Consider the following 144,179-nt stretch of genomic DNA (forward strand, 5'->3'; position numbering starts at 1 on the left):
TCCCCCTCCATATAGCCGCTCACAACCACACATGCAGCAGAATATTGATGTTTTGTTCCTATCGCTGGTTGCGCAGAGCCATCGGTGTACATGACTACCTGATATTGGGCAATAGGCAATGTGTCCGTGGGAACTGGATATTCAACTTCATATTGTAGAAATTCCTGAGTTTGTAACTTTGGGTAAAAAATGTAGTCTACATCAGTGGCTGTCAAGGACCTGGCCCATTCTATCCATCTTGGGTAGAGTGCCTTTGCATTCGGGACGCTAGCTTTTGTAACAGCCTCAAGGGCCGGAATAGGAGAAACAACAATAATGCGTTTTCCCTGGGCCAGAGGTCTTTCTTTAAGAACAGCCATCTGTACAGCAGTGAGAATTTTCTCTGTGGGTGCAAATCCTTTGCTCGGCAGCGGAATACAAGTGTGACTTATATGCTATGGGGACTGTCTCACCTTCATTAAATGTGACACAAGTAAACCCAAAGGCCCCAGCTATCACCCTGATGACCAAATGTGTCCTATTGTCCCGTGTGTGTAGATGTTTTGCTGCTATCATATCTGCTTGTAACTCCCAAAGAGCATGTGTATGTTCAATTGTCCAGAATTTGCTAGAAAAATCAGGACGTATTAATTCATATAAAGGTTTTATGCGTGTAGCATAATCAGGAATGTATGTTCTGCCAAAATTTAGAAAGCCCAACAATGACTGGAGTTTCTTATTCGTATTTGGTGGTTGCAATTGTGCACATTTTTCTAAAAATTGTGGCGCTAGGCTCTTACCTTCACTCGACAGCTCATATCCCAGGAATTGACGCTGAGGAAGGCTATTTTTGATTTTTTGAAGTTAAATTTGTAGCTGATTTTGGCAAACCCTTCAACAATGCAGGCTACCAGTCTTAAATGTTGTAGCAACTCGTCATCCGTGAGATATATATCATCCACATATGACAACGCTTCAGGGTCGAGCTCGTGCAAAATATCAGTCACACAAGCTGTAAACAGTCCAGGGCTGTTCCTTTATCCCTGAGGCAAACAACATAATTTTTTCTGGGAGCCTAGTGCGCTAAAGCTGGTTAAATCCCTGCTTTCAGGGGCTATATTCTGGCAGAAGAATCCATTCGAGATATCCAAAGTTGTTTTATATTTCTTCCGCACAATATTGCTCATTAGTGCAGTGCTATGTGAATTTTGTATAGCATATGTGCGTGTATGTCCATGCAAATGTCTGTAGTCTAAGACTATTCTATATGAGTGGTCCGGTTTAGCTACAGAGAATAAGGGATTATTCATTGGTGAGACACAGGGTTCAATTACCTCCTAGTATTCTAATTGTGTAAGTATTTCTCTCACCGGTGCCCATGCTTCATGTTTTATGGGATACTGCAGTTGTGGTTGAGGCTCACTTTTAATAGGAATTACATGATATGGAGAATCCCTATCCCATCCAACGTGATTTCTATATAACGCAGGTGCCTGTGCGAGAGCCCATTTCATAGAATAGGATTCAGCGAGTTCCTCCGGAACAAGGGGCGAGAAGGAAGGCCTAATAACCCCCTCCCCAGCTGGGCAGGTGCAGACAAAATCTGGCAGCCAATCCTGCTCAGCGAGCAAAATGTCATATATCTTAACTAGACGATCCCAAAAGATTGCGTGTATAGTGTGTTCAATGTCCTCTTCCAACCGTAAAGTCACAGTGTACACCCTATCGGGTTCGGAGACACGCATGTCTGCTGTTTCTACTTGGATGAAGTCATCAGTTGCTTTCACCTCCAGATGCTCTAGAAGATTCCGGCGAACTATTGTGACCTCTGCTGCACTGTCTAGCAGAGCTAGAGCCCATGTCTTGTTCTTCAAGAGAACCCTCTTCCTGAGTGGCATGTCTAACTGAGACTGCTGCCACCTTTTTCTTTTTAAACTGTTGTTTTTGTTGTACTGGTTTCTCTTCCTTCTTGACAGAAACCTCAGAAGAGCGTTGTGAGTCCTGTCTTGGCTTCACGTACTCTGGTCTCCGCTCTGACTGCCCACTTCTCTCATTTCTCTTTTCCGATGAGTCTTGTAAGGAACGAGATTGGTGTGTATCAGTATATTGATATCTATCATGCGTCTTAATATTATCCCTATTTCTGAGATTATATCTATTCTGCGGGGTCTCCGTACGCAGAGATTCTCCCCTTTCCTTTTTAGGTGTTTGTTGTTTTTTCTCCCAGCACTTCTTAGTACCCTCAGGTTGCTGTTTCATACTATCTTTAGTAATTTTCCCCTGAATCTGAGGTTTTCGTGGTCTAGCCCCCAGGCTATCTCGCCCAATACTGGAATATGTTTCCGCTATTATTTTAGGCAGTTCCCGCTCTTGATCTTGTTGCGGAACGTCACGAAGACGCATGCGCACTGCAAGCGCAACTGCTTCCCCTTTAAGATTGCTTAGGATCATTGAAGAAACCGTGGGAAAATTGCCTACCAGTTGCATTCCTAAATCTAAGGCCGGGGCAGCCCCTTATTCATCTTGAATCTGTTTAAGCACTTCCGGTAGGTTAGCCAGTGTAGGTGTACAGTGTGCGGTGGTATAGAGCACGGCAAACACCGTGCCCCATGTATTACAAAGTTCCACTATGGGAACCATCCCAAAGGGTAAACACATGGTTAATATACTATGTTTGTCCTGCGGGCCCGTATGGGGAAATACCGCCTACAGCGTATTAATTTTCTGTGCCAGCCAAAACGGAGTCTCCTCTCGTTTGGCTGGGACCTTACCCATAATGGAATGTACAGTCACCAGATTAATACCTGGTGTCACTGCATGTAGCACTGGAGCAGCACGCGCTGGGTTTGTATTTAGTGTCTGCATCACAAATTGTACTAAGCGTCTATATATTGCCGTTAAGTCAGTATATAAGCGTTGAACCTCAACCACTGCCATATTCGCAGCCACAGGATGCGGTGTATAGGTGGCCAATAAAGGCCAGGTCGGACTGTCATTGCTCAGGGGACCTAACCTTACTGGTACAATTCTTTGGGGTAGGGTGTCATCAAGCCAATTATTATGGTCTTGATAAGATAGAGGTATCTCTAAATATTCGTACGCCCTGTATTGTCCAGGCGCGTTCGCTACTGTATATGTATGGAATGCATGTGTGTTCCCATCAACTGATGGAAATGTGACCCAAGAGTAGAAAAGTTCTGTTCTATAGGCTGCGTGGGCGTCCACCACAAACGTGACTGGACCACCCTGGGCCGTAAGGCCGTGTGCTAGCAAATGTGCAGTGAGCGGCTGTCTCATGTTAAGAGCAATTTGTATAACCTGGGGATTCACCATCAGCAAAGCACCATGAACTCAGAGAAGGCACACCAAAAGGGGATTTGTTTATTTCCTTTCTAAGGTTCAAGCTTGAACAAGCATCCGCTGAAAATAGGGTTACCTATGCAAGGTGGCGGAAGTCCTCAGTACCACGGATGTCTCCGTATACGGAACCGAGGGATCATTATATTATATGAGACCGAGATATACCGGCGGACCCGAAAATTAGACCCTGACCAAACATTGGGCGCCATGTCGCGTAGGCTCTCATTATCCTAATGAGACTACTGGATTTTTGGGCGGCAAGATCGTTCGCAGTGTGGGGGACTAAGTCTGACCCACGGTGAAGGACCGTTGTCACCCCAAATCCGGGTTATGCTCCGGCTAACTAGCAGTGCTTTATCTCTCCCAAAGGGAAGAGACAATTGGGCAGCCGAGCGCATGACATCTTATTACTTCCCAGGGAAGTCGTGGTCACTCAGGTCACAACCGATGCTCTCATACACAGTACGGTCTCATATAAAAATGACAAAGGCAGTTTAAGTTTTTAAGATTGGTTTAATAAAACTACTGCATTTTATATAGTAAGGCGTGAGCTGCAATAACCAGAACAAAACAACACAGTAGGATTAAAATAGTAATGATGAGAGTAAAGCACAAGAATAAGGCTATCATAGTGCAACTATATTAAGTTCTCTCTAAGTTATTTTATGAGCACAGCATGGGAAGCGCTAAGCCTGCCTTTCAGGTTCCCCCGGGAGAACATCAACCCTCATACCTGAGCAAAGGCCTGTAAGCTGCATCAGCATCTGCAACGGGGCAGTCAGCATCTAGTTGTAGGTTCCTGGTCAGAATCTCCCTCTGACCTGTACTAGGACTAGAAAGTGATTTTATAACTAACAAACAGATGTTCTAAGAAAATGTCCCTACGAAAGGATGTGTATCGTCTACGAACACCGGAGACTAAACTTCTACCACGTGTACCGGCAATGTACCAGACTGTAGCCTTGACTGAAGCACAGGGTGAGAAAGAATGCAGTGTTGGCGAACACAAAGCTGAACTAAGCTAAACAGTGTGATAGAAAGAATAAAACAAGACCGTAAAACTGGTTATTGTAAAATAACAGTGCGAGGCTAAATAAAACGTGTCTAGGGCAAAGTGCACAGAGGCCTAATATGTTAACCTAACGTGCATAACGCTACACTAAAAATGGCTACACTACAGTGTCATGTATCACAGTTGTTCTGTGCCCACATTGGTGTACCTGGGCCATGTATTGCCACCATGTGTGCACATCCATTTGGGCTCTGTACCTGGTATATACCATGAATTTCTCTCAGTCCTATACTACAGCATGGCTAACATTTGAATTCGTATTGTATTAGTATGATCAGCTGTAACTTCCTAGGTGGGTGTAACTTCACACAAAAAGGTAGATCACCCCTAATGTTACAGTAGGAAGGTGGGTAGGAACCAGCACACTGTCCACTATTATGTATCAGAGGATATTTCTGTGAGTGTGTTGCTCACTGATGTTTCACAGCTTTATGTGATGTATTTGTGTCCATCATACAGGTTACATGAGTTGCAGAGATGACTTCTTGTCCACTGTTACTGACTTATTTCCATTGGGAAGTGAGTTATGTACATAGCCATGTGTTATGTTACACCACAATTGTGCCCTAATGCATGTTGAATGTCTGTGTGCTTGAGCTACTTTTTCACTGTGACACAGTATTGTGTTTGAGATGCAAGCTTGTGACAGCCATGATGATGTCCTCATGCATGTGACTTCTAACAATGGTGTCCTTCTGACACAATTATTAGGAATGGTCCATAGGCAATGGATGTCCAATTACAGCAATGGACCAGAACAATCATGTGTCAACATCATGTGTATACCTCCTTCAACGATCATACCTCACTGATTGCATTTTGTAATATATTCCTGCTACAGCTATGAATGATCTAACTCATGACTTCACAGTTTTTGGCCATGTTATGCTTGAATCTGGACATCATTGGGGCTGCTGTGCTGGTTCTCATACACCTGTGTGTAGTTTGGAATGTTTCCACTGAGTGTAGCTTCCCACCATGGATTGTGTTCCAACCATGTTCATCTTACTGATGTAGCGAGTCTGGGTGAACCCCACTGAAGGATGCCATGCCTACCGTGTCTGATTTGTGTGTACTGATGTTGCTTTTCATTCTGCTGACCTGAAGTGTATAGTGATAGCAGGCTCTGTCTCTCTCCTCCTGCACAATGCTGTTGACAATGTGATACACCAACCAGGTTTACTTTTCGCTTATTGCATTAGACAATTCTTACATGATGATATGTCATATGATGTTATGTGTCCATGGTGATTTGGATTATCCAATGTCACTTGATGTAGGTATGGCTTGCTTTTACCATGGTTAGCTGCCTTTACTTGGGAATATATGTAATGGTTTGATTATTGATTACAGGGCAAGGAATTAGTAAGGATGGCCCATAGGCAATGTCAATCTTTAGCTACCTTGCCAATGGTACTACATTGCATGTTTGCTGCTTCTTTTTTATTGCAGTATATGACACCCATTATTGATGGATAGGTCACCTAGCTATGGTTCAGTTAGAATGGTGTTCTAGGTAATGTGTGCTATTGTGATTTTCAAATAGGTAGTCCTGATTGTATGTTTCCCTAATGAATGTGATACACATGCGTTGTTTTGAGTTACATGATGTTGGCATTTTTCAGGCACTTTCTACGTGGGAAGTTTTTCTTAGGATATACTTTGCACATCTGCATTATGATGGAAATGTTCTTATGTGTATGTCCTGTCCCTACTTCAATATCTGTTTTCAGCATCAGCACCGGAAGGCGAAGGAGATGGGACACAGCCGAGTGGGAAAGCTTCTGGCCATGGGACACCACAGTCAGCGAGGGACCAAGTGGCCCAGAGGGAAAGGGGAGTGCCACGGGGGAGAACAGATTTTCCACTTCATCTTCAGAATCCTCCTCCAGTGGCCACCCCCTAGTGGTGACAGACCCATCAGGGACTCCCCCAGTAGTGGCAGACCCATCAGCGACTCCACCAGTACCATCTCTGTCTGCAACTCCGTTCTATCACTGCCCTCCCTGTAGCTCCCAACCAAGTTGGCTGTGTCTGCTCACCCAAGAAGGTGGGCATTCCCTTTGCCCAGGCACCTCTACCTCAGCACCTGTTGGCCCTGCTGCCCTCAGTGAGGAGGCTATTGACCTCCTGATGTCGATCTCTGTGGGTCCGTCTACCATTGTGAATGCCATCCAGGGCGTGGCAAGCCAGATCCAACAGAGCAATGCTTTCCTGGTGGGCATTCACGGTGAAATGGCTGCCCTACAGAGATCTTCTCAGGCTCTGGCCTCAAGCACACAGACAGATTTGCAATCATCCACCTCAACAGACAAAGGAAGCACACACAAACAAAAGCACCACAAGACACACCACAGGCATGGACACAAACAACATCAGCCTGCAGACACATCAACAATCACAACCCCCGCTGACACCCTCTCCAACCCCAGCATTACAGACACAACACCAGGCACACCTACAGACACCACACCAACATTCACTGACCCAGCTACCACACCTATCCTACCCGCAGGCACCACTCCAGCAGACCCTTGGACATCCACCCCAGTCACCACACTTGCAGACACCACAAACACAGATACTCCTACATGTAGCATATCCACCACATCTGCAGTCACCACCCCAACAAACAGCCAACCATACACCACAGCATCCCCCAGCACCTCTACCCCCCTCAGCCCAAGATGCATAAACACCCTCACTCACCCACCCAACAGACACCCACCACACACAAGCCCACCTCCCACAAACATGCACCCAAAACATCCACACCTACATATCATACAAACACTCCCTCACCTCCCAAACCCAAACCTCCTTCTGATGTCCATCCTGGTGTGTCTAAGAAAGTCTTCCTATGTAATCTTAGTCTTTTCCCTACTCTGTCCCCCTGTGACATCCCCAAAAGATCAGTCACCCTCCCAAAGTCAATCCCTTACATCTCTAAGCCCTCCCCTGCCCCCTGCTGGCACCCATGCCCCTCCCCCGCCAAGACGTCCACCCCTCCCAAGAAGGCCCCCCTCCCAAACCCAAACCTAAACCCACTCCTTCAAAGCCCAAGCCCAAACCCAAACCCCTGCCCCCCAATGTCCCCTGAGATGCCTGGCTGCCCCCTTGATGCCCCTACCTGTGGAGGTTACATGGCAGTCAGGAGTCAAGTTGGGGCAGCTTTTTGTGCTGTTGCTACTTATGGCAGGTGGACTGGTCAATGGCTTGGACTATGACATTTGTCATTTCCATGATATTAAACCAACCAGTTCTTAGTTTGTTGGTTACAACTTTTTCCTACATTTGATTCCTTAGGTGTATGTTATTCCTGCCTGACATTGGTTGAGTGTAAGTATTTGTTTGTGTGTGCTGTTTGCAGATCCATGTGTGGTGTTTTGATGTATGTGGGGTTGTGTGCAGTGCTGCTGTCCCCAAAGGGAAGGGTCTGTGAAGTGTTAGGTTTGTGTGTGTGCCACATATGTCGTTGTCATGGTATTGTGTTGTGTTTGTAGTGGTATGTGTTGATGTGGTGATGTGGTAATGTGAAATGTGACATGGTGTATGCCTTGTACCATCATGTGGCTATTGTGTACATGTGGAATGTGCTGTGGAGTTTTGTCAGTGCACACGTGGAGTATGTTGAGTTGTGCTTTTATGCTTTGCCTTTGTGTGCATGTGACTGTTTAGGTGTGTGTCCCTCAGGGCTGGCTGGTGATTTGTTTGGTGTCTGGAATGGTGTATGCTTTGTATACTTCCCCGTCATCCATATGTGTGCCTGTGCAGTACCTTTGTTATTGGTAATGCTTGTTTCTGAGTTGTGAATGTAGCCAGTTAGGGTGGATATGTTATTTTGGGCCTTGTTGTAAATGACATGTGTCCCAGTATAGGCTCCTTCCATGTGTGGTCTTGCTGCTGTCATCACTGCTGTACCGGTCTTGTTACAGTGTGTTGCTTTGTGTGTTTTGTATGTGTGTGTTTTTATTGTGCATGGCCTAGTTGATCCTATGTGCTGTGTGTGATGTGTGTGGCATTTGCTGTGTGGTTTGATGGAGGTGTTTGGTGTCAATAATGGCACATGGATGTATATTTGTATTGTATGTGTGTCTACTCTGTGGCCAGTGTTGTGTGTGAGTATATAAATTGTATTGGTATGTGTGCAGTAGTTGTGTTGCTGTGCGCATATGTGTGGTATTAACGTGTAACATGTGTGTGCGGGCTGACATATGCATGAGTGTGTGTCAATGTGCTGTGACGTGTACTGCAGCCCCTCACGCACACCTCACTATGTTATCGTTTGTTAAATTACAATTTTTAACATTTCACAGGTAATACAGGTGAGTGTGTGTTAACTTACGGTTGTTGTCGCCCTTATCAGTGTGGATTCCTTTGTCTTTCTGAGAGCAGGAGCAGAACAATGATGTCTAGGTGTGGATCTAACACGGCTCCGGACATTTATGGCTTCCTGGAGGTGAGTGTCTCCCTTTGTACTGTTTTGTTTCCACCTCCTGAGATGTGCTGGTTGGACCGCGACGGGCACATTGGCGGGGTGCTACCTCGTAATGGGTCAGGTGGAATTATGATCTTGCCTGTTTGAGGTTTTGACAGACCGTGGTGGTCTGGGCTGGCTGGCAGTGACGCCAGGCCGCTGGCGATCTTCTGGGTGCACCATCGCCATACTCATAATATGGGGCGCCGCTCTGCCAGCCTGTTTGCGGTCAGACCACCACCACCATCAACATCCTAGGACATCCAAACTCAAAATCGCCCCCATTATTCTTAAAGCCTCTGCTTATACAGATGATGTTTTATTGTTTATTAGTGACCCTGAAATATCTATGCCTAATTTTCTCACCCTAATACTTTAAACACTATTACAACTGATTTTTTTCCTACAAATGACCATTGTACTCGTCATATGCTCAACATTACTGATATTATATGGCAGAAAGAGAAAATAAAATATTCAGGTCCCAATTTTCACACACTTATTGAATCTATCAAAATGAATCTATTAAACAGTTTATTGCTTTTTAAATATTTCATATTTTATACATGATTCTAATACAATTACCTCTCACATTTTATAAACATGTAGACACATGTACCTCACTTTATTTTGAATCATAAACCCCTATGTTTGGCAATGCTAAACTCAATCTTGAAAAATCTAATAGAGGTCTTGGTTTACCAGATGTCTATACATCTCAGAAAGCTTTTGTTTTTTTACATTTATTAGTAATTTTTAGAATATGGAAATTTCCAAAACTTTTTCTTTGAAGAACATTATGGTTAGCAAACATTTCTGTCTGGCTCCCTGTATTGTATTTTATTACCTTCCTCCAATATGAATTTGTTTGGTATCATTTTATGTATTGTCAACAATAATTTAAGTTTAAACATCTAGACCAATAAAATATTTTCTTTTCATTTCAACCACATACAGTCCACAGAACCACTCTATACCACTTCACATAAAATGATCCCCAATTTAACATATGTTGGACACACTTACAGTAAAGCAAACAACTCCACTGAGCACACTAACAGGAAGGGCACCAAATATCACTGAAGCAGGATCATAAGAGTTAATGGAATTTAAAATGATCTTAAGGACCATACGCCTTAATGAAAGAGGTTGAAGTATAATTTTTTGAAAAGGTGGCTTATTAGTTGGGAAAGATGCGAGTGCTTCGCAAGTAATAGGTAGGCTGCAATCTTCCTTTTACTGGGAACCAAATACCCCTTTGTAACATTTGACTCTCTCAGGGTTACAAAGCAGAGCATCCAAGGCTTACTCAGGGGAGGTGATGTGGGCTAGTAACACAGCCCCAGGAAAGCACAAAGAAACACTTCATAATTTATTGTTCAACTAGTGCCTTTTCTAATAAAAAGGAAAAGTACTTTATTGCACACACTTCTCATGTCTACCCATTTTTGCAAACAAAATATCCAAGATGAAATGTAAATCAAATGGAAATTCCTATGATGAGATCCACTAACAGTTCACATCCTAACATCCCCTGAGCTGTAAACCATAATACCCACACATATGCTAATCACAATATAATGGGCTAAGGTTTGTAGAGTCAGACCCACCAGCTTTTTCATGATGTCACTACAACCAAAAAAGAAGAAATATATATTAAAAACACAATGCAGGAACAGTAAATCATTGCAAGATAATAACACCTTTTGGTCTTAACATTGGAAATGCTAACAAAGCATTAAAACATTTGACAGTTGTAAGGAATTGTGTTATGTGTTCAAGGAATAGGGATCCTCATTCGAAGAATATTCATGAACCTTGTCAGTGTGAACCACAAATGTCAATAAATAAACCTGTGCTAAACCCTCTGGTAGCTTGGCACAATGCAGTCACGCTTAACTTAGAGGCAGTGTATAAAGTATTTTTGCAACATACAACAGTAATAACACAACACAAGAAGAATTCCAAACCCCTTTAGAAACATGGAAAATACTTTAATAAATAAAATGCCACCAAACTGACAAAAAATTAGTAGAAACAGAGTTATGTTTACAAAATAGCACAAAGATGTGTGAGGTTCTAATGGTGGGTATCTGGTTGCGTCAGACTGAGAGAAAGTCATAAATTCAGGTTGACTGCGATGGACTGTGGCTGAATATACGACCAGGTTTATCCTGCTGAAGTTTTTTACTCTGTGACTTTGATGAGGGGCTGTTTGGTGCTGCTTTGTGGAGCTCAGCACTCCTTGGCATCAGATCCAGTGAGGCTTTTAATAGTTGTGCAGCAAGGTTCTCCAGGACTTTGCATCATTCAGCTTTGAATATGGTAAATCTTTCAGCTGTACTGGAGGGATCTCTGTAGCTCTGCATCGCTTGGCATCAGATCCAATGAAGCTTTCAAATTTGATTGGCACACCGTGACTCCGCATGGTGTTGTGTAGCTCGGCATCAGATCCTGCAAAGCCTTTGATTAGAATGTGCGTGGCTCTGTGCAACTCTGCTTCAAATCCAGGGAAGCCTTCAGTTAAGGCATGAAGAAGTGTCCTCTGACTCCAACCAAGGGTCCAGGATCACAAGGAGAGCACCTGGGGTCAGGACTCACTTCCACAGAGGCCAGTTTAGCGGACCATGTCAGGACCAGTTGGAACTGGTCAGTTGGAATGCTGGAAAGGCCTCTGGAAGCTTGTTGTATGCCAGTAGCTCAAACAGGAGACCAGGCAACTTACTAGGGTCCTAGGGTCATGGCAGGTAGATCCAACTTTCCTTCTTCAGACACCAGGGAAGTCCCTCTCCTGAATCTTCTCAGGTCAAAGAGTTTATGGATTTCGGGTTCTGGTATTGCTAACTTTGTACCTACTGCGAGTCTGCGGATGGGAGATACCCAATTGTCTTACACTGAAACTGGCTCTGATCAAATAAAGCAAGGGCACAGCTCCTCCCTAACCATCCTGTCAGGAAGACCCACTCCTTTCAATACCCAGGCCTCTTTGTCTCCTCTCTGGTTCCAATACGCTATTCCCAGTAGGAGAGCCTTCACCAGTCCAAGGGCAACTGGACACTCACAGAAAAATCCTAGAAAGTTTAGGCAGGGAACTGCCAACTTTCTAAAAGTGGCATTCCCACACTAATTGCAAATCCAACTTTACCATGAAAGAGGATTTTAGATTGCATTTAAAATGAGGAGATAAAGGGGGTCATTCCGACCCTGGCGGTCCATGACCGCTGGGGACCGCGGAAGCACCACCAACAGGCTGGCGGTGATTCCAGGGCCATTCTGACCGTGGCGGTAAAGCTGCGGTCAGAAAAGGGCAACCGGCGGTTTCCCGCCGGTTTACCCCTGGCCTAAGGAATCCGCCATGGCGGCGCTGCTTGCAGCACCGCCATGGGGACTCCGACCCCCTTCCCGCCATCCTGGTCCTGGCGGTAAATACCGCCAGGAACAGGATGGCGGGAATGGGTGTTGTGGGGCCCCTGGGGGCCCCTGCACTCCCCTTCACAGGGCCCCATAATGATTTTCAGTGTCTGCAAAGCAGACACTGAAAATCGCGACGGGTGCCACTGCACCCGTCGCACACCAGCAACTCCGCCGGCTCCATTCGGAGCCGGCTTCATCGTTGCTGGGGCTTTCCCGTTGGGCCGGCGGGCGGCCTTTTGGCGGTCGCCCGCAGGCCCAGCGGGAAAGCCAGAATGGCCGCCGCGGTCTTTTTACCGCGGTGCGGTCATTCGGCGGTAACCGCATGGCGGGCGGCGTATCTTTTTTAGCTGTTCCTAAACTGAATTTATAACTTAGGAAATGTAGTAAGGTAACGCAGTGTTAGACTATGGGAGAGCTAGCTTTGCCACAGAGAAAGACTGCCATGCAGCCTGCCCTATTAGCCTTTAAGGTCTACCTTATGGGTGGCATATAAGCATTAAAAAGAAGGTTTAAGTCTGGTTATATATTGATTTGACAGGTTGAAATGGCAGTTTTTAAAACTGATATGGTATTCTTAATGGGTGCTTTTTCTTTAAAGTCATCAGACGTTTAAATTTTTACTGTAAGCACAAGAAATGCGATTATTTATGTTAGACCTTCGCCCACTCTAGTAGTGTCATGCTTCATCATCTGGTCTCATCCTGGTCCCTAAAAACCAGGATGGGTTTGTCAATATTGGATTAATCGATGTTGATGCACACAGCGATACATTTTTATATACGAACAAAGTTGCATCACCATTATTAGATTTATTGGATTCCCCCATTGTGAACTCTCCGTCAACCCTAGCACCTAGGTACGTTGTCAAGCAGGCTCTGAGACCTAAGCCTGAGGTTAATAACTGACAAATCACAGATGGGGGTAACACTTAGCCGGCAGGCAAACACACAAACATGAAAACTTGGATCAGATCCCACAGATAGGCACAGCAGCACCACAATGGTCCCCAGAAATTGGCCCCAGTAAAACACACATGGCCAGAAGGATGCGTGCATTGCCAAAGCACCATAAAGTTAGATGCTGCATGTAGTTAGGAACACTTAGCCAATCAGAACACAACACTCACAGCACACGCATTGATCATGTGCCCCTTAGTCCGGACATCTGGATATGTACTCTCTGGCACACATTTTGTCCATGCCACTTCAAGACCCACCTGCATTTACTATCAGAATCTATATTTATGACTCCATGACAACTGTTTGCATTTTTAACAGAAAGGAATCTTTTTTTATTGTTTTATTGTACTCAGAGAAATGTATAAAAACCTGCTTCAGCCCAGTTTACATTGAGAGACAGTCCTCAGACCCCCGTTCTGTAACTGCTCGCCCGGCCGTAATATTTAATTAAACAAACCGTTCCTGTTTTGCCAGATGCCTTTTCTCTTTTGTTTTTTTAAGGTAAACTCTCATTCACACAACAGGCTCAACCATATTCCAGGCAGCACTTTTGATGTCTGGTAGCAGCTGGGGTCTTAAAGAATAAAAATACCTTGAGTAACCCAGTTGTCCCCTCCCTGTATTGGTGGTTGCTCAGGTATGATTAAAAATTAGATAAAAAAACTGGGTAAAATTAGGGAATAATGGCCATATTACCCTAATCTCTTGTCCATATATTTCAGCCAATAAAGGATGGCCACTAAGGGTCCTTGGCTTGCATCAGGGCAATAAAAGTGGCCAGGATATGTGTTCCCTGTCTACGTCACTGCTAGGTGGTGAACAGACAAACATATACCACATAACACATATACATGCAAAAGCAGACTTACTAACCCGATGTACTGGGATAATCTTCACTTTTTGTTCCTGTAAAAAGAACAAGCCACACATACATTCTCGTGAATTCATTGTCATAATAGCTGTTTTCTACTTCACATTAGCTGTGCAGAGCAGGTGTGAATTTCGACAGTGACAAACCCATTTTTCACTATGACCCAATAGCTCAAGCATTTGATCTCTATCTCAGTGCATATAGGCGTAACTGAATCCAAAACACACACAAACATGCATGGTAATTATTTTGAACTGTTGCTGGCAGGCAGGTGTAATAAATACATAAGTGCACACCAAATTGTGTTATTCTAGTAGGCAAAGTAACGGTTACCCTAAACAGGTATCTTTCGGGTAGCTTGGGAGGAGGAGGGGGCCGGTGCCCCTATCGTCACACACTATTAGTGTATTTAAAAATCACAGGATACTGATCAATATTAGGCAATGTAATATGCTAAATGGAAGGTAGGGAGCTGTGCAAATAGTGAAAATGTTATTAGCACTTACATCATCATGGTCTCATGCTGCGTGTGTATCGACTTCAGGCCTCTCTCCTCCCTACTCCATCCTGATGAGGTCTCAGATGGGCCGCTTCTAAAAAGTCAGTCTTAATGCAAAGAAAAACATTTACTTCAAAATATACTACTCAGGAACAAAACCTAACACCTACACCAAATCCAATTGTTAAAAAAATAAGTATCCCTCCTTATCCAGAATTAAGAAACCAAACCATAAAACTACATTTCCATGCTAAACTTAATAATAACATTAGATCCCACATATTTTGTAAACAGTACTTTAAATAAATAGTATGAAAACATTGAAATATTTGCAGCTTATCTAAATAAGGCAAAATATAGCAAAAATCATAAAGAACTCCGGAAATATATTCTGAAACATAATATAAAATATATGTACTCACATTTTCGCTGCTGAAGAGTATGCTTAAAAATCTTCTTGTACAGGAAATAATCCACAAAGTGATAGTTAATAAAAAGTCAAAAAACAAATATCCAAAAAGTAATATACACAATTCACATGTGTAATGTTCTATCTCAAACCTAACAATTCTCTTAAATCCCAACAAAACCTCTTAAAAAGAGCCACAAAGTGCAGATGATATGGCAAATGATAAAAAATGTTAAAACATTATTTCTGAATTAAAAATTCCTAAAATAAGAACGGAAAGTAGTGTCCAAGCAACAGCCTTGACAGCCTTGAAGAATGCTGTCTTCTTTACCTGTGAAGCAATATATTAAGCATTCTCGCTCCACACTAAAGTATAAAAAACTTAACAATACAGTAATAAATAAATATATTCATTCACATAACACCATCCAAGCATACAGTATACCTATTAGCTTACAACTTACCTTGTACACACCCAACAATACATTGCGAGAGGCACACATCAAAACACAAAAATAACCTAAGTGATATATTACTCATTCACCTCCAACAATTCCAAACATTAAAAACAATATCCTCCCAACTTTTAATTGAGTTATAAATAAAACATTGTTTTTTCTTACCTTTTCGGAGGAGCCTAGATCCTGCTACAATTGTACTCCTCATCTGCTTCCTAAACATTACTGTTATTGAGAAAAAAGGCACTAAAGGAAAGAACAAAAGACTCCAAATACATTTTACTTCATGGATTTTTTTTTATTTTTGACGATATTTCTAACCATGGCGGTTTGCGGTCACCAAAGTAAAACACAACAGCACATTGGATGGATTTAAAAACAACACAGCTGACACAAATTGCCACACTGGACATGCCTGAAAAAGACACAATAAAATCCACCTCTTCACACACAATACTTTGAATTTACAAGGCAAGACCCAGCAAGATAGAGTTACATTTTCCCACACTGCACAGGTACTAGGCACCATTTTTTTTTTACCGTCCCATACAACACCCTGCACAAACTTTTGTCCAGTCACACCCTTTTGCACTACCCCTCTTTAGTAAGTCACTGTCACTCTTCTAAATTTTCAACTTTGTTTTCCACCATGTCACAATATGAAAATCCTGTTTCACAGATGAAGAGCTAAGAGTCAAGTTGGCTGTGTTCAGTCACCCAAGAGGGTGGGTATCTCTTTTGCTGCAGGCACCTCAGCCCCAGCCCCTGTTATCCCTGCTGCCATTAGTGAGGGGAATACTGACCTCCTGAGAAGTATCTCTGTGGGTCAGACAGCTATTGGAAATGCCATCCAGGGATTGGCAAGTCAGTTACAACAGACCAATGCATTACAGGAAGGCATTCATTGTGCAATGTCAGGCCTACAGTGCTATTTGCAGGCTCTGGCCTCCACATTGATGGCAGTCAGTCACCCCCCACTTTCTGCCCCTCCACCTCCTTCTTCCCACTCCAAATCCCCCTACCCCTACCTAGCCAAAGCACACAGACAGATCCACACGCATCCACATCAACATACAAGAGGAGCACACATAAACACAAGCACCACAGAACACACTAGCATGCAAGTAAACAACAGCCACCCATAGACACATCACCAGTCACAATTTCCCTTGACACCCCACCACCCCAGCATCACACACACAACATACAGCATACCCACAGACACCACACCAACAGTCAGTGGCACACCCACCATCCCAGAAGACCCCCTGACATCTACCACAAGCACCACACCCGCAGGCACCACAACTATAAACACACAGACATCTACCACATCAAGCATATCTGCAGTCACCACCCCAACAGACACACACACACAACCACCATTCCATCCCCAGCATGTCAAACTCCCAGAACTCAAAGACACACAAACACATTCACTCACCAACCCAACAGACACCCATCAAACACAAGCATTCCTCCCAGAAGCACACACCCACAACATCCATACCAACACAGAAGACAAGCACTCCCTCTGCCTCCAAATTCCAACCCCCTTCTGATAACTATCCCTGGGTCCCTAAGAACATTTTTTTGTTTGACCTTAGCCTTTCCCCTGTTTCATCCCCCCTGCCCCTAACCCAAGAGGACCCCACCCGCCTCCCACCTCCCAGCCCCTCCCTTCCATCTTCAAGGTCTCTCCTGCCCCCACAAGTACCCATACCTTTCCCTTCAAGAAAAAGCCCACCCCTCCCAAGCCAAAATCCAAACCCCGTCCCAAATCTGACCCTCCAAGGATGATCCCTGGGGTGCCTGCCTGCCCCATTATGCCCCTTCCTGTGGAGGTTCCCTGGCAGTTGGGAGTCAAGTGTTGGCACAACACTGTGCTATTGTTGTAATTTAAATGGACTGGCCAATGGCCTTGGACTCTTTAGCTCCACTATTTAATAAACCCACAGAGTTGCTTTGTTTTGGGTACATATTTTCCTGCAATTACGTTTCTACCCTAATGTTTTTCCTAAGTAGCTCATGTTGTGTGCCAACAGTTGTGTCTGTTTCAGCGTGCTTGCTGATCCTGTTGATTCCAGTATCTGAGTTTGTGGGCAGTGCTGGTGTCCCCCCAGGCAAAGGTATATGTTGAGTTTATGGATATGTGGGTGTAAATGCAATGGTGGTGTCATAGCATTGTGTACAGTTTGTTGTGGTATGTATTTAATCTTGTGTTGTCTCTTGTGTTGTCCAATGTGAGCATGCAATGGGTTAGACTTATCCCCTTGATAAGAATTATAGATTCATCTAATGTGCTTGAGGTTTGTTTGTGCAGACATGGAGGGTGTTTAATTGTGCTAGCTTTGTTTGCATTTGACTGCGCATGTGTCCATTTAGCTGTGTGCACCTTGCAGCTACTTCCTGTAGATGTATGTCCCATGCAGTTGAAGTTGTATGTGCTTTGTTGACTTTCACTTCCACATTGTGTATCTAGGTATGTAATTTGGGTCTAGTATTGTTTGTCCCTGTAATGCATGTTTGCCCATTTCCTGTGCACATGTTGTTTTGGGGGCATGTGCAAAGTGATATTTGTGCCAGTGAAGCCTCCTTCCCTGAGCGCTCCTGATGCCCCATCCTACTGTGCAAGTATTGTTAGCATTTTTCTCTTTGTCTATTTGTCTCTCTGTCTATTGTGCATGCCATTGTCCTTCCATTGTGCTGTGATGTGGATGATGAGTGTGTCCACTGTACACATGAAGCCTCCTTCCCTGAGCGCTCCTGATGCCCCATCCCATTATGCAGGTATTGTTAGCATATTGCTCTTTGTCAATTTGTCTCTCTGTCTATTGTGCATGCCATTGTCCTTCCATTGTGCTGTGATGTGAGTGCGTCCATTATAGGGCTGTTTACTGGGAGTGCTGTTTGTGTTCCATGCCACATCCCTACATATGTATGTTGTATGTGATGACAGTCCATGGCCTGTGAGGAATGTGAGTATGGGGGTTGTATTTGTATGTGTGATGTTGGCGTGTTGTTGGTAATGTGTGAGACAATGTTGTGTAGCCTTCACTATTCCTGTGCCTGAGATGTGTGGAAGTCTGTTTTGTGTAGTGTTGCTGTGCAGTGTGAGTGAGTGAGATGCCCAAAGGGGATGGTTTGTGACCGTAAATATGTCCATCCTTATGTATGTTTTGGATGGTGTACACAATGAGATATGTACCTGGTGCCCGTAGCTTGACCCCCATATGATATGGACAATGGTGCAACAACCTTTTGTTATGGTTAATAACAGAGGTAAGTGTGTGTTCTCACAGTTCATTGAGTCCTCAGCTGCATTGATTTTGTGTTCCATCTATGATCAACAACAGCTGCAGGATGTGTGTGAAAGGCTCCATGGTGGCAGCAGATGTGTGAGGCTGCCTGAAGGTGAGTATCTCCCTTCATACTCCTCGTTTCAGCCTGCTGAGATGTGGTGGTTGGTCCGCCAAGGTCACATTCGTGGTGTGCAACCTCGTAATGTGTCCAGCAGAAACACTGTCTCCTCCAGCCTGTTTGTGCTGCCTCGTGACTGCAGCGGTCTGTGTTGCCTGGTGGTGCCGGCGGAATCGCAGCAGTCTTTGCTCCATAGGCCAGCATGACTCACAATACGGCGGTTAATCCTCCATTCTAATGGTGGCCAGACCACTACCGCCGCATTGGCGGTTGACGGACCGCCAAACTCCTAGTGAGGCCCTAATTCAAGGAAATCCAATATACCATGTGCAATTATCACGTACAAAACACAAAATAATTTTGTATAATATCTCCTACTAGAAGATTCCACTCCATAAAATAAATTGTTCCCATAAACATTTCCTTCCTCTTACTACTACATACAACACTCTTGTTATACAATGCATCAACTCATACAGAGTAGAACAGTTGCACTATACATGTCATCACACAGTAATATTGGCACCGAGCAAATTCATAAATGCACGTAAAGGTAAGTAGCACACTCCTTCCATGTGAATATAAATCATGTCTATTACAACATCAAGCACAAGTGGCTAAGCATAGCCACTAGATGGCAGAGATCCTATATGGCATGTGCATAGGCCTCATAATAAAAAAATAGGTAATTACAAAAAAGTAACACCCAAAAAAGCTGATGTAAAATAAATTAAGTTCTTATCTTGCTGATCTATGACACTGTCCTTGAGAACTATTCCTACTCTCAAAATGCCCAGTTTCTAAAAAACCTACAAAAGAATATAAAATTATCAAATTTAAAACATGAATAAAACAGCACAAATATACATCTGAAACAATACAAAATGGCACCAGCAAGACCCGAGTGTAAAAGCAGCAAGGCTATAAAATGTTGTACATATGGAAAATTACAATAAAGGTATAACACATACTCAGCCTAAATATATAATCAGTTCCTCAGCCTGGTTTAAACTCTCTAGAAATTTAATTTCCACTCTGATAATATACCTTAACTCCATTCTCCTGAGCTTAAGTTTCCTATTGACACCTCTTATTGGCTCTCTAATTCTGTCTTTAAGAAAGAACCTCAGCTGACTAATAGTACTGTTGTATTTATCATTGAAGTGGCTTGAAACTGGATACAGGTGCTTCCTGTCTTGTATGGCTCTAAGGTGTTCCAATACCTCTACTTTAGTTTGTGAATATTTTAATTTTAAACATTACAAATTATTTTTAGTTTTGTTTAAGTAAGGCATTTAGAAATAGCTATATATTTGAAACATGTTTGTTTTAAAATGTAACTAATACATTTGTTCATTTCATTGTCATTTTCAAGATGTTTAACCTTAAAAAGTTGACCAACAACACAAGTTTAGTTGTTTTTATGTTTATGATAGACCCTTACCTACTCCAGTAGAAGCATGCTTTATCACTGGGCTGCATCCTGGTCCATAAAAACAAGGATGTGCTCAATCATGGTTCACTGGGCACTTTTGAGATTGTTGTCTACTGGGGTTTACAATAAAAATACATTACAACACACAGATATACCTTTTATTAGTAGGTTTCTTCAATATAGAGAAAATGATGTATCAAGGGCTATAGTGAAGGATTATGGCCCTACATCCTTTTTCAAGTTGACATGTTTCAATCCTTATTTGAGAAAAGCGCTTCAGGGTCCTCAGGCTTTCATCAGGACTAACCATGTGTGGCAGAAAATATTTGGCCTGTTCCCTGTTTTTTGTCTGTCTCCTGTCCTAGCTCAGTCAGCCTGGACATATATAAACAAAAACACATAACATGTACAGGGCTGCACACCTTAATGTTGAGATTGTCACTCAGGAATCCTATGGAAGAGAAATAAACTCATGGCTATCGTACCAAGCTAACAAAAGAGCCAGGAATACCCATGGGGTGGGTTACTTGAAGACAAGACAAGGCAAGGCAAGACAAGAGAGGAGAACAGACAGTTGATCTGTGTTAGTATCTATTGCAATATGTCTAATGCAGTCAAAAAGAATATTAACGAACATGGGCGTACTTGACAACCCATCATCTTAAGAAATCATACAAATAACACAACGTTATGACATGAATAAGACACTACGTGAAGGACAACAGTGAAGGGTTATAGGTTACATGGATTTAATTAAATACCATACAACAGCATCATTAAGGTGGTCCTTAGTGTGCAGCATGTACCTTTAGAACTCTCCACAGACAGAATGAACCAATGTTTTGGTCATGGAATAATCTCCCTGTCTAAAGTAATTTAACTGAGAAATTCTCGCCAATACACTAATTCCGGCCAACTTAGTTATCTGGAGATATAGCCAAATGCTTGAGGTGAAAGAGGAACTAGTTTCCCTGTTTTCCTCTTTTGTGCTGTTCATGTCCTAGCACAGGGCTGACTTTATAAATTACTGAGCTGGCCTATTTGAATGCTCTTTTGAAGGGTTGAAGCAAAAGATGAAAAAGAGATTCCTTTCACCTTTTTGCATTATTGAAGTCTGAATGATGACCTTACTCTTTACAGAGGGAAATAGGTTTCGCAGCATCCTCTCTGACATACACGCCTACGTGAACCATTTGAAGATGACTGTGACACCATAGGCATGATGCAATGGCACCACAGTGGAAGTGAGCGTTGGACTCGGGTGCTGCTGTGGGTCTCCCTTCTCATAATTAAGAGGCTCCGAGTGAACACACGCAAGCAGCCAGGATGAGACAGTGGGTAGATTCAGGTGTCAAACAGTGACATGAAACCTTTGACAAAGTACATAGCTGAGTGTCTCAACAGCTTTTGCATTCATGTATTTGTCATGAATTTACTACATGTCCACATATCAGAGTACATAGAATTCATGTGGAATGTTGCATTATTATATGTTTCCAAGCAATGAGGAAAGACAATACTGATCCCATTCTCTTCTAAAGGAATCTTGAGTAGCAGACTCAACATTTGTGTGAGTATCCCAGTGCATGTTAAGTGTTTTGTGCTGTATGTCCAGGGTGACTGAGCTAGGACAAGAGACATACAGGAACAGCCAATCAGGAGGAGCTATGCCACGGAGTAAGATGGTGAATCATTGAATAGGCTCTGACACTGTGGAAGATCTACGGCTGCCTACACTTCTGCTGACTCAGTCCCCGGTGGCGAATTTAGTGACGGAGTGGCTCTGGGGGGGGGTGCTGTTTCTGGGGTCACTGGTGTAGTGTGCTGGTAGCGGCCCTGGCGCCCTTCCCTGCACCCTTGCTTCATCAGCTGCCCAGAGCCTGAGACTACATGGGCGTACTGCTCCAAGTATGGCAGCCTCTGGAGAGCTGTTGATTGCTGGATGGATGGCAAATGGCCTAGGAGTGTGGTGCTCAGATCTCACCTGCAGGGAGGAGAGACATGGTATTCCTCCCCTTGCATACCTGCTCTTCCTGGGATGGCCTCCCTTCTAGAGGCCTTCCAAATTGGATGCTCTGTCGTCGCCCCATGGATCCTGTGATCCATTGCAGGTTGCCTGTCACCACAGTGGGAGCAGAAGACTGATCAAAGTAGTCTCTCATCATACACAGGCTTTGGCCTCAGAAGGCTTCAGGAGGACACTAGCCTGCTCCAGTTTATTCCTGGCCTGTTGCTAGGAACTATGACCCCTGCAGATGAGCTTCATTAGGGATGGGGCTTTCCCTTACACTCTACATTGTGCCCCAGTTGTGGAAGGAGACTATCTGCCTTGGACACCTGGACCTATTAACACACCGTCTGCCCCTGCAAGGCTCTGTTGTCCCCATCTACCCTTTGGCCATTAGTGTTGTTGCCATACTACAAGCGTTCTTATGATCCACATGATGAAGCAGTGGCTCAAGATGGGACTTGTGCTTTGCTGATCAACTGACCTCTCCTGGAATGCCATCCTTGATTCCTGCTCTGAAGTGTGCTTGTTCTCTCCCAGAACCATTCCATCGAACATGCCACTGGGCCTTCTGTTACGCTATCCCTGCCTACCCCCCTTTGCTAGCCACTGCCCCTCAGTTGCTTCAGACTTTTCTATGGTTCAGCGTGACCCATAATTGGGCTCCTTTCTTGAGCAGACCTTCCCTGTGTTGACTGCCTCCCTCTCAGAGAACATGCCACAGACATCATTACAGGATGTGTGCTTAGTAGGGGTGGGCAGAATATTCCTTTCTGCCCACTCAATTAGTGTCATTTTACTCTTGTAAGATGGAGTTATAGCCAAAATCTGGTAATTGCCATGTGGTGGAATTTCTTCTTGTGTGCGGCTCCAGAATAATCTGCTATTTGCCACGTGGTGGAATTTTTTCTCGTGTGTGGTTCCAGAATGGTAAGTTGGCATGCACGAGTGAGATTTGGCATTCCCTTGTAAAGTAGGTGCACCCTCTGGGGCACTTCATGGTGATGTTCGTGCTGATTTTTCTGCATGGAACACGTTACCGGCGCACAATCACAGTGCAAGCAGCGCAACATGCCTATTTCCTCCAGTTGGTGGACTCTGCGGAATCTTGCAGAGTTTTTATGGAACTCAGCAGAATTCCATGGAGTCAAATTCTCTGAGTTCTGCCCACCCCTAGTGCCTAGGGGCATTGCCTGTGCCTCATACCCCCTTTTTATGCCGGGAACAAAGACAAAGATACAGCTGTCTTTCCCGGAGGCACTATCAAGGATAACTCACGCACATCTCCTAATCCTGACACCCGGACTGAAAATGTGCTAGCGACGATCCTCAAGGAGGTTACTATCATTAGTGCCATATTTTCTGTCTTCAATACCGCCATCATGTCCATGGCATCTGATATTAGGTCCCTCCGAACTGAACTCTTGCAAATGCAACTGAGGCTCGAGTCCATAGGCAAGAATGTGGAAAACTGGATGGACTACATAGTCAACAGCGGGACTGGGGGCAGACCTTCAGTGGCTACAATGGAAAGTTTCAAATTTGAAGGACCAAACCCAGAGGGGGTCGCAGAGAGCCTGGAAAACTGCAATATCTTAGTCTTTTTTGGCTCCTGTCTTCCTTCAGACCCAGCTGACGTTCACTGAGCCTTTGGAGTTCCAGCGAGCACAGACACTGTGGGTCTGCCTGGTGTGCTCCTACAGCGCTCCCAGACTGAATATGGCATGCCTTGTATGCCCGCAAGATGTAAGAACAATCCCACTGGCAGGCAGGAAGAATGGAGGACTGTTTCAACAGGATGGAGCCACGATCTACATCACAACAGGTTTCTGGCAGGAAATGGTGGTCAAATGTAAAACACTTCTGGCACTGAACCCCACTTGTGAAATGCAGGGTTAAAATTCACCCTCTGACCCAGCCTTGATGATTATAACTGTAAAAGGCCACGATATGGAATTTGATGACCTGGATTTACAGGCATCCTATCTAGTCAAGAGGATTTGAGGCAATTGTCTAGTAATCTTGATGTGTCCTTGCTCCAAGTGAAGTTTTGTGACATCCATGTACAAGCCAGTGAACCAAACCCCAGTCCTCCTCATGGTTAAACTCACTCACCTGCACACTGCCATTTGGACAGAGAGGGCCTGGACTGGGTGATTTATGTTCTGGACCAGGACAAATCCAGGTTCCCCTTGAAGGACAGACCTACAACTTCTTAGGAGGCTAAAACCTGCCCTCATTTTACACTCTGTCCCAGGTCATTTTCTGCTCCATTTCGCTGACTAGCTCACCATGGTCTATCCACAATTATATATTTTGCTGAAGTTTTGTATTGTCTTTTCCCTGCTTGGGTACAATTTCTTTATTGTCCAATGTTTACATTGTTGTTGAATGTCATGGTATGGTTGAGCCATTTGGGGGATGGTTTTGAGTGAGTGAGGTGATTGATTCTTTCCAGACTGGGGCTTAGTCTCACTCACACCTAAAGACCCATTACCGACTGGGAGGCATGTCTACTGACCAGTCATCTCTCTCCCTGTCCTATTTATCTGATGTTAACCCGGGTGTCCCTCACAATCCTCCACTCAATGGCATTTGACAGGCTGATGAGCTCTCTCATTGTCCACACAGGGATAGTTTCACGGATCACAGTTTGTTAGTTGTTGTCTTCTGTGCACATTGACAGAGAACTCACATTGTTTATTACCTCACCCTCTTTCTCCACTGATGCTACATTCTTCATACCTGGTGAGTGGTCCTACGTTATGCTCTCTTGGGGCAGACTTTCCCCTGGGTACAAGCGACAGGCACCTACGTTCCTTCTATAATATACATGTGGGCACCCTCTTCTATGCAGAGTGATGTCTCATCCACTGATTCAGGGCCAGCCTCTCCATTTCATGAATGTTAATGGAATGTTAATAGCCTGTCCAGTTTTGTGAAACGTAAAAAGATCCTCAATTACATCTGCCATCAAATAACTTATTATTGCATCCCTACAGGCATTGCACTTGCCCACAGGCAAGGTGGAACTATCATGCAGGGACTAGGTGGGATGGGTGGTGGAAAGTAGCCGCACTATAGCTTTGGATCATGGGTCTCCTAGTCCCCAAACCTCTTCCCAGTCATACAGAAAAGGTGTAGTTGCTATTGTGATACATAAATTACTCACATATACTCTATTGAAAACTGGAATAGATTGTGAGGGTAAGTGCATCTTTGTGAAACTGAAACGGGGAACACACCTTGTTGTCTGGGGTTCGATCGATGCATCTGAGGGAAGTAAGAGTGCTTACTTTAGCCATCTGAACAGACTGTAGTCCTTAAGGAATTTGACAAGGTAAGACTGATACTGAACGGGCAACTTGAATGTGACACCTGATTGTATCCACAACTGGACTGGTATACCTGACCAATACAATCCTCTAACAGGCCTCAGCTCATGGACCTGCTGTCTGACCACTGCCTACTGGATACTTTGGTGTTTTGCCCAACCCTCTGATAAGGACTAGACTCAAATATTTCCTGCTGAACCACTAACTTCTCTCCCTCCCATTTCACTCTGATTTCCTACTGGGGGGGCCTCCTGGATCAGTGCCCAAAACTACTGGAGGTGACGTTGGGGACTAGACCCCCGATGACAGTTTGTGGCATATGCAGGCCTCCAGAAATAGCCTTTCAGAGAACAAAGAAACTCTGAATGCTCATATATGGGTCTATAAGCAGAAAATGAGCACCTCACAGCAGGTGGTTTGGGCAGCCGGGAAGGCTGCCTGGAGGGGCCTCTTGATGAGGGACAGTGCATTGGTGAAGCGTCACTGCATCACCGAGAAGACTCATCTGGAAATGCTGGTGCCCTCCCTTATGTCGTTCTATAATAAAACATCCTCACTTGCCAATCATCAAAGGTTGGAATCTTCTAAATTTAATATAATGCACTCTACACCTCTGCTGCGGAGAAAGTGCTCGCTAAACTCATATGGAGACACTATGCAATTGAAGAAAACACTGCCCACTTTTTAGCTTTTCTGTTGTGCCAATGAGAGGCCCAACTTTCCATATCGGCTATTCATGACCCAATGGTATGCCTTCTTACGTTGCCCATGGATATTACAGTGGCATTTGGATCCTTTTTTTAACACCTCTATGACTCTAACAATCACCATCTTACTCCTGTAGAGCACCCGTTTATGTCCTCCGTTCACTTGCTGGTGTTGTCAGGGGAAGGCAGAGATCTTCTGGCGGGAGACATCACATTTGACGAATTAGAAGATGCTATTGCCAGCTTTTCAATCTATAAATTGCCATGCGAAGGAGGCTTCCCTGGGAATTTGCTAAGCAACTAGCACAGATGTTACATCAAGCTTCTCAGGAGGTTCCACATCTGGGACCTTGAGACCCGTTACCAATAAGGCTATAATCACAGTACTTACAGGAAGGACCCTCTCTATATGGTTCCTGGAATCCTAGCTCTTGTTGAATGTCGACATGAAGATCTTGGCCAAGGTCTTTGCTAATCGGGTTCGAAAGGTTATGCTATCCCTGATCCATGTGTCACAGGTGGGTTTTGTGCCAGGGCGTACTCTCGGAATCATGTGCGCACATTAGCACACCTTCTCTTGGACTCACAAAATGCTGAATGGGTGGCACTGTTGCTAGATGCAGAGAAGGTGATTGACTTTATCGAATGTCCTTACTTGTCAGGTTCTGGAGCGCTTTGGCCTCAGCCAGCACTTTATATCTAAGGTTAATTGGCTCTATGATAGTCAGATGATGCAGGTTAAGTGTGGAGGTTACTTATCCTGTATGGTTACATAAAGGAGGGTACACGGCATGGTTCTCTACTCTGCCCCTTACTTTTTCTTTGCACCCTTGAACCATTAGCCATTGCTATTAGAATGTCAGCCAATATACATGTTATACCAACTGCGGCGGGAAGCATTAGTTCTTTCTTATATGTTGACAATATTCTGATGATGGTCTCACAACCACGGTCATCCATACTGGCTCTGATGTTCTTTCTTTGAATTTCCGGTTACCAAGTGAATTGGGGGGAATGTGAGGCAATGTCAATGTCCATAGTAATGACCTAGGCTGCATACAGGGTTTGGGAGAAAAATGAATGCCGAAACCTACCTATCAAGGAAACTGCTCCATCTGGCACATGGCAATCTAGCCCCTTTGTTGGCATCTAGTCATTTAGACTTTATGAACCCATCTCTAATTATATCTCTGGGGCAGATTGCAGGCTGTAAAAATGGTGACAATTTCATGGTTCAGTTACTCTGCAGCAGTACTTAATTGCTGGTAGAAGGCCCATTGTTGTGTGGGATAGGAAGGTAAACTAACTCACTTTACCCCTCCACTGGAAATAGCAAATACTAGGTCAGACTAATTAGCTTAAGGGATTTCGCTCATGGGATAACATTCGCATTTCTCTGCTAGGTGAAGAGTGGGGAGGCACTCAGATGAAGTCTATAAGTGCACTACAGTCTGACTTCGAGCTGCGTAAGACACAATTGTTTAAATATTTATAATAACGTCACCCACTAGAAGTTGATTGTCCTAGGGGTTCTGCTCTACCAGAGTATAACCCTATAAAGACCTATTTGATCTTAGAAAGAATTGTAAAGACCTGTACCATTAAAAATCTATGGCAACCCTAATCAATTCACTCACTGACTTTACAACATTGTGCACTAAATGAGAAGAAAATACTCGACCGATGATTGAGGCAGACCAGAGCTTTGCTCTCTTCACCCCATGGAATAGGCAATATATGTCAGATTCCAATTATGAAATTTAAATGTTAATGTAGAACATTTGTATCTCACAACCACCTATGGAAGGCATGACTGGCACAAACCCCAACTTACAATGGATGTTATATGTAAGTGGGCACTTGGCTGCATACGATGTGGTCCTGTGCTAAGTTCAGCATTTTCTGTAAATGTATTATAGAGACGCATAGTGAAGTGCTGATGAGGCCCAGTGACCTTTCACCAAGGTTTTCTTACTAGGAATACTGGGGAAGGTTGAGTGGGTCAAGAGGGAAAGGAACCTTAGTGGGCATGAATGGCCAAGATGGACATCAGCAGTTGAGATTACACCATCATCAATGTCCCAGTAGATGGATATGGACTAGTGTGTGGAGCTGGAGGAACCCATTTAAGTGGTCAAAGGCTGTCCCAATAAGCAAAGCATGATATTGGGTGCAAGGTGGGCCCATTTCCAATTGAGTGATATATAATTTGCAGCAATGATAACCCTGAAATGTTAAGGAACCACTGTATGGCTATATTCCCTTGTATCGTATGTTACAAGGGAATTCAGTCATGTGATGGTTTCAATATTTAGTCGAAAATAAGAAGGCTCAATTATACGTCCAAAATGTTTTGTTCCTCAATACTTATTTGTTATTATGCAGTTGCAAAAAAAAGTTTTATAAAAAAACAGACTTCCCCAGTTATACATTCCAGGAAGCCCTGACCACCTTAGCAGTTGCCTCCTATATGATACATTCACCACTAATCAACTATGGATAATGACTGCACCATTGGTTGAAGACCAGCTCATCTGAACTCTTGTGTTCTTTCAAGATGGAAACAAAGTTGTAACATCTGCAGCAACAAGAAGACCTTGAAGACCCAGAAGATTATTTGTACTACATGTATAATACTCATAACTCAAGCTAAAGCATACTAATTCCTATTAAACAACATCATTGTCAGAAGAAGAAGAACATGTTTCAAGGCCAACAAACATTGGGTTGACATGCACAAGGCAATGCTGTTGTTGACTGATTGCACTATGAGAAACTAAATCAAGGTCATATCAGCAGACATGTCAAATAATACGCCTGCTATACACCTCAATTTACACTCATATGGAACCCTTTCAATACTATGAATCCAGAGAGAGTCCTTTCAGCAGATCATTCTTTTATTGTCCAAAGTGAAATTCATCACTGTATAAATACTGAGACTATTGCTCAACAGCGTCAGTTCACCCATCATTGAAGGTATATTCTGTATGCTCCATATATTCAGGAACACCGCATCGCTGCCATCATCATGTCAAGTGCATAGAATGCTGTAAGAATTTTAAGCAAAAAAAATTATAAAGAAGATAAAGCAAGCTAAATATATAACATGTACATGTATGTATTCTATGATAACACTTACTGCCACTAAACCTTTCTAGTGAACACAACCATGCATAATCATATGATGCTGTGGGCAATAGAATGGCCGTAAATCAGCCTAAAGATTTATCAAGCAATGTTCAGGGTAAAGTTAGGAGGTCTTACTGGTCACCTTCTGCATGATTATATATTTGAGCTGCATTTACTAGGAAAATGAGCAGTAAAATAAGCTCATTGTTGGGTATGTAATGTCATTGGTAAAATGATGTTATTGCTAATTACAATTATCTCACTTGATTAGGGCTTTTTGTTCTATGAACACTGACATTATTAATGAACATTTTGCTGTCACTGTCCATTACAGTCATTTAGGATTATTGAAAAAAGGTATTGCCATTGCTTTCCTACAAATACGTCTATGTGGGCCCTTGAAGGGTCCTTTTATGACTAACACATATTACATATCACTATTTAGGTAAAAATCTAATTTTAAGTGTAAGAATACGTTTTGGGGTTAGGGAAGGAGTAAGGAGGGGTTAAGGAAGGGTTAGGGAAGGAGGTTAGGAAGGCACACCCACTCACATTAGAGTAAGCCTATTGTTATTCAAGAACTATCATCCTATAATCACTGCAGCCAAAGAGGACTCAAAATAGTTTTGAATGTACTCCAGCTTACTGCTCGAGTAAGTCTAGTACTACCCACAGGCACTCCAACACCTTCCAACCTTACATAGAAAAAATGGAGACAGGAACTTAAATAAAAGTGCATAGGAAGTAATGTTAAAATAAATTCTGAAAAATACATTTAAATTTAAGTTAATGGTGAAAACATTATAAAAGTAACACTTAAATTATACATTTCTTTGGACATATCTTATTACATTTTTTAAATGTAAACATTAATGTAACACTGATATTTATTAAAATAATAAATCACTGCTAAATAATTCTATGCATCGCTTTTAATAATTTTAACTACATAATAAAACAATGTAATTATTTTACACTTGTAGGATTTTTTTAATTAAACTTCATAATTTTTAAAACATTTTTAATACATTAAAAATAATAGAAGTTTTAGTTGAAAATTAAGTTAGTAAAGCTGTAACATTTTATTATTTTATTAAACAAATGTAAATAAATGTATTAAATTAATTAAAATTAAAATTAAGTTACAAATATTTTATTTCATTTTTTTAAATGTTTAATTAAATGTTGAACTTTTTCCCATATACTTTACTAAGTGAAGATTGCTGCCTCTATTGCCCCATGCAGAACATCAAGTACGTTTGCAAAGTCACAACTAATAGTATCAATACAGTCTTATTTGATGTTTTTACTGATTCTATCCGCTGCTTCTGGGAATGGGGACATGTAAGTCTACTCTTTGGAATAATTTTACACTCGGAAATAATGACTACCCCAAAATATCAAAGTTACTTAAAAGCACAAGAGTAAACTTAAATATGTTGATTTACTCACATGTAAATTAATCCTTGTAAATATGCCCCAAAGTGTTTGTAAAATGTGTTTTTTCCGTTTTACGTTAGGCTTGTCTCTCTACAAACGTCTCTTCATTTTTTCTTTTTCAAAATATTTGATTTATTGTTGAAAAATGTGGAAATATTTGCTTTTTATTATTTGAAAGGAAAAATTGTAAGTGCTTTTCGACTCTTGGGATACCTTCATGCAGGCAAAGATGATACATGGAAACAGCACACCACTTCCTTTTGTGTGGTTGTTCAAGGCTAATAATGATGTATTCTAACGCTTGAAAAAACTTTTTCCAAGACCATGTACTGTATGAGGACATGCTGGGTCATGCACAACATCCTCAGTGAACTAAGCTATTCTAAACTAATTGTGATGATCTTTCAAAGACTCAAGCATATGGTCATTGGGTAAAAAAGTATAGATTGGTACAAGACCAAATGCCACGCTCCTCAAAATTAGACCGCGATACATATGCAGAAAAAGTGAACAGAGCCCTCATAAAGAGTCCTATGCATTTTTCAGTAAAAGGCCAAGCACGATCTTAAGTATCTGACCTCTTGTTTTCCCGAGACAATTCCTTGACATGTAAGGTGCATGGTAAATTAGTGGAAACACAACGATTGTTTTCCGAAAGAAAAGTGAGTAAAGTGATAATGTAACGAACACTGTAACTGACACAGCAAAAAGTGGCTTTCCCTAGTGGTCAATATCTGTCCATTAGATCCTCTCTTCCACGAAACTACTTTTTTTTGCAAACAAACGGTAATATATTTTTGCAACGTTCTTTCTTGGTTGCTGTTGCCTGCGGTCGACTCTGCCTACAACTAAACAGCACTGAAGGCAGCACACATTTTCTTACAGCTTACTTTTTTCCAAACACACAAAGCACTCCCTTTAGCCAGAATATATATGAAAGGATGGATTCTGCTGTTCCCTGAGTGAGTTCCAACATACTTGAAAATTTTAAATAAAGACAAAATAAATAATAGATCGAGTACAGCAATCCGAAAGGGGTTTCTGTTCACAATATTGATTTTTCTACAGTGCTTCTTATTTAAAGTAAACAGCAACCATATGGGACGTGCAGATTGACAAAAAAACAGTCGATAGGCTGCTGCACGGCAGTTGATTAAAACAGTACTTTCCATGCTATAAAATCTGTTTGAAGCCCCGAGGAAAATTCTCAAAAGCTGCTTGGGATCCTAATTCGTCCCACAGAAAGGTGTCATTGCCTCTAATGTGCCTGAAATTGAAAGACAAATATATGAAGATAACAGTAATTCTTTATACTACGCGCTCTCACTACTCAAGGCAGTGTAGGAGGCGTACTGCCTGTGCCCTAGGAAAGTAAGAAAGACAAATCAAAGATGCCAGCAATGAATTGAGCATTAACAAGCTAGAACAATTGGAAGATGTGTTTTTTGGGGGGTTTGCAGAATTTTGTAGAATTGGATTTTAACTCCAGACAATGCCCAGACAAACACCTTATGTGAAGAGAGTAAGTATATCAAAACAAAACCGAAAGCAAATACTTCAGGCCCAAAGCCACTTGTGCACAGATAGGAAAAGGTTAGATTATATTAGAATGTTTATTAGTTTATTATCTCAGTTTTACTGTATTGCAAAAAAATTGTTTTGTAAGTGAAATACATGTTATCCTACATGTTTGGCAACGGGTGGCTGCAGGTTTGAGGACACTCTGGACAGAAAAGTGTGCACCATCTTGTTCCCCTGGGTTGTATTGGGCTCAAAGAGAGAAAAGCATTGTCAGTCATAGAGGAATAGACATAGGTCTGCCCTTAGGAGAGGGTTGTGTGTCTCACTACCAAAGAAAATTACCCAGATTTAAAAACACTTTGGGGTTTATTTACAAGCCCCTTGTGCCACCTATTTGTATGGGACAAAGTGACGCACCGGCGGCGCAAGCAGCTTGGAAATAAGCCCCTTTGTGTCATGCTTGCATTTTAATGCAAACCTGACGCAATGTGTTCTGGAGGGATTTATAATAAAACACATACAGATTTGTGTTGGATTGTAACCTAAAGTAACTGAAAACTGCACAACTCACTGCCTTGTGTTTCATAGCATCAAGAGGAATTTCATGGATAGCGCAAGGACCTTCTCGTGCAACGACCCACGAATGTTGATGCAGATCCTAATCTGCAAAAAACTGTAGATGGGGATTTGTGTCAAAATCCTGTGCCTCCCGTAGACAGGCCTAATGAGGAGAAATGTTATCATTCCCTCTTTTCCAATTCTACAGCACAGATACAAAATGGGACAGTATAAAAACCATGCTTCACACAATGCAGACACCCTTGAACTACTGTGCAAGGTATGTCTGCATTGGCACACAGAAGCCAAAAGTGCAACTGCACAGGGAGAGAGCAAAAAATGCCACATTTAAGTAGAAACAGCACTGTTCTTTTCTCTCATGTTTATGTAATGCAGCGCAGCAATTTTACTCGCTGTACTACGTTGTGTGAATTGTATGTAAATCTTGGCCAATTCTCTATAATGAGATGCACTGTCTGTGGCCAGTGAGTCTGCAGACACCTGAAATAAAATACCACCACTGATATGGACCCAGCTGTGAAGACAAACAAGAAAGCAAGGCAGTAGGAAAAAGCACACAGAAAACCCAAGTAGGACAAAGCTAAAGGAGAAAGAATGTATTAAAGAAAGGAGCATGACTTATTATCTGTACCAGGTAATCAAAAGTTAGTGCAGTAACCTATATACAAACCTACTATTAGGACCCTAGTTCACATTGTCCTCCATAACAGTAGCCTCCTATTCTCCAACATTCATGCATATCAATGATTACAGATTTAACCTTTTTTAAAGGACAATGACCTTAATATTGGACATGAATCTGAGATAGTTTGTACCATCTGGGGCCTCACAAAGAGACTGAAGCTGTAGAATGCTAAGAATGGTGTGAAAAACAACCTGGTCTTAAAGCAGGAAAGAATATGCAGCCATGATAATCTGGGGGCTAGAGATGGAGCAGATGGCATTAGAACAACACCAAATGATAGAATGAGTATTGTTTTCAGGTGTAGGATGAAGCATCAAAGGGTGGACCTATTAAATGGGACCTCTTGCAGATGTAAGCAACTCCTTCAGGCAGGAGTCTGTGACTGAACAGGGAAACAACATTTCTGTCTCCATGCCTCCTTCCTTGCTATTTTGGTTTGACCAACATGTGGCCGGTGGCCATTTTTGCAGGCAGTCAGTGTGCTTTTGCCATAGGCTTGCATATTTTTTTGTTCTCCATGCCTTTTTGCTTATTTTGCTGTTTGACCATGTGACTGAGGCCATTCTGTGCAGCCAGTCAGTGTGTATTTATCATAGGGCCTGCATGTGTTCTTTGTTCTCCTTGCTGTTGTTGTTTGACTACCATTTGGCCAGTGGCCATTGTGTAAGTAGTCAGTGTGCTTTTGCCATGGGCCTGCATGTGTTCTTTGTTCTCCTTGCTGTTGTTTGACCATGTGGCTGGTAGCCATCTTGGCAGCCAGTCAGTGTGCATTTGTCATAGGCCTGCAAGCGTCCTTTGTTCTCTGTGCCTCCTTCCTTGCTTACTGTTGTTGTTTAACCACGTGGCCGGCAGCCATTTTCAGCCAACTGTCTCATGTATTAATCATTTTCTTTTCTAGTTTTCAAAGCCATTTTTTAGGGACATTGATAGAAAAGATCTATGCTATTGTTGTTAATTTCTTTCCCTGAGATCAGTTTCAGTTTATGTGCTTGAGGATCCCTGTTTGTAATATTATATGCATTTTTACATTCTTCCCTGCACCACCTTGTCTCCCAATGGATTTCTCATACTCCCTAGTGATACACAAGCAGTTATTATTTTTTGATTTTTACATTTTCATTCCAGACCCTGCCTGTCATAGGTCTTGTCTGAAGCCATAGCTGCACATCAGCATTCCTTTTGTAAGGATGATGTAATTTTCCCCTGTGCCCCCTGCCTGCCATAATTGCATAGCAACATTCATTTTTTAAGGATTGTCTCATTTTAACCGCATTCCTTGCCTGCAATAGGAGCACACCAGCATTCAATGTTTAAGAATTATTCCATTTTCCTCACACCCACTGCCTGTCATAGGTACACACCTGATTAATTTGTTTAAGGATTATTCCATTTTTCCCGTACCCACTGCCTGCCATATGCACACACCAACATTCATTTTTAAGGATGATTTAATTTTCCCCACACCCTCTCCCTGCCATAGATGCACACCAGCATTTAGTTTTTAAAGATTATTCCATTTTCCCCACACCCCCTACCAGCCATTGATCTCTCACCTTAGATGCACATAAAGCACACAGTTACATCTGCATGTTGGCATTGTCATGTATCATTCTGAATGAAATATTATGTTAGGGTGTGGATATAAATTGATATACAATTGTTGTTAATTATTTGGATAATCTTGCTAAATTATATTATAGTGTCTGTACTATGAATAATTCAAATTGAAAAAATGCCATGTTTCACTAAATATTTCCTTGTTTCTTTTATTTTAGGTGCACAAGAGACATCACCCATAGTACTGATAGATAGCAAACCACACGACTTCATTCCTCTTTGCCTGGTTCCGGTTGTGCAGCTAAGTGGCAACTGACAGGGCCTGAAGCTCGCCCCAAAGGAAGGTGTTTGTGGTGATGTTGCTAGGAGCTGCATGGAACATGGTGACATCATGGGTTTGTGATGTTATGGTGTTCCATGCCTCCTGGGTGTCAGTTACTATCTGTGCCCCTTTAGATGGATGTTATCATCTCCATGTCTCCAATAAACTGCTGATACAAGAACCCTGGAGTGAAGACTTTCATTACAAAAAGTGACGATGATGATAAAAAGAAAAGAAAGGTGTACAGCGAACACCTTGACACTGCGGACATTTGTGGTCGTGAGTGGACAACTTGGATCATTATGAGCTTCAAGGTATTATTGTGACTGAGCGATGTGTGGATTGAGCTGTTGGCCTGGCCGTCACCGTTTTATTTTTTAGGGGCACAGAGTTGTTGTGACGTCCATGAAAAGAGGACGCTGTACACACTAAACAGTTTCTTCACGCGCTGTGTGAGTGCAGCATATCGCATGCAAGTCCATGAAAAGAGGACGCTGCAAACAAGTACAGCATAATCCTTTGTTGTTGAAGTGTCGATGCAATCGTTTAGGAGTGCCGCCGCAATCCCTTGACAGGAAAATAACATTTACAGAATTTTCAACACTTTTGCGGTTTTCAGGTCTTCTGCATAATTGTGAAGTGAAGTGTTTTACTTTTCCTCTTCAGAGCGGAAACGGAACTAGTCGGCAACAACATAGAAAATGGACTTTTGGCGTATCAAAGAAATCGGCCATCTTAGAGAGGGTTCTCTTCTCTATCATCAGTGAAAGTGACTTTTGGAGTAGTAAAAACGTCGGCCATCTTAGAAGAGGGCTTCAACCGAAGAATTCAGTAGACATCTTCTCTCCATATTTTGAATTACAATTGTTTCTTTTACACAAATGTGTTTTTTTCTTCTTTCAGCAAGGTACTTATACATCTGGGATAATTTTATAATAATACTAGTTACTGGTATTGTCTTTTGCAGTTTGATGATTTAGGTTTCACTTGTCATTTTTATTTCTAGTTCATATAATGCAGAACGTGGCACCTCCAGCACCATTTCTTCAAGATCCTGTTGACCCACCTCTTGAATAGAAGTTATGGCTACGATTGTTTAAAGCATACTAAGGAGCTATTGATGGGCATTGGTTCAGACCCGAAAGGAAGAAGAGTTTAATGTAATATTATTTGGGTGTAGAAGGTCAGAACATCTTTGATCACTTAACTGCTTATGGGATGGGTGAGGAAGAAGAATTAGATGAATTTGAAGTGGCGATCATGCAATTAGACAAATATTTTAATAAGACAAAAAATATTGTTGTACACAGATATACATTTTTCACTAGATCACAGAGTCCAAATGAGAGTATTGATACTTTTATAATGGCTTTGAAAGTACTGGCGGCAAAATATGAATTTGAGAACTTTAACTCTCAATTTATCAGAGACCAACTTGTTGGTAGATGTCATTCTAAGAGAATTGAGGAGAAGCTGTTAACATGTAATGATCCTTCATTAGATAGGGCTATTCACATAGCAAAAAGTATTGAGTGTTCACTGGAAGATGCAAAACAATTAGAAGTTTCGTTGGCTAATACAACAATATCAAGAGTAGTCACTAGTGTGCAGAACAGTGACAACAGAAAACAATCACATATTGAAAAAAGACAAGTAGTGGGTTTGGATAATAGAAATGTCACACAAGTCAACCAAAACATTACATGACAGATGTGGGTCATCATTTCATGTATCTTCTTTTAAGAACTGCCCAGCTATAAATCAACAATGTAGAAACTGTGGAAAGATGGGACATTTTTCCAGGGTTTGTAAAGGAACAAAAAGAAGTAGTATTCGTTGTGTGTTGAATGAGGATGTTGAAAACATTTATGTGGAGCAAGCTGACAACAAAGAGTATGTTTTGGTGATCAAAGATACAGAAACATGGACAAACAAAGATACAGAAACACGAACAAACAAAATAGTAGTAGATCCTGATATTAATGTTTCTATTGACGGTACAGTAGTAAAACCTTTAATGGATACAGGAGCTCGTATCACAATTGTGTCACAAGAAACACTCAATGAATTTTGGGCCTTCAAAACTCTGCATCCTCCTGATGTTACAACTGTTGCTTTTGAAGGATGCGAAATTGATTTAATTGGTTATTTTTGGGATTCATTAGGAATTTTAGAGGAAGTAATTCATGGAAAGGTATATGTGGTCAAGAGAGGAATTAATGTCTTAGGGTTAGTACAAGAAGCTGAATTCAATTTAACTATTAAACAAGGATGGGATAAACCTGTTTTCATTGACAAAAATGATATAAATTCAGTTAAAAGGGTTTCCAGTCACATTTGTGACTGCCAGAAGAAGTTCAAGAAATTAGTTCAAGAAAAATTGGGAAAAATTACTGATTTCACTCACACTATAAAGCTAAAAAAGTTATCCTTCCAGTAAAACATAAGTTGAGAAATGTGCCTTTAAGTGTAAGGACAGATTTATCTAAATTATTGAAAGATATGTGTGAGCAAGGTATAATTGAAAAAGTGGAAGCAACTTTATGGTTGTTTCTCATTGCTCTAGCTAAAACAAAATCAGGAGATCTAGGAATGTGGAGATCTAGGACTTAAGAAGGTTGAATGAGGCAATTTGGTAGATAGTTTTCCTCTTCCAAGAATTGAGGATTTAATGAGAAAGGTTGGTTCATCTAGTTGGTTCACAAAATTGGATTTAAAATCTGCTTATCACCAGGTGGAATTGGATACTGAATCTAGGCAGTTGACTGCTTTTGTCAGTTCTGCAGATTACTTTTTGGCCTGCGTCAGCTGCTGCGGTTTTTCAAAGTTTGATGTCGGACATGTTTCCTAATAATCCCAATGTTGTAGTTTTCCAGGATGACATTTTGTTTTTTTCGGATAATGAAGTTGAGCATGATGACATTTTGGAGGATGTTTTTGGAACATTGGAGAATAGGGGAATGACTTTAAGAAAAGATAAATGTATTTTCAAAGCCAGGGAGATAGAGTATTTAGGACATGTTTTATCAAAACCAAGTCTAGTGAAAAGTATTTTGGAAGCTCCTGCTCCAAAAACTAGAGACCTGCTATTGTCTCTTCTTGGCATGTGTGAGTTTTATGCCAAATTTTTTAAAGACTTTGCAAAGAATACTGACAATTTTAGATCAGTACTAAAAAGAAGAACTACATTTTCATGGTCAGATGAGTGTAACAGAATGTTTGAACAAATTATACAAGAAATCGTCAAAGCTCCATATTTACAACCTTTTTCAGAAGGGAAGAGTACCATTGTAACAATAGATGCATGTGAGTATGGTTTCGGGGCTGTGTTGTTACAGTGGTTGGGTGAAGGAGGTGAAAGTACCATAGGGTTTGCTTCAAGAACTTACGGCAGGTTGAGTGCAAATATTCAATAATTGAGAAGAAGCTTTTAGCTTGTGTGTGGAGTGTAGAAAAGTTCAATCAATATCTATGGGGTAGACCTTTTGTTTTAAAAACGGATCATCGGCCTCTTGTGGAGATTTTATCGGGCAAGAAAATAAAACGCTCGACTGCTCGTATTGCAAGATTGTCTGCCAAACTCTTAGAGAGTTTACTTTCTCAGTTCAGTATATTCCAGGAGGAAAGAATTGTAGAGCGGATTGTTTATCTAGATTACCCATTGAAAATAATGAAGAATAACATTGGGAGATAGTGATTGAAGAATGTTTTGGTGGTTTGTAATAAAGAGTGTGACATGTTTATGGAAGAAAAAGAATGGGTTGACTCTGTACAAAAAGATAAACTATTATGTGAAGTGATGCGTCTAGTTAAGTCTGGTTGTCCCAAAGAGAAGAATTTGTCATTGGATCTACAAATGTTTTAGAATGTTTCAGATTAGTTATCCATTGAAGGTGATAAGTAGGTTAGAGGAAACAAACTTGTACCACCAGAGAGTTTCTGAAAGAAAATAATAGCTGCAGCTCACTCTGGTCATTTGGGTGCCACTGTTACGAAAAGGAGGTTGAGAACTGACTTTTGGTGGCCAAAGATGGACAGAGAAATTGATGATTTTGTCAAAGGCTGCCCAAGATGCAATAGAAGTGATAAAGTGTTAATTACTGAAAGAATTACTGAGACATTTGTTCCCTCACAAGCGAGAGCCTGGCAAAAACTTGGACTCGATTTTCTACGTCCTTACCATATTTTACCACTGTTGGAAAATGGGTTATTGGCAAGGGCAGGAAAGTACCTACACTTAGCAATAGGCCACCAACCTCCACTTAGGTCCAGTTAGGTCTCAGTAAATTAAACCCAGCTCAACCCTTGGTAGCTTGGCAACGAGCGACAAGGAATAACTTAGGAGACAGAGTGTAAAGCATTCAAATATTACAAAACAGTAATTAAATAAAACACAGGAAACAGATTAAAAATCCAAAACCAATTTATAAAAATAGGTTATATTTTTATCTTTAAAAGTACACCAAAACGAATAAACTCGGATAAGGGGAACCGGAGATATGAATTTTTAAAGAATTAATGCTTTCTAGCGCATAGAAGCAACTAGCGCTCCAAGGGTTAAAAAAGGTCACACTGGAAAGGAACAAAGTCCAGAGTTCAGGCCACCCATGAGGTAACACTGTCACACTTACTTTCAGAAGTGTTTGATTCAGGAAAGTGGTCCACAGCACCAGCCATTGGTTCAGAGGCTCTGGTGTGCCTCTTGGGGTCTGGGACTACAACTCCCACAATGCACCTCTTCAACTTATGGAGTTGCTCCAAACGTCTCCAAACTTCAGGATCTTCTTCCAGAGGTCCTTTTTGTGTCCTTGAAGTGTCCACAACTTGATCCAAGGTTCCAGAAGCTCTGAGTTGCTCCTTGGGAGTTGGGACTACAATTCCCAGACTGCACCTGGTCAGAATTCTCAAATGGCAACTGGATGCTGGTCAGCTGGTTTCTGCTTGCAGGACTTGATGCAGGGGACTCTGGGCAGCTCCTTTGTACCTGTAGCAAACAGGGAGTCCCTTTTTGAAGCAGTAGAAGACAGGTAAAGTCCTTTTAGTGGTGAAGCCCAAGTGTGCAGCTGGTGCAGTCCTCCAGAGTGCAGTGTCCAGGTGAAGGTCAGGGGTCTAGCAGGGCAGTCCTTCTTCTCCTGTAGTTCTTCCTTATTGGAATCTGATAGGGATCTGAGGTGTGGGTGCAGGTCTGCCAGTTTTATCCCTGCTCCCAGGTGAAAAACACGGGGTCCTGGTTCTCCAATCAGGGGCAGGATCCTTCACCCTGTGATGACCACTTTCTGGGAAGTGTGGCAAAAATCAATCCCAGGGAGCAACATACCTCAAAAATCCATCATGGCCTAAAGTGATTTTTGGAGGTTACATCTGGCTGAGCCCAACCACTGGTGTGGCTAAAAATCATAAACACACCCCTCTCCTGCCCTCTCCGAATCTAATCAAGTGGGCACCTAATTGTCTGGGTTTGCAGGATGTGGGGGTGTTGCTGGGTTGCTCCAAATGTCCTTCTCTGCCTTCGAAGACCAGTTTGGCAGCCCTCACCCTTCCTGCCTCACCATCTGCTGAGGAGAGACCTCCTCTCACAGGCACATCTCTTTGTGTGAAGCCAAGCCACTTCACACCTCCACAAGGCAGCCTGGCCAGGCTGCAAGAGGCTGGCCAATCAGAGCACAGCAACAAAAACACTGCAGGGCTGAAGTTGGCAACTTTTCTGGAAAAGTTTAAAACTCTTTACCTGAACAAGTTAGATTAAATCCAACAACTGGAAGTTGTGGGATTTATTATAACAATTAATTTGATACCAAACTCTTGGTATCTATTACTTAAGGGGACTTTTAAAAATTAAAACAAAGTCTCCCCATTCTAGCCTATGGAGGCCATTCACTGCAATGAGGGGAAAACAAATTTGGCTGTTTTACCTCACCAGGGCTTATAAAACTATTTTACTTATATGTAAAAATAAGGTAGTTTAAGACTTTGGAACTACTTTTAATTCCAAAGTCGAATTTGCAAGTAACTTTAATTTAAAAGCAGCCAGCAAGGCAGGCCTGCCTTTAAAATGACACTGGGCACCTCAGCAGTGCACCTATGGGGGCACTCCCTATGTTGGGGTCCCTAAACCTCCATGCCCTACCATATACTAGGGACTTATAGGTAGGTTAACTTTGCCAATTATAATTAGCCTAATTTGCATATTGATTTTACACAGAGCACAGGCCCTGGGACTGGTTAGCAGTACCCAGAGCACCAAAGGAGTCAGGAAAACACCAGCAAAAAGTGGAAAATGGAGGCAAAAAGTTAGGGGGCCTCTGCAATCAGCCCTGTTCTCTCACAACCACCCAACATCAGGTACTTTGTAGTGGATATTGATCATTTATCAAGATGGGTTGAGGTAGAACCGGTTAGGCTTCCAACTACTCAAAGTATGATTGATTGTTTGAAAATATTTTTTATCCGTGAAGGGTTTCCAGAACAGAAATTAAATGATAATGGAGTACAATTTGTTTCGACAGAAATGCTTCAATTTTTGGGCAAATGTGGTATTAAGCACATTAGAACACCTTTGTATCATCCACAAAGTAATGGGAAAGTGGAACTCTTTAATCGGGTATTAGTAGAATGTATTGAAGCTGCTAATGGAAACAATATGTGTATAAATCAAGCTATCAAAGAATTAATCTGGTCTTATCGCACTACGCCACATGTGCCCACGGGTAAGAGTCCTTTTGAACTTATGAGAGGAAGAATAGCATCCACTGAATTGCACCCTTTTAGGGTGGTTAAACTATTTCATGAAGGAAGTAATTTAAAAGAAATTTGGGAGGAGCAGAAAGTAATTCTAACAATGTGGGTAGAAAGAAGTTGAATGGAATTTGTGACAAAAGTGGCAGATTGCAAGTGGGTGATTGGGTAAGAGTAAAGAACCCAGTGTTGGTTAAAAAAGGTTTGTCAAAATTCAAAGAGTCTCAACAAATTTGTGAATTACGTAGGAATGCTGTGAGATTATCAGATGGAAGTTGGTGGAGCACTTCTCGCATGACATTGGATCCAAGTGTACAGTTGCAGTCTGAACACTCAACATATCAAGAAAACCAGAAAATGCAGTGTTGACAATATTGATACAAATTATATAAACAGAAAAAGCACAAGGGTTCATTTGAAACCAAGGAAATTTCAAGATTGTATTGTGTCATAAATGTGTATTTAGCTTATGTTTAGATTGGTAATCTAGGTTTTGTTTAAGGAAGAAATGGGTAATGTTTAGGTTCATTTCATTTTAGGCTTCGTTTTATACAGAAGTTGCAGGTTTTATTATTTCTTTTGTATTTTGCAAAGTGTATTTGTTTTCTTGTTTGAAGGAGGGGAGAAATGTGGTGATGTTGCTAGGAGCTGCATGGAACACAGTGACATCATGGGTTTGTGATGGTGTTCCATGCGTCCTGGGTGTCAGTTGCTCTCTCTGCCCCTTTACATGGATGTTATCATCTCCATGTCTCCAATAAACTGCTGATACAAGAACCCTGGAGTGAAGACTTTCATTATATTGTTCCTAACAAGAAAGTTGCCAGCGTAGAGGAGAAGAAGAAGGAGCAGATTGCCACCACTGGTGTGCCACTTTTCACCTTTTTCAGAAAATGTGGTGAGCGTGCCACACCGTCCTCCATGCAGCAATCTAGGAGCAGCACTCCCACATTAGTGATGGCACCACTCCAACCTAAGCCCAAGCCCACGCCTCTCAACAAGGCAACCACTGCAATTATGGTGCTGAGCAACGAGTCTGGATTTAATTTATCTCAGCTGCAAACTAGTCTCCAATTGTCACAGGAAACTGAGCAAAGTGGACAACAGGAGCTGCAGCCAGCAATAGGTCATCCTGAAGTAGGAGCAGAATAGGACGTTGAGCTTCTTGCTGAGCAAGATGTACATCTTCTTGAACCATTAACTTCCCTATCACCAGCAAGAAATAGAAAGGGTACTCCACCATGTTCTCCAAGCCCCACTTCTGATGACCTGGACAAGAATTGGACCCCGACTGAGACTGAGACCCAGCAATCGTCGACACACACCTACTTCAAGTTCTTCAGACATTTGCAGTGGCATCAGTGGCACACTAAAATATGTCTCCTCCTCAATTTGGGACTTCTTTAAGATTAGCAAGAAGGACGATAACATTGCAATAGGCTCTATTTACCACACAAGTGTTTGTCGAGGGAAGCTTGGTTCACACTATGGTACTAGAAGCCGAACGACCCGTATGAAAAAACATCATACACCTTAAAAAATTGCTACAGGTAGGGGTGTGGTGACAGAGGGGAATCAGCTCCAATCACAGTGGGAAGTAAAGAGAAAGAAGAGGTTTACAGCTTTACCAAAGCAGCCCTGTCCCAGCAGTGCAGCAACATCACCCGCATCAACAACCTCGAAATGGCACAAGACTCAGATGGAGATACCACCGTAACAGTGACTAGCTCAGACACACATTGAGTCTACCACCTCCTGGTTCTCTTTAGAAGTCACCTGCATCAGTGGCACCACAAAGAAAAACCCCAGTTACCATTACAGGCATGTTTAGGCAGAGGTGGCCAGACAAAGGCAACCATCGAACTTTATGTTTGTATGATGGGAAGCTGGCATAAATGTTAGCGCTGGACCGCCTCCATTTTTCTTTTGTGGAAGAAGTGGGATTTTTAGAATTTGTGGGGGGCCATCTGCCAAAAATGGAAAGTTCCCAGCTGGACCTATTTTGACAGATTTCCTATTACAGTGCTCCATCATGATGTGCTGCAATTGGTTGGACAAGCTTTGCAGCAGAGTGTTGTTTCCACTATCCACCTGATGACAGACATGTGGACCAGTTGTCAAGCAACTGATTACATGTGTATCACTGCACTCTGGATCTCTTTTGTGGAGGATAGGAAACAGCTATTCACAGATCTCAGTGCTGAAGAAACTTTTAAGGGAGTTCGGCTGCATGCAACAGTAGCAATGTTCACATGGAGAAATCCTGTACAGCTGCAAACATCTTGGAGGACTTTAACAGCAAGGTGTTTGAATGGATGTGACCCAAATCCCAGAAGCAGTTGAGGATCATTCAGTGTGCTAATAGAGTAGCAGTTAAAGCCCCATACAGGAGGTACCAACGTGTTTCAACTAAACCTACTACATGTTGCAACATCAGGTTGAGAAGTACAGACTTATCACCGACTATGCCCTTCAAAGAGCATGGGATACAAACAAACTCCGAAAGCCAGCCAACCCAGGAGGGGGACATACAGTCCTCGCCTCAGGCCAATTTCGGCCCGGGCACCCTATCCCCTGGGGCTTGACACGGTTTGTGGGGCAGGGGAGCATGTGTGACCCTCCCTGGCCTGATTGTGGCCCCAGGAAACCCATCTCAGAGGGCACAGACATATTGTAAATGGGGAGGGGCACACAATCACCTCCACAGGCTGATTTTGGACTGAGCCCCAATCTCCCTGGGCCCGACCATATTATAAAGGGGAAGGGAAGCACCCAGCACCCTTCCCTGAGCCAGTTTGGCTCTGGGGTGCCCATTGCCCGGTGCCCTTTACCTTTTGAAATGGGCAAGGGGGCAACCAGCCCCCCTTCTTGGGCCAAAATCAGCCCTGGGGCCACTCTCCTGAATACTAATGGGGGAGGGGGCCTTGCAGGCCCCAGGCTGATTTTGGACCGGTAATCCTATCCCCCTGGGACCAGCCAATTATTCAAGGGGGAGGGGCTACCTCGCCCCCCTCCCTGTGCCAATTCTGGCCCCAGACCCCTTCCCCCAGGGCCTGACCAATAAAGGGTGGTGCCCTGGAGGTCCCCCTAGGCCACCCAACATATTCATGTTGGGGGCCACAGTGGGAGCACCAAGGCCCCCATGGCCTCAGCCAGCTCCCTGCCTCCAACGGGAGCCAGTGTCATAGGACTCCCATTTTTGGACTGAGACTAATGGATTTGGAGGGGCAGCACCACCGTTCAACCCTTTCACCTAGCAAGCAGCACCTCACCCAAACCTGAAAGAAAAGGTGATTTGTGGCAGCCTCGAAAAATGAAACATGACACTCTGTGGCTTCTCAGGGGAAGTTGTGGCCAATAAGCCTCACTCTTTTCTCTCATTATCAAAAGGTTTCATACACACACGATGATTTTCAATATATTTATTGAAAAGACTGCAATATGTGATACAAAATATGAGCTGCAATTATTAGGGCAATGAGACATAACAGGATTAGGATGGTGGTGACCAGCAAGAAGAAAAAATAAACAATCTCAACATATTGGAATAACATACATAGATGAATTTTACCTAACCCCTAACTCCTAAACAAGAGCATAGAGGTTATAGCCCAATCTGTCCGTACTTAGTCCATGAGAGGAGCACCCACCTCCATTATCTGGAAGATTGGAGTCTGCCTGCCCGTATCCTAGGTTGGTTGTAGAGACAGAGCTGTGATCAGCAATGAAATGGCATCCAACGTCGATGAAATCCTCCATGGGATGACCTCCCTATTGTTCCTTGGCCTGTACAGTGTTTTTATAAGAAATATGTTTCTGTTCCGTGAAAAGGATTGACATGGGCAAGTGCCTAAGTGTTGTACTGTTTGCATGCTTGTGTGCCGACAAATGCTACCTGGATTATTATGTACTGTTCTTCTCAGCCTTGGACAGAGGTACATAGAGAAAAGTCGGTCACAGAATCATAATAACAATGCTTTTGCAGTATCTTGGAGTTACAGCTGATTAAAAAATAAAAGCATCCCCGCTGAAAGCAGACTAACTAAAGATGAATAAAACTGAATAAATTAAATAAGAGCACATATGTAGGTGAAAAGGCACAGGCTGCAGTGCTAAGCTAAGCTGAAATATGGGTGCCCAAGCAGAGTGTAAAAAGAAACCATGACACCGGCATTGCTCCCACCTGCAAGAGGCTACATTTGCTGCTCCCTGCATGAGGGAGCAATATTGTCATCTGCTTTCCTTGCCCGCTTCAGTGCAGGCAGAGAAACAGATGAAAAGTTCCCTCCCAGAAAGCTGGAGTACTTTTTATGCTCCAGCCCACTGGGAGCAGCCTTAGGTCCTGATTCACAAAGGTAAAGTTAGACCCAATGTCTAACTATACTACTTCCAATATTTGCAAAAGAACTTTTGAGTCGTATATTTACAACTGCGGAGGTTCTACACTTTGGGTGGAAATCTCCACACACCAGGCGGAATCTCTGCACTTGGGCGGAATCTCCATAGAAGTAAAGATTAGACTTGTAAGTCCCTTTGTGATTAACGAAAGTAGTAAAGTTAGTCTTTTGGTCTAATTTTACCTTTGTGAATCAGACCCTAAGTTTAGACCTGAAGTCTAACTTTAGATCCTGAGGTCTAGGTTTAGGCCTAGAGTCTAACTTTTTACCTGAAGTCTAAGTTGAGACATGAAGTCTAAGTTTAGACCAAAACTCTAAATTCCACCAAAAGTCTAACTTTACTGCTTTTCAGCATTCACAAAGGTAAGTTACCACTAGTAGATCTACTCGTAGTAAAGTTGCTAGTAGTAACTTACCTTTTTGAATACCAAAACGTAGTAAAGTTGGACTTTTAGTCTAAGCTGCAATTTTGGTTTGAACTTAGGCTTCAGGTGTAAAGTTACACTTCAGGTGTTAAGTTAGACTTTAGGGGTAAACTTAGACTTCAGATCTAGACTTAAACTTTTGGTCTAACTTTACCTTTGTGAATTGGGCCCTTAGTGTTTGCTCTCACATGGAAAGAACTTTAAAATTGCTTCTGCCAAGTGACACACTCCGAGACATAGCAGTAGATGGCCCTGGGGATGGGGTCCCCAGGGCCTAATGGCTCCAGGAGGGGCTTCATTGAATGAATGACCTGACCTGAGGGGATGGGGCCCCTGGGCTGCAATCAGCCCAGGAGGGCCCCTTCCCATTTTACAAATTGGCTGGGCCCTAGGGGATGGGCTCCTGGGGCCAAAAGTGGCCCAGAAGGGGGGGGGGGTGCACATGTGCCCCCTCCCCCTTAATATGCTAAAATAATTCCCCCCCAGGACCTGTTCCATCTCGGGGAATAAAAGCATGAGCATGTAGCCAAGCTTATTTTCCACAGATCTTCTGCAGATCTGCGGTAAAAAAACATTTGGGATCCCACCACCAGGCCTAGGTGGTCAGGGTAAGCCTACCATGTCCCCTTATGTTTTGTATGCCATTTGTTTGGCACTTAGCTAAGTCAGAGTCCCACGATGGATGGCACCACTTTCTAGTTGATGTGGTGGCAACCAAACAGATCTCAGTTTGTCTGTATATATATATATATATATATATATATATATATATATATATATATATATATATATATGTATATACATATACTGTATATCTATATATATCTATCTATATATATATATATATATATATATATATATAAATCTTTCTTTCTTTTATAACTCAAAAACTACTGGACGGATTTACACTAAGGGCCTCATTTAGAACTCAATGGATGGGTTACTTCATCACAACAATGACGGCTATCCCATTAGTCGAAATCTAAATTGCATAGAACATAATGGGATTTGGATATTGGCGGATGGAATATCCTTTACCATTTTGGTGGAGTAACTCATTCGTGGAGTTCAAAAGCAGGCCCTAAATTACAAAAGGTGATCTTTCTGGACCAACAATTTTTTTGCTTTAAAAATAAAACCACACAAAGATTAATAGTAAGTTATTGTTAGTAAAATGTAATTTATTATTCAGAAGTTAACTTAAAGTTTTAATATGTGCCCCACCCAAAACTTTCTATAACTAGCACACCTTCATACAGAGTGTTCACAACTCGCTCAGTAGACTAAATCAAATATAACTAGGGGTGGGTTTCAAACTCCACTCCGCCGGTGAAGTTCTCAGCGTTTATGCTACTCTGCGCTCTGCTTGGAGTGCAGAGTTTGGCAAAAAACTCCAGCTACCATCAGCGGAAGGGAGTTTACTAGCATGCTCGTGGTCACCCCTGGCATTTAAATCAGTGTGTGAGGAGCTGAGACGGGACCCAAGGATGTCTCAGCACCTCCTGAAGACTGGAAACTACCAGGTTTCAGAATCAGATTGGGCTTGCTATGAACCTGAGGTGGCAGAGCCCAAGGATTCTCCTTTTTGGGCAAGATGCTCCTGATATGGGTGAGCCCTAGTTTACTGCATCGGGCTGGTCCTTGGCTACGTGTTGCCCTCCAAAACATTGGTACAATGGGACTCCAGAGAGGGACATTTCTGCCTGTTGCATCAGGCCTGTTCTGCCTCCTGCTGGTGGTGTTGCCTGCATGCGAGTCAAAGGTGAGGCCCTTTAACCACCGTATTGCCTGGGTGGTATTATGAATCGTACATAGTGCCTACCCTGATTTTTTTTCATAGTAAGTGTGAGAGTTTTGCTTTTATGTCTAGTATGTTGTTCGTGTTTATTATATGCCTGGAACTATTTTTCCACGCATTTGAAGAGATGAGTAACAAAGTAGTTGAGGCTCGGGGGCTTTGCAGTTTGGTTTAAATTAGGCCACAATTTGTCCATCCATGTTTATTGTCTAGTGGTTTTGTGGCAGTTTCTAACTTGCTGTTGGTTATTTTCACATAAAGGCATTTTCTGTGTGCTCTGAACGTTTCTGAAAGCTGTACTGTTGGGGTAACTTACTATTTTAAAATTGTATTTGCAATCCCACGGGTGCTTCTGGGATGCGTTAATGTCTCTCTGGTAGTTTTTTTTTTATCTGTTTGCATTGCACGGTTTGTGACAGTACGGGTAGAAAATTTGGAGGGGGGGTAATGGATACAGGCATATTTTAGAGAGTTCTTGCAGTGGTTTGTGTGGATTATGTACTTTGTATATAGAAATAATGAAAGTGTTCCTAACTATTACTTATTTTAATGTTTCTTTTTTCATGGAATTTCTATGTTTTTTCAAGAATAAATTGTTTTTAAATAAATGTTGTTATTTATTTTGGTATTATTCTTTCATATATAGTAGAGTAGGATTCAGTAGAGTAACATGCAGTACAGTGGCACAGGGTACAGTTATGTACAGTAGAGTGGTGTAGCGAAGAGTGGCTTGGAGTGCAGTGGTGCAAGTAGAGTGCAAGGGTGTACAGTGCAGTGGCACACGTTGGAGTGGAGTAGATTAGAGTGGAGTGTTATAGAGTGGAGTGGAGTAGAGTGGCTTAGAGACACAAAGAGTATAGTACCATAGAGTAGAGTGACATAGAGTACAGTGGCATACAGTAGAGTGGCGTGGAGTGAAGAGCAAGAAAGTGAAGTGGGTACAGTGAAGTGGGATAGAGTAGAGTAGAGTGGCATAGGGCACAGTCACATAGAATGAAGTGGTGTAGAGTGAAGTGTGATAGAGTGAAGTATAGTACAGCAGAGTGGTGTACTCGAGAGTAGAGTACAGTGGCTTAGAGTGGTGTAGAGTGGAGTGACATACAGTAGAGTGTGGCATAGAGTGAAGTAGAGTAGAGTGAAGTGGAGTAGAGTGAAGTGGGGTAGAGTAGAGTGGAACAGAGTACAGTGTCATACCACAGAGTAGCGTACAATGAAGTGAGGTAAAGTGAGGTTGGGCAGGGTAGAATGACATACAGTAGAGCAGCACAGAGTTAAGTGGGGTAGAGTGAAGTGGGGTAAAGTAGAATGGTATAGAGTAGAGTGTACAGAAGAGTAGCATAGAGTGGAGTGGGATAGGCTGAAGTGGAGTAAAGTAGAGTAGCATAGAGTAGAGTGGTGTAGAGTGAAGTGGGGTAGATTGAAGTAGGGTAGAGTGAAGTGGGATAGAGTGCAATGGTTTATACTACAATGGCATAGAGTAGAGTAGTGTACAGTAGAGTGGCCTTCAGTGCAGTGCCGTACAGTGTAGTGGCATACAAGAGAGTGGTGCAGAGTAAAGTAGAGTGGTGTAGAGTGCAGCAACATAGAGTGGTACAGGGTATATTAGAGTGCAGTAGCATGTGGTAAAATATTGTAGGCTAGAGTGGTATACAGTTAAGTAGGATACAGGGAAGTTGAGTACAGTAAAATGGGATACAGTTGAGTGGCTTACAATAGAGTGGCATAGAATAGAATGGGATACAGTTAAGTGGGGTAGAGTTGAGTGTTGTAGAGTACAGTGGTGCACATTAGAGTGCAGTAGCATAGAGTGCAGTGGCATCAAGTGGAGTACAGTAGAGTGGAGAAAGTGGCGTACAGTGGAGTGGAGTAGAGTGGCTTGTAGTGGTGTAAAGTAGAGTGGCATAGGTTGGAGTGCTGTGGAGTACCCTTGCATTGAGTAGAGTGGTGCACAGTGAAGTGGGGTATAGTTACATGGAATACAGTAAAGTGGGGTTCAGTAGAGTAGTGTAGAGTGGTCTACAGTAGAGTGTCATATAGTGAAGTGGGGTAAAGTGAAGTGGGGTACAGTAGAGTAGCACACAGTATTGTGGCATACAGTGGAGTGACCTACACTGAAGTGGGATAGAGTGAACTAGGGTAGAGTGAAGTGGGGTACAAGTAGAGTGGTGTAGAGTAAAGTGCCACAGAGTACAGTGGCTTAGAGTGCAGTGGTGCAGAGTAAGGCGCAAAGGCATTGTTCAAAATCATGGTCTCTAGTATACAGGGGTGTGCACCCTGGCCAAGGAGGGACCATAATTTTAGTCAGGTTAAATCACAACAGTAACTAAATTATCCTGTGTTCAACCTCGGGTAGCTTGGCACAGGGCAGGCCTAACTTAGAAGACAATGTGTAAAGTATTTGTGCATACAGTAATACAGTGAAAAAATAGAGGTTATTTATCTGAGCGAATCAAGACCATAAAAGCACAAATCCAATAAGCGTACATCAAGATATTCACTAGTATAAATATTCATGCAGTGCTTTATAAATCAGATGCCCTCCTTTTAGGAGTGATACTGAATATGTCCCCAGAGGCTGTGAATGGGTGCTGGGGTGAGAGCCGGTGATGAAGCACGTGAACACATGTAGTTCAGTAGTTCAAGTGTGGCTGTACTCAGCACTTGGCTCTGGGAATAACGATGAGCTAAAACACCTCTCCTGAGATGTTCTTTAAAGTCCATATGTCGCGTTTCCAACTGCAAAGGGGTTCAGTGGGTACGGGTGGCACTGAGCTCACGAAATGGGACTCTGGGTCAGTAGTCACTACTCTTGTAGAGCAATGTGGGGTGGCAAAGAGGCATAGCGCTTGCTAGTGGGAATCCATGACAGTAGGCACAAATTTTGGGAAGGCAGAGTCCTTCCAGCAGGGACAGAGAGCAGCAAGCAGCAGGGGAACACACAGAAGAGAAGCCCTTCCAGGTAAGCAGTCCAGTTGAGTCCTTTGGGCAGCACAGCAGTTCTTCTGACAAAGTTTTAGTTCCCGTTCCAGTAGTTTCTGATTTGAGGGGGTGAGATCCCCAGTACTTATAACGAAATGTGCTTTTGAAGTGGAATAGACTTCAAAGAGTGGTTTTGAAGTGCACCAGTTCCCTTTCAGCCCAGTCCTGAATGCCAGGTTGTCTGTGGGGTCATCAGTCCCTTTGTGTGGGGTGAGGCCACTACCCTTTGAAATGTAACTGTGAGCTCCTCCACTCTTCTTGCCCAGGATGTATGTAGATGAATGCAGTTGAGTGTCCTGTGTTTATGGCTATCTGGATGATAGCACAAGGGGAGCTGTCACCCAGCATAGACCAGATGTGGATTGGAGACAGACTGTAAGGCACAAAGAGCAGTAAGAGCAGAGAAACGCCTACTTTCTAAAAGTGGCATTTCAAAAACTGCAATGTCAAATCCAACTTAACCAATAAGGAGAATTTATTATTGCCATTCCAAAGATATGAAACATGAGGTAGCCACTCCTTCCTGATCAGGAATTACATCTTAAAATTATTTTGAGGAATCCCCAGTGCTGGCCTGTGAGAGGAGGAGGTTTCTCAATAGTGAAAAATGACTTTGAGAGTTTTTTGATACCAGGACATGTAAAACGTAACATCACATGTCCTGCCTTTCACATACACTGCACCCTGCCCCATGAGTCACATAGGGCCTACCTTAGGGATGACGTATATGTAATAAAAGGGGGGTTTAAGGTTAAAAATCTCTTAGATAGTTCATCTGACGCCAGGGATTCCTCCTCCGTTTCACTACAATTGCACTAAATTCATAAGCTGTTACTGTAGGGATGCCATTGATCAACCATCCTATATGGATGGAAGCTTTGTGCATGTAACAACGCATTGCCAGAGGTTGGCTTCCTGTACAACTTAGTCTGCAATCTATGATTCTTCACATACACAGTGAAATCTAAATAATTAACCTCTGTTGCATGGATAGTACTGGTGAAATGCAATTTAAGATCATTCTCACCAATTTTCTCTACAAACATTTCAGCACTTTCTCTGATGCCCTTCCATTCCACAAAGAGGTCATCTTTATATCTACTCCAATGCACAATGTGTTCACACCAATCCTGGTGGTTTTCAGCTTTGACCATCTTCTCCTCCCACCAGCCAATATGCAAAATCCCATAGGTGGGGGCGAAGCAGGTGCCATCTCCATTCCTCGAATTTGGCAGAACAGCTCCTTATTGAATAGAAAGACGTTACTCCCTAAACATGTAATAACATTTGAGTATGTTTCCACAGATTTAGCAGTCTACAACCCAGAAAGTGCTGCGCTGTTTTTATACCATCAACATGCTATATACTCATGTATAATGTTGTCACATCTATTGTCATTAGGAGGTAGTTTTCCTCACAAAGTAAGTCAATAATCTTCTTGAGAAGGTCTCCCATGTCCTATATGTAGGAAGGCAGTGCACTGACAAAATCGTGTAATAGTGGTCAACATACTTTAAAGTATTCATAAAGGCACTACCAAGGGCTGAGATGATTGGATGCTCAGGAGGGTTATCTCTGTCCTTGTGGATTTTCAGTATGAAATATAGAACAGGAATTCTGGGATGGTTAATTTTATAAAAAGGATACTCATCATAGCAGAAGAGGCCTTGATACTGCCAGTCCATCAGGTCCTGATTATATTCTATATGAATTTCTTACATTCTCAAGCTTGTAGGTCTAACATAGCATTGTTCATTTTTAAGCTGTTTGCTTTCTTCTATTATGTATTGTTCTGGACTAGATTGCCTCCCCTGTTAGAATTTCAGATAATGCAGTCAAGTTGGGATTTCAATCTCTCCATCAATGCATATTACTGGCGTTGGTCAAAGTTCTTGGATAGTTTCTTCTTAAATAATTGTTTCAAATCTTGAATCCCCAAGTCACTGTAGATATCAACCCGCATCTCTTGGCGTAACTGGTACAAACGTCGACTTCAATCTGAATTCCATGGGTGCATCTCCATAAATGTCAATATCTTGATCAGTGCTGATTGTATATACTGTCACTGCTACATTAACCCCTTCTGTGCCGCGGACGTAGTGGTTACGTCCTGCGGCACAGTGCTGCTGTGCCGAGGACTTAACCACTACGTCCTCGGCACACAGCCCAGAGGGAGCGCTCTCGCTCCCTCTGTGGGGTTCCCCCCCACCCCCCCAAGTCAGGGATGGAAGGGGAAGCCCTTCCCCTCCCACCCCCGACCCCCCCCAACCCCCCCTGTGACGTCAGCGCGCGAGCGCGCGCTGATTAGTCACAGGGTCTCCCCCATCGCGCTGGAAGCAGAGCTTCCAGCGCGATTGAAAAAGAAATGCTTTTGCATTTCTTTTTCAATCCCATGGGGGAGGCCCCCGAGAGGCTTCAAAGGGAAGGAAATGTATTTCCTTCCCTTTGAAGTCTCTCACAGGTTTCAAAAGCTGGATTGCTTGCAATCCGGCTTTTGAAACCCCACTAGACACCAGGGATTTTTTTTGTTTTCTTGAAATTGGCAAAAGGGAGCGACCCCTTGGGCAAGGGTCGCTCCCAGGGGGGCATTTTTTTAGGAAGGCCTTTTCTGCCCCCCCTGGGGGCAGATTGGCCTATTATTAGGCCGATCTGCCCCCAGGGGGGGCAGAAACCTCTAGGCACCAGGGACCATTTTTTTTTTTTTTCTTTTTTTTGTGATGAATTCTTTTTTTTTAGGTGGGGAGCGATCCCTTAGGCAAGGGTCGCTCCCCTACGGGGCAATATATATTTAGGCCATTTCTGCCCCCCTTGGGGGCAGATTGGCCTATTTTGATAAGGCCAATCTGCCCCCAAGGGGGGCAGAAACCATTAGACACCAGGGAGTTTGTTTTTGCGCGCGAATGTCACGCAACAAAGCGACCCCTTTGGCAAGGGTCGCTCCCAGGGGGGGCAATTTTTTAGGAAGGCCTTTTCTGCCCCCCCTGGGGGCAGATCGGCCTATTATTAGGCCGATCTGCCCCCAGGGGGGGAAGAAACCTCTAGGCGCCAGGGCAAATTTTTTTTTTTTTTTTTAGAGATGGGGAGCGACCCATCAGGCAAGGGTCGCTCCCCTGGGGGGCAAATTGTATTTAGACCATTTCTGCCCCCCTGGGGGCAGATTGGCCGATTTTAGGTCAATCTGCCCCCAAGGGGGCAGAAACCACTAGGCACCGGGGATTTGTTTTTTGGCGCCAATGTCACGCAGGGGGAGCGACCCCGTAGGCAAGGGTCGCTCCCGGGGGGGCGGTGGGGGTTGGGGGGGCAAATTTATTTTAGGCCATTTCTGCCCCCCCGGGGGACAGATCGGCCTATTATTAGGCCGAACTGCCCCCGGGGGGGGGGCAGAACACTCTAGGCGCCAGGGCAATTTTTTTTTTGTGTTTTTTTTTTTTGTTGTTTCTTTTTTTAGAGATGGGGAGCGACCCATCAGGCAAGGGTCGCTCCCCTGGGGGGGCAAATTGTATTTAGACCATTTCTGCCCCCCTGGGGGCAGATTGGCCAATTTTAGGTCAATCTGCCCCCAAGGGGGCAGAAACCACAAGGCACCGGGGATTTGTTTTTTGGCGCCAATGTCACGCAGGGGGAGCGACCCCGTAGGCAAGGGTCGCTCCCGGGGGGGGGGGTGTGCCGGTTGGGGGGGCAAATTTATTTTAGGCCATTTCTGCCCCCGGGGGGGGGGCAGAACACTCTAGGCGCCAGGGCAATTTTTTTTTTGTGTTTTTTTTTTTTGTTGTTTCTTTTTTTAGAGATGGGGAGCGACCCATCAGGCAAGGGTCGCTCCCCTGGGGGGGCAAATTGTATTTAGACCATTTCTGCCCCCCTGGGGGCAGATTGGCCAATTTTAGGTCAATCTGCCCCCTAGGGGGCAGAAACCACTAGGCACCGGGGATTTGTTTTTTGGCGCCAATGTCACGCAGGGGGAGCGACCCCGTAGGCAAGGGTCGCTCCTGGGGGGGGGGTGTGCCGGTTGGGGGGGCAAATTTATTTTAGGCCATTTCTGCCCCCCCGGGGGACAGATCGGCCTATTATTAGGCCGAACTGCCCCCGGGGGGGGCAGAAAACTCTAGGCGCCAGGGCAATTTTTTTTTTTGGTGTTTTTTTTTTTTTGTTGTTTCTTTTTTTAGAGATGGGGAGCGACCCATCAGGCAAGGGTCGCTCCCCTGGGGGGGCAAATTGTATTTAGACCATTTCTGCCCCCCTGGGGGCAGATTGGCCAATTTTGGGTCAATCTGCCCCCAAGGGGGCAGAAACCACAAGGCACCGGGGATTTGTTTTTTGGCGCCAATGTCACGCAGGGGGAGCGACCCCGTAGGCAAGGGTCGCTCCCGGGGGGGGGGGTGTGGGGGTTGGGGGGGCAAATTTATTTTAGGCCATTTCTGCCCCCCCGGGGGACAGATCGGCCTATTTTTAGGCCGAACTGCCCCCGGCGGGGGGGCAGAACACTCTAGGCGCCAGGGCAATTTTTTTTTTTTTTTTTTTTTTTTTTGTTGTTTCTTTTTTTAGAGATGGGGAGCGACCCATCAGGCAAGGGTCGCTCCCCTGGGGGGGCAAATTGTATTTAGACCATTTCTGCCCCCCTGGGGGCAGATTGGCCAATTTTAGGTCAATCTGCCCCCTAGGGGGCAGAAACCACTAGGCACCGGGGATTTGTTTTTTGGCGCCAATGTCACGCAGGGGGAGCGACCCCGTAGGCAAGGGTCGCTCCCGGGGGGGGGGGGTGGGGGTTGGGGGGGCAAATTTATTTTAGGCCATTTCTGCCCCCCCGGGGGACAGATCGGCCTATTTTTAGGCCGAACTGCCCCCGGGGGGGGGCAGAACACTCTAGGCGCCAGGGCAATTTTTTTTTTGTGTTTTTTTTTTGTTGTTTCTTTTTTTAGAGATGGGGAGCGACCCATCAGGCAAGGGTCGCTCCCCTGGGGGGGGCAAATTGTATTTAGACCATTTCTGCCCCCCTGGGGGCAGATTGGCCAATTTTAGGTCAATCTGCCCCCAAGGGGGCAGAAACCACTAGGCACCGGGGATTTGTTTTTTAGCGCCAATGTCACGCAGGGGGAGCGACCCCGTAGGCAAGGGTCGCTCCCGGGGAGAGGGGTGGGGGTTGGGGGGGCAAATTTATTGTAGGCCATTTCTGCCCCCCCGGGGGACAGATCGGCCTATTTTTAGGCCGAACTGCCCCCGGGGGGGGGGGCAGAACACTCTAGGCGCCAGGGCAATTTTTTTTTTGTGTTTTTTTTTTGTTGTTTCTTTTTTTAGAGATGTGGAGCGACCCATCAGGCAAGGGTCGCTCCCCTGGGGGGGGCAAATTGTATTTAGACCATTTCTGCCCCCCTGGGGGCAGATTGGCCAATTTTTGGTCAATCTGCCCCCAAGGGGGCAGAAACCACTAGGCACCGGGGATTTGTTTTTTAGCGCCAATGTCACGCAGGGGGAGCGACCCCGTAGGCAAGGGTCGCTCCCGGGGAGGGGGGTGGGGGTTGGGGGGGCAAATTTATTTTAGGCCATTTCTGCCCCCCCGGGGGACAGATCGGCCTATTATTAGGCCGAACTGCCCCCGGGGGGGGGGCAGAACACTCTAGGCGCCAGGGCAATTTTTTTTTTGTGTTTTTTTTTTGTTGTTTCTTTTTTTAGAGATGGGGAGCGACCCATCAGGCAAGGGTCGCTCCCCTGGGGGGGGCAAATTGTATTTAGACCATTTCTGCCCCCCTGGGGGCAGATTGGCCAATTTTAGGTCAATCTGCCCCCAAGGGGGCAGAAACCACTAGGCACCGGGGATTTGTTTTTTAGCGCCAATGTCACGCAGGGGGAGCGACCCCGTAGGCAAGGGTCGCTCCCGGGGAGAGGGGTGGGGGTTGGGGGGGCAAATTTATTGTAGGCCATTTCTGCCCCCCCGGGGGACAGATCGGCCTATTTTTAGGCCGAACTGCCCCCGGGGGGGGGGCAGAACACTCTAGGCGCCAGGGCAATTTTTTTTTTGTGTTTTTTTTTTGTTGTTTCTTTTTTTAGAGATGGGGAGCGACCCATCAGGCAAGGGTCGCTCCCCTGGGGGGGGCAAATTGTATTTAGACCATTTCTGCCCCCCTGGGGGCAGATAGGCCAATTTTAGGTCAATCTGCCCCCAAGGGGGCAGAAACCACTAGGCACCGGGGATTTGTTTTTTAGCGCCAATGTCACGCAGGGGGAGCGACCCCGTAGGCAAGGGTCGCTCCCGGGGAGGGGGGTGGGGGTTGGGGGGGCAAATTTATTTTAGGCCATTTCTGCCCCCCCGGGGGACAGATCGGCCTATTATTAGGCCGAACTGCCCCCCGGGGGGGGCAGAACACTCTAGGCACCAGGGCAATTTTTTTTTTGTGTGTTTTTTTTTTTTTTGTTTCTTTTTTTAGAGATGGGGAGCGACCCATCAGGCAAGGGTCGCTCCCCTGGGGGGGCAAATTGTATTTAGACCATTTCTGCCCCCCTGGGGGCAGATTGGCCAATTTTAGGTCAATCTGCCCCCAAGGGGGCAGAAACCACTAGGCACCGGGGATTTGTTTTTTGGCGCCAATGTCACGCAGGGGGAGCGACCCCGTAGGCAAGGGTCGCTCCCGGGGGGGGGATGGGGGTTGGGGGGGCAAATTTATTTTAGGCCATTTCTGCCCCCCCGGGGGACAGATCGGCCTATTATTAGGCCGAACTGCCCCCGGGGGGGTGGGGGGGCAGAACACTCTAGGCACCAGGGCAATTTTTTTTTTGTGTTTTTTTTTTTTGTTGTTTCTTTTTTTAGAGATGGGGAGCGACCCATCAGGCAAAAGTCGCTCCACTGGGGGACAAATTGTATTTAGGCCATTTCTGCCCCCCTTGGGGGCAGATTGGCTGAGTTTAGGTCAACCTGCCCCCAAGGGGGCAGAAACCACTAGGCACCGGGGATTTGTTTTTTGGTGCCAATGTCACGCAGGGGGAGCGACCCCGTAGGCAAGGGTCGCTCCCGGCGGGGGAGGGTGGGGGTTGGGGGGGCAAATTTATTTTAGGCCATTTCTGCCCCCCCGGGGGACAGATCGGCCTATTATTAGGCCGAACTGCCCCCGGGGGGGGGGGGCAGAACACTCTAGGCGCCAGGGCAATTTTTTTTTGTGTTTTTTTTTTTTTGTTGTTTCTTTTTTTAGAGATGGGGAGCGACCCATCAGGCAAGGGTCGCTCCCCTGGGGGGGCAAATTGTATTTAGACCATTTCTGCCCCCCTGGGGGCAGATTGGCCAATTTTAGGTCAATCTGCCCCCAAGGGGGCAGAAACCACAAGGCACCGGGGATTTGTTTTTTGGCGCCAATGTCACGCAGGGGGAGCGACCCCGTAGGCAAGGGTCGCTCCCGGGGGGGGGTGTGCCGGTTGGGGGGGCAAATTTATTTTAGGCCATTTCTGCCCCCCCGGGGGACAGATCGGCCTATTTTTAGGCCGAACTGCCCCCGGGGGGGGGACAGAACACTCTAGGCGCCAGGGCAATTTTTTTTTTGTGTTTTTTTTTTTTTGTTGTTTCTTTTTTTAGAGATGGGGAGCGACCCATCAGGCAAGGGTCGCTCCCCTGGGGGGGCAAATTGTATTTAGACCATTTCTGCCCCCCTGGGGGCAGATTGGCCAATTTTAGGTCAATCTGCCCCCTAGGGGGCAGAAACCACTAGGCACCGGGGATTTGTTTTTTGGCGCCAATGTCACGCAGGGGGAGCGACCCCGTAGGCAAGGGTCGCTCCCGGGGGGGGGGTGTGCCGGTTGGGGGGGCAAATTTATTTTAGGCCATTTCTGCCCCCCCGGGGGACAGATCGGCCTATTATTAGGCCGAACTGCCCCCGGGGGGGGCAGAAAACTCTAGGCGCCAGGGCAATTTTTTTTTTTGTGTTTTTTTTTTTTGTTGTTTCTTTTTTTAGAGATGGGGAGCGACCCATCAGGCAAGGGTCGCTCCCCTGGGGGGGCAAATTGTATTTAGACCATTTCTGCCCCCCTGGGGGCAGATTGGCCAATTTTGGGTCAATCTGCCCCCAAGGGGGCAGAAACCACAAGGCACCGGGGATTTGTTTTTTGGCGCCAATGTCACGCAGGGGGAGCGACCCCGTAGGCAAGGGTCGCTCCCGGGGGGGGGGTGTGGGGGTTGGGGGGGCAAATTTATTTTAGGCCATTTCTGCCCCCCCGGGGGACAGATCGGCCTATTTTTAGGCCGAACTGCCCCCGGCGGGGGGGCAGAACACTCTAGGCGCCAGGGCAATTTTTTTTTTTTTTTTTTTTTTTTTGTTGTTTCTTTTTTTAGAGATGGGGAGCGACCCATCAGGCAAGGGTCGCTCCCCTGGGGGGGCAAATTGTATTTAGACCATTTCTGCCCCCCTGGGGGCAGATTGGCCAATTTTAGGTCAATCTGCCCCCTAGGGGGCAGAAACCACTAGGCACCGGGGATTTGTTTTTTGGCGCCAATGTCACGCAGGGGGAGCGACCCCGTAGGCAAGGGTCGCTCCCGGGGGTGGGTGGAGGTTGGGGGGGCAAATTTATTTTAGGCCATTTCTGCCCCCCCGGGGGACAGATCGGCCTATTATTAGGCCGAACTGCCCCCGGGGGGGGGCAGAACACTCTAGGCGCCAGGGCAATTTTTTTTTTGTGTTTTTTTTTTTTTGTTGTTTCTTTTTTTAGAGATGGGGAGCGACCTATCAGGCAAGGGTCGCTCCCCTGGGGGGGCAAATTGTATTTAGACCATTTCTGCCCCCCTGGGGGCAGATTGGCCAATTTTAGGTCAATCTGCCCCCAAGGGGGCAGAAACCACTAGGCACCGGGGATTTGTTTTTTGGCGCCAATGTCACGCAGGGGGAGCGACCCCGTAGGCAAGGGTCACTCCCGGGGGGGGGGGATGGGGGTTGGGGGGGCAAATGTATTTTAGGCCATTTCTGCCCCCCCGGGGGACAGATCGGCCTATTATTAGGCCGAACTGCCCCCGGGGGGGGGGGCAGAACACTCTAGGCACCAGGGCAATTTTTTTTTTGTGTGTTTTTTTTTTTGTTGTTTCTTTTTTTAGAGATGGGGAGCGACCCATCAGGCAAGGGTCGCTCCCCTGGGGGGGCAAATTGTATTTAGACCATTTCTGCCCCCCTGGGGGCAGATTGGCCAATTTTAGGTCAATCTGCCCCCAAGGGGGCAGAAACCACTAGGCACCGGGGATTTGTTTTTTGGCGCCAATGTCACGCAGGGGGAGCGACCCCGTAGGCAAGGGTCGCTCCCGGCGGGGCGGTGGGGGTTGGGGGGCAAATTTATTTTAGGCCATTTCTGCCCCCCCGGGGGACAGATCGGCCTATTATTAGGCCGAACTGCCCCCGGGGGGGGGCAGAACACTCTAGGCGCCAGGGCAATTTTTTTTTTGTGTTTTTTTTTTTGTTGTTTCTTTTTTTAGAGATGGGGAGCGACCCATCAGGCAAGGGTCGCTCCCCTGGGGGGGCAAATTGTATTTAGACCATTTCTGCCCCCCTGGGGGCAGATTGGCCAATTTTAGGTCAATCTGCCCCCAAGGGGGCAGAAACCACAAGGCACCGGGGATTTGTTTTTTGGCGCCAATGTCACGCAGGGGGAGCGACCCCGTAGGCAAGGGTCGCTCCCGGGGGGGGGTGTGGGGGTTGGGGGGGCAAATTTATTTTAGGCCATTTCTGCCCCCCCGGGGGACAGATCGGCCTATTTCTAGGCCGAACTGCCCCCGGGGGGGGGGCAGAACACTCTAGGCGCCAGGGCAATTTTTTTTTTTGTGTTTTTTTTTTGTTGTTTCTTTTTTTAGAGATGGGGAGCGACCCATCAGGCAAGGGTCGCTCCCCTGGGGGGGGGCAAATTGTATTTAGACCATTTCTGCCCCCCTGGGGGCAGATTGGCCAATTTTAGGTCAATCTGCCCCCAAGGGGGCAGAAACCACTAGGCACCGGGGATTTGTTTTTTAGCGCCAATGTCACGCAGGGGGAGCGACCCCGTAGGCAAGGGTCGCTCCCGGGGAGGGGGGTGGGGGTTGGGGGGGCAAATTTATTTTAGGCCATTTCTGCCCCCCCGGGGGACAGATCGGCCTATTATTAGGCCGAACTGCCCCCGGGGGGGGGCAGAACACTCTAGGCGCCAGGGCAATTTTTTTTTTGTGTTTTTTTTTTGTTGTTTCTTTTTTTAGAGATGGGGAGCGACCCATCAGGCAAGGGTCGCTCCCCTGGGGGGGGCAAATTGTATTTAGACCATTTCTGCCCCCCTGGGGGCAGATTGGCCAATTTTAGGTCAATCTGCCCCCAAGGGGGCAGAAACCACTAGGCACCGGGGATTTGTTTTTTAGCGCCAATGTCACGCAGGGGGAGCGACCCCGTAGGCAAGGGTCGCTCCCGGGGAGGGGGGTGGGGGTTGGGGGGGCAAATTTATTTTAGGCCATTTCTGCCCCCCCGGGGGACAGATCGGCCTATTATTAGGCCGAACTGCCCCCGGGGGGGGGCAGAACACTCTAGGCGCCAGGGCAATTTTTTTTTTGTGTTTTTTTTTTGTTGTTTCTTTTTTTAGAGATGGGGAGCGATCCATCAGGCAAGGGTCGCTCCCCTGGGGGGGGCAAATTGTATTTAGACCATTTCTGCCCCCTGGGGGCAGATTGGCCAATTTTAGGTCAATCTGCCCCCAAGGGGGCAGAAACCACTAGGCACCGGGGATTTGTTTTTTAGCGCCAATGTCACGCAGGGGGAGCGACCCCGTAGGCAAGGGTCGCTCCCGGGGAGAGGGGTGGGGGTTGGGGGGGCAAATTTATTTTAGGCCATTTCTGCCCCCCCGGGGGACAGATCGGCCTATTTTTAGGCCGAACTGCCCCCGGGGGGGGGGGCAGAATACTCTAGGCGCCAGGGCAATTTTTTTTTTGTGTTTTTTTTTTGTTGTTTCTTTTTTTAGAGATGGGGAGCGACCCATCAGGCAAGGGTCGCTCCCCTGGGGGGGGCAAATTGTATTTAGACCATTTCTGCCCCCCTGGGGGCAGATAGGCCAATTTTAGGTCAATCTGCCCCCAAGGGGGCAGAAACCACTAGGCACCGGGGATTTGTTTTTTAGCGCCAATGTCACGCAGGGGGAGCGACCCCGTAGGCAAGGGTCGCTCCCGGGGAGGGGGGTGGGGGTTGGGGGGGCAAATTTATTTTAGGCCATTTCTGCCCCCCCGGGGGACAGATCGGCCTATTATTAGGCCGAACTGCCCCCCGGGGGGGGCAGAACACTGTAGGCACCAGGGCAATTTTTTTTTTGTGTGTTTTTTTTTTTGTTGTTTCTTTTTTTAGAGATGGGGAGCGACCCATCAGGCAAGGGTCGCTCCCCTGGGGGGGCAAATTGTATTTAGACCATTTCTGCCCCCCTGGGGGCAGATTGGCCAATTTTAGGTCAATCTGCCCCCAAGGGGGCAGAAACCACTAGGCACCGGGGATTTGTTTTTTGGTGCCAATGTCACGCAGGGGGAGCGACCCCGTAGGCAAGGGCATTTCTGCCCCCCCCCCCCCTGGGGCCGGCTGAGCTACAGGCCAAACACCACAGGTAGGCACCTTGCAAAAAACACCTCTGTTTTCTGTGAAAAAATATGTTGTGTCCACGTTGTGTTTTGGGCCATTTCCTTTTGTGGGCGCTAGGCCTACCCACAGAAGTGATGTACCATTTTTATCGAGAGACTTAGGGGAACGCTGGGTGGAAGGAAATTTGTGGCTCCTCTCAGATTCCAGAACTTTCTGTCACCGAAATGAGAGGAAAAAGTGTTTTTTGGGCCAAATTTTGATGTTTGCAAAGGATTCTGGGTAACATAACCTGGTCAGAGCCCCGCAAGTCACCCCATCTTGGATTCCCCTGGGTTTCTAGTTTTCAAAAATGTACTGGTTTGCTAGGTTTCCTCAGGTGTCGGCTGAGGTACAGGCCAAAATCCACAGGTAGGCACTGCTTTTTATAAAAAAATGTGATGTGTCCACGTTGTGTTTTGGGCCCTTTCCTTTCGTGGGCGCTAGTCCTACAATCACAAGTGAGGTATCATTTTTATCGGGAGACTTGGGGGAACGCTGGGTAGAAGGAAATTTGTGGCTCCTCTCAGATTCCAGAACTTTCTGCCACAGAAATGTGAGTAACATGTGTATTTTTAGCCAAATTTTGAGGTTTGCAAAGGATTCTGGGTAACAGAACCTGGTCCGAGCCCCGCAAGTCACCCCTCCTTGGATTCCCCTAGGTCTCTAGTTTTCAGAAATGCACAGGTTTGGTAGGTTTCCCTAGGTGCCGGCTCAGCTAGAGGCCAAAATCTACAGGTAGGCACTTCGCAAAAAACACCTCTGTTTTTTTCCAAAATTTAGGATGTGTCCACGTTGCGCTTTGGGGTGTTTCCTGTCGCGGGCGCTAGGCCTACCCACGCAAGTGAGGTATCATTTTTATCGGGAGACTTGGGGGAACGCTGGGTGGAAGGAAATTTGTAGCTCCTCTCAGATTCCAGAACTTTCTGCCACAGAAATGTGAGGGACATGTGTTTTTTTAGCCAAATTTTGAGGTTTGCAAAGGATTCTGGGTAACAGAACCTGGTCCGAGCCACACAAGTCACCCCTCCTTGGATTCCCCTAGGTCTCTAGTTTTCAGAAATGTACAGGTTTGGTAGGTTTCCCTAGGTTGCGGCTGAGCTAGAGGCCAAAATCTCCAGGTAGTCACTTTGCTAAAAACAGCTCTGTTTTCTGTGATGTGTCCACGTTGTGTTTTGGGGCATATCCTGTCGCGGGCGCTAGGCCTTCCCACGCAAGTGAGGTATCATTTTTATCGGGAGACGTGGGGGAACGCTGGGTGGAAGGAAATTTGTGGCTCCTCTCAGATTCCAGAACTTTCTGCCACAGAAATGTGAGGAACATGTGTTTTTTTAGCCAAATTTTGAGGTTTGCAAAGGATTCTGGGTAACAGAACCTGGTCCGAGCCACACAAGTCACCCCTCCTTGGATTCCCCTAGGTCTCTAGTTTTCAGAAATGTACAGGTTTGGTAGGTTTCCCTAGGTTGCGGCTGAGCTAGAGGCCAAAATCTCCAGGTAGTCACTTTGCTAAAAACAGCTCTGTTTTCTGTGATGTGTCCACGTTGTGTTTTGGGGCATATCCTGTCGCGGGCGCTAGGCCTTCCCACACAAGTGAGGTATCATTTTTATCGGGAGACGTGGGGGAACGCTGGGTGGAAGGAAATTTGTGGCTCCTCTCAGATTCCAGAACTTTCTGCCACAGAAATGTGAGGAACATGTGTTTTTTTAGCCAAATTTTGAGGTTTGCAAAGGATTCTGGGTAACAGAACCTGGTCCGAGCCACACAAGTCACCCCTCCTTGGATTCCCCTAGGTCTCTAGTTTTCAGAAATGTACAGGTTTGGTAGGTTTCCCTAGGTGGCGGCTGAGCTAGAGGCCAAAATCTACAGGTAGTCACTTTGCTAAAAACAGCTCTGTTTTCTGTGATATGTCCACGTTGTGTTTTGGGGCATATCCTGTCGCGTGCGCTAGGCCTACCCACACAAGTGAGGTATCATTTTTATCGGGAGACGTGGGGGAACGCTGGGTGGAAGGAAATTTGTGGCTCCTCTCAGATTCCAGAACTTTCTGCCACAGAAATGTGAGGAACATGTGTTTTTTTAGCCAAATTTTGAGGTTTGCAAAGGATTCTGGGTAACAGAACCTGGTCCGAGCCACACAAGTCACCCCTCCTTGGATTCCCCTAGGTCTCTAGTTTTCAGAAATGTACAGGTTTGGTAGGTTTCCCTAGGTGCCGGCTGAGCTAGAGGCCAAAATCTACAGGTAGTCACTTTGCTAAAAACAGCTCTGTTTTCTGTGATATGTCCACGTTGTGTTTTGGGGCATATCCTGTCGCGTGCGCTAGGCCTACCCACACAAGTGAGGTATCATTTTTATCGGGAGACGTGGGGGAACGCTGGGTGGAAGGAAATTTGTGGCTCCTCTCAGATTCCAGAACTTTCTGCCACAGAAATGTGAGGAACATGTGTTTTTTTAGCCACATTTTGAGGTTTGCAAAGGATTCTGGGTAACAGAACCTGGTCCGAGCCACACAAGTCACCCCTCCTTGGATTCCCCTAGGTCTCTAGTTTTCAGAAATGTACAGGTTTGGTAGGTTTCCCTAGGTGCCGGCTGAGCTAGAGGCCAAAATCTACAGGTAGTCACTTTGCTAAAAACAGCTCTGTTTTCTGTGATATGTCCACGTTGTGTTTTGGGGCATATCCTGTCGCGGGCGCTAGGCCTACCCACACAAGTGAGGTATCATTTTTATCGGGAGACGTGGGGGAACGCTGGGTGGAAGGAAATTTGTGGCTCCTCTCAGATTCCAGAACTTTCTGCCACAGAAATGTGAGGGACATGTGTTTTTTTAGCCAAATTTTGAGGTTTGCAAAGGATTCTGGGTAACAGAACCTGGTCCGAGCCCCGCAAGTCACCCCTCCTTGGATTCCCCTAGGTCTCTAGTTTTCAGAAATGCACAGGTTTGGTAGGTTTCCCTAGGTGGCGGCTGAGCTAGAGGCCAAAATCTACAGGTAGTCACTTTGCTAAAAACAGCTCTGTTTTCTGTGATATGTCCACGTTGTGTTTTGGGGCATATCCTGTCGCGGGCGCTAGGCCTACCCACACAAGTGAGGTATCATTTTTATCGGGAGACGTGGGGGAACGCTGGGTGAAAGGAAATTTGTGGCTCCTCTCAGATTCCAGAACTTTCTGTCACAGAAATGTGAGGAACATGTGTTTTTTTAGCCAAATTTTGAGATTTGCAAAGGATTCTGGGTAACAGAACCTGGTCCAAGCCCCGCAAGTCACCCCTCCTTGGATTCCCCTAGGTCTCTAGTTTTCAGAAATGCACAGGTTTGGTAGGTTTCCCTAGGTGGCGGCTGAGCTAGAGGCCAAAATCTACAGGTAGTCACTTTGCTAAAAACAGCTCTGTTTTCTGTGATATGTCCACGTTGTGTTTTGGGGCATATCCTGTCGCGGGCGCTAGGCCTACCCACACAAGTGAGGTATCATTTTTATCGGGAGACGTGTGGGAACGCTGGGTGGAAGGAAATTTGTGGCTCCTCTCAGATTCCAGAACTTTCTGCCACAGAAATGTAAGGAACATGTGTTTTTTTAGCCAAATTTTGAGATTTGCAAAGGATTCTGGGTAACAGAACCTGGTCCGAGCCCCGCAAGTCACCCCTCCTTGGATTCCCCTAGGTCTCTAGTTTTCAGAAATGCAAAGGTTTGGTAGGTTTCCCTAGGTGGCGGCTGAGCTAGAGGCCAAAATCTACAGGTAGTCACTTTGCTAAAAACAGCTCTGTTTTCTGTGATATGTCCACGTTGTGTTTTGGGGCATATCCTGTCGCGGGCGCTAGGCCTACCCACACAAGTGAGGTATCATTTTTATCGGGAGACGTGGGGGAACGCTGGGTGGAAGGAAATTTGTGGCTCCTCTCAGATTCCAGAACTTTCTGCCACAGAAATGTGAGGAACATGTGTTTTTTTAACCAAATTTTGAGGTTTGCAAAGGATTCTGGGTAACAGAACCTGGTCCGAGCCCCACAAGTCACCCCTCCTTGGATTCCCCTAGGTCTCTAGTTTTCAGAAATGCACAGGTTTGGTAGGTTTCCCTAGGTGGCGGCTGAGCTAGAGGCCAAAATCTACAGGTAGTCACTTTGCTAAAAACAGCTCTGTTTTCTGTGATATGTCCACGTTGTGTTTTGGGGCATATCCTGTCGCGGGCGCTAGGCCTACCCACACAAGTGAGGTATCATTTTTATCGGGAGACGTGGGGGAACGCTGGGTGGAAGGAAATTTGTGGCTCCTCTCAGATTCCAGAACTTTCTGCCACAGAAATGTGAGGAACATGTGTTTTTTTAGCGAAATTTTGAGGTTTGCAAAGGATTCTGGGTAACAGAACCTGGTCCGAGCCCCGCAAGTCACCCCTCCTTGGATTCCCCTAGGTCTCTAGTTTTCAGAAATGCACAGGTTTGGTAGGTTTCCCTAGGTGGCGGCTGAGCTAGAGGCCAAAATCTACAGGTAGTCACTTTGCTAAAAACAGCTCTGTTTTCTGTGATATGTCCACGTTGTGTTTTGGGGTATATCCTCTCGCGGGCGCTAGGCCTACCCACACAAGTGAGGTATCATTTTTATCGGGAGACATGGGGGAACGCTGGGTGGAAGGAAATTTGTGGCTCCTCTCAGATTCCAGAACTTTCTGCCACAGAAATGTGAGGAACATGTGTTTTTTTAGCCAAATTTTGAGGTTTGCAAAGGATTCTGGGTAACAGAACCTGGTCCGAGCCACACAAGTCACCCCTCCTTGGATTCCCCTAGGTCTCTAGTTTTCAGAAATGCACAGGTTTGGTAGGTTTCCCTAGGTGGCGGCTGAGCTAGAGGCCAAAATCTACAGGTAGTCACTTTGCTAAAAACAGCTCTGTTTTCTGTGATGTGTCCACGTTGTGTTTTGGGGCATATCCTGTCGCGGGTGCTAGGCCTACCCACACAAGTGAGGTATCATTTTTATCGGGAGACGTGGGGGAACGCTGGGTGGAAGGAAATTTGTGGCTCCTCTCAGATTCCATAACTTTCTGCCACAGAAATGTGAGGAACGTGTTTTTTTAGCCAAATTTTGAGGTTTGCAAAGGATTCTGGGTAACAGAACCTGGTCCGAGCCACACAAGTCACCCCTCCTTGGATTCCCCTAGGTCTCTAGTTTTCAGAAATGCACAGGTTTGGTAGGTTTCCCTAGGTGGCGGCTGAGCTAGAGGCCAAAATCTACAGGTAGTCACTTTGCTAAAAACAGCTCTGTTTTCTGTGATGTGTCCATGTTGTGTTTTGGGGCATATCCTGTCGCGGGTGCTAGGCCTACCCACACAAGTGAGGTACCATTTTTATCGGGAGACTTGGGGGAACATAGATTAGCAAAACAAGTACTATTGCCCCTTGTCTTTCTCTACATTTTTTCCTTCCAAATATAGGAGTGTGTGTAAAAAAGACATCTATTTGAGAAATTCCCTGTAATTCACGTGCTACTATGGTCACCCCGGAATTCAGAGATGTGCAAATAACCACTGCTCCTCAACACCTTATCTTGTGCCCTTTTTGGAAATGCAAAGGTTTTCTTGATAGCAATTTTTTACTCCTTATATTTCAGCAAATGAATTGCTGTATACCCGGTATAGAATGAAAACGCACTGCAGGGTGCAGCTCATTTATTGGCTCTGGGTTCCTCGGGTTCTTGATGAACCTACAAGCCCTATATATCCCCACAACCAGAGGAGTCCAGCAGACGTAACGGTATATTGCTTTCGATAATCTGACATTGCAGGGAAAAGTTACAGAGTAAAACGTAGAGAAAAATTGATGGTTTTTTCACCTCAATTTCAATATTTTTCTTTTTCAGCTGTTATTTTCTGTAGGAAACCCTTGTAGGATCTACACAAATGACCCCTTGCTGAATTCAGAATTTTGTCTACTTTTCAGAAATGTTTAGGTTTCTGGGATCCAGCATTGGTTTCATGACCATTCCTGTCACTGACTGGAAGGAGGCTGAAAGCACAAAAAATTGCGCAAATGGGGTATGCCCCAGTAAAATGCCAAAATTGTGTTGAAAAATTGGGTTTTCTGATTCAAGTCTGCCTGTTCCTGAAAGCTGGGAAGCTGCTGAGTTTAGCACCGCAAACCCTTTGTTGATGCCATTTTCAGGGGAAAAACCACAAGCCTTCTTCTGCAGCCACTTTTTCCAATTTTTTTGAAAAAAACGAAATTTTCACTGTATTTTGGCCAATTTCTTGGCCTCCTTCAAGGGAACCCACAAAGTCTGGGTACCTCTAGAATCCCTAGGATGTTGGAAAAAAAGGACGCAAATTTGGCTTGGTTAGCTTATGTGGACAAAAAGTTATGAGGGCCTAAGCGCGAACTGCCCCAAATAGGCAAAAAAAGGCCCGGCACAGGAGGGGGAAAAGGCCTGGCAGAGAAGGGGCTAATGCCCAAAATGTCATTTTCCAGTTTCTGCAATGTTAATAGAGACATATCGGCTACGCTTAATGGATGCTGTTTTGTAGCCCTTGCCTCACCATGTATGGGTGCCTTGTTTGGTTGCATCATAAAGTATTTATTTAGATTAATTCCTCCTGTGAATTTAAAGAGATATATTATCATTTGGGTATAGTCCCATTTTCTATAAATTGGGCAGTATGATAATTCAAGTTTAAGGATATCCTCATCTTCTTTGGTTAAAGTTATGGCGGTCATTCTGACCGCGGCGGGCGACGGTCGCCGCCCGCCATGCGGTCACCGCCAAATGACCGCCCGCAGTCAAAAGACCGCGGCGGCCATTCCAACTATCCCGCTGGGCCGGCGGGCGCCCTCCAAAAGAGCGCCCGCCGGCCCAGCGGGAAAGCCCCTGCAACAATGAAGCCGGCTCCGAATGGAGCAGTGGCACCCGTCGCGATTTTCACTGTCTGCTAAGCAGACAGTGAAAATCTTTGTGGGGCCCTGTTAGGGGGCCCCTGCACTGCCCATGCCAGTGGCAAGGGCAGTGCAGGGGCCCCCAGGGGCCCCACAACACCCGTTCCCGCCAGCCTGGTTCTGGCGGTGAAAACCGCCAGAAACGGGCTGGCGGGAAGGGGGTCGGAATCCCCATGGCGGCGCTGCAAGCAGCGCCGCCATGGAGGATTCCCTGGGCCAGGGGAAAACCATCGGGAAACCGCCGGTTCCCCTTTTCTGACCGCCAGGGTTGGAATGAGGGCCTATATCTGTTAAATTGATTCTTGCATTGTTGTTGTCTTTGCATTTCCAGCTTATCATGTCTTGCCCCATTTCTATTCTCTTCCTAGAAGTTGCTTTTCTTTGTGTAATGTGGATCCTACTCTTTCTCCTCTGCCTCTTCCTCTTTGTGGCTTTTGCATTGCTAGATCTCTTGGATGCAGGTTGAGCCTGCAATCCCTTCTTAAAAACTCCAATTCTTCTACTTTAAAGGGAACTGGGGACACAAGAGGGAGGTATTCGGGAATATGGCGGCCTGCTAAAAGTGGTGGGTTGGGAGCTCCACACCCTAGGGACATGACATTGCGTAGCATGGTCCTTTATCTGCTCTTCCCCATTTTCAATCACCCTGGACTGGCTGAGATTAAGCTGGGTCTCCCATCCAGCTTTCTTCACTATGCTGATTTGCAAGAGGCAAACTGGGTTGTTTTGGTTTGTCGCAGCAAGCGCGTTCAGTAACACTAGAGCAGCTCAGCATGTTCTCTCCGTCAGAGAAGTGGAGTCAGCACGAGGAACATCAGGAGAAGAAGCATAAGCAGCGTTGTTCAGGCTGCAGCATGGGAGGCGCAGCGTGGTATGTGGAGTATTGTCTCTGGGAAAGCATGCGGAGAAATTAAGGCTGCCTTGGGAGATATTCTATGCTATGGCTACGGAGTCTATCATGGCAGCCAGACTAACACTGCAGAAGCCCAGCATGGTGTCCCAATTCTGAGTGGGTTGGTGGTGAACAGCGGGGGATGGGACTGGAGGAAAAATGGACTCTGGGGTAAAGCATATCAAGGGTCCCCAGTCAATTGAGGGCAGAACTGTGGCTAAGGGTCTGTTCAAAATGTCCAATGCTAATTTTGAGGGGACCCTGACCAAAAAGACTGATAAGGTAGTACTTGGGGATGATGTGCTGGGCAATCGGTACAGGCTATGTTCTAAAACCCTGTTGGCTAGAGAATCAGGTACCCGGTTTGTAGGAGGGAGAGGACAGAGTAGCTAACAGGCTAAACAACTATCAGGTGTTAATCCACAACACATTAAGAAACCCCGGGTAGACTGTGGTGCAACCCTGGGTGGAAAGGAGGTGTTGGGAGTATGTCAAGCTCTACCTACTGTAAATAGATTTGCCCCCCTGAGTTAAGCTTTTTGGAAAAGAGGAGTGGTAGAAAGTGACCACCATGTACAAGGAGATTCTCCTTATGCTATCTCTCCCACAGGAACAGGCAGATGCCGGCATAGGGGTTGAATCTACAGGTTGGGGGTGTTAGACATGGGGTCTGTAGTTGGCAGAGGTATGCACCCTTGTCCAAGTAGAGACCACAATCCTAGTTAGGGTAAGTCACACACAGTCCAAATTATACTGTGCCGACCCTCGGGTAGCTTGGCACTGAACAGTCAGGCTTAGCTTAGAAGGAAATGTGTTAAGTATTGACATTGAAGGGGAGTTGGATCAGGGGTGCCTTTAGCCTTTTCACTGTCGTCCCACTGGCCTGGCAGGTGGGACAGGACCTACAGAATGTATGTGAGGCTGTCCACATTCGGGGCCAATAAAAGTGGGTGACAAGCCTGGAAAGGTCTTGTCTTGCCTTAAATGTCCTGCTAGGGGAAGGTCGTGGGCCAAGCCGAGTAGAAAGGTTCAGTAACACTGGGGGTCCATAAGCACACGTGCTGCCCCAGCCTCTGTTACCTTAGGCTCACTGTAAAGGAGATCATTCTCCCAATAAATATGGTGATCACCAGAGGCTTCACCTGCTGCTTGGGCTGTGGCCTGTTGCCTCAAACCCTCAAGAGTAGGGTTGCAGAATTCTTCCCTGGTGGGCCCACCTTTAACGTGCCAGCCAGGAGGCTCAGGTAGGTCACCTAGGGCAGCAATGTCCCCCTCAGTTGGCTCAGGGGCCTCCTCCTCAGGGACCACCGGGAGAACTTATGGGACTGGTTTCCCACACCCTTTGCTCCTCTCCTTGGAAGCTGTCTGCACCAATCTTCCAGGCTCCAGATACCTTTGACTCCCCTCCCGGCCAGCCATCGACCTTGTGGTCATGCAGACCCACTCTGGCAATCTCAACATTTCCAAGTGAGACCTTAGCTCTACCTCCCTCTAGGTAGTGTGCTCAAGCTCTTTGCCTAACAGACAATCTAAAGGCATGGCAGGTCTCACAACTACCTTTAGAGTACCAGAGACCCCCCACTCGAAGGGAACCAGAGCCACTGGTAAGTGGCTCTCATGATTGTCGGTGACTATGACTTGGTGGAATGTGTTTGGAAGGACCTGTTTTGCTGACACCAGCTGACCCTTGACAGTAGCCATGCTGGCTCCTTTGTCACGCAGAGCTTCCACCCATTGCCCATTGATGGTGACCCACTGCCTATACTTGTAAGTATTAGCAGGCATGTGGGCTTTTGGCACCATCTCTGCATCCCCCAGGGACACTAGGGTTACCTCTATCTGCCCCCCCAAATCTAACTGCCACTGCCTCCTCCCCGAGTGCTACACTAGCCAACCCAGTTGTCTACCCTCGAGTGGGAGGCTGTACCCTCTTCGGACACTTGGAGTCACCCTTAGAGTGACCATACTTAGTGCACTCTATGCAGTGGGGTATAAACCTCCCTGTCTTCTGGTCAAAGAACCCCTTCTTTTTAGAACTAGACTTGGACTGGTTACCACTATTCCCTTGAGAATTATTTTGGGGTAGCCTTTTGAGAACTCCTTATTTTTAAGTTTTTCTCCCCACTCTTTCTTCTGGTGAGAATACTGACCACCTTTGTGGGTGTCCCCCGATACATTTTTGGACACTCTGGTGCTAGCCCAGTGGTCCTCCTCCTCAGCAAGCTTCCCAGGGATCAGTCAGCTTACTGTCAATCAGCTGCTGGCACAACTCTGTAAAGCAAATACTGAGCATATGCTCTCTCAGGATCAAATTGTACAACCCCACACAGTCAGTTACTTTACTGTCCGCACCCATCCATTCAGTCCTTTGCTAGAAAAATCAAAAAAGTATACCCAAGTTTGGTTGGATAGTTTGGTACTGTCCCTGAATTCCTGGCGATACTTTTCAGGGGTCAGTCCAAACTTGGCAATTAAAATGGCCTTCATGAGCGTGCAAGTGTTTTGGTACTTAACTTCTAAAGTGAGAAGTGTGTCCCTCCCCACTACTGCCATGTGATTCCACAAGCCCGCCCCCCATTGCTCTACAGGAACCCCATGAGCCCTTAGTGCAACTTCATAAGCAGAAAACCATTTGTCAATGTCATCTCCCACCACATAACTTGGCACCATATCTTTGGGCATACAAACCTTTTTGTCTCCAGCAGGCCATGTACGTATGCTGCCAACATCACCACTGGACTCAGACTGCCTTGAATTGAGCTCCAGCTTTTTCAAACTTAGTTCATGAGCCAGAAGTAGTTTCTTTTCAGCCAAAGCCCCTTTAGCCTCAGCTTGTTTGGCTTCTCTCTCAGCTTTCCTCTCCTCTGCCTCCATGTTTAATCTGGCCAATTGTAGCCTGAATTCTCTCTCTCCTCCCTCCTTTCCTCTGCGGTCAGGCCGTGACTCAAGACACTGCTCTCTGGTTTGACAAGAGGCACGAATTTGGGGTTTTACTCCCCTCTACTGATGGCAAATCCTCGAGAGAGCCATCCACTTGCTCTTCCAACTCAACATTCTCCTTTGAGCGGGCTTCTGCCCAGGCCCTCAGCACCTTTTGGTACTCCTCCTTCTTGGAGGCACCCCGGGTAGGTACTCCCATTCCCTTGCATAACCCTTCCAGCTGGTTGACAGTGTATGCCTCCAGCTTAGCTAGGTCAAACTCCCCAGCTCCTTCTTGAGACCCAGCCAGAGACATGTTGTATAGCATTAGATTAAAATGTCAGGCAGAAAAATTGCATCAAAAAGAGAACAAATCAAATTGACCTTTAACTGTGGGGAGGTAGTGTACATGCAGCTATTGTATGGCACTGCACAAACACAAGTCCTATCTTCATCGCTGATCACCAATGTTAGAAATGGGGTCTCAAGTTGGCAGAGGTGTACACCTTTGTTCAAGCAGGTACCCCAATCCTAGTCAGGTTAAGTCACACACAATCCAAATTATCCTGTGCCAACCCTCGGGTAGCTTGGCACTCAGCAGTCAGGCTTAACTTAGAAGGCAATGTGTAAACTATTTGTGCAATACATCATACAGTAACACAGTGAAAGCACCACAAAAATAGACCACACAGGTTTAGAAAAATGGATTATATTTATCTGAATAAAATAAGGTAAAAACGATGACAATCTAATGTACAGAAGCAGAGTTACAAATTTTGTAAGATTAAATCCAACTAAAGTGGCTACAAAACACAATAGCTCCGATTGGGCTATCATGGCGGCGCTCACTGACTCGTTCCTAGCAACCCGACACCACCGGTGCAGGTCACAGAGTCATGCAGACCCCCAGGTACAGTACCTTTGGAAAACAAAGAACAATGGCGTTGCACGGAGTCAGAAAGAGGAGTTGCTGCAGTTGGTGAGGTGACAGCCCCTTACAGCATCTGAGGAGATGCGGCTTCGGTTCCACTCTGCAGAGCAAGTGGAGGTGAGGCATTGGTTCTGTCTGGAGTTTGGGGGACTTGAAGCAGCATCATCCATGATGCATTGGTCCTTTGTGACTCAGCGGGGTCATTGGTTTGAGTACATCAGGACGTGATGTGTTGACTTTGCTGTGTCACGAGGACCCTGAGTGACATCAGCAGAGTCGCGGCAATGTGGGACTTGCGTTGTAGGGCGGAGTCGTTGCATGCAACTAGGTCCACAGAGCAGGAGCAGGCTGTGGTGCCGTTGGCATAGCTAAAGTTGTTCTGGAGTCGCTGGAGTCAGAAACCAAAAAGCTAGCTGGTGAAGTCTTTTTGGCCCTGAGACTTCAGGAAACAGGAGGCAAGCTCAATCCCAGCCCTTGGCGAGCACTTCTCAGCAAAGTCAGAGAGCAGAAGGGAAGCAAGGCAACAGCAGGGCAGTAGACCTTCTCAGCAAAGCAGTCCAGATGAGTCCTTTGAGAAGCCAAGCAGTTCCTCTTGACAGGCTGCAGGTTCAGGTCCAGATGTGTCTGAGTTGGTGGGGTCAGAGACCCAGTTTATATACCCAAAAATGCCATTGAAGTGGGGGAGACTTCAAAGAGTGGGTTTGAAGTGAACAGTTTCCCCTTTTAGTACAGGTCTGACTGCCAGGGTCCCAGTAGGGGGGTTGTTAGTCCATTGTGTGAGGGCAGACCACCAGCCTTTGAAATGTAAGTGTCAGGCCCTCCACCCTTCCAGCCCAGGAAGACCCCGTCAGTATGCAGATGAGTGCAGGTATGACTGATTGTCCTGTGTTTGTGGTTGTTTGGATTAAATGAACAAGGAAGCTATCAACCAGCCCAGTCCAGACGTTGATTGGAGACAGGCTGTAAGGCACAGATGGATTTTAAAGGCAGAGAAATGCTCAATTTCTAAAAGTGGCACTTCTAAAATAGTGATATAAATTCCAACCTCACCAATGAGCAGGATTTTCTATTACCATTCTGGCCATACTAAATTTGACCTGGTTACCCTTTTCTGATCAGAATCTACCACTCAAACAGTATGAGGGTGGCCCTAATGTATCCTATGAAAGGAGCAGGACTCACAGTAGTGGAAAATGAATTTGGGGTTTTCCACTAACAGGACATGTAAAACACACATGTGCATGCCCTGCCTTTTACCTACATAGCACCCTGCCCTCTGGGTTACCTAGTGTCTACCTTAGGGGTGACTTATATGTAGAAAAAGGGGAGTTCAAGGATTGGCAAGTCGAAGTGGCAGTGGAACTTCACACATAGGCCTTGCAATGGCAGGCCTGGGACATGGTTAAGGGGCTACTTATGTGGGTGGCACAAGTAGAGCATTACATTTACAGGCCCTGGGCACATGTAGTGCCCTGTACTATGGACATATAAGGAAATCAAACATGCCAATTGGGAATGAACCAATGTTACCATGTTTACGGGAGAGAGCATCTGCACTTTAGCACTGGTGCGCGGAGTCCTAAAACCAGCAAAACAGTGTCAGAAAAGGGGAAGGAGGCAGGCAAAATGTTGGGGGATGATCACCCCAAGGCTATCAGGTCTAACAGGGGCAGTACATGAGATGTTTACCCAATTGTTGCAATAAATTAGGGAGCACTTCTCAACCTCAGAAGCAAACCAGAAAGATATACAAGCAACATGTTTAAGCTTGGAGGTGAAAATGTCAAGTTTGGCCCTGTGCACAGATGTTTTTGAGAGCAAGGTCCAGGAACTAAGCTTAGCAGTGAGTGGGAACACAGAAAAGGTAGCCAGATTAAGACACAGGGAAAAGGATATGTTGGAGAAACTAGAAATATTGTAAATAATACACAAAGGAATAACATCAGGATCTTAGGTATAAAGGAAGGAGGGAGCAGAGAGAGCAGATGTTAAATTGTTCATAACAAACTTACTGACTAAGGAATTACCGCAGTCACCCTCTTCTGTTGATTTATTGGGAGAGATTCAAGGAGTACACCGGGACCCTTTTAAATTGAACCTAGGGTGCAAGTACCCTAGGAAGATATTGATCAGTCATATGTAGATAAGGAGAAAATTCTGGGTGCAACCCTGAAGAGAAAGTCTCTGCAGGTTCAGGAAATCTCATTTAAAGTAAGGTCACATATCTCTCGGACAACGGAAGACAGAAGGGTGGGAGTTGAGCAAACGAATAAAAGAACTCAGAGGAATGTGAGCAGTGGTCCAGTTGAGGTTCCCAGAAATTTTGAAAGTCATGTGTGCTAATAAAATGTATAACTTTTTAGTCCCAGATGATGTGGACACTTTTTTAGCTCAGAATGAGGTAGGAAGCAAGGGTGTAATTTTGAACTTCACTTGCCCCCGTGGGTGTGAGCTCAAATTGGTGTAGAATGCCAGGAGTAAAGAAAACAGGGTTCCTGGGGTGTTGCACTTGTTATGGGGAGTGTAAGAGAGCGTCAGAAATGAAGGAGCACACTTGTCTTTGGTCTAATAATGTATTAAAGTGAATGAACAGATTTTCTTAACAGTCTATTATTCTTTTTGATGGGTCTTGACTCTTTCTCTGTCTTTGCCTTCTCTTTTAACCTTCCTGTTTTCTTTTCTTGGCCTTCTTCTCTTATTCAGGGTCAACTGATGAGGAGCATGCAAAGAAACAAAACAAGACAGGGTTTGGTAAGTATGTCCTCTTTTGGTTTTATATTCCTTCTCTTTCCTTGTTGCCTCTTCTTTCCTCTCTACCCTTCTTTTCTGGTGTGCGTTTCAATGAACAAATACATAAAGATATATGGCCCTGATTCTATTGTTTCCTCATGATTATTTATTTTATGTTTATTTGGGCTGCACTATAGCTCAGTTGTACCCCCCCTATACAACTAACCACAAACTTCCTGAAAAGGGGAAGAGGAAAAAAAAAAAAAGAATAACGCCCAAAGACCATTCCCTCTCTCACCAGCCCCCCCATCCGGTATCTGGTTAGGCCACGCTCTCCTAGAGCTTGGCTGGCTTCAGCGTTGCCTCTGAGTCACCCACTCCGCTGTGCTTCTTCCGGGTGGAGTCCTCGGCATCCCGCGTCGTGGTGGCTCAGTCCCTCATCCATGATATCTGTAGGGAAGGCTTCAGCTCCCCTGATGTCCGGCGCACCTTCTCTGACTCCCAGGCAGTTAAATAGCCCAGTGGTTTCCGGCATCTCCATGTTTCGTCCTCCTCTTCCGGGTGCTTCCGGGTCAGATAACCCGGCACCGGAAGTACTCCTGGGCCCGTCAGCGGACGAGGACGTACCCCCGGGGCATCTGCGGGCTGCATCCATGGAGGACGCCCCGCTACAGTCATTCCCCCTGGACAGTGACCCTTCGGGCCACAGGTCAGCAGGGTAACGGGAAAGATAATCAGTATTGGTGAGGGGAGAGCCAGGTGAGTGCTGAACCTGAAAGGAAAAGGATTGCAGGGATAAAAAACAACAGAGCACTCGAGCATTAGAGTCCTTATGGGGGGCCAGCCAGGTCAGGGGCGCATGGTCAGTAAACAAGGTAAAGGTCCGACCTGCCAAATAGTAACGCAAAGACTCGACAGCCCATTTAATAACCAGGCATTCCTTTTCAAGGGTAGGGTAATGCCTTTCCCGGGGCAAAAGCTTGCAGCTCAGGAAGACAATAGGATGAAAGAGCCCATTCTCATCAGCCTGAGAAAGGACAGCCCGAGGCCCTGATCCGAGGCATCTGTCTGGACCTGAAAAGGCTTCTGAAAATCAGGGCAACGCAACACTGGCTTGATAGTGAAGAGATGTTTCAAGTGCTCGAAGCGTGCTTTCTCTACATCAGAGAGATGTGTAATTTGATTGGGTTTGTTTTTCTCTAACAGGGCAGTGAGGGGTGCTGCTATTTCTGAAAAATGAGGGACGAACCATCAGTAGTAACCCACCATCCCCAAGAAAGCTCTGACATCCTTTTTATTCTGGGCAACGTGATTTTGTGATGGTCTGTACTTTCTCATGTTGGGGTTTAACTACTCCACATCCGATTACATGATCCAGATAATTAATGGACTCATACCCAATCTTACATTTGTCTGGGTTCACTGTAAGGTCTGCATCTCTAAGGGCGTGTAATATGTTGGTTAAATGGGAGATGTGCTCTTCCCAAGAAGTACTATAGATGATGATGTCATCTAAGTAGGCTGCTGCATAATTTTGATAGGATCGAAGTACCAGGTCTATTAATCGTTGGAAGTTTGCCGGGGCGCCATGAAGGCCAAAAGGAAGGACTTTACATTGATAGAGACCTGAAGGTGTAGCAAATGCGTTTTTTTCTTTATCTTTCTTTTTGAGGGGGATTTGCCAAAACCCTTTGGTGAGATCTAATGTGGTCATGTACTTGGCGTTCCCTAGGCGTTCTAATAAATCATCGATTCTAGGCATTGGGTAAGTATCAAAATAAGGCAGAGTGTTCAATTGTCGAAAATCAATGGAACTAGAACGATGGGAGAACACCAAGGACTAGAAGAGCGTTCAATGATACCTGCCTGTAACATCTCTTCTACTTCCTGTTCTACTAACTTCCGTCTAGCTTCAGGTATCCAATACAGTCTTTGTCTGGCTACCTTGTCTCCTATTGTTCTTATGCGATGATGTATCAGATGTGTTTTTCCAGGGATTTTTGAGAAAACGTCTAAATTATTTTCTACTAACATAGTTAGGTGCGATTTCTGAAGGGTAGAAAGAGATGCACCGAATTGAGGCCATCCTTTTGTTTTATCTTGTGTCTCTATGGAGCATAGGGGTAGATCTTCTGCAGATCCCGTACTAACATATAGATTACGGTGGGAGTCATCTGTTTCATGCCAGGGCTTTAGGAGATTGATATGGTCAATCAATCAATCAATCTGGTATATTCGTCCTCTCCTGTTTAGAATTTCTACTTTATAGGTAACAGGAGTGACTTGTTCCAAGACAGTAAAGGGACCATGCCAATGGGCTAGAAGTTTATTCTCGATGGTTGGTAACAACACCAACACCTTTCGCCCAACATCTAGAGTTCTAGGTCTACTGGTTTTGTCAAAATACCTCTTCTGTTTTTCTTGTGCATCTTTCAGAAATATGTGAGCGGCTTCCCACACATCGTGTAGGGTCTCTTTTAAATCCTTTGCATAGGTTAGCACGTCTTTACCCTCTTCATCTACCTCCTCCCACTGTTCCACAAGCATGTCTAATAAGGTACACGGTTGATGACCAATGAGGAGCTCAAACAGACTGTGGCCAGTAGATGATTGGAAGTGTGTACGGAGCGCATGGAGAACCAAGGGTTTTTTTTTTCTCCCAGTTCTTTCCTGACTCATTAATGGTCTTCCTAAGGAGATTCTTCATTGTTTTATTGTAATGTTCAACTAATCCATCAGTTTGGGGATGATAAACTGATGTTCTGATCTGCCGGATTCACAATATCTGACAAACCTCTGACATCAGGCGGGACATAAAGGGGGTCCCCTAATCTGTCAGTATCTCTTTCGGGAAGCCTATTCGTGAAAAGAATTCTACCATAGCCTGGGCTATCGTTTTTGTGGTCATGCTAGCAATGGGAATGGCCTCTGGATATCGGGTGCCATAATCAACCAGAACAAGTAAGTATTGGTGGCCTTTTACTGATGGAGTTAAGGGACCTACTAAATCCATACCAACCCGTGTAAATAGCACTTCTATAATAGACAATGGTTGGAGTGAAGCCTTAGAATTATTGGAAGGATTAATGAGCTAACATTTGGGACAGGCCTGGCAATGCCTCCTAATATCCCCGTGTTCCCCAGGCCAAAAAAATATTTTCGTTATGGACTCTTCTGTTTTTTCTCTCCCGAGGTGCCACTCACCTTGATCTCCCTATGCCAAGTGTAATACCTGATCCCTTAATGTCTGAGGGACCCCCAGCTAGGCATTGGAGTTGGGACAGATTCTATACAGTAAGTTGTTTTTAAGTTGAAAGGTAGGACCTACAGACTGATTCTCAGGAGTTAGGACTAGGTTCCAAGCATTTCTGAGGGAGGGGTCTTCTTTTTGGGATTGTCGAAACTGACTGGCTACAGATAGGACGGGCTTCGGGGAGTCAGAAGGAGAGGATTTCAGCAGGTGTAGTTTACTATTCTCCCTTTTCTGTGATTTTGTCAGTTTTGCTCTTGGATGAGTCTCTTCTATATTATCAGAAACGAAGGGTGCTTCTTTCAACCATTTTTCTGTGGGACTTTATTGCTTTAAACTATCTAATAGTTCTGGGAAGGCTTCATAATCCGTCCCAATGATCAGATTTTCGCCTAAATCAGGTATTACTCCTACTGATAGGTGTTCCTCTTGACCTCTCCAATTTATAGTTATGGTAGCCACTGGGTATAGTTTCTGATCTCTGTGGGCACAAGTAATTAATACATGTACACCTTCTTTCCACTGTCTAGGTTGTATACATGTTTTATTTAATACGCTTTGGTTACAGCCCGAATCGTTAAGTACGCCCCTTTTTTCGTGATTGACCATTATGGGGATGGTGTATTTTGCTTTGGCCGATCCAGCCCATAGAACTCGTACTCTTGCTAGACCTATTTCCATGGGCTCTTCTGGTTATTTCTCAAGAGGACAATGTCTGGGTATATGGCCCCACTCAGCGCAATGGAAGCATTGGGGTCCCGTATTAAAGTCTTGTGTTGGGATCCGGGGACCACTGGGTTTTTCCAGGCTATGGCTTGTAAGGGGTTTTACCAAAAGTGGATTAGGGATGGAACACCTTTTGGAGGGAGGAAGACTTTTGGAGGTAGAACTCCTGAATTCTGGGGCTCGATGAAAGGCGCATGCTAAATCAATAGCGGTTGTGTTATTAATATTAGGATGCTGTCGGATCCAGTTTCTGGTGAAGGGAGGAAGAGCATCCAAATATTGTTTCCCTCGGCAAATTGTACTCTATAGTACAATGTACGAGGGTTCTCCTGGGGGGCCCACTTGGTTTAGAAATATTTTTCTAACACTACGGTATCAAACATTGCCCCTCATTACAACCCTGGCGGTCGGTGTTAAAGCAACGGTAATACTGCCGACAGGCCGGCAGTAGAAAAAATGGGATCACGACCACGACGAAAACCGCCAACACAGACAGCCACTTTAACACTCCGACCGCCACGGTGGTAGAAGCAAACAACGTGGCGGTAACTGCCAACAGACAGGTGGTGGACAATGTACCGCCCACCACATCACAACCCACCAATCCGCCAGCTTTTCTGGGGCGGTACCAATGCCATCAAAAGAGAGGCGGAAACAGGAATTGGAAGGGAAACCACTCACCTCTCGACACTCAACGAAGAACCAGGACGCCATGGAGCCCGAGCTGTAGGTCCTGCCGATGCTGCTCTAGCTCCTCATACATGAGGAATATAAAAGGCGGTGGTGACAACCACGGTGAGTACTGCACCTAGCACACAGGGAACGGGTGGAGGAAAAAGAGAGTGACACACATACGCAACACCCCCACCCACACCCTCACCCACAGGTCGAAAACACACAGGCACCTCAGGGGGACAGGGAAGGGGGGCACCTCAGCCAGAAGATGGAAGAATGGCACTGCTCCTCGAGGGTGCTCCATGCCTACTGCTAGGTCCTGGGGAATGCAAAGCCACAGTTTCTCAAGTCTCTCCAGTGGGTGGGTTGCCCACTGCTTGGTCCTGGGGAGTTCAAAGCCACAGTCTCTCAAGTCTCTCAAGTGGGTGGCTTGCCCACTGCTTGGTTCTGGGGTGTGCAAAGCCACAGTCTCTCAAGTGGGTGGTTTGCCCAGTGCTTGGTCCTGGGGAGTGCAAAGCCACAGTCTCTCAAGTCTTTCAAGTGGGTGGGTTGCCCAGTGCTTGCTCCTGGGGAGTGCAAGGCCACAGTCTCTCGGGTGGGTGGTTTGCCCACTGCTTAGTCCTGGGGAGTGCAAGGCCACAGTCTCTCAAGGGGGTGGCTGTGTGCTTCATCCTGCCAAGGATAGGGTGAGTGGATGCAGTTCTCCACGGGTTCAGGAGCGGACTTTGTGCCCAGTGTGCTTTATCCTGCCAAGTATAGGGTGAGTGGATGCAGTTCTCCACTGGTTCTGGAGGGGGCTTTGTGCCCAGTGTGGTTCACCCTGCCAAGGATTGGGTGAGTGGATGCAGTCAGTTCTCCACTGGTCCTGGAGGGAGCTCTGTGCCCAATGTGCTTCATCCTTCCAAGGATTGGGTAAGTTGATGCAGTTCTCCACTCGTTCTGGAGGGGGCTTTGTGCCCAGTGTGCTTCATCCTGCCAAGGATAGGGTGAGTGGATGCAGTTCTCCACTGGTTCTGGAGGGGGCCTTGTGCCCAGTGATGCAGCACTTGGGGTGTGGCAGTTCACATTCCCTCACCTGGGTGTCTGAGGCATGAGATTTGCAGGGAACAGGTAGCCTGATAGTCCATGGAGGCAGGGCCAGACTCCATCCTACGACGACTAAGGCTACAAACTGGTAGTAGTGCTGGTGCTGGTGGGGGTGCTTCTAGTGGTCGTTGGAGGCTCCAGGCCGTCTCCTGCAGCCTCGGACGGACGCACACTGGGGCTGCTGCTGCTGGTAATGGTCCTACTGTCAGCGGTGCAGGTGGCGGTGCTTGCGGCGGCGCTTGCTGTGGGGATGCTGGCGGTGCTGTCCGTGGTGCAGGTGCTGGTGCTGCCAGTGGTGGAGGGAGGCACTAGCCCGTCTCCAGCAGCCTCGGACGGCTGCCCACTGGGGATGCTGCTGCTGACAGTAGTGGTGGCAGCAGTGGGGCAGGTGGCCGTGCTTGCGGCGGTGCTTGTGGCAGTGCTGGCCGCGGTACAGGTGGCGAGGCTGTCGGTTCTGATGGTGGGCACCAGGCCCTCACCTGGAGCCTCCGAGGCCTAAAGTGCCTTGCCTTCGCTTTTCTGCCCCTTCCTCACCTTGGCAGATGCTGCTGAGACCTTGGCTCTGGCAGCTGGAGTTTTGGCGGAGGCCTTTCTGGGTAGGTCGTGCCCCTTGGTCTTGCTGCATGCTGGCCGCTTCTTCACCTTGGCAGGTGGTGGAATTGTTTGGTCCTTTGCAGGGGTCGGTGGCACACTGCCTGGCCTGATGGGTGCCCCCTTTGATCCTCTGGGAGTTGCAGGTACCACAGCGGTCGCCGACTTGGTGTCTGAGGTGCTGGCCTGGGATCTTGACACCCTGGCCCGAGGTGAAGAATGGTGGTGGGGAGGGGGAGGGAACAGGTCAAAGTCTGCCATGAAAAGTTTTTTTAGACACACTGGGACGGGAAGATGGTGATGGTTTGGGAGTGGAGGAAGGGGGAGTGGTTGTAGGAGGTGTCTGTCTGCTGAGTTTGGGTGAAGGTGCATGGGCTGGATGCTGTTGTGTGGTGCATGGTTGTTGGGTGGGTGGGTGCTTGTGTTTCTGTTCTTCGGGAGGAGGGGTCACAGACACACTGGGGGAGGACACAGGGGACATGTGCATGGTTGTGGGGGTGGTGACTGCTCGTAAGGGGTGTGTTGTGATGGGTGTGCTGGTGATGGAGGAAGTGAATGAAGATGTAGTGCATGCAGGTGTGAGTGGAGATGATACTGGGAGGGAGGTGGATGAGGAGGAGGAGGGGGACACAGTGGAAGCAGTGGATGTTAGTGTGTTTGCATGGGTATGGTGCTTTTGTGAGTGCCTGTAAGATGAAGTGTGGTGCTTATATTTACCTTAGCCACTTTTGTGTGGTGATTTGGGTGAATGCTGGTCTGAAGGTGTGCTTGGGATAGGCTGCGGTTGAGGGGATTGGGTCTGGGTAGAGGAAGTTGGAGGGGGGGAGGCTAGACACAGGGACAAGGGCTGCCATCAGTGCTGAGGCCAGAGCCTGAAATGCTCTCTGTTGGGCTGCCACGCCAGAGTGAATGCCATCCAGGTATGCATTTGTTTGTTGCAAATTGCCCTGCTACACCCTGGATGGCATTCAGTATGGTTGACTGCCCAACAGAGAGGGATCTCAAGAGGTCAATAGCCTTCTCACTGAGGGCAGCAGGGCTGACTGGGGCAGGGCCTGAGGTGCCTGGGGCAAAGGAGATGCCCACCCTCCTGGGTGAGCGGGCATGGGGCACACACTGAGGGGCTGCTGGGAGGGCGGTGCTGGTAGGGAGGGTGGCGGTTGTACCTGTTGTTGGGGTGGACACAGAGGTGTCTGTCACTGCCAGGGAGCTGCTTCCATCGGAGGAGGAGTAGCTGTCTGTGGTCTCCCCTTATGTCCCCGTCGTGGTGCTCCCCTCGCCCTCCATCCCACTCGTGCCCTCACCCTCGGTGGATTCGGCATCATGTGGGATTCAGCTCCCTCCGTCACCGGTGCCTCTGCTCCTCCGCAAGATGATGCTAATGCACACAAGGACAGGGTGACAAAACAAAAAGTGGGGGGAGAGACAGAGGATACACTTGGTCAATGTCAGCAACACCACTACTGTTGGCGGACACAACACACAGGGAGCAGCCCTATGCACTAGGCCATGCCTAACCATTTCCTAAGAGAGTCTCCAGCCCATGGGGTACAATGCCTAACGCCAGCATCTGCACACCAGAAACCCACAGGACCCTGCCCAGTATTAGATGTCCACTTATGCTATTGGGGAAGGAGTGCGCCAGAGCCTGCCCAACAAGGGACCTACCCTGCCATGATCTCCCTGGCCTAGGGGCACCCACAGCCCCCACCCCCACCCAGGTACTTCCTCACACACGCAAAGTCAGCTTTCAAAATCTGTACTCACCCCCTTGTGTCTGCTGTGATGCCCCCAAGCGCCCATCCAACTACGGATAGACCACCGCCAGGATGCCGAACATCAGGGAGGTCATGGTGCGACGGGCATCCTTCCTTGTTGGGAGGCCAGCCCCAGCTGCGCCTCCGCCGTCTTCTTTGACCAGCTGCGCAGGTCCTCCCGTCAGTGGGTGCTCCGCCTGTGAAAGACCCCCAGGGTCCGCACCACCTTGGCGATGGCCCGACAAATACGCTTTTCCTGGTGGGTGCTGACCTGCATTGAAAAGACAGCAGAAAAGGGAATTATTCACCCGTCAGGACCATCAGACTCATTGGCCAGCAGTTCCCATCCATCCCCTGATGCACATAAAATGACCACCGTACATGATGCACTCTGGCCAGGAAGCCTCAGCCCCCCCACAACATGTGGCTTACATCCACAGCACTCCATACATTCATGGCCCACACATCATGCTCACAGTGTACTCACCTGTTTGTCTGGAGGACCGTAGAGTAAAGTGTACTGGGGTAGGACCCCATCCACCAGTTTCTCGACCTCCTCCGCAGTGAAGGCAGGGGCCCTTTCCCCAGACACATGAGCCATTGTCGCTTCCAGACACAGGTCACAGCAGCACTTGCAGTGTAGGTCCTCTCCTGTAGGTAGCAAGTGAGTGAATAGATAGAAAAGGGTGGTCACGTCCACGGCGGTGCGTATCGTCACTGCCGGCGTACATCACCATTGGCTCCTGGAACCTTAGGGCCCAATGATAACCAATGCGAAGTTGCACGGCGGTCATCGACCGCCTACCGCGACGGCGCACAACACCAGTGCAATTACCTAATTTCCACTTGTCCCTCTTCACAGGTCAGGCAGCTGCAATTTCAAGGGGGCACAGAGCATGGCACCTTACTGCGTCACTTTATACAGTGGCACGGCAACTGATTCTAGGATTCACAATTTTTTTCTGTAAAGTTAAAAAACAGCATTAGTGCAATAGATGTGGGAATGTGAACCTCTGCTGAACATTCTCTTCCATAGGCTCCAACCGCTGAGGCTGCATATGAGATGGCGGCATCCTCCGGTGTACAGATACCTGGTGGACCTTGCAACAATGGAGGACAGACACATTATCATTACCTACAGACTTGATCGTGCCACAATCCAGGAACTGTGTGCCCAATTAGTGCAAGACCTGATGTCAGATATCTTGTAGCCCAGTGGTATACCCCCCCGGTTCAAGTCCTGTCAGTGCTCCATTTTCTGGCAAGTGGTTCCTTCCAAACAACAGTGGCCATGGCATCAGGAATGTCTCAGCCAATGTTCTCAAAAATGTTGACCAGAGAGTTGTCAGCCCTGCTGAAACATATGCGCAGGTACATCGTGTTCCCCGAGGTGGAGGATTTGGCCACAGTGAAAGCTGACTTTTATGCCCTGGGACATATCCCCAACATCATAGGTGCCATTGATGGTACACATGTTGCATTTGTCCCCCCCCGGAGAAATGAACAAGTTTTCAGGAATAGAAAAAGCTATCACTCTCTGAATGTGCACATGGTGTGTTTGGTAGACCAGTACATCTCCCATGTGAATGCCAAATACCCTGGCTCTGTCCATGACGCCTTTATCTTGAAGAATAGCAGCATCCCATATGTGATGGGCCAACTCCAGAGGTACCGGGTGTGGCTAATAGGTGAGCCCAAGGTCCCCACACAGTATGAGTGGGTGTCTGGGTATGAGGTTGTCCCTAAGGGTAAGTGTGTGTCTAACAGTTATTCCTTGATATTTGCAGGTGACTCTGGTTACCTCAACCTCTCATGGCTACTGACCCCAGTGAGGAATGCAAAGACAAGGGCAGAGGAACGTTACAATGAGGCACATGGGCGTACAACGAGGATTATCGAACAGACCTTCGGCCTCCTGAAGGCCAGATTCTGGTTGCTCCATCTGGAAGGTGTATCTCTGTACTACTCACCCAAGATGGTGTGCCAGATCATCATTGCCTGTTGCATGTTGCACAACCTGCCCTTCAGACGCCAGGTGCCTTTTCTGCAGGAGGATGAGCCTGGAGATGGTCTTGTGGCAGCGGTGGAGCCTGTGGACAGAGAGGAAGAGGAGGCAGAGGAAGAAGATGTTGATAACAGGAGCAACATTTTTATGCAATACTTCCAGTGACACGCAGGTAAGACATTGTACGTTCATATGACATTACATTTAACTGTTGGACATTGTACAAGACAGCCTCTTACCCTATGTTTCTGGACAATGACTTTACCCTTTGCCATGTCTATTATCAGATACCTGGGCCCCACTCTGGTTCCTGCTATGTGTACTGCTGCCCACTACAGGTCATACCAATATATTTGTAACTGGACATATGGATTGAAATGTTTACAGCTTGTTAACCTAATACATATTGCAATCAATTGACAGACTATACTTGTTTTTGATCCAAGGGTGTTCATTTCAGTGCTCATAAGTACGGGGGATGTGCAATGGGCAGGGGTGATGGTGAAGGAATGTCCAGTTAGAGTCCAGTCTATTAGTATCACAGGTGCATTGTCCAATGGGCCATAGGAAGGGGAGTAATGGCAGTTCAAGGTGGACAGGGGGACCGAGTGGGACAGAAGGGTGACAATCAGGAGAGTCTTATTTCCTGGCGGGGGTCTTGGCAATGTTCTCTGTCTTCTGCCTGGATCGCTGGGACCGTTTGCGGGGAGGATCTCCTTCTGCAGGGGGTGGGGTGCTGGTGGCCTATTGGTCCTGTGGCGGTACCTCCTGTCCACTAGCGCAGGCAGAGGTGGAGTGCTGTTCATCTGTGTGGCTAGTGTAAGGGGCCCGTTGTTGTGCCAATGCCTCCCTCATGGTCTTGGCCATGTCACCCAGCACCTCTGCAATGGTGACCAGGATGGTGTAGATGTTTGTTAGGTTATCCCTGATCCCCAGGCACTGTCCCTCCTGCAGCCGCTGGGTCTCCTGTAGCTTGGCCAGTATCTGGCCCATGGTCTCCTGGGAATGGTGGTATGCTCCCAGGATGTTGGAGAGAGCCTCGTGGAGAGTGGGTTCCCTGGGCCTGTCCTCTCCCTGTCGCACAGCAGTCCTCCCAGCTTCCCTGTTGGCCTTTGCCTCTGTCCCCTGAACCGGGTGCTCACTGCCACTGACCCCAGGTCCCTGATCATCCTGGGTTTGTGGGGTTGCCTGGGGTCCCTGTAGGGGTGGACACACTGCTGATTGACATGTCCTGGGGACAGTGGCATGGGCCCTCTGGGTGGGTGCTGTGCTGGTGTTTCCTGAGGGGGAGGCTCTGTGGTGGTTAGGGACTGTGGCAGGGGAACCGACTGTCCAGAGGTCCCTGATGGGCCAGGTTGGTCATCCTGATCCATGCGTGCAGAGCTGCTGTCATCACTGTGGGCCTCTTCAGGGGGTGGACTGGTTGTAGCTGGCACCTCCTCTCCGGTGACATCAAGTAGGGGTCCTGTGGGGATGCAAATGCAGTGTTAATGTATCTAAGTGTGCTATCTTGTGCATGGGTGTGTTTCCCTGTATGATTGTGATTTCCCTGTCAGCTTGACCTTGTGTTCGTGGTGGTTTTGTGGGCTGGGTGAATCTCTGTGATGGGCATGCTGTGGTGATGGGATGGGTGGGTTGTGATGGTGGGGTACATGTGAGGTGGTGGGGTGATGGGGGTGGGTGTAGGGGTAGGAGTTTGAGATGGCATGCTGATAGAGTGGGGGATATAGTAGTAAAGATTTGACTTAACAGAGTCCAGTCCTCCTGCTACTCCTACGAGGCCCTCAAGGTGCGTGATTGCCAAGACTTGCTCCTCTTATGTTGCTAGTTGTGGGGTAAGAGGTGGGGGTCCACAGTCCTCTGTGCAGCTACCTGGTGTCTTGCAACCACAGAACGCACCTTCCCCCGTAGGTCGTTCTACCTCTTCATGATGTCATCCGTTGTTCTGGGGTGCTGTCCACTGGCGTTGACCCTGTCCACAATTCTCCACCAGAGCTCCATCTTCCTTGCAATGGACGTCTGCTGCACCTGTGATCCGAATAGCTGTTGCTCTACCCGGATGATTTCCCCCACCATGACCCTTAGCTTCTCCTCTGAAAACCTGGGGTGTCTTTGGGGTGCCATGGATGTGGTGTGAGTGGTAGGTGTGAGGATGTGTGGGGTGATTTATGGGGTGATGTGGTGTGGTGTGTGGTGTGAGGTGTGTGGATGGTGTATGAGTGATGGTGTTCTGTGCCTCTGATTGAGTGGGTGCTCCTGTCTTGTTTCTCTCTCAGTTTTCAATATTTTTTTTACATTTAACAGGTTGTGGGTAATGTGGGTGGGTGTTTTATAGTGTTGTGGGTGTGTGTGGTGTGTGTATGTGTGTCAGGTGTGTGTAGTTTGAATTGTCCAATGTGGTGTAGTTTTGTAAGTGTGTGTGTATTTTGATCGGGCGATGTGTACCGCCAATTGTTCACCGCGGTTGAAAGACCGCCGCAGTGGTTCGTGGGTCGTGATACTGTGGGCGTGTTCCTGTTGGCGTAACAGTGTGGGTTTTGGTACTGCCAATTTATCACTGACCTTTGGTGTGGCGGATTTGTGTGGGTGGCTGTGTAGTGGTGGATTTCTCTGTGTAGGTCATAATACCCGTAGCGGAATACCGCCGCAGACACAGGATGTTGGTGGCCGTCAGCACGGCGGTAGGTGGCATTTACCGTCAGGGTTGTAATGAGGGCCATAGTGTCCTTGGTTGTTTCTGTGGTCTTCAACCACTTTCTCTCTGCATATTGTACTCTATAATGCAATGTGCGAGGGTTCTCCTGGGGGGCCTACTTGGTTTGCCTGAACCAGACCCGGTAGCTCTCTGGATCTCACCCAATTCTCTCCAGGATGGCTTTCTTAATCTCTGCGTAGGGCATCACAGAACCAGAGTTTACCGCCTGGTAGGCGGCTTGTAATGTTCCCGTGAGGAGAGGTGCAATGTATTCTGGCATCTCCATGGTCTGTCCTCCTCTTCCGGGTGCTTTCAGGTCGGATAACCCCGCACCAGAATTACCCCTGGGGCCGTCAACAGATGAGGACGTACCCCTGGGGTATCTGCAGGCTATGTCCACAGAGGATGCCCTGCTATAGTCACTCCCCCTGGACAGTGGCTGTTCGGGCCACAGGTCAGCCGGATAACGGGAAAGATAATCAGCATTGGTGAGGAGAAAGCCAGGCGAGTGCTGAAATTGAAAGGAAAAGGATTGCAGGGATAAAAACCAACGGAGCATTCGAGCATTAGAGTCCTTATGGTAGGCCAGCCAGGTCAGGGGCGCATAGTCAGTAAACAAGGTAAAGGTCCGACCTCCCAAATAGCATGCAAAGACTCAACAGCCCATTTAATAGCCAGGCATTCCTTTTCAAGGGTAGGGTAATGCCTTTTACTGGGCAAAAGCTTGCGGCTCAGGAAGACAATAGGATGAAAGAGCCCATTCTCATCAGCCTGAGAAAGGACAGCCCGAGGCCCTGATCCGAGGCATCTGTCTGGACCTGAAAAGGCTTCTGAAAATCAGGGCAATACAACACTGGCTCGATAGTCAAGAGATGTTTCAAGTGCTCGAAGCGTGCTTTCTCTACGCCAAAGAGATGTGTAGTTTGATTGGGTTTGTTTTTCTCTAACAGGGCAGTGAGGGGTGCTGCTATTTCTGAAAAATGAGTTATGAACCATCTGTAGTAACCCACCATCCCCAAGAAAGCTCTGACATCCTTTTTTGGGGGGGAACGTGATTTGTGTGATGGTCTGTACTTTCTCATGTTGGGGTTTAACTACTCCACATCCGATTACATGACCCAGATAATTAATGGACTCATACCCAAGATTACATTTGTCTGGGTTCGCTGTAAGACCTGCATCTCTAAGGGCGTGTAATATGTTGGTTAAATGGGAGATGTGCTCTTCCCAAGAAGTACTATAGATGATGATGTCATCTAAGTAGGCTGCTGCATAATTAAGGGTCGAAGTACCAGGTCTATTCATTATTGGAAGTTTGCCAGGGCGCCATGAAGGCCAAAAGGAAGGACTTAAATTGATGCGTTTTTTTCTTTATCTTCCTTTTTGAGGGGGATTTGCCAATACCCTTTGGTGAGATCTAATGTGGTCATGTACTTGGCGTTCCCCCGGCGTTCTAACAAATCATTGATTCAAGTCATTGGGTAAGTATCAAAATGAGACAGAGCATTCAATTGTCGAAAATCAATGCAAAACCTAATGGTGCCGTCTCGTTTTAGAACTAGAATGATGGGAGAACACCAAGGACTGGAAGAGCCTTTAATGATACCTGCCTGTAACATCTCTTCTACTTCCTGTTCTACTAACTTCCGTCTAGCTTCAGATATCTGATACTGTCTTTGTTTGGCTACCTTGTCTCCTATTGTTCGTATGTGTTGATGTATCAGATGTGTTTTTCCAGGGATTTTGGAGAAAACGTCTAAATTATTTTCTACTAACATAGTTAGGTGCAATTTCTGCAGGGAAGAAAGATGCACCGAATTGAGGCCATCCTTTTGTTTTATCTTGTGTCTCTATGGAGCATAGGGGTAGATCTTCTGCAGATCCCGTACTAACATATAGATTACGGTGGGAGTCATCTGTTTCATGCCAGGGTTTTAGGAGATTAATATGCTACATCTGTTCTCTCCTGTTGGGATTTTCTACTTTATAGGTAACAGGAGTGACTTGTTCCAAGACAGTAAAGGAACTCTGCCAATGGGCTAGAAGTTTATTCTCGGTAGTTGGTGACAATACCAACACCTTTTGCCCTACATCTAGAGTTCTAGGTCTACTTGTTTTGTCAAAATAACTCTTCTGTTTTTCTTTTACATCTTTTAGACATGTGTGAGCGGCTTCCCACACATCATATTGGGTCTCTTTTAAATCCTTTGCAGAAGTTAGCACATTTTTACCCTCTTCATCTACCTGCTCTCACTGTTCCACAAGCATGTCTAATAAGGTGCATGGCTGACGACCAAAGAGAAGCTCAAACGGACTCGGGCCAGTAGATAATTGGATACGTGTACGGAGTGCATAGAGAACCAAGGGTAACTTTTTCTCCAGTTCTTTCCTGACTCATTAATAGTCTTCCTAAGGAGATTCTTTATTGTTTTATTGTAACGTTCAACTAATCCATCAGTTTGGGGATGAGAAACTGATGTTCTGATCTGCCAGATTCCCAATATCTGACAAACCTCTGACATCAGCCGGGACATAAAGGGGGTCCCCTGATCTGTAAGTATCTCTTTCCGGAAGCCTTCTCATGAAAAGAATTCTACCATAGCCTGGGCTATAGTGTTTGTGGTCATGCTAGCAATGGGAATGGCCTCAGGATATCGGGTGGCATAATTAACCAGAACAAGTAAGTATTGATGGCCTTTTACTGATGGAGTTAAGGGACCTACTAAATCCATACCAACCTGTGTGAATGGCACTTCTATAATAGGCAATGGTTGTAGTGGAGCCTTAGAATTATTAGAAGGATTAATGAACTAATATTTGGGGCAGGCCTGGCAATGCCTCCTAATATCCCTGTATACCCCAGGCCAATAAAATCTTTTTGTTATGGACTCTTCTGTTTTTTCTCTCCCGAGGTGCCCCTCACCTTGATCCCCGTGTGACAAGTGTAATACCCGATCCCTGAATGTCTGAGGGACCACCAGCCAGGCATTGGAGTTGGGACAGATTCTATACAGTAAGTTGTTTTTAAGTTGAAAGGTAGGACCTACCGACTGATTCTCAGGAGTAAGGGCTAGGTTCAAAGCATTTCTAAGGGTGGGGCTTCTTTTTGGGATTGTCGAAACTGACTGGCTACAGATAGGACGGACGTCAGGGATTCAGAAGGAGAGGATTTCAGCAGGTGTAGTTTACTATTCTCCCTTTTCTGTGATTTTATCAGTTTTGCTCTTGGATGAGTCTCTTCTATATTATCAGAAACGAAGGGTGCTTCTTTCCACCAGTTTTCCGTGGGACTTTGTTGCTTTAGACTATCTATTAGATCTGGGAAGGCTTCATAATCCGTCCCAATGATCAGATTTTCGCCTACATCAGGTATTACTCTTACCAATAGGTGTTCCTCTTGACCGCTCCAATTTATAGTTATGGTAACCACCGGTTTAGTTTCTGATCTCCGTGGACACAAGTTTATTAATACATGTACACCCTCTTCCCACTGTCTAGGTTGTATACATGTTTTATTTACTACGCTTTGGTTACAAGCCAAATCGACAAGTATGCCCCTTTTTTTCGTTATTGACCATTATGGGGATGGTGTATTTTGCTTTGCCCGATCCAGCTCATAGAACTCGTCCTCTTGCTAGACCTATTTCCATGGGCTCTTCTGGTTCTTTCTTAAGAGGACAATGTCTGGCTATATGGCCCCACTCAGCACAACGGAAGCATAGGGGTCCCGTGTTAAAGTCTCGGGTTGGGGTCCGGGGACCACTGGGTTTTTCCAGGCTAGGGCTTATAGGGGGTTTTACCAAAAGCAGTTTAAGGATGGAACACCTATTGGAGGGAGGAAGACTTTTGGAGGTAGAACTCCTGAATTCTGGGGCTCGATGAAAGGCGCATGCTAAATCCATAGCAGTTGTGTTATTAAGATTAGGATGCTGTTGGATCCAGTTTCTGGTGGAGGGAGGAAGAGCATCCAAATATTGTTTCCCTCGGCGTATTGTACTCTATAGTACAATGTACGAGGGTTGTCCTGGGGGGCCCACTTGGTTTGCCTGACCTGGACCCAGTAGCTCTTTGGATCTAACCCAGTTCTCTCCAGGATGGCATTCTTAATCTCTGCATAGGGCGTCACACCACCAGGGTTTGCCGCCTGGTTGTGCGGCTTGTAATGTTCCTGTGAGGAGAGGTGCAATGTATTGTCCCCACTTCTCGGCGGGCCAGTTAGCGGAGCTAGCAACCCATTCGAAATTGGTGAAGAAGGAGTCTGGGTCTTCATTATCTTGGTACTTTTGCAGTATACTGCTGGGAACATTGGGATGTACTTTTCTGCTGGCTATGGTGTCAGTCAATTTCCCCCGGAGCCATCTCGTGAATCAGTTGGTTATTGGGGATAATCGTCGCCTGACTTTTCAAGGCTGTCCGAAGAGCCTCCCTTTCTACCTTGGCTTCTCAGATTTGCTCTTCCCAAACGAGCTGCAAGTGCCTCTGGCCCTCGCCTAATTGGGCAATCATGTCAGCCAAGGATGGTTTGTCCTCCATTTCCTCACTCGGTTTCGCTTACTTAGATGGGACTGATAGGCTAATCATCCCACTTCTGACACCACTGTAAGGGAGCGTCAGAAATGAAGTAGCACACTTGTCTTTGGTCTAATGATTTATTAAAGTAAATGAAGAGATTTTTTCAACAGTCTATTATTATTCTTGATTGGTCTTGACTCTTTCTTTGTCTTTGCCTTCTCTTTTAACCTTCCCATTTCCTTTTCTTGTCCTTCTTCTCTTATTCAGGGTCAACTCAGGAGGAACATGTAAAGAAACAAAACAAGACAGGGTTTGGTAAGTATGTCCTCTTTTGGTTTTATATTCCTTCTCTTTCCCTGTTGCCTCTTTTTTTCTCTCTACCCTTCTTTTCTGGTGTGGGTCTCTCTTTGTAGTTATTTCTGTTCACTTTTCTATTCTTGTACAGTACTTTCCTTGCCTTCCTGTTGTACTTCTTTCTCTTCTTTTGTTCATTTCTTTCTGGCTCGTTTTCCTGTCTTTACTGGACTCTTCCAGTTCTGCTCGTTATTGCTTTGTCTTTTCTCAAAATAAATGACTACCGTATTTTTAATAAACAAATAACTAAAGATATATGGCCCTGATTCTATTATTTCTTTGTGATTAGTTATATTATGTTTATTTGGGCTGCTCTATAGCTCAGTAGTGCTCCCCCCATACAACTACTACAAAGGGGAAGAGGGAAAAGAAAATACTTCAGACCCTGTTCTGGTCTGTTATCTGGGCCAGTTTAGCGGTTACAGAGGATTACTCAAATTAACCAAAATACACACACAAAAAAATGGAATAACACCCAAAGCCCATTCCCTCTCTCACCGGCCCCCTTCCCGTACCTGGTGAGGCCTCACTCTCCTAAAGCGTGGCGGGCTGCAGCGTTTTGCTGCCCCCGAGTCGCCCAGTCCGCTGTGCTTCTTCCGGGTGCAGTCCTCAGAGTCCTGCGTCGTGGTGGTCCGTTCCTCGTTCATGACATCTGTAGGCAAGGCTTCAGCTCCTCTGAGGTCCGGCGCCACTTCTCTGACTCCCAGGCAGTTAAATCTTCCAGTGGTTCCCGCCATGTCCATGTTCTGTCCTCCTCTTCCGGGTGCTTCCGGGCCAGATAACCCGGCACCGGAAGTACCCCTGGGGCCATCAGCGGACGAGGACGTACCCCAGGGGCATCGCTGGGCTGCGTCCACAGAGCACGCCCCGCTACAGGGAGCATGAGGAGAAAAAGTAAAAAACATCCTCATTTATCCTAGGCAAGGTTATCACTGTTGGGGAAATCTAGTTGAGCTGAATTTTGGAAAGTATGGGGGAAGAGATGATCGATGGGTGGGCTAACCCTTTCATTTCTCTGTTGGGATGTGAATGGGTTAAGGTTAAGGAGAAGTCGGTGTTTCATCCTTCAATGTCTGTGTGACAGTTCGGCCTAAAAGCTAAAGCAGAGGTTGAAATAGTGATATATAAGGCGAATGCAGGAGGACATTGGATAGTTGTGGAGATCAGGGCCTGACAGAACTTGTATATGCTCTCAGGATATTATGGCCCAAATATAGATGACATTTCATCTATGTCCGCTCTCTTTTCCAGCTTGGTGGAATTTACAGCCCCTAATATTTTAGGTGGGGACTTTAATGTCTTATTGGATAATAATCTAGACAGGTCTTTGGCCCGTACACAAGTAAATGCCCCAAAGACGAGAGCTTACTTTTATCCATGTTGGGAAATTTGAACTTACATGATGTTTGATATAGGGTAAATGGGAGCCCTAGGTGTTATTCCTTCCATAGTAAAAGGAACAGGCACTTTTCAAGGCTTGATCATCTTTTTGTCAACAATGGAGAAGTAGAAAGATTTCAGGATACCGAGTAGCTCCCTATTCATTTGTTAAATCATGCAGCACTATAGTTAAAACTCAAATTGCCAGCAAGAAAGCAGCTGAGGTAGTGGACGATTATTAGGAGAATATTCTTTAAGTCGGGAATCGTGGAAGAGATAGGGGAAAGTGCTAGCAATTATTTTAGGTGGAATCTGACACCTGCCCACATTTATATATTATGGGGTGCATTCAAGGCGTAGGTGAGGGGGCAGAAGAGAGAGGTTTCAACAGGCGCAGCTAGAGGAGGAGATATTTATCATTGAAGCACAATTGAAAGTAATGCAAGTTGATGGGAAAGTAGTGAACATTTGGAAAGAAAGCTGGAGGAACTTCAATTGAAGTTCCAGTTGAAGCTGGAAGAGAAAGTACTTCAGCAATGGGAGGTCAGCAAGCTAAGGGAAAATGAGCAGGTAGAGAAATGTGGAAGTTGTTAGCATTGAAGGCCAGGATGGATAGATCCTGGAATTACAAAAGGAAGATCAGGAATGAAGAAGAGGACTTGGCGGTGGAGAATTCTGAGGTGATACAGCAGGTATTTCATAAATTCTTTCAGTATCTTTATTCAGACATTCTGGAGGTGGATGAAGATGGTCTAGATAGCTGGTAGGAAGATAAACCACTCCCTAAACTTACCCAGGAACAGCAGCAATTCTTAAGTGAGGAAATAACTTGAAATGAGATCCTGACAGCTGAAGCTTAAAATAGGGAAAGCGGCAGGCCCGGTTTGGATTCCAAATTAATTTTAGATCCTGTCTGCTGAAATAGTGACGCCAGTTTGGATAGAATGACATAGGGGACTGGATGACTCATTATTGGCCCATCATCAACGTCAGTGTTCACTTCTGAGTAGGGTGTACTACATTCTTTTCACTGAGGCACTGCCTTCGTAATTGATCAAATTTCTTGGAGAAAATAAAAATCCATCCGCTGTTGTAATCTGCTTTATTGCTCTACATTTTTGCGCCTTTCTTGTTTTAAGAGGATTCAATTTCACTCGCAAATCGTCATTAAAAGTTTGCATTAATTATTGTTCAGCTTCTTTTTTGAGATCTTCTTCTATTGCTGCAATCATTTTCAATATCCTTCTTCTGTCTATGTCTGCACACCTAATCAATATGCCTAACATGGGATTTGAAGCACTGTTGTTGTTTTCAGACCAGTTGTGCATATCTATGGGTTGGGATTTTAACAGCTAGCTGCCACCAGTATTTGTAAACCACGTGGGATAGATCTACTTCCAAGTTGCGCGGTAAGGACTTGCTTTCCCATCACTTCGATATCTCACTAGGCTTTAACTTTTCAAATCTCAATTTTGTCATTAAGTCATCTCACTGCATCTGGACACCAGTACTTGCTTCTCCCATTTTGACTATGCCTGCCTCATCATCAAATATCTTTCATGTGGTTTGTTCCCTCTTCAGGACTTTGGCAGCAGATATCAGTATATTGCCCCATGCAGCACTAAACAACCACCACTGACTCGTACTTCCAAATTAGTGTTGTGAAGACAAGACAATCTCTCAAATGGCTTTCACTCCTGCAGCTGTGTCGTACCTGCAGTCTTACCTGGGGCGTTAATCGACCTATTGTGGGATCCTCTGGCTCACCAGCTCATTATCATACTGCCCAGCAGATAAATGGACCACACGCAAATGAGAATAGATATGTTCAAATTCATCAGAGAAATTAAAACAAAAAATACTTTATGATACAACCAAAAAAGCACCTATACATCGTGAGGCAAGGGCTACAAACAGCATCCATTAAAGGTAGCCGATACGTCCCTATTCACAACCGCGCAGGACCTGGACAATTACATTTTTGCATTGATGTGCTGGTGACAGTAGATATAGTCAGCACTGACCAAGGTATTGACATTTATGGAGATGCACCCACGTAATTCAGATTGAAGTCAAAGTTTGTACCAGGTATGTCAAGAGATGTGGTTGATATCTACAGTGGCTGGGTGATTCAAGTTTTGAAACAATTATAAATTAATTAAAATTAGAAAAGATCCAAGGACTTTGATCAATAATGGTATTATACAATGATGGAGAGATTGAAATCACAACCCAACAGCATTATCCAAAATTCTGACAATGTAGACAATCTATTCCTGTGGTCTAAAGCAAAATATGACAAAAGTGTGCAAACAGCTTAACAATGAACAATTATGTCAGAACTACAAGCTCAAGAATGGAAAACATACATATAGAATATAATCAGGAGCTGATGGACTGGAGGAACCAAGTCCTCATCTCATATGACGAGTATCAGATTTTGAAAATTGGCCATCCCAGAACTCCTGTTCTGTATTTGATACCGAACGTTTACGAGGACAGAGATATCCCTCTGGGCGTCAAATCATCTCAGCCCTTGGTAGTGCCTTTGAGAAGTATTTTGACCAGTTTTTACATGATTTTGTCAGTGCACTACCTTCCCACATACAGGACATGGGAGATATTATCAAGAAGATTTATGACTTACCTTGGGAGGAAGACGACCTCCTAATTACAATAGATGTGACAACATTATACATGAGTATACAGCACGCTGATGGTATAAAAACAGCGCTGCACTTTCTGGGTGGTAGACTGCTAAATCTGTGGAAGCATACTCAAATATTATTAAATGCTTAGAGAGTGACATCTTTCTATTCAATAAGGAGCTGTTCTACCAAATTAATGGAATGGTGATGGCACCTGCTGCGCCCCCAGCTATGTGAATTTGCATATGGGCTGGTGAGCGGAGCAGGTGGTCAAAGTTGAAACCCACCAGGATTGGTGTGAACACATTGTGTATTGCAATATATATATATATATATATATATATATATATATATATATATATAAAAAAATATATATATATATATCCTCTCTGTGATATGGAAGGGCACCATAGAAAGTGCTGAAAGATTTGGAGAGAAAATCTGTGAGAATGAGCTTAACCTGCATTTCAGTAGTACTACCTATGCAACAGAGGTACATTGTCTAGATCTCACTGTGTATGTGAAGAATTATAGATTGGAGACTAAGCTGTATAGGAAGTCAACCTCAGGCAATACATTGTTAGACACACAAAGCTTCCATCCACACAGGTTCACCAGTAGCATTCTCTACAGAGAGAACTTACAAATTAAGCGCAATTATAGTGAAGGGGAGGAGGAAGCCCAGGCATTAGAAGAACTATCTAGGAGACATTTAGCCAGGGGCTCTTCATAAGGCTGTATTGAGGACGCACGAAGGAGAGCTAAATCAAAAACAAGAGACCAACTACTCTCTGGGAGGAAGAAGGCAAGAAAGACAAAATAGATCCACAGTTCAGATTCAATACTACTTTTAATAAGCAAGAACAAGTCTGAGAGGCATATTACAAAGACACTAACATCTTATTAAGAGCGATTCAGTGATAGACACAATAGTGCCCCGAACGCTAGGTGTAACATTTGGAAGGCGAGATCTGAGAGAGAGACTCTTTTCACAAGAAGCCTTGAGGTCAGTATTTGTTGCCAGCAAAACTTGTTTGGATCAAAATCCAGGCTTTAGAAAATGTGGAAGATGTAAAGCCAGCAGGTATGGTGTAAACACTACAACCTATAGATCGCATATTACAAGCAACTACCACTGTAAAATAAACTATACTATTTATGTTCTACAATGTCCCTGTCATCTACTGTATATAGGCAGTACCACTCTCCCTGTCCATGAGATAATTTTACAACACTTAGAAGCCATAAAAAATAAGGACAGGGCATAGCCTGTAACTAGACGTTTTAAAGAGCAACATCAGAGTGATGCCAAGGGGCTCGAATATTTTGTAGTATATACAATTCCTGCCTATATGGGAGGAGGGGACAGGGAGTGGGCTTTACGAAGATTGAGATCAAAGTACATTATTGAGTTGAATACAAAAAGCCCCAATGACCTAAATATGGAAGAGGATATGTATTCACATATGTAATGTATGAGGGTCTCTCCCAGGACTATGAAGTTAAAACTTAACATTATGGATTTTGAATTCACTTGCAGTGTTTTTTTAATGGTTTTCAGTCAGATACCTTTTCAGTTTCAGCTTAATTAGAGATATTAGACATAGAAGGTACCTGTAACTAGAATATTGAGTTTAGTTTCGAAGCATGCAATATTGTGTTAATATGTAGAAATATGGGAGCAAATTGGCAGAATGCCCATTTGAATGAGATGTTCTATAGTATTGTTGAAGTGTTAGTTAAGAAGAACTGTATTACTATTAGCCCACATGGGCACAATTGCACAAATTAGGATATGCTTAGATACGTTGGCACACCAAGGTCAACATTGCACATTGCACTTTAAACCTTGTTATGTAAAATATTCACACAAATTCATTATATTTTGTATACACCTGTATTAATAAAACTTGTAACTAATGTGCTTTGGTTTTTAGTGCATTTATAATTTTATGTCACAAATGTGGCAAATTGTGTACTGCATGTTAACTTAAGTGGTTTGGGTAAACTTATGCATTATCACAAATTTGCCCACTTCAATGGAATTTCAGTATAATAACAACTGACATTGGCAATGATTAAGAGTATGATGTTAAGAAAACAATTATTGTGATATTGAACAAGTAAGGTTTGGTTTTGGGTCTCAAATATCTCAGTGATAGTCTAACATTATTGTTAATTATAATGTCACCTGCTAACACCATTGTAAAGATAGGCACAAAATGGTGTGCTACTGTCAGTGAACAAGGCTGCAGAGCAGCTGAAGCGTGCCTGATGGAGAATGGTAGCACAGAGATGAATCAATAAACCACATGAGCAGCGCATCACAAGTGTTGGCTCCTTCGAGTTACTCTAACTAAGGAAGTTTTAAAAGAGTACAGGGATGCCATACATAGGTTAATGTTTTATCTACACAAAATCAAAGAAATTCAGCAGTGTTTGATATAGTTCTAGTTATACTTATGTAAGAAATTATAACATGTGGCCTAAAGTTACTTAGCGGCCAAGCTAACTCTAAGTTAAGCCTGACTGCTCTTTGCCAAGTTACCAGACGGACGCGCGCAGGATAATATGGGGTTTGTTTGTGCCTCACCCTGACAAGGACTGTGGTGGCTGCTTGAGTAGGGTAGCACCCCCCAACCAGTCATCCAGTTTCTTACAGTTGGTTATTGCAATTAGTCATGTGCTACCAATAACATTTGCATGCATTTACTCCAGTTATTTTGTGATATGATAATACCAGGTAGTTGTTATCATTATTGGAGGGTATGTGGTTTCATTTGAATGGTTGGAAAGATAGATAGTCTGGTGGAGATTAGGTAGTGTTAGAGTACAGGGATACGGTTTTAAAAAGGAGAGGTTGTGATCTCTGAAATGAGGTATCAGCCAATGACAGAATTGAAGTTAGGAGGATTGAGGCAGGCAGCAATGAGACTAGGATGAGGCTATTCTCAGAAATAGAAAATATGCAGAGGATGGGAGGTAAGACAACAGTCTCTAAAAGGAGAGGAATGAAGTGGGAGTAAGACAAGGTACATTTTTCATGCAGGGTGCAGAAATGTTGTGGGAGAAGTCTTTCTAAGTTTGCAAGCAATCATAGAATACAAACTCCAGAAAGAAACAACATTATACATAGTGCTCCATATTCAGGACAAACAGCTTAAAAATGTGATTCTGAGTGTACATGTAATTTAAACAATAAAAGCCCTAGCCTGTTGTGCCCCAAGCCCAGGACAGCCCTTTTAAACAAAGTCTGGAGTACACCAACCTTGGTGCAGGGTCTATACACTGCACAAGGGGAGTTAGCACAGAAAAAGAAAGGTCTCATTAAGTGATCTTCCCTCACTATTTGGTAGATTTGTTAGAGGCAAATATGCCTGTGCCACTGCCCAAAGATACCAATTTTTAAGACCAGTTTAGGCATATGCATGGGGTGTTTGTCGGTTTGCAACTGTATTGGAAACTGAGGGTTATTATAAGCACAGCAGTGAAGTTTTTTGTAAGTGAGATACACCTTTCAGGAAAGTTACAGGCATAATTTTGAGTGCAGCAACCATAAAAGCATTTCAGAGTTATGTAAAGTGTGCAGTTACAGTTGATGCATGTGCTATGGGACTGGGGGCTGTGTTGTGTCAACATGGTAAAAAACACACTGTGGTTTGTACATCACAAGCATTGCGGGGCTCAGAAAGGTATTACAGTACCGTAGAATGTGAAGCATTAGCATGTGTGTGCTGGTTTAAAGAAGTTGAAAAATTATCCTTGGGGATAACTTTTTATATATCATAAACCTTTGGCATATATGATGATGAGAATGGTGTGGGTAAAATCACCACTAGATTGGTACATTAGATTTCACAGATGCAGAGTTTAATTGTGATGTGAATTATGTGCCTGGTGGAAAAATGCACATGTGGCTGCCTTTCCAGGTTACCTTGTTAGAAGGTGGATGGTGTAGGGAATTATTTATTGGATCAAGATGGTGTGGTGGTGACCCTGGTTGTGGTTCATGACTGCAAGGGAGTGATTTATGATGAGGAATGATGAATGACTGGTGCAGTTATGTCTGAGATAGGAGAATACATTGTGAGTGGATAGCCACCAGACACGAATGTGTAGAAAAAGTTGTTGGACCTTTCCATTGAGGGAGAACTTGTGATGAGGCAAGGTCTGTTTGTGTCTATGAAGTCAATTAGACACAAGCTGATTCAAATTGTGGATTAGGAGCATTCAGGTTTATAGGCTAAACAGAACTTGTTAGACAACTTTTAATGGTGGCCATAACTGAATGCACAGGTTGAGAGGCATGTTAGTATAGGTCATAAATCTTTGGGTTTCTGATAAACTTTTGAAGGTGAAGAAAAGCCATTTCATCCTATTCCTTTAACACAAATACTATGGGAAAAATTAACTATCAATGTTTCAGCCCCATTTAATTTACTGCCTGGAGATATGGCATTCTTAGTTGCATGAACAGATTTATATTTGAAGAGCGTTTATTATTATTATGGAGTCAGCTACCACTAATTTGGCTTTAGAGTTTCTAAATGGGTTTTTGCTTACAAAAGGGCTACCAGAATAAGTATGTCAGACAATGGCGCACATTTTGCATCAGATAACATGTAAATATTTTAGAATTTTCATGTGGTGAACCATCTGGAATTAGCTTTGTACATTCTTTTGTCTTACAGCCTTGTCAAAAAAAGCAAATAGATTTCTAAAGTAGGGCATACAAACAGCCATGAATATTAAATAATACGATGAGAGAATGTGTGTGTGTTGGAAATGGCCCTGCAGGGTCACCCCCAGACTTTTTGCCTCCTCCTCATTTTCTAACCTTGTTTTTGTTGGCTTTAGTACTTTGCACACTTTACCACTGGTAACCTGTGCTAAAGTGCTTGTGCTCTCTCCTTAAAATGTGGTAATATTGGCTTATCCACATTTGGCATACTTAATTTACTTGTAACTCCCAGGTAAAGTGCAATACATGTGCCTAGGGCCTTTAAAATAAATGCTACTATTGGGCTTGCAGCACCAATTGTGCCACCCAGTATAGTAGCTTTTCAAACATGCCTCAAGCCTGCCACAGCAGATCCTGGGTGTGCAGCTTTAAACTGCCATTTCCACCTCGCAAGGGCATCCACTTGCCGCACCAAACCTTCCTTTTTATTACAAGTAACTCAAGCCCCTTCCCAGTAGCCCGTAGTTAGCCCCAAGGTACAGTCTATTTAATAAGTTTGGCATGTACTTATAAGTTTAACACGTCCTGGTAGTAACAGACTATTAAATTTGTTTTTCACTATTGCAAGGCCTATCTCTCCTATAGGTTAACATTGGGGTTACCTTGAAGCAGCTTTTAATTGTAACTTCCAATTGGGAAAAGATAGAAATTTGGTGTTTGGTGTCTCTGGACTCCTAATTTAAAATCAAAACTTATGCTGAAGTTGGATTTAAAATTGTAGGTCTAAAAATGCCACTTTCAGAAAATTGACATTTTCTTACTTTAACCATTCTGTGCCTCTGGCTGTCTCTGAATACACGTCTGGGGTTAGTGCAGCTGGGCTTTGTACATTCCCTCTTGACAGTCACACACAATGTTAGCTTAGGGGTGACTTAATGGACCATTAAGTGACTTGATGGGGGGGGTGAAGCTTAGCAGTGCCTCACTTATCCCCCAAAAAGGTTGTACCTCTCCCCACACAAAGGGCTGCATAACCACCTGTATAGTGTATGAAGCAAGGAAAGGAACGGCAGGAACAATGTGGTCTTCAAAGGCCCCTTTGAAGTATCCCCCACTTCAAAGGCACATTTGGGAGAAGTCCTGAACTCCAAACTCCACCAAATCAGAACTTTAATGGAACCAAGACACTCTGCGAGGAAGAAGGATGCTGTGCTACCCATCAGGGACTGTCACTCTGCAACTGCATTGCTGTCTTGGCCTACGGCTTGTTGTGTGGTGTGACGTATGAGGGACTACCACTTTGCCTCTTGTTTGCTGTGTTGGCCTGCTGCCTGCTTCTTCTTGCCTGGAGTGAGGACTGGGCCTGTTCTCTATATCCTTGAACCTAAGATTCTCCAAGGGCTTGTTGGCTTGCACCCTGTTCTCTGCAGTCTCAGGGACATTGAAGACTGCCTGCAACTCTCCTGATCCTGCTGGACTCTGCCATCTATTAGTCCTACCCATGTATGCAATGCCCCGCTCCAGTCCTGGGCCTCAGAAGTGGGTAATGCAGCTGATTTCTGCAAAAACTGACACAGCGGGTCCTCAATGTCGATGCTTTGCTCCATCAAAGGTACTATTTCAGTGGACCCTGTGTTTGGCCTACCCTCCATCTCAGTCGGCCTGAACCTTGGATTTGCACTGGTCCATCACAACCTCAAGTATCCTTTTGAACACTAGTGACTTCTAAGCACTATTTTCACATTTAGGCCCTCATTACAACCCTGGCGGTAAATGCTGCTTACCGCCGTGCAGAAGACCACCAACATACCGCTGCCGCCGTGGACTTCCAACTCAGCTATTACGACCCACAGCTCGGAATCCACCATAATACAGACACCCACACAAGTCCGCTACACCAAAGGTCAGTGATAAACTGGCGATAACAAAACCGACACTGTCATGCCAACAGGAATACGCCCACACTATCACGACCCACGAATCAACGCGGCGGTCTTTCAACCGTGGTAATCCATTGGCGGTACACACCGCCGCGCTCAAAAATACACACACATATACAAAACACAACCACATTGGACAATTCGAAATACACACACCTGAAACACATACACACATCACAACCACACACCCAATCCAATATAAAGCACACACCCACAAACCCTTACTACCAGAATTCTGAAACCACGCCAGAGAGAGACACCACCATAAACAACACCAGCATCCACAGACACACAACACCATCACTTACACAACATCCCGCACCTCAAACAACACACAACAACACATCACCTCACACATCACAACACACACCACCTTACACATCACCCACACCACATCATGGCACCTCAACAACAACCCAGGTTCTCTGAGGAAGAGCTCAGGGTCATGGTGGAGGAAATCGTCCTGCTCCTGTGACTTCCAGGTGAGCAGCAATCGGGCTTAGGCCTTGTACCACATGGGCATGTGATTAGTCTATGAGCTATAAGTGCATGGCATAGTGCAGAGGGCTGCTGTGTCTGTCAACGGTAGTGGTGTTGCATGCAATGAACATGTCTCCGTGTTCTTGTCTGCAATAGCATCATCAGGCGGAGGAGCATTGGCACTGGAGCAGGAGGGAGTTGCATCCCACTTGGCACTGGAGGGCGAAACAACGGAGTCTGAAGCCACCAGTGGGACGGAGGGCGAGGGGAGTTCCACGGCGGGGACAGGAGCAGAGACCAGCAACAGCGACTCCTCCTCTGATGGGAGCTCCCTTGCAGTGGCGGGCCCCTCGGTTCCCCCTGCATCAACAGGTACAGCCGCCACCCCCCTACCAGCACCGCCCTCCCAGCAGCCCCTCAGCGTGTGTCCCGTGACCGCTCACCCAGGAGGATAGGCATCTCCTTCGCCCTAGGCACCTCAGGCCCTGCCCCAGTCAGCCCTGCTGCCCTCAGTGAGGAGGCTATTGTCCTCCTGAGATCCCTCACTGTTGGGCAGTCTACCATTCTGAATGCCATCCAGGGTGTTGAGAGGCATTTGCAACTAACAAATGCATACCTGGAGGGCATTCATTCTGGCCAGGCAGCACAACAGAGAGCATTTCAGGCTCTGGCCTCAGCACTGATGGCAGCCATTGTCCCTGTGTCCAGCCTCCCCCTCCAACCTCCTCCACCCAGATCCAATCCCCGTACCTCAGCCTATCCCAAGCACACCATCAGACCAGCATGCACACACATCAACACACAAGAGTGGCTCAGGCAAACATAAGCACCACACATCCCACAGGCACTCACACAAGCATCATACCCATGCACACATACCAACATCCACTTCCCCACTGTGTCCCCCATCCTCCACGTCTCCCCCCTCCCTCCCAGTCTCATCTCCACTCACACCTGCATGCACTACATCCTCAGCCACTAACTTCATCACAAGCAGGCCCATCACCACACACCGCTCACGCGCACTCACCACCCCCACTACCATTCACACATCCCCAGTGTCCTCTCCCAGTGTGTCAGTGAGTCCTCCTCCCAAAGTACACAAAAGCAGGCACACACCCACCCAACAGCCATCCACCTCACAACAGCCTCCAGCCCATGCACCTTCACCCAAATTCAGCAGACGTACACCTCCTACAACCACTACCTCTTCCTCCACCTCCAAACCCCCTCCATCTACCCATCCCAGTGTGTCTAAAAAACTTTTCCTGGCTAACATTGACTTCTTCCCTACACCTCCCCCCCATCCTTCCCCTAGGGCCAGGCTTTCCAGGTCCCAGCCCAGCACCTCAGCCACCACATCCCCAGGCACAGTGGTGCCAGCAACTGTGGGGTCATGGAGTGCGCCTACCATCAGGGGTGCCAGTCTGCCATGGAGCGAGGGCAAGGACATTCCACCACCTGCCAAGGTGAAAAAGGTGCCCACATCCCAGAGGGAGAAGCTGAAAACACCTGCCACCAAGGGGTCAGGGAAAATGAAAGGGGATAGTGACAAGACAGCTGCGCCACCATCAAAGGTGGGGAAGGGCCAAAAGCTGAAGGGCAGGTCAGGAGAGGGCATGGTGGCCCCAACTGAGGGACCAGTGTCACACATTCTGTCCACGTCCACGCCAACCTGTACGGCGAAGAACACCGCCACCTGCACCGCCACCTGCACCGCCACAGACCCCACCGCCAGCACTGCCGCCACAGACCCCACAGCCAGCACCACCGCCACAGACCCTGCAGCCAGCACCGCCACGACAGACCCCGCAGCCAGCAACGCCACCACTGACCCCGCAGAAAGCACTGCCGCCACAGACCACGCCGCAAGCACCGCCGTGACTGACACCGCCGCAAGCACCGCCGCAACTGACACCGCCGCAAGCACCGCCAGCGGCCCCGCGACGTCCTCAGACAGTGGCACCACCGCAGACATGACTACCATCCCCAGTGGTCAGTTGTCCGAGGCTGCTGGTGAGTTCCAGGACCCTGGACAGCTTCCATGAAGCATCACTGTCATCACAGTTGTCACCTGCATATGGAATGCGAAGCCGCAGCAGTGTGGAGTATGTCTCTGCCTCCATGGCGTATCATGCTACCTGTACCTCGGCAATCTCATGGCACACACACCCAGGCGAGTGTATTGTTCCGGCCACACTGCACGTGGAATACTCTGGGCACAAAGCCCCCTCCAGAACCAGTGGAGAAATACATCCACTACCTCAGTCCTTGGCAGGATGAAGCACTCTGGGCACAAAGCCCCCTCCAGAACCAGTGGAGTATCACATCCACTACCTCAGTCCTTGGCAGGATGAAGCACTCTGGGCACAAAGCCCCCTCCAGAACCAGTGGAGAAATACATCCACTACCTCAGTCCTTGGCAGGATGAAGCACTCTGGGCACAAAGCCCCCTCCAGAACCAGTGGAGAGATACATCCACTACCTCAGTCCTTGGCAGGATGAAGCACTCTGGGCACAAAGACCCCTCCAGAACCAGTGGAGAAAGGCATCCACTACCTCAGTCCTTGGCAGGATGAAGCACTCTGGGCACAAACCCACCTTCAGAACCAGTGGAGAAATACATCCACTACCTCAGTCCTTGGCAGGATGAAGCACTCTGGGCACCATGCCCCCTCCAGAACCAGTGGAGACTGTTATCCACTTGAGGGACTGTAGCTTTGCACTCCCCAGGATAAAGCAGTGGGCAAACCACCCACTGAAAAGGCTTGAGAGAGTGTGGCTTTGCACTCCCCAGGATAAGGCAGTGGGCAAACCACCCACTGAAAAGACTTGAGAGACTGTGTCTTTGCACTCCCCAGGATAAAGCAGTGGGCATGGAGCCCCTCATGGAGCAGTGGCGTCGTGCGTTCATCAGGCTGAGCCCCCCCCTCCCCCTGAGGTGCCTGTATATTTTCTGATGCCCCTGCAGTGTTCTCTCCGTTTGGAGTCAGGTATCATGTGTGGGCCTCGCCCATGCATTTTGGGCCTAGGCGTCCACGGACAATGATTGGTGCACTATCCGGACTTGTGTAGTTGGTGTACATAATTGTATATACTAGATTTTGAATTTTGATAATGATATTTCACATGATTACATTCGTTCAAATCATTTCCTTTTGTCCTTGCGTTATTCCGGGGGGGAGGTGTATATGTAATGTTGCAGCATGGATTTGTGTGAATGGTGTTGTGGGTGAGGGTAGGGGTGGGGATGTTGCGTGTTACATGTTGCGTGTGTGTGTGTCACTCTCTTTTCCCTCTCCCTCCCCTGTGTTGTAGGTGCAGTACTCACAGTGGTCATCGCCGCCGTCGTTGGAGCTCCTGATAGAGGAGCAGGAAGACCTTCATCGGCACTATCTGCAATTCGGGCTCCTTGGCGTCCTGGTTCCTCGTGGGGCGTGGAGAGGTGAGTGTTTTCCCTTCTGTGACCTGTTTCCACCATGTTTTTATTCGCGTTGGTTCCACCCCGGAAAAGGTGGCGGATAGGCCTGTTGTGATAGGGTGGGCGGTACATTGTCTTCCGCCTGTCTGTTGGCGATGTCCGCTGCGCTGTTTGTTTGTACCGCCGTGGCGGTCGGAGTGTTAAAGTGGCTGTCTATGTTGGCAGTTTCCGCCACGGTCGTGATTCAATTTTTTTTACCACCGGCCTGTTGGGGGTATTACCGTCGCTTTAACACCGACCGCCAGGGTTGTAATGAGGGCCTTAATCTTTAAAAATGCATGTATCGACTTCTAATTATTGGATTTTTGTCATTTTGAGCTTGTTTTACGCAGATAAATATTCTCTATTTTTCCAAACTGAGTGGTATCTTTCACTGTGTTACTGTAATGAAGTGTTGCACAAATACTTTACACATTGCCTCTTAGGTTAAGTCTGATTGCTCTCTGCCAAGCTGGCAGAGGGTGAGCACAGGTTAATTTAGGTTGTGTATCTGGCTTACCCTGACTAGGACTGTGGTCCCTACTTGGGCAGGGTGCATAAATCTTCCAACTAGAGTCCCAATTTCTAACAGTGGGCACATGTTAATGGTCCCTATTCTACTACAATAGAAGCTCCTTATTCAGTTTTGAGGGGGCGTAAAGCTAGAAGCAGACTGGCTGAGTAAATGCAAGGTGGGGTTAACGTCTGTTCTCTTACAGATGGTAAAAGAACATTTAGGAAACAGCAACAGTGTAAATAGTATGTTGATCAAAGTAAAGAGGTGAAAACAAACATTGTCAAGGTGATTGTGTCATTGTAAGGGAACCAACGAAGATAACTAAAGAAGAAGGCAAAGTATTCAAGTCCGTTGAGGGTTAATGTTTCTAGTGACTCAGTACTGTCAAAAGGAAAAGGATGGTAGAGCAAGAGGATTGTGTTTTGCTTATGCACAGATAAAGGAGAAGTGCTGAGGTACATGGAGGATGTGCCTTAACACTAGAATGAGCCTCAAAATGATTGAACTAGTTCTGGCAGCATTAATGAGTTTCTATCTCAGAATGTACAGGAATGTTTGGAGGTAAGGTTGATGAGCGAGGCTCCTTGCTGTCTGGGTTAGGATGGTGAGGTAGAGTGGAGGGTCTGCATGAACAGGGTCAACATGAACAAGGAGGAGATGGTGTGCATGATCCAAAGAGTGTTTGTGAAGAAGTTGGTATGTGTGGAGATACGGATAAAAGATTGGTTCTTTTTGGACTCAGTGGAAGAGTTCCATTGAAGTGGCATGTAAATATAAACATTTTATTATGCTTTAGCAGTTTACTTAAGGAAGCAAGATTTGTGGTACATTGGTTTAGGGTAACGTTAGTGGATCTTTGATGGCGTGTTCTGCAGCACAAGGTGAAAAGGTATTCTGGTGCTCATGCTTGAACTATTGTTCAGATTCCACTTGATGCATTGCCAGTTTCAATTGAGCATCCTTCAAAGCTGAGTGTGCGTTATGGATGCTATTTGGTGTTTGTACTCATCTGAATGCACAGCCTTGGTCAGAGTGAATCATTTCCTTCATGTGCTGTGTTACAGAGCATCCAGGCTTACCACAGTCATACAAATAATGTAATTTCAGATTATGCACCACATCCCAGTATTTAATTAGTTCAATCTCAATTGTAGACTCACACACCATGCATGAGCTGCATTTTTAGTGGTTCCTAATTGATAATAAATCTCTCTCTGTCAAGATAGTGATTACGGGGGTCATTATGACACCAGCGGTCGTCAGTAATATGGAGGAAAGTACTGCCAACAGGCTGGTGGTACTTTCCTCCATATTATGACATTGGCGGTTTGGCTGAAGCCAAACCGCCAATGTACCACACCGACCGCTATGGGGGTAATGGCCGCCAGGCTGGAGACATCATTCTCCAGCCCAGGGCCGTAACTTGCCCGTCTGCGGGATTATGACCCCACCTACCGCCATGGTTTTTGTGGCTTCCTTACTGCCACAAAAACCATGGCGGTAGGCACAATCAGTGACAGGGAATTCCTTCCCTGTCACTGATAGGGGACTTCCCTGCCCCCTGCATAGGTTACCCTACTCCCCCTCCTCTCCAGACCCCCCTTCATACACACCCCTCCCTTCACACACACACACACACTTACATACATACACGCAGACATGCATTCACACAACTCAAAACACACGCACTCACACCCCCAAACATGCGCACACATACAACATGCAACACACACACGCATAAACGCATGCACGGACATACACCCACACCCACACATACACAACACCCCCCACTCCCTTCCCCTGTCGGCGCACCCACTTACCTGTGTTCAGGGGGTCCTCCGGCAGCAGACGGGACAAGGTGCTGCTACCAGCAGCAGCGTCTGCCAGCAGAAAACCACCAGGCTGTATCAATTCTCATAAATGGCCATCCTTCTGGTGGAAATCCGGCTGTGGTCATAATATTACGGACGGCTGGTAGCTGCGATGATGGTCTTTTGGTGGTCGTCGCCGCGACGGTAGGTGTTTTTTACCACCAATGTTCTAATGAGGGCCTATGTGTATCATCATATCTGTTACTGAGTACAATAATTCTTGAAGGCAAAAGAGTCGTGCTGATTTAGTAGGGACATCAATATGTAGTGCATTTGAAGATTATTTTTGTATAGTATAGTTCTCCTTGCTATGAGGGTAAACAAATGCAAAACTCTCAGATATAGCTCTCTTGAGTGTTAAGCCGTTGGTGCCCTCAATGAGCTAGTCTCGCCCTCGGCCATGGACGCCGTGTGCCGGGGACGAGACCAGCTCGTCTTGTACCCAGCCCACGGGAGGAGCTCTAGCGCTCCCCCCATGAACCTCCCATCCACCCCCAAGGCCGTGGACGGAAGGGGCCACCTCAGAAAAAATGCAAAGCATTTCTCTTTCGACCGGGATGTGGGGGCGAGAGAGGCGTCAAAGGAAAGGAAAGGCCTTTTCTTTCCTTTGATGTCTCTCTCAGCACTCGCGATCGGGCAGCAGAAATGACCACTAGAAACCAGGGATCTTTTTTACATATATGTGAATAAGGGGAGCAGCCCCTTGGACAAGAATCGCTCCCTAGGGGTGCAGCTTTTTTAAAGGTCTTTTCTGCCCCCCCTGGGGGCAGATCAGCCTACTGTAATTAGGCCGAGCTGTCCCTGGTTGGGCAGAAACCATTAGACGCCAAGGATTGTTAATTTATTTATTTTCTTTCAGGAGGGGAGCGACATCTTAGGCAAGGGTCACTCCCCTGGGGGGCAAACTATTTCTATGCCATTTCTGCACCCCTTGTGGGCAGATCGGCCTATTTTTTTATATATATATATATATATATATATATATATATATATATATATATATATATATATTTATATATGAATAAGGGGAGCAGCCCCTTGGGCAAAGATCGCTCCCTAGGGGGGCAATTATTTTTAAGTCCTTTTCTGTCCCTTCCTGGGGCCAGATCAGCCTACTGTAATTAGGCTGATCTGCCCCCAGGGGGGCAGAACCCACTAGCGACCAGGGTTTTTTTTTTTTTTTTTACAGATTGGGAGTGACCCCTTAGGCAAGGGATGGTCCCCTGGTGGGGCAAATTTGTTTTAGGCCATCTCTGCCCCCCTTGGGTGTTGATTGGCCTATTGTAATTAAGCCAATCTTCCCCCGGGGGACAGAAACCTCTAGGCACCAGGCATCTTTTTTTTTGTTTGTTTTATTTTTTTGGACGTAGGGAGCGCCCCCTTAAGCAAGGGTCGCTCCCCAGGGGGGGGGGGAAATCTTTTTAGGCCATTTCTGCCCGCCTATTTTTATTAGGCCAATCTGCCCACAAGGTGGCAGAAACCAATAGGCACCAGGGATTTGTTTTTTTGGTCCACTGTCACGCAAGGGGAGCGACCCCTTAGGCAAGGGTCACTTCCCTGGGGGGGTAAATTTATTTTAGGCCATTTCTGCCCCCCTTGGGGGCAGATCGGCCTATTTCTATTTGGCCAATCTGCCCCCGGGGGCAGAAGCCACTTAGGTACCAGGGAATAGGTGTGTGTTTTGTTTGGGGGGCAGCCGCTTGGGCAAGGGTCGCTTCCCATGGGGGCACATTGCTGTTGGCCATATCTGCATGCCCCTTGGCCATATCCCCACCCCAAATAAATGGGGCCAAAGTTGTTCTGTCCACCGGTGGGCAGATGGGGCAATTATCGCTGATTCACTCCCTGGGGGGACAGAAAACCTATTGTATGCCAGGGAATTAAAAAATAATCATAGAGTGGTGGCTACCGACCAGTATGGGCATGGTTATGCCCCCACCCCAACTGAAGAAGGTACCAGTCTTTCAGCTCTCGCCCGCACACTAAAACATCTTATCCCATGACAATCAACAAGACATTTGATTATTTTGGGTTTTGGTTTTACATTTGGGCCATGAGAGCTTGTCTAACTCTCAAAATTGTCCCACTTTGAATGGTGAGGGCTGCACTTTTTGGACTTTGGGATGCTGCCATGTAGAAAAATCTACAAGACCTAGACACATCTGAAAAAGAAACATCTTGGTGAGTCCAGGGTGGAGTGCTTCACATGCACCCCACACCATTTCCTTATCCACAATGCTCTGCAAACCTCCAACATCGCTGGAAATCACATATTTTTCCCACATTTTCGTGATAGAACCTTCTGGAATCTGCAGGAATCCACAACATTTCTACCACCCAGCATTGTCGCATCTATACCGATACAAATTCTGCCCCACTTGTCAGCCTGAAAATGTTTTTTTTTCAAACTGCCCTTTTGGACCCTCTTTAGTTCCCCCTCATTTTCAACATGTTTTTGGCTCTTCCCTGTCACAGGCACTTGGCCCACCTACACAAGTGAGGTATCATTTTTACTGGGAAACTGAGGGGAACGTTGGGTGGTAGGAAATTTGCACCGGTGCAGTGATCCCACAGAGAAAGGTGGGAACATTGCTATTTTTTAGCTAAATTTGAAGTTTGCTGAGGATTCTGGGTATGAAAATACTGGGGGATCCATGCAAGTCACACCTCCATGGACTCCCTCGGGTGTCTAGTTTTCAGAAGTGCCCAGGACCAAAAACGCAGGTGCCCCCCCCCCTCCAAAATAGGTAGTTTTGCATTTCATAATTTTGATGTGTCCACATAGTGTTTTGGGGCATTTCTTTTCTCAGGCACTAGGCCTACCCACACAACTGAGGTACAATTTTTATCAGGAGACTTGGGGGAATGCTGGGTGGAAGGAAATTTGTGGCTCCTCTCACAATCCAGAACTTTCGGGTCACCGAAATGTGAGAAAAAGGTGTTTTTTTGGCCACATTTTGAGGTTTGCCAAGGATTCTGGGTAGCAGAACCTGGTGAGAGCCCCCACAAGTCACCCCATCTTGGATTACAATAGGTGTCTAGTTTTAAAAAATGCACAGGCTTGGTAGGTTCTCCTAGGTGCCGGCTGAGCTAGAGATCAAAATCCACAGCTAGGCACTTTCCAAAAAACACATTAGTAAAAATGTGATGTGTCCATGTTGTGTTTCCTGTCACGAGCATTAGGCCTACCCACACAAGTAGGGTACATTTTTATCAGGAGAATTGGGGGAACACTGAATAGCAGAACAAGTGCTATTGCCCCTTGTCTTTGTCTACATTTTTTCCTTCCAAATATAATACAGTCTGTAAAAAAGACGTCTATTGAGAAATGCCCTGTAATTCACATGCTAGTATGGGCACCCCGTAATTCAGAGATGTGCTGCTTCTCAACACCTTATCTTGTGCCCATTTTGGAAATACATAGGTTTCTTTTATACCTATTTTTTACTCTTTATATTTCACCAATTGAATTGCTGTATACCAGGTATACAAGAAAAACCCATTGGAAGGTGCAGTTCCTGATCTGGGAACCTAGGGTTCTTGATGAACCTACAAGTCCAATATACCCCTGCAACTAGAAGAGTCCAGCAGACATAACAGTATATTACTTTTGAAAATCTGACATCACAGGAAAACGTTACAGAGTAAAAAATTGAGAAAATCTTTTTTTTTCACCTCAATTTCAATATTTGTTTATTTCAGCTGTTATTCTCTATAGGAAAACCTTGTAGGATCTACACAAATGAGCCCTTGCTGAATTCAGAATGTTGTTTACTTTTTAGAAATGTTTAGCTATCCAGGATAGAGCATTGGTTTCATACCTATTTCTGTCACTAACTGGAAGGAGGCTAAAAGCACAAAAAATAGTAAAAATGGGGTATGTCCCAGTAAAATGCCAAAATGCCAAAATTGCTTTAAAAAATGTTGTTTTCTGATTCAAGTCTGCCTGTTCCTGAAAGCTGGGAAGATGGTGATTTAAGCACCGCAAATGCTTTGTTGATCCCATTTTCAGGGGAAAAAACACAAGCCTTCTTCTGCAGCCCTTTTTTCCCATTTACAAAAAAAACAGAATTTTCACTGTATTTTGGCTAATTTCATGGGCTCCTCCAGGGGAACCCACAAACTCTGGGTACCTAGAATCCCTAGGATGTTGAGAAAAAAGGATGCAATTTTGGCGTGGGTAGCTTATGTGGCCAAAACATTATGAGGGCCAAAAAAAGGCCTGGCACCTGCGGGGGAAAAGGCCTGGCAGCGAAGGGGTTAAGGAAATATTTAATGTTCTTCTCTACATTTGTGCCTCCCGTGCATTGTATTTCGAGGCCCAGAACATGGATACTCCTGGTCTAACATGCTCAGTTTCAGAATGCCTGATGTAATAAGACTTATCCACACCACCCACATGGTAAGTTCAGGACTTTTATGTGTGCTAATATTATGATTTTAGTACATAGATTCATGGTAGAAATAACCATTCTTATGTTGTACTAAGCAGTCCAGTAAAGGATATTGTATCCTCTACAAAGACAAGGAAAATTTTGTTTTCATCCAAACATATCCACCACTCATGATATTCCTGAAAACATGGCCCGGATACTATTTAAGAGAAGAAAATGCAATTTGTGGGTCAGCATAAAGAAGGTTCAGAAACCTAAGGCTAAATGCATTTTACACACACACATTGTTTAACCATGTAATTAAAAAAACAATAGGCAGTACATGCACCTTTCGATGAAAATGGATGAACAATTGGAAAACTCCACACTATGATACCATTCCTAAAAGCACTCTTTCTCAATAGTTGCAAATCACACATACACCAGCGAAATATGTGTGTATGAGATAATAAAAACACCGGGGATCATATTTACTAAGATTTTGCATTGGGGTTATGTCACTTTTTTGGCGTAGCAGAACACCAAAGTCATTTTGAAATTAGCTAAACCACGCAAAGTCGACTTGCATGCCTTGAGTACCTTAGTAAATACAAAGTAAGGCAAGGCAGTGCATTGCGCTGCTTTGCAATACTTTCTGTCAGGGAAGCATTCCGTGTGTGGTGATTGAGCGCTCCTGTGCATTCACATATGGATTTTGGCTCAAACCCATATTTACAAAGAATTGTAAACATGAGTGTGCTCCAAAATCCTGTGCCTCCCTGAGAAATGCCTTTATTTCCACTTTTAGGGGTATATTTATACCCCGTTTGTGCCAAATGTGCGTCTAAAATTTGGACGCACATTCGGCCCAAACTGTGCACCTTATTTGTACTATGATGCCCAACCCCGGGGACGTCAACATTCCTCCGTGTGCGTAATTTTTGGGATGCGGGAAACTGCCTTGCGTTAATGACATGCAAGGTAGGCGTTCCTGCCCAAAAAATGACTTTAAGGCCTGTGCACCTTATTTATACTCCCCCATCATTTTGACGCACAGGAGGGGGCGGCCTTAAAAAACGGTGCACAGCCTGATGTGCTCTGTTTTTTTACCTCTGGGTGAGGGCAGGCATTAAGGGACCTGGGGGCTCACTTCCATGGTCTCTGACCATGGAAGCAGTCCAGTGGTGCCCTTCCCTGCCTCCAGGGACACCCCCTGCCACCCTTGCCCACCCCTGGAGGACACCCATGGATAGGGGGACCCATCCCAGGTAAGTACAGGTAAGTTCAGGTAAGTATTATTATTTCTTTTCAAAGTGGCATAGGGGGGCCTAATTTGCCCCCCCCTACATGCCACTGTGCCCAATGGCTATGCCCAGGGGATAGAAGTCCCCTGGGCATGGCCATTGGGCAAGGGGGCATGACTCCTGTCTTTGCTAAGACTGGAGTCATTTTAATGGGAGTTGTGCATCAAAAAATGTTGCAAGTCCGGTTTGAGCCAGATTTTACTCAAACCTGACTTGCACCATTTTTTGACGCACACCACCATTTTCCCCTACGCTGGCGCTGCCTGGTTTGAGTCATTTATTTTTACTCTGACCAGCCTGCAGCGCCGGCTGATGTCAATCCTTAAATATGGCGCCCGCATGGCGCGTAGGAAGGGTGTTAGCCGGTGGTACATTTTTTGATGTAAACCAGCGCCAGCGCTGGTTTGCATCAAAAAGTATAAATATGGGCCTTAGTTCCTCTTTGCATGTGTGCTTCATTCTGCAGCACACATACTAAAAGGAAATAGCCTCAAAGGATAGTTTTTATGCAGAATGATACCCCATATGCTGTCCAAAATCTTTCTTGTTCATTACACAGGCACCCTTGCACCAGGTGAAAGGGTGCCTGCGTTGGCACTAGGCAGCCACAAGTACGTCGGTGCAGGGAGAGAGCTGGCCAGAACCATATCTTTGCAAATATGGTGCATTTCAGCAATCACCCATTAATGTAGCACAGCAAATCCACTTGCCTTGGTGAGCTTTTCTGAGTGAACTGATAGTGAATCTGGGCCTGGGTGTGCAGCAGACAAATAGAGAAAGCAGTGCCTTTCTGATGTAATGTTCACCTCTGAAACAACACACATTTCTTTTCTTTAACCTACCATTTAAATTCCTCGCACAGCCTCCACCCCCATGCTTAGTAAATACATTTGAGGGCTTGTTTCACAAAGGTAGACTAACACTTGTTTACTATTTTTTTGGCTTTTCACAAACTCAGAGTTAATGGTAAGTTTACCACTGCGGTACGTTTATAACTACAAATGTGTGGACAGTAGAGAATTCCTCACATAAAGAAGCTTTGGACAATGCATTAGGTTTTGCCTCGCCTATGTCATTATTTTATTTTTTTGTTTTAGCTTGGTGAGAAGGATGCACACATCACAGCTGTAGTGTTTTTTACTGCAGGCAGAAGCTGTGTAAAGAAGGATGGGGTGCCTTTCAGTGTTATCCTGCACAGGAAGCCGAGAAGGATGCATACATCAAAGCTGTACTGTTTTACTGCAGGCAAGAGCTGTGGAGAGAATGCTGAGGGGTGCCCTACAGTTTTCTTGTGCCAAGTAAGCAGGGGTGATGGTGTGTCCACCACGGTTTACTTGTGTAAGGTAAACAAGTATCTGATGTGCTTAGTACTGCTTTACTTTATAAAGTAAGGAGGTGGTGAGAACTTTACACCTTTACAGGGATATGATGTCCTCTTACAGTTTCATTGTTGTGAAGTAAGCAGGGGTAGAGTGTGTAAATAACGTTTTACCTTTATTAATACAATGAAATATGTCTGTTTTAATTCTGTATAATGAGCAGGTGTTGGACCTGGCCCTTTTTCAGCGTCATTCCCCAAACGTTTTGCCTTTTTCCACCTTGTTTTTGTGACCCTTGTTGGCTAACATTATGACTGAGAACTTTTTCACTGCTAATCAGTGCTAAAGTTCATGTGCTCTCCCATGTAAACTTGGTATGATTGGCTTATACCTAATTGGCATATTTAATTTACCTATAAGTCCCTTGTAAAGTCGTATCCCTATACCCAGGGCCTGTAAATTAAATGCTACTAGTGGACCAGCAGCACAGCCTGCGCCACCCACTGATGTAGCCTTTCAAACCTGTCTCAGGACTGCTAGTGCAAGGCCTGTGTGCGCAGTTTTCTGTCACAGGGACCTGGCATCTAAATTTACTTGCCAGGCCCAGAACTCCCTTTTTACTACATGTAAGTCACCCCTAAGATACGCCCTAGCTAGCCCTGTGGCTAGGGTGCCATGTATGTAGAAGGCAGGACATGTGCCTAGTAATGTGGCCTGTCCTGGTAGTGACAAACAGCCTATTTGGTTTCTCAGTGCAGTGAGTGCTGCCTTCTCATAAGATGGCATTGGAAATGCCCTGCTTTAAGAGTAAGGGGTATTGTCTGATTTATGAGGGGTAGCGTAGGCATGTTTGGTATGGTTCTAATGGTGGTAAGAAATGCTGCTTACTGGTGTAGGTGTAGTTTTTATTACTATTATTATTACTATTACATAAAGAAAGTGAGCATTTCTCTGTGCTTATGACTCTGGTGTTTTGCAGCTTGAGTCCAATCCATGTCTGGGCACAGTGACAGTTGGGATTTGTGCATACTTTTCAGAGAGCCTGTACACAGGGAGGGTGGAGGTGTCAGAGAGGTGCATCTACACACTGAATAGTCTTCTTGGGCTGAGAGAAGGGAGAGGCGGGGCACACCTGCATTTGTAAAGGCTGTGCCCTGGCCACACAATAGGGTCGTTTACCCACCACTGATGTTTGGAGCCTGTGCTGCAGGAGAGATGGGGCACTCCCAGAACCAGTTGTAACTGGCTGGAACCTCCTCTCCCCTTCTGTTGAAAAACACACTGTAAACTGAGTATAAGTACAGGGGAATTTTCCCCACAATTTAGACATTCTTGGCACATCTTCAGGACACAGGACACAGAACGCTATGGAATGAACTCACCAGGAACTGCCTTGGACTGCTGCTGCTGTGCTGACCTGTGACCAGCTGGTTCACTAGGAGTAACTGCCACTGACTGCAAACCTTTGTGCTGGCATGTTGTTGGGACTTGCAGCACTGTGCTCCCCCTTTTTCTGTCGCCGGGTGCTGGGTGCTGTGGCCCCAGTATCTATTCTTTCTACCAGAAGGAAGTGCTCTGGTCAGGTCCTTTTAGGAGCACCCAGAAGAGCGTTGCGCCTAAGGAGTGAGCGCTTCCCTTTTCTGGACCCAGCGCCTTGAGAAGAGCTTTTAATTGCCCCCAGCACTCGTAAGCGCATTCCAGCCATGGGGATTCACCGCCACAGCCCAGGGCATCAATTTTGCAAAGTGTGTTGTCTTGTGCTTCGAAAAGTGCCCCCGGGGCAAGGCCGCTCTGAAGAACACCCCCGGAGCCCCATCCAGCATCTACGGCTGGGAAGAAAATCACCGCCACCACCCAGAGATGCAAAGGACTGAGTCCGAAGTGATTGGCCTCTGTGTAGTACTCCTGGGGCGAGGAGCGCAGTGTAGGGTGCCCCCGGGGTACCAGGAGGAACTACGTTCAGGCCAGATCACCGCCACGGCCGCGGGGAGGAAAAGACAAGTTGCCTGCCGATCAGGCAGGGTGACTAAGGGCTCCTGACCCGCTTCACGAGGAGCGCATCTCCAGTTGAGGGGATTGAGCTGCCCCTCTCCTCAAAGAGTCTCCTCTCAATCTCACACGCTTGCCAGCAGACCAGGTATCGGCGCCAGGCAGGAGCATGGGAGGGTAATTACAGAGCCACGGGCTCTTTGAGGTTGCTGCCCCCGGAAGGGATAAAGCCCCAGTTTGGCTCGTGGACTGGAGAAGGAAGCTTCATCAGAGGTTCCCCAGCCACCGGGCCTCTCTCTCTTTGCCCTCCCACCTTGGCTTTAAGGTTTGCGGGAAGGAGGACCAGTTGAGGCCCAGGAGGGGCCTGATATTAAACCCAGAGGGGGTGCATACAGGCCCCCTCTCTCCAGGATCAACCCGTGGCCCCGTTGCGCACATAGGAATCCCGGAGGCTCCCCTTTTTGATCTTAGTGGCACAGGAGTTGCCCTACCTCCTAAAACAGGTATTTTTTCAAGGACCTATCTAATTCTTATGTTCCTATTATGTGCTGGCTGGAATCGGTACGCTATCCTATTATTATGGTGTGACCTATATATACTGATGTTCCTTTTAGGGGCATGACATGTTTATAAGTGTGTTATGACTTGCCTTAGGTTTTATAATGCTCTTAATACAGGCATTTATTATATTTCCATGACAAGTGCATTTCTTGTAGAATGTAATACCTGACTACTGCTTTTGCTGCAGAATCCTGAGTACTAGTGTTCTAATGTGACAACTGCTTATTCTTGCAGAGTATTAGTAACCTGTGTAACATTCTGACAACTGCTAAGGTAGCAGGGTATTACTGACATGTAATGTTTGGTCTAATTATGTTTTGTGCAATACAGTTTATTTTTACATAGATCATTATGTTTACTTTGTGGTGTACATATTGCGTCACGTGTGTTGTGTGTGTTGTGCAAACGCTCCACATGTTGCCTCCAGGTTAGGCCTGTCTCCTTGTGCCAAGCTACCAAGGGGGTGAGCAGGGGTTATCTTGGATGTGTAACTCCCTTACCCTGACTAGAGTGGGTGGGTTCTGCCTAGCTTAGGTGCATACCCTAGCCAACCAGAAACCCCATTCCTAACAGCAGGGATATGCTATACATCTCTCTACTTTTCTAAAGCATCCAGGTATACACTGTGTACATATCGGCTTCACTTGTTCTGCAAGCAGAGGGTAGTGTGTGTGTGTGTACGGTCAGATTATTACCTGCATTCAGATGGTTCCTCACCCTTCATTACTATTTAAAAAGCATGTACCAAATGCAAATATTACAGCATTACTTTTATAAAATGTGCCACGTGGCTTTAATCCTGTGATAGAAGAAGGGGTGTGTCAATCTCAGTGTTACTAGTATAGACAGGGAATTGAGTATACCTTCTGGTTTTGTTTATGTAAAGTAAGAACATAGACAGTGTGTACAAGGATCGGGGGTGAGGCGTGTACATAGCAGTTTAACTCACATAAAGGAGGAAGGGATATGGAGTATCAATGCAAATACTTTGACGTATATCAGTCTTTACTTCTCGAAAGGGATGAGACTTCGGTGTGTGCATTAAAGTGCTACTTGTGTAAGTAGGGGTGTGACAGGTTCATTGCAGTGCTACATGTGTAAAGTAAGCAGGAGTACTGTGGTTTCATTGTTGAAAAGTTACCAGAAGTAATTAGATTACTTCTATAAAGTAAGAGGAAAACAAAATAAGACATAACTCTAATATAGTAATATCCAGAAGTAATAGTTATGTAGCAAAGAATATGTTTATTGCTGTGTTAATTGTGTGAAGTAAGCCAGGCTAGTGAGTGTAAGTGTTCTTGTGTGAAATAAACACATTCCTGCCCTGTGAATTCATCTTGAACACATGTCCACACATAAGTGCCTAATACAACAATGTACATACACTGTGCGTAAAGATACTGCTTTACATATCACACCACTACCTGCTTTACACATGCTGTGATGTAAATTATATATATATATATATATATATATATATATATATATATATATATTTATATTTATATATATATATATCCATATATATATATATATACACACAAATTAGCTGTTTTAAGTGCAACATTTTAAACATAATAATCCAATTCTCTTCATGCCTTTCTAAATATATCTTGCAGCTTTATATAAGTAACATCATAATGTGTGCTTCACACCACAACTTCCTTTTAAAAATGAGATTCAGTGTACTCCCCATACCCATAAAACAAGAGTGTAATGTATGCGGAATACTCTGGATTACTTTTAAAAATAAGACAGTCATGTACACATCATACCCCAAGTTACTTGTAACTCTGAGGCAGTGAAGTACACATCCTACACCAGATGACTTGTAAAACTAAGCAGTACAGAACATATTGCATCATACACCAAATTACTTTTTAAAAAATAAAACAGTTTCCCTGTCGGCAACCAGAATAAAGTATCCGTATGTGTTCCCATAAAAAGCATTCTTCCAGTCAATACATCATTCAAAGCACAATTTCAATATGTATAGCCAGGGAAGAAATGGAATCCAAGCCTTAATGTAATGAAAGAAGTTCCAACCATAAGCGGATGAGAATGCGTAATTGTGCTTGGGGATACTGATAAGAAAAGCACAGCCAAACAAGCACTGGTAAATGAAGAAAAAAACTGTGCTTCAGCCAATAGTGGGTGGGATGCAAGCCCCTTTTAAGAATTCTATTAATGCAATAGATTTCACAAGAACAGTGCAAGCGCTGTTCAGGTGAAACCTAAAAAGATAGGCCTATCTTTTTATGCTCTAAGTTCTCTGTCCTTTGTGGTTATGGTTATTATTAACTAACAGTATGAGCCTTATGAAAACAAGCAGGATTTGTATAAATATCTAAATGAAGTTGAATTTGTGTCTGCCTACGTCAATTTCTGATTTGATAACCATGTATATGTTAAACGAAAAAGTAAAATGCAAACTTTCTCTTGAATGTTCACTTTGTTCCTATAATTAGAGGAGTTTCAAGGCCAGTAACAATTGACTGGATAGGCAAGAGTCTTGCACAGAAACATTTACCATGAACTAAAGCATTTCCCGGAGTTACAAATGAGGATCGGTGGTGGAGGCAAAGAGATGATGAGCTATGCATCCTAATTGACGTGGAGCAAAGCACAGCTCAATCTGTTCAGGAAAACTGTCACTTAAAATCATGAAAATACTAATTATTTCTGTTGTGTTACTCAACCTATTGTTCTGTCACTGTGGCTGACTCACTTTAAACAGCAACACATTTTTGCTGATTTTAATAATTTTTGTTAAATTAAGGTGCAGATTTTAGAAGGCACATAGCCATCTATTGACACATTAGCATCATATTTTTTACATGAATGTGGTGTTAGATGGCCAACAATGCTGCACCAGATTTTCAAAATGGCACAATGCATGCTTTGCACCACTTTGTAACCCCTTGCGCTACATAATGTCTGCGCCAGGCATAATGTATGCAAAGGTGGTGTTTCCCTGTTAGGGGGGCTGAACAGATGGAGCAAAGAAATCTAAAAGATTTCTTTGCCTCTCTTTTTTTCTGTATTTTTAATGCCTCCTCAGAGCAGGCATTAAAAGGCAGCATACCACTATTTATAATGGGCCCATATGTACTGTTCAGGGTTAGTGCCAAAATATTGGTGCTAATACTGAACATACATCAATAGCATCAGAAATTCTGATGCAATTGCCCCCTGCCTTGCGCCATGCTGTGCCGTACTTCAAATACGGCACACAAGTGGTGGTGGTAGTGAGGCACAAGAGGCACAAGGAGAGTGGCGGTGCACTGGGTGCAGCACCACTTTTCTTAAATCTCCCCCTAAGGGCCAGATGTATAAAAAAAAATTGCACTCGCAAAGCCAAAATCGTCCGTTTGCGAGTGCAAAATAGTGGTCTGCAATGCATCAAAGGCATTCGTAGACCACAAAATAGAAATCGCAAAAATTGCGATTTTTTGTGTTGCGACCTGGATTTTGCGAATCGCAATTTGCGATTCGCAAAATCCAGGTCGTAAGGCAATTCTGCAAAAAATCGCAAATTGCAATTTTTTGCAGAATGGTATTTTGCACATGCAAAATACCATGGTCTGCAACCAGGTGGTAACCTGGTACAAAAATTAAAAATGCAGTAAAACTGCATTTTTAAATGTAACATGTAAAGCACACATGCCCTTTTGGCATGTGTGTACTTTACATGTTAAAAAAAAAAAAATGGGGTGCAGGAGAGGGGGCCTTATGCCCCCAGCACGCTGCCCTTTTGCATTTCCAAAATTGCGATTTCTGGTTCAGAAAATGCAAAACATTCGCAGCTATGGGCCTCTTGGCCCATAGCTGCGAATGGGGCCAGTATCGCAATTTGCGATTCGGTAATTGCATTTGCGATTTTTAAGAAATCGCTATTACCAATTCGCAAATGTGATACATGGCCCTTTGCGAGTCGGTAATAGCGATTTCTTAAAAATCGCAATTACCGAATCGCAATGGGCCAGAATCATACATCTGGCCCTAAGTGTCCTAAACCTAAAGCACTGTGCTTATAATTCACATTAAATATATGCTATACTTTTATGTTTTACGGAATACTGTATATGAATTTATCTACATTCAAATTCTATATCAAACTATTGATTTTTTAACGATTGGCTGACATTTTTTTAACCTTTTAATGGACCTTTGTAAATTCGAAATATATTTTTTTAAATAATTGAGAATCCTAATGAGAACAATCTGGATCAACATTAAAAGAAAAGTGAATGCACGTGCCTTGCATATCCAACAAGGAAATCAGATTATGAATTGAATACAATGGAAGCAATTAGGTGCAGTCATGAAATAGAGATTCAGACCATCAGAAACTCACTATCGTGATCTTTTGCCACATACCATCATTAAAACAAAACAGTTCTGCTTAATTTGCAAAGGTACAGCAAAGCTCATACAAAGTGCAGGAGAAGATCCAAGGACCTACTACTGGGTGCAGTCATCAGAAATAAGTACTGAACCATACCTACACATTTGAGGACTGATGCACAGACTTGACAACTTCCCAAATGTGTAAAATTCATAACGAACCATAAATGCAAAGGCACAAACACAGTGCTAATGCATCAGCCCAAGAACACAATTTTCTTTTAAAATGACAGAGGAAACAATGTAAACACACTCATGTCACTGTAGCAGAATTATACATGGTTCAAACGCAAAGTCATAAAATCGTGCATATCTGCATGAAAACAACCAATCCATTTTTAAACCAGCTGCAAGTCATATTACAGACATGACTAACCACTGATGCCTGTATAATACCAAACAAGTTGATCAGATAGTCAGTGGTTTACCTCTAAAAAAGGTTGCATTGTATTAGAGGTTAGTATTGGAGTGGAGTAGTGCCTAACTTGTACAATCTGAGTCCTCATGTTTCATTGTGTTTGAGTGAACAAATCATTTCTAAAACATTTTTCCTTGCCTAACACTAATTGGTCAGTCTCTCTGTTTACTTACAAAGCAAATCCCGCAGTAGCTTAATGGCCGTTATAGTCACACTTGTTAACCAAGTACATTTTGTCCAAGAGAAGGCTTTGTGCCATTTGATTTTCTGTTGTTTTTTTACTCCATTAGGTTCAATTTGTCTGCATCCTGTTCCCTTGGCCAATTTAGGTGATACTAATATTACCTGTGATAAGCCAAGGAACTAGTTCCATTTTGGATATAAGGGCTGCACGGTGTCTGTGGGTATGTTGACCTCAATCTTTTGATGTCAAAACATGCTTATATGAACATAAAGTGTAACAACAGTAATTTGTAGCCGGTAGCGTAATTTTATTTTTACCTACTGAATAAATCCACTTTGTCCACTAAAATATATTAAATAGTAATGTATATGTTCATTCTATACAAAATGGGCAAAGTCATTGTTGCTAAAAACATGAATAGAAGTGCGCTGTTCTTTCAGTAATAACTGTTCACATCTGTGTGTGTTCTGTAGTAAGCATTATCATGTATAACATCTAACAAGCAACATGCTGACTTAATTCCTAGTTTATGCACATTTCTTCCAAATGCATCTAAAACCTGTGTGGTATATCACTTTATTAGAACTTGCGATTTATGGTATTGGTGTTACCATTTGTTGGCTAAAACAAACTGCTGTAATCTCCCCTAAAAGGCTGAGAGTAGTTCTGCAGCAACAGGTAGGGAGGTTTTCACTCTATTTGCACGTCCGGAAAGTTCTCTGCTTTCAAGTGTGTCAACCATTGCATGTTAAATGGTAAAACATTCAAATATAAACGTAGCCAATATGTACAAATTACCAAGGGTGCTCCTTCCCAGTTCTTCAGTAAAACGATTAGCTTGCTGGAGAAATGCTTTGTCACAACAAAGGTTTTCCTAACCTTTCATGCACACAAAACCTAATGGATGAATCTATTTGCCCTCATACATACCCCTTGCATTCCTGGCACCCCAATGCCAGGCAAGAAAAAAGTCCACAAAATATTGATAATGATGCTTTTAAAGGAGAAGGTGCTACAGAACTTCTCAAACATAAATGTGCCACTTGGGATCTTCCAGGGAAGTCTCCTCGTGGTACACTATTGCAGTATTGAGTTTTAAATACCTTGGTGCCAACATATTGTGGCCTAAATATTGAATCAAAGCCTTGTGAAGCTAAATATACAGAGGTACAAGTATGTTTACTAGTCCTAATGTCACATAAGGTACCTTAACAATATCTATATGCTTTGACCATACTTTCACGAAGAGTTAAAATTAGTAAACCTATACCTACCAATATGATTTACCTTCTAAATAGTTTCCATCTTTTTATTTAAGTCACACCAAATTTGCCACCACAATGCTATTGTTTTCAATATTCTGAAATACAACTATCAACTTTTGATGAATGTATTTCAAGGGCTGATTTTGATAGTAACTTAAAGTACAACCTAATGGTATTGTTGGAGTTTCTATTACTATGTTGGAAATTACACAAATATGCCTGGAGATGACCAAGTCCTACCTGTGAGCCAAACCACATAAGATGCATCACCGTGGGCCTAACTTCACAGTAGCTCCCACTACATTCTTCTCCATAGCAATAAATCCTCTTCAGCTGGATCTCTCAGCGAGAGCCTCGAGCCTTGTGGAGCCATCTTCGGCTGCAGCCTGCAGCTTTGTCCCATTGGAGATTTTTGTCTTTTAAAAAGTTGTCTAAGTCGAAAGGTAGAAAGCTTCACCGGGACGTCATCCAGCAGCTCTTCTGACACAGTCTGCTTCCTTGCCCCGCTGAACTCTGCCTTCTCCTGGATTTTTCTTTAAGAACTTTTTCAGGTCTGAAGGTTAGCCGAGACTGAACTCAATCCAAACCACCCTCAATTGAGGTGGATGTTACCTTTTGACTTTGCCCCGGTCTCTCGTGACCAGATACCAGTCGTTGGCACCTTGATCTTTTATGGACTATATTTCACTAAAAAAGAAACAGAACTCCGATTCTACTAATTTGATTTAATTTGTTTTGGTGTCATTCTTTTAAATTTAAATTTACTTTTTTTTCTAAATTGCTTTGGGATCTTTCTTGTGTTGTGTTTTCACTTTAACCCCTAGGGTGGCCCGGACGAGGTGGTTTCGTCCTCGGCACCAGTTGCCCGGTGCAGAGGACAAGACCACCTCGTCTGGCGCTTCCCCTTCCACCCCCACCCCCAGTGACACCCCCGTGGCGCTTTTGCGCACTGACCTCATCAGAGGCCTTCCCCCCCGGTGCTGGAAGCTCAGCTTCCAGCGCCGATCGAAGGAGAAATGCAAAAGCATTTCTCCTCCGATCACGTGGAGGGGGTGGAGAGGCATGAAACAGAGGAAAAGCCTTTCCTCTCCTTTCATGTCTCTCTGAGCATTTCTGCTGCCCGATCGCAATGCGATCGGGCAGCAGAAATGCCACTAGACACCAAGGATTTCTTTTTTTTTTTTTTTACATTTACTGATAAGGGGAGCGGCCCCTTGGGCAATGGCCGCTCCTCGGGGGGCAATTTATTTCTTGCCATTTCTGCCCCCCGGGGGCAGATCAGCCTAATATTATTAAATACACTAGACACCAGGGAAAAACTTATTTATTATTTTTGTTGTTTTGCCCTCCTGGGGGGGGGGAGCAATTATTATTAGGCCATTTCTGCCCCCGGGGGGCAGAAACCACTAGACACCAGGGAATATTTTTTTTTGGGGATATTTCAAGTAAGGGGAGCGGACCCTTGGGCAAGGGCTGCTCCTCGCGGGGCAAATTATTTCTAGGCCATTTCTGCCCCCAAGGGGGGCAGATATCCACTAGACACCAGGGATTTTTTTTTTTTATTGTTTTGTTTATTTTTTTATGTTTGGGAAGCGACCCCTTGGGCAAGGGTCGCTCCGGGGGGTGGGGAAATTATTATTAGGCCATTTCTGCACCCCCTGGGGGCAGATCGCCCTTGGGATCTGCCCCCGGGGGGGTAGAAACCACTAGACACCAGGGAATATTTTTTTGTGTGGGCTATTTCAAAAAAGGGGAGCGGCCCCTTGGGCAAGGGCCACTCCTTGGGGGCAAATTATTTCTAGGCCATTTCTGCCCCCCGGGGGCAGAAAACCACTAGGCACTAGGGATAAAAAAAAATTGTTTACTGGCCACTCCCAGGGGGGCAAAATATTTTTAGGTCTTTTCTGCACCCCCGGAGGAAGATCGGCCTAATATAATTAGGTGGATCTGCCCCCGGGGGGGCAGAAACCTCTAGACACCAGGGATATATCTTTTTTTTATTTTTCTTTATGTTTTTATGTATGGGGAGCGACCCCTTAGACAAGGGTCGCTCCCTTGGGGGGCAAATTGTATTTAGGCCATTTCGGCCCCCCTTGGGGGCAGATCAGCCTATTTTTGTTAAGCCAATCTGCCCCCAAAGGGGGCAGAAACCTTGAACACCATGGATTGGTGTGTGTGTATGTGTGTGTTTTGTTTGGAGGGGTCAGCCCCTTGGGCAAGGGTCTCTCCCCATGGGGGCACATTACTGTTGGCCATAACTGCCCCCCTTGGGGGCAGATTGGCCTATTTAGGAAGGTCCATCTGCCCCCAAGGGGGGCAGAAATCCCACCAGAGACCAGAGAAGATTTTTTTTTCAAAATAAGAGGTTGGGGGCATGGCCATACCCCCACCCCAAATAAATGGGGCCAAAGTTGTTCTGCCCACCAGTGGGCAGATTGGGCAATTACCCCCGGTCCACACCCCAGGGGGACAGAAAGTCCACTAGATGCCAGGGAATAAAAAAAATAAAAGAAAATAGTGGGGTGGTGGCTACCAACCAGTGTGGGCTTGGTTATGCCCCCACCCAAACTGAAGGGGCTAACAGTCTTTCAGCTCTCCTCCGCACACTAAAATATCTTATCCCATGGCAAGCAAGTGGACATTTGAATATTTTTGGTTTTTGTTTTACATGTGGGCCATGAGAGCTTGGTAACTCTCAAAATCGTCCCACTTGGAATGGTGAGGGCTGCACTTTTTTACTTTGGGAGGCTGCCATGTAGACAAATCCACAAGACCTAGACACATCTGAAAACTAAACATCTAGTTGATTCCAGGGTGGTGTGCTTCACATGCGCTGCAAACCTGCAACTTTGCTGGAAAGCACACATTTTTCCCACATTTTTGTGATGGAACCTTCAGGAATCTGCAGTAATCCTCAAAATTCCTACCACCCAGCATTGTCTCATCTATACTGATAAAATTTCTGCTGCACTTGTCAGCCTAAAATATTTTTTTTCAAAATGCCCTTTTGGACCCACTTTGGTTCCCCCTCAATTTTGATGTGTTTTTAGCTCTTCCCTGTCACAAACACTTGGCCCACCTACACAAGTGAGGTATCATTTTTACTGAGAGACTGAGGGGAACGCTGGGTGGTAGGAAATTGTTCCCGGTGCAATGATCCCACACAGAAATGTGGGAAAAGTGATTTTTTAGATAAATTGGCGGTTTGCTGAGGATTCTGGGTAAGAAAATATTGGGGTATCCAAGTAAGTCACACCTCCCTTGACTCACTCGGGTGTCTAATTTTCAGAAACTTTCTGTCACCGAAATATGAGGAAAAAGTGTTTTTTTAGCCACATTTTGAGGTTTGCAAAGAATTCTGGGTAACAGAACCTGGTCAGAGCCCGACAAGTCACCCCTTCTTGGATTCTCCTAGGTCTCTAGTTTTCAAAAATGCACAGGTTTAGTAGGTTTCCCTAGGTGGCGGCTGAGCTAAAGGCCAAATTCCACAATTCCACCTCTGTTTTCTTTGAGAAAATGTGATGTGTCCACTTTGTGTTTTGGGGAATTTCCTGTCGCACTTGGCCTACCCACACAAGTGAGGTACCATTTTTATTGTGAGCCTCGGGGGAACGCTGGGTGGAAGGAAATTTGTGGCTCCTCTCAGATTCCACAACTTTCTGTCACCGAAATGTGAGGAAAAAGTATTTTTTAGCCACATTTTGAGGTTTGCAAAGGATTCTGGGTAACAGAACCTGGTAAGAGCCTGACAAGTCACCCAATCGTGGATTCCCCTAGGTCTCTAGTTTAAAAAAAATGCACAGGTTTGGTAGGTTTCCCTATGTGGCGGCTGAGCTAAAGGCCAAAATCCACAGGTAGGCACTTTGCAAAAAACACCTCTGTTTTCTTTGAGAAAATGTAATGTGTCCACTTTGTGTTTTGGGGCATTTCTTGTTGCGGGCACTAGGCCTACCCACACAAGTGAGGTACCATTTTTATCGGGAGACTTGGGGGAACATAGAATAGCAAAACAAGTGTTATTGCCCCATATCTTTCTCTACATTTTTCCTCCCAAATATGAGACAGTGTGTAAAAAAGACGTCTCTTTGATAAATGCCCTGAAATTTGCATGCTAGTATGGGCACCCCAGAATTCAGAGATGTGCAAATAACCACTGCTCTTCAAAACCTTATCTTATGCCCATTTTGGAAATACAAAGGTTTTCTTGATACCTATTTTTGACTCTTTATATTTCAGCAAATGAATTGCTGTATACCAGGTATAGAATGAAAACCCCCTGCAAGGTGCATCTCATTTATTGGCTCTGGGTACATAGGATTCTTGATGAACTTACAAGCCCTATATATCCCCGCAACCAGGAGAGTCCAGCAGACGTAATGGTATATTGCTTTCAAAAATCTAACCTTGCAAGAAAAAGTTACAGAGTAAAACGTAGAGAAGAATTGCTGTTTTTTTCCCTCAATTTCAATATTTTTTTATTTCAGTTGTTATTTCCTGTAGGAAACCCGTGTAGGGTCTACACAAATTACCCATTGCTGAATTTAAAATATTGTCTACTTATCAGAAATGTTTAGGTTTCTGGGATCCAGCATTAGTTTCACACCCATTTCTGTCACTGACTGGAAGGAGGCTGAAAGCACAAAAATTCGTAAAAATGGGGTATGTCCCAGTAAAATGCCAACATTGTGTTGAAAAATTGGGTTTTCTGATTCAAGTGTGCCTGTTCCTGAAAGCTGGGAAGCTGGTGATTTTAGTACTGTAAACCCTTTGTTAATGCCAATATCATTGAAAAAACCACAAGCCTTCTTCTGCAGCCCTTTTTTCCAGTTTAAAAAAAATAAATGATATTTTCATGTTATTTCGGCTAATTTCTTGGTCTCCTTCAGGGGAACCCACAAAGTCTGGGTACCTCTAGAATCCCTAGCATGTTGGAAAAAGAGGACGAAAATTTGGCATGGGTAGCTTATGTGGACAAAAAGTTATGAGGGCCTAAGCGCGGCCTGCCCTAAATAGCCAAAAAAAGGCCTGGCACCTGAGGGGGAAAAGGCCTGGCAGCGAAGGGGTTAATGCTGTTTGTGTGCTGCATAAACACTTAACACAAATCCTCCAAGTTAAGCCTAACTGCTCTTGTACCAAGCTATTAGAGGGTTAAGCACAGGTTAATTTAATGACTTTGTGATTCATCCTGATAAAGGATTGTGATTCTTCATTGAGAAGAGGTTCCTCCACTCCTCTCTACCACTAACCCAATTTCTTACAAGAGGTATCCTATTACAGGATAAATGTTTGGTATCTTACTTTCTACAGAATTAAATGGTTTGAAACTATTTGACCAGCATTGGGAGTACGCTGGAGGTGGATTTCTCTTCTCCACAAAAGATTTTCTGTAGTGTCAAAGAAAATGGTAACAATTGTCTTTACTTGGAAGTACACAAGGAAAACAAAATTGTTTTTAGATTCAATTGTTTTGTAAAAATATATCATCACTCCCCCGTTTTAATTTTACTCAACAGCACCCCAATTCTGATAATTGTTTCAACACCACAGCATTTACCAACCCATCAGAGTACTACACTTTTCCTTCTCTGCTAGGGTAAACATTCTATAATATAAAAGTGAACATGCCGTGGACTATGCTTTAACAATCCTACTAATCTCTGAAATATGCCCCATGCTCTTGAGGCAAAATCCTGATCATTTCAGATTCAGGACACAGGACACAGCTTAAAAAGTGTCTGTTTCCAACCAATTTCAGCTAAGCACCAGGACATACTTTGGGTAGCAGTTTGTGATGTACAAAGATGCCTCACATAACTATGGTGTCTTGTGTTCTAGGTGAACTGGCATCATTGCATTGTCTCTTTGTTATGAAGTGCTGCCTTTAAGAGAGACATGGGTTGAATCAGCAATAGCTCAGCCATCTTGCCTGAACTACACTGGGATTTTGCTCAGTTTTCTACAATGCCCTAGATTGTCATTCAGCGCGTTCACCGGGTTACTTGCTGTCCCCGCTTTACTGTCTGAACAATTCTATGAGTGCAGATTTTCTTTACATCAGTTTTTTTGTTCCACTATTGATACATCAAATATTGCAGTCAGGGGCACACCTATTAATGGTGTAATAGGTGCAGTGATGCCTGGGTCCAGAGACTGAAGCTCTACTGAATCCTCATAAGAGCTGTTTTTCTACTACCCCAACAGCAAGGAGAATTGCTTTTCTTGCTAGCAACAGAGCATCATATTCGGAAATGTACTTTATCGGTCCCAGCTGTTACTAAAACATGTGTATAGGAAAAGAAATTGCATGTGTAAATAAAAAAATGAAAGGCGGAGAAAACATAGCATTGTATAACATCATTCAAAAATTTGTTGGGAAAAGACAAGGCAATCCAAATAATCGGGTCATTTATACACATTTAACACTTAGAAATTGTATCCTTCTAGTATGACACACGATAGAAAACATAAAAAAAGTTATTATGCAAACTGTTCTGTTCTTTGTCACCTAGCTGAACTTATCAATTAGAATTAATGTTTTGTTGTTATAAGCCCTATGGAGAAAACTGATTGTTTTAAGAATATATAATGAGAATGTGGAAAACAATAGTTACACCTTGAAAAATATTCAGGGTGTATGTTTAGTATGCATAAAAAATATTTACTCTGACATTCAGTATAGTTATTTACAGTATTCAAACGTATGTGCCATTTTAATATCAAATAATTGAAATTAAATTGCACAAGTCCCATACTTTGTTGCATTTACTACAGGGCCAACTAAAGAAGGTTTCTGAAAGGTTCGCAGTTGCAGGTGTGAAACACTCTGAAGCACATTCCTTGGTTGAGAGCCTAATCCTTTACTTGGCTTGTAATGCAAGGCTGCAAAATGATATAATCTTGCTTAAAGAGTACAACTCGGTGTACTACTTGATCCATGGAACAAAAACATTCTGCCCACTTTCATTCCTTTTTCTAAAGGTGATGTTTCCAAATACAAGAAGTAGATTGTTGAACAAGCTGGAGACCTAGAAGAAGAACATCTGGAACATAGAATCCCACTCTGCAGTTCTGGGGTACCACCTTCAACTTCCAGAGAGGGCAGTCTTGTCTCACAGCAGCCAACACAAGCTACGCAAAGACAGGCAACAACAACAGCAGAAAAATCATTCCCAACTTCTGCAATGGCTTGGTTTCAAGTGGCGGGTCTTAAGTTCAGTGTAGAGGCAAAGGCAAAAGAGGTTGAGCAAGTGTCAGCACCAAAGTCCATTCAGATGATGTTCCAGGAATATCTGGATGACCCAATAGAGATCTATGTGGATCATAACCCATTGGTGTTATGGTATGGGAAGATGTGCCAATGGCCAGACCTCAAAAGACTGACAATAAAGTATCTGACTTATCCTGTAGCCAGTGTGTCTGCTGAGTGTGTGATCAGTGCAGCTAGTACAGTTGTCACAGTGAGAAGGACCAGTCTGTGGAGAGATTGACCATGATCAAAATGAACCAACATTTCATACCACGTGATTACACTGTTCCTGAAATAGCACAGGAGGAGGATGATTGGTCAGAATCAAATGTGTCAGCGGACCAACTTCTGGGTGATCCACCTGAGTTTGGGGATTAACTCTACTTCCCTGACTGAGTGTGCCAGTGTCAGCATATAGCTTTTTAATTATTTATCACTGAACATCTTTCTGTGCATGTGCACCAAAAAAGTGTTCCTTCAATCATTGTGAGTGATGATTGATGATTTATGTGGTGACAGACAGTGGTGGAGGGTGTTCAACTAATAGTAAACTTGATTTCACTGAATTACAATATTTTTGCTTGATGGGTGATCTTTTTTTCCTAAAGGTGATTGGTCCTTACAAACTTACTTAGAGGAAAGGGTCCATTCCTTTTTCCTGGTTATTCGGAGGCCAGACCAGACACTTCGTTAACAATCACAAATCTATACAAAATATTGTGATTCTGTTTCTATACTTGTTCATGAACAACAGTGCACTACAAGTCTATCTTGCTTGGGTCAGGACTGAGACAGAGTTACTCTGAGTCAGGAGGAGGATGGAAGGACACAGAGCTGGACTACTTCAACAGCTAGAAGAAGGAAGTTATCGACTTCAAAGAGAAACCTTCATGATGAGGACTCTGAGGTCTAGTACTCGGCTATGTGGAATGGAGAGATGTGTGTTGATTTGCGAAATGCTGCTGAGTATGTGTGCTGCACTTCTGGCAAATGTGAAATTCCTCTTCATTTTTCTCTGCCTCTGAGTCTTCTTTGTGCACTCCTTGTGAAGCTTGACTTCCTCCTGCTGTTCTCCTTGTCTCTACAATACAGTTTTTGTTTTATAATTCACATTCCCTCTCCTCCCCTGCACAAACAAAAGGCGAAAGCTGAGCTCAACACACCTTAGTACCTACTGGACCAGTTCAGCAAGGCACTCAAGAGTGACAGACAATCCTGATGACAATGCAGATTCACCTCCCAATTTGGCAATACAGTGTCAATTTTCTTTTAACAATCATATTTTTTAGAACTGGGTGGGTCAGTTTACTCCTCCATAATTAGATTTTTTCAAACCTACATGACCCCGTCCCAACATTGTTAGAAATATTTTCCTTTTACTAACATATACAAGAAAACCCACCCACAAGAGGCCCACCCCTCTCCCACATCTCTCCCAATCCCCAACTAATGTCCAAAAAAATGAATGTCCAAATGTCTGAAAAGAACAAATGCCCTGCCCAAATTCCTATCCTCTTCACTCACAACAAAACTCCTTACCACAAAAAAATTAGAAAAGGGCTAGAAGAGGTGATTCTCAATGAGGGTCCAGAAGTGTTGTATCTGGGCCTCGAGGCATGCCATTCTATGGCGTGGCCTGGAGGTTGGAGGCACCGGCGGTTGGTTGGTGGAACTGGGCCCCAGAGCAGAGGCATGTGCCTGGCCCTCCTTGTCCACCAGCCACTGGAACTGGGCCCTTGTGGCCACCAGCCTCTGTCAACAGAGCCAGGCCACTATCTCCTGCTGGGTCAGTCCGTGAAAAAAAAAAAAACAAATTGTAACAAATGCTCTGTGGAAACATTTTTTTAAAATTATATAATGGCACAGTATAAGCACATTGCTGGACCCCTAAGGCAATTGGAATTATTGAAGCGATTAGGAACTACACATTGACATGATTTCACCAACACATGTCTCACATAAGCACCGACTGGCTGAAAGAGGCAGCATACAATTCAAATAACAGTGTGACTTTTTTCTGACACAAAGGCCCTCATTACAACATTGGCGGTAAATGGCGCTTACCGCCATGCAGAAGACCGCCAACTCACTGATGCGGCAGCGGAATTCCGCTACAGCTATTACAACCCACAGGCCGGAATCTATTAAAATCCAGACACCCACACAAGTCTGCCACACCAAAGGTCAGTGATAAACAGGCGATAACAAAACCGACATCGTCACGCCAACAGGAATACGCCCATACTATCACGACCCACAAATCCACACAGCGGTCTTTCAACCTCGGTATTCCATTGGCGGTACACACCGCCGCACTCCAAATACACACACATTTACAAAACACAACCACATTGGACAATTCGAAATACACACACCTGATACACATACACACACCACTCCCACACACTCAATACAATATAAAACACACACCCACATCACCCAAAAACCCCTACAATAAAAATTGAGAAAGAACATCATCACTCACACAACATCCACGCACCTCAGACAACACACACAAACACATCCCCTCACACATCACAACACACACCAACCCACACATCACCCACACCACACCATGGCACCGCAAAGATACCCCAGGTTCTCTGAGGAGGAGCTCAGGGTCATGGTGGAGGAAATCGTCTGGGTAGAGCCACAGCTATTCAGATCACAGGTGCAGCACATCTCCATAGCTAGGAAGATGGAGCTATGGCGCAGAATCGTAGACAGGGTCAACGCAGTGGGACAGCATTCAAGAACACAGGATGACATCAGGAAGAGGTGGAACGACCTACGGGGGAAGGTGCGTTCCGTGTTCTCAAGACACCAGATTGCAGTTCAGAGGACTGGCAGCGGACCCCCGCCTCCTCCCCCACAACTAACAATATGGGAGGAGCAGATCTTGGCTATACTGCATCCTGAGGGCCTCACAGGAGTAGCAGGAGGAATGGACTCTGGTAAGTGAAATCTTAACTATTACATCCCCCACCCTACCTGCATGGTATCACATACCCCACCCTCACCCTCACCCCCATCACTTCAACACCTCACATATGCCCCACTATCACAACCCACACATCCCAATACCAAGCCCTGCATGCAACAACAAAGCATGGACACCCATCACCAAAGCATATCCACTACAGATACCCACACAGATCCCCAAACCAACTATCACACAAGGTCCTAGAGAAGAATGCAAGCACTGGAGTACAGGGTCACCCACCCATTGCACACAATGGCACACACAGATGAAATAATCATGCCTTTACATCCCTGCAGGACCCCTACCCAACGTCATCGGACAGGAGGTTCCAGACATGTCCACCTCCCCCACAGAAGAGGCCCACAGTGATGACAGCAGCTCTGTCCAACTGGATCAAGATGACCAGCCCGGCCCATCTGGGACCTTGGAACAGTTGGTTCCCCTGACAATGGCACATACCACAACAGAGCCTCCCCCCTCAGGGAACACCAGGACACCACCCACCCAGCGGGCCCATCCCTCTGTCCCCAGGACACGTCAAGCAGCAGTGTGTCCACCACTACAGGGAACCCAGGCAAACCCACCAGCCCAATAAAATCAGGGACCTGGGGGCAGTGGCAGAGGGCACACGGTTCAGGGGACAGAGGCTCAGGATAACAAGGGAACTGGGAGGACTGCTGTGCAACAGGTGGAGGACAGGCCCAGGGAATCCACTCTCCACGAGGCCCTCTCCAACATCATGGGAGCGTACCATCATTCCCAGGAGACGATGGCAACGGTACTGGCCAAGTTTCAGGAGACCCAGCGGCTGCAGGAGGAACAGTATCTGGGGATCAGGGAGGAACTTAAGTCCATCAACACCACCCTGGTCACCATTGCAGGGGAGCTGAAGGAATTTTTGAACACCAGGAGGGACACTGTGGCACATTAAGGGGCTCCTGACACTAGCCTGGATGATGAACAGCCCTCCACCTCTGCCGGCGCTAGTGGACAGGAGGCACCGCCACAGGACCACGACACCAGCACCCCACCCCCTGCAGATGGAGAACCATCCCGCAAACGGTCCCTGTGATCCAGGACAAAGACAGAGAACAATGCCAAGAACCCCACCAGGAAATGAGACCACCCTGAATGTCATCCTTCTGTCCCACTTCGTCACCCTGTCCATCCATCAACTGCCCTAGCTCCACTTCCTATGCCCCTTTGGACAATGCACCTGTGAAACAAATAGACTGGACTCTGCCATGGACAATCCTCCACCATCACCCCTGCCTATTTTACAACCCCCTCCACTAATTTGCACTGAAATATACACCCTTGAATCACAAAACAATCTGGAGTCAGTCTGTGCTTTTCACAAATGTGTATTTGCTATAAATAAGGAAAATAGCAGTGCCGATTGTATTGTCAACATACCTATGTCACACAGCTCTAGTCCATGAGGTAATATAGCAGAGGTCACACAGTGGGACCCACATCTGTGAAATGGAAAGGCAAAAAGACAAGTCAGGGTCCATACACTGGGTGAAAGTGACAGTCATATGATAGGTCTAACAATTGTGTGAGATGTGGGAGGCAGTGATGTCTTCTTACCTGTGTCTCACTGGAAGTATTGCTGGATAATGGTGTTTCTGTTGTCAATATCCTCTTCTTCTGCCTCCTCTTCTTCACTGTTCACAGGCTCCACAGCTGCCACAAGACCTCCTTCTGGACCATCCACCTGCAGAAAAGGCACCTGTTGTAGCAAAGCCAGGTTGTGCAGCATACAGCATTCCACGATGATCTGGCATCCGTTCTTTGGTGAGTAGTAGAGAGAACCACCTGTCATATGGAGGCACCGGAACCTGGCCTTCAGGAGGCCGAAGGTCCTTTCGATCACTCTCCTAGTTCACCCATGTGCCTCATTGTAGCGTTCCTCTGCCCTTGTCCTGGGATTTCTCACTGGGGTCAGTAGCCATGACAGGTTGGGGTAACCAGAGTCACCTGAAAATATTGAGGGGCAACTGTTAGACCCACACTAACCCTTAAGGACAACCCCAGACAACTATTCACAGGGTATAGGGTCCTTGTCCTCACCTATTAGCCACACACGGTGCCTCTGGAGTTGCCCCATCACATAAGGGATGCTGCTATTCCTCAAAATGTAAGCGTCATGCACTGAGCCAGGAAATTTGGCATTCACATGGGAGATGTACTGGTCTGCTAAACACACCATCTGCACATTCATAGAATGGTAGCTCTTCTGGTTTCTGTACACCTGTTCACTCCTGCGGGGGTTCCAATGCCACATGTGTCCCATCAATGGCACCAATGATGTTGGGGATATGTCCCAGGGAATAGAAGTCACCTTTCACTGTGGGCAAATCCTCCACCTGACGGAACACGATGTAGCTGCGCATGTGTTTCAGCAGGGCAGACAACACTCTGGACAACACGTTAGGGAACATTGACTGGGACATCCCTGATGCAATGGTCACTGTTGTTTGAAAGAAACCACTTGCCAGGAAATGGAGTACTGACAGGACCTGCACTAGAGGGGGTATCCCTGTGGGATGGCGGATAGCTGTCATCAGGTCTGGCTCCAACTGGGCACACAATTCATGGATTGTTGCACGATCAAGTCTGTAGGTGACTAATATGTGTCTCTCTTCCATTGTCAACAGGTCCACCAGCGGTCTGTACAATGGAGGATGCCGACATCTCATCACCTGCCCCAGCAGTCATGCCCTATGGAGGACAACAGCGAGCAGAGAGTCAGCCAACACTGAGGTATCACAAAATATCATTTGCACACATTTATTAATCTGCAATGTGCCTGTAACTGTGTGTATTCAAGGCCTACATTGGTGTGATGCAGTTAATATTAATGCCATGTGGCCCCCTGAAATGCCGGCTCCCTGACCTGTAAGGTGGGATAAGGGGATATGAGGTAACTGCGCTGGCGTTGTACACCGTCACGGTGGGCGGTCGAAGACCGCGGTGCAATCCAGCATTGGTTAATATTGGACCCTATGGGTCAGAGGAGCCAATGACGATGTACGCCGGCGGTGACGGTACGCACCGCCGTGGACGTGACCGCCATTTTCTGTCTGTTCACTCACATGATCCCTGACCTTCAACAGGAGAGGACCTACACTGCAAGTGCTGCTGTGACCTGTGTCTGGAAGCGACAATGGCTACAGTGTCTTGGGAAAGGCCCACGGCCTGCAGTTTGGAGGAGTTGGAGAAACTGGTGGATGGGGTCCTCCCCGAGTACACACAACTGTACGGTCCTCCAGACAAACAGGTGAGTACACTGTGAGCATGCTGCATGGGCAATGCCTGTTTTGAGTGGTGTGGATGAAAGATACATGGGGGGGCTGAAGCCTGCATGTGCGGACGGTGAGTGTATGTGCGTCAGGGCAAGGGTGGGAACGTGGGCCAATGAGTATGACGGTCCGAATGGGTAAAAAATTTCCTTTCCCCGTGTACTATTCCTCTAGGTCAGCGCCCACCAGAAGAAGGCTATTTGGCGTACCATCGCCATGGACGTCCGGACCCTGGGGGTCCACCACAGACGGAGCACCCACTGCTGTAAAAGATGGGAGGACGTTTGCCGGTAGAGCAAGGAGACGGCGGAGGCCCAGCTGGGGTTGGCCTCCCAACGTGGGAGGGGTGCCCGACGCACCATGACCCCCCTAATGTTCCGTATCCTGGCGGAGGACTATCCGGAGTTCGAGGGCGCTGAGGGGCATCACAGCAGCCACAAGGGGGTGAGTACAGTCACATCCATCTGACTGCGTGCATTAAGAGGTGTCTGGGTGGGGGAGGTGGGCTGTGGGTTCCCCTAGGCGAGGGCGATTTTTGTAGGGAAGGTCCCTTCGTGAGGCAGGCTATGTGGCACCCCAACCCCACCAGTGGTAAGAGCCAACTACACCTAGTCAGGCTTCTGTGACTTCCATGTGTGAAGCAATCGGGCATGAGCTTTGTACCCCATGTCCCTGTGATTAATTATGGAACTCTAAGTGCATGGCGTAGTGCAGAGGGCTGCTGTGTCTGTAGTGTCCGCCAACGGTAGTGGTATTGAATGCACTAAACATGTCTTTCTTCTGTCTTTCCCCCCTTTTTGTGGTCTCCCTGTTCTTGTGTGCTTAGCATCATCAGGTGGAGGAGCAGTGGCACTGGAGCAGGAGGGAGCTGCATCCCACATGGCCCTGGAGGGCGAGACAACGGAGTCTGAAGCCACCATTGGGACGGAGGGCGAGGGGAGCTCCACGGCGGGGACAGGAGGTGACATCAGCGACTCCTCCTCTGATGGGAGCTCCCTTGTGGTGGCGGGCCCCTCTGTGCCCCCCGAATCAACAGGTACAGCCGCCACCCCACCACCAGCACCGCCCTCCCAGCAGCCCCTCAGCGTGTGTCCCGTGGCTGCTCACCCAGGAGGGTGGGCATCTCCTTCGCCCCAGGCACCTCAGGCCCTGCCCCAGTCAGCCCTGCTGCCCTCAGTGAGGAGGCTATTGACCTCCTGAGATCCCTCACTGTTGGGCAGTCTACCATTCTGAATGCCATCCAGGGTGTTGAGAGGCATTTGCAACAAACAAATGCATACCTGGAGGGCATTCATTCTGGTTAGGCAGCCCAACAGAGAGCATTCCTGGCTCTGGCCTCAGCACTGATGACAGCCATTGTCCCTGTGTCCAGCCTCCCCCTCCAACCTCCTTCACCCAGAACCAATCCCCAGTACCTCAGCCTATCCCAAGCACACCATCAGACGAGCATGCACACACCTCAACACACAAGGGTGGCTCAGGCAAACATAAGCACCACACATCCCACAGGCACTCACACAAGCATCATACCTATGCACACATACCAAAATCCACTGCCTCCACTGTGTCCCCCTCCTCCACGTCTCCCTCCTCCTTCCCTGTCTCGTCTCCAGTCACACCTGCATGCACTACATCTTCAGCCACTACCTCTATCACCAGCACACCCATCACAACACACCGCTCACGTGCACTTACCACCCCCACCACCATTCACACATCCCCTGTGTCCTCTACCAGTGTGTCTGTGAGCCCTCCTCCCAAAGTACACAAACACAGCCACACACCCACCCAACAGCCATTCACCTCACAACAGCCTCCAGCCCATGCACCTTCACCCAAAGTCAGCAAACGTACACCTCCTATAAGCACTACCTCTTTGTCCACTCCCAAACCCCCTCCATCTACCCGTTCCAGAGTGTCTAAAAAGTTTTTCCTTTCTAATATTGACATCTTCCCTACACCTCCCCCCCGTCCGTCCCCTAGGGCCCGCCTTTCCAGGTCCCAACCCAGCAGCTCAGCCACCACATCACCGGGCACAGTGGTGCCAGCAACTTCGGGCTTTTGGAGTGCGGCAAGCATCAGGGCTGCCAGTGTTCCACCGGAGCGAGGGCAAGAACATTCCACCACCTACAAAAGTAAAAAAGTTGCCCACATCCCAGAGGGAGAAGGCGAAAACACCTGCCACCAAGGGCTCAGGCGAAACAAAAGTGAATAGTGGCAAGACAGCTGCGCCACCATCCAAGGTGGGGAAGGCCAAGAAAATCAAGG

The sequence above is a fragment of the Pleurodeles waltl genome, chromosome 8 (assembly GCF_031143425.1).
Source record: "Pleurodeles waltl isolate 20211129_DDA chromosome 8, aPleWal1.hap1.20221129, whole genome shotgun sequence".
In the NCBI taxonomy this organism is placed as follows: Eukaryota; Metazoa; Chordata; class Amphibia; order Caudata; family Salamandridae; genus Pleurodeles; species Pleurodeles waltl.